Source organism: Theropithecus gelada, chromosome 1 (genome assembly GCF_003255815.1).
Source record: "Theropithecus gelada isolate Dixy chromosome 1, Tgel_1.0, whole genome shotgun sequence".
In the NCBI taxonomy this organism is placed as follows: Eukaryota; Metazoa; Chordata; class Mammalia; order Primates; family Cercopithecidae; genus Theropithecus; species Theropithecus gelada.
In genome coordinates, this window is record NC_037668.1 from 49,928,082 (window position 1) to 50,071,958 (window position 143,877).

The 143,877-nt window shown below is 44.9% G+C and overlaps 2 protein-coding genes across 4 annotated transcripts in view; both read left to right on the forward strand.

Annotated features, from left to right (window-relative positions):
• Positions 1-32,954: 32,954 nt before the first annotated feature.
• ZBTB40 (zinc finger and BTB domain containing 40) lies at positions 32,955-113,297 on the forward strand. 3 transcript variants are annotated; one of them, XM_025357658.1, is made up of 19 exons: positions 32,955-33,108; positions 33,758-34,040; positions 71,821-72,582; positions 73,338-73,471; positions 83,750-83,942; positions 84,557-84,699; positions 88,688-88,880; positions 90,631-90,767; positions 91,165-91,366; positions 91,733-91,866; positions 93,810-93,978; positions 94,278-94,736; positions 95,496-95,702; positions 99,868-100,032; positions 102,634-102,848; positions 104,048-104,210; positions 104,944-105,030; positions 106,460-106,686; positions 108,446-113,297. In XM_025357658.1, the coding sequence occupies exons 3-19, from the start codon at positions 71,886-71,888 to the stop codon at positions 108,638-108,640; spliced, it is 3,720 nt and encodes a 1,239-aa protein (XP_025213443.1). In that variant the 5' UTR covers positions 32,955-33,108; positions 33,758-34,040; positions 71,821-71,885; the 3' UTR covers positions 108,641-113,297. The 3 variants fall into 3 exon arrangements, with proteins under 3 accessions (XP_025213443.1, XP_025213436.1, XP_025213451.1); XM_025357651.1 differs by lacking the exon at positions 33,758-34,040; XM_025357666.1 differs by lacking the exons at positions 33,758-34,040; positions 83,750-83,942; positions 84,557-84,699.
• Positions 113,298-133,642: 20,345 nt separating this feature from the next.
• The window catches only part of EPHA8 (EPH receptor A8), a 49,898-nt gene continuing 39,663 nt past the window's right edge, over positions 133,643-143,877 (forward strand). The window contains exons 1-3 of the mRNA XM_025384836.1: positions 133,643-133,689; positions 133,873-134,018; positions 135,584-135,691. Of these exons, the coding sequence (XP_025240621.1) occupies positions 133,643-133,689; positions 133,873-134,018; positions 135,584-135,691 (301 nt within the window). The remainder of the gene's footprint in view (positions 133,690-133,872; positions 134,019-135,583; positions 135,692-143,877) is intronic.

Here is a 143,877-nt window from a genome sequence, read left to right on the forward strand (position 1 = left end):
ATTCCTAGAGCAAGACTCATGTCTTAATTATCTCTGCATCCCCAGCAACTAGCCCTGTGATCTGGCCCACAGTAGAAGTTTAACAGATGTTTTCACATGGATGAATGGATGGATGGATACATGGACGGATGGATGGATAAATAGATGGATGGTGTGGCTGAAAGAGGAGGAAGAAATATGTAAGAGCTGCATTCAGCTGGTAACTAGGCAGTGACAGAAACGTACACGGCACTTTACAAAGCAATGTCAGCCAAGCCCAACCACGGAGACTGATTCTATTTTTATCCCTGTTTCATGGAGGGGAGGAACTGGCTCAGGGAGGTGAAGACACCTGCCAGAGTTCCATAGTGATGACATTGGTGACAGCCGATATTCAAAGTCACTTCTGTCTGGTTACAAACCCCATGCAATTTCCATTTATCCACGCTGCTTCCTAAAAGGAAGCAGTTGGAATAGCAGCCGCATCTGAAGGAAATATGAACTAGAATTTATGTCGAGATTGCTAAAGTTCCAGCCTGGCCAACACGATGAAATCCTGTCTCTATTAGAAATACAAAAATTAGCTGGGAATGATGGCGCTGCCTGTAATCTCAGGTACTCGAGAAGCTGAGGCAGGAAAATCGCTTGCACCAGGGAAGCAGAGGTTGCAGTGAGCCGAGATCTCACTATTGCACTCCAGCCTGAGGGACAGAGCGAGACTTTGTCTCAAAAAAAAAAAAAAAAGGTTGCTAAAGTTACCAGCAGGTGCTTCACACTAAAGAGATGAGGAAACTGAGGCCCAAGGAATTTGGGGAAGGGCGGGTAGATCCAGAGCCCTTTACTGCTGCCGGAGCCATTCTGGTTCCCAAATGCTGGAAGTATCTACAGCACAGAAGGGCTGGCCTGGAGGTAGGGTTCTGGGTCTAAAAGTTAGAGGCAAACAGTGGAGGGAGGAAGGTATTGGTGTCTCTGGGTCATTGGTCAGAGCTGGGGTCTTAGGTGCCCAGGAAGTATCACTGTTATGACTGTTATGAATGATAAACTGCATTATTAGAGATGCTATGTAACCATAAAATATAACATTACTTATGTTGTTAGGGCACTTCAGGGTGTCCAGAGCACTTTTGCATGTACCACCAATTTTCCCCCACAATTCCTTCAAAACGTGCAAAAAGCGGGGGATTATCACAATCTTACAAAGCAAGTGGCTGCAGAGGAGTCACGTGGATTCCCCCAAGGGCATAAACTTGGCAAATAGTTTCCCTAGTCTCAACATAAACGTTTCTGATTCCTGGTTCGGTGCTGTTTCTCACATACCTGCAGCCTTCCCGAGCCCCTGGTGTGTTACGGTTGCTGTTTAGTAAGCCGATGTGAGCATCGATGGAAAGCAAGAGAAAACAGAGATGGGTGGGAAAGAGGAAGCTGAACAACAGCTGGGAAATGGGGAAGGAAGCTCTGGGGAGCCCAGCAAGGGGACTGGTAATCCAGGCTTCTTTGGGCCCCTCCTCAGGTCCCAGTCTTTGCTGGAGCCACACATACAGCCGGCAGCCTGATGCTGGCACGAGATGGCGCCCTTGGATGGGGAAAGGACTGGAGTGAGCCTGGACAGGCTGGTGATTAGCTGTGAGCACTGCTGACTGGGCTGTCTGCAGTTTCCACACTACCCCTGGGCAGTGGGCACATCAGCTTCTGCTTCAAAAAGGTCCTTTCAAGACTCCTCTACTGAAATCCTAGGCCTGTTCACTCAAATGCACAGTTGCAGGATGAATCAGAGGTGTTCACAGTTATCCCCAGCCAGGTGAGTCCAAACAGGTGGATACAGAATTTTTTTTTAGACGGTGTATCGTTCTGTCACCAGGCTGGAGTGCAGTGGCGAGATCTTGGCTCACTGCAACCTCCGCTTCCCAGGTTCAAGCACCTGCCTCAGCCTCCCAAGTAGCTGGGACTACAAGCGTGCGCCACCGCACCCAGCTAATTTTTGTATTTTTAGACAGAGTTTCACCATGTTGGCCAGAACGGTCTCGATCTCTTGACCTTGGGATCCACCCACCTCAGCCTCCCAAAGTACTGGGAGCCACTGCACCCGGATTGAATGCAGATTTTACCCACAGTCCAGGCCTCCCAACTGAGTCCCACGAAATCAAAGTGTTGGGTTTCAGCAGAGAACTTTCTAAAGTGTATTGATCCCTTCCAATGGGACAGGCATCACACTAAGTGCTTTCTCTGCCTGTAAGGCTGTCAGATAAAATACAGGATACCCAGTTACATTGGAACTACAGACCAACACGGAATAATTTACTAGCATGAGCGTGTCTCAAATATTGCACAGGACATACTTACACTAAAAAGTTATTCCTTGATCTGGAATTCAAGGTTAACTGAACACCCTGTATTTCTATTTGCTAAATCTGGCAACTCTATCTGTATTATTTCATCTTCACAGTCATAGAGGGAGAAGATCCCATCTCAACTTTACAGGCATTGTAATGAAGTTCCAAGAGGTAAAGGAATTGGCTTATGTTTCACATGTGGGTGAGTGGTGGGGCTGCGATGCCAATCCAGGCCTGCCCATTTCCCCAGTCTGCACCCTCACTGATTTCCTCTCTAACCAACACAAGGGGCAGAGGAAAAAAAATGCTGAATGCCTCTGGCCTTTCAGGGAGATGGTCAGCTAAAAATGGGCTCTGAGGGCATCAGATGTAAATATCTTCAATGTGAGAATAATAAAGGTTCTATTGTAAAACAGGAATGAGTCTTATACATCATCCAACCAAGAGACTTTGGGGTTAACAGGTGGGCTCTGGAAACAGGTTGTTGAGTAAAAGCCCCAACTCCATCCATTACTAGCTGTGTGACTTTGGGCAAGTTAATCGACCTTTCTGTGCCTCAGTTGCCCTATTAAGAATATGGGGATAATAACAACACCCGTGTCATAAGGTTGTTGTAAGGATTAAATGAAGTATACATGGAAAATATTTAGAACGGTGCCTGGCACTTGTAAGCATCCCAAATTATGTATTCTAGCTCATGTCTGTAGACCAACTGCTTCGCTCCAGGAAGGAGAATGCTGACGCCCAGAAGCCTCACTCAGGGCCACACAGCAATCGGGTGGCTGAGCAGAGTCTCAGTGCCAGGTCTCCAGGCTGATGTCTGTGATGCCGTCTTAAAAGAAGAGAGAGAAATCGGCATCAGATGGCAGCAGGCACCCGGTTCCTGGTGTTCCTATCCTGATTTGTCTCACGCCTTTCAGTACAAAGGAATCCTACCACTTCTAAGGTCACTAGCAGAATTTAAATCCTCCAGTTCTTTTGCATCAGTACAACATTGTACATTTATTTCACTCCCTCCACAAACCATTATGGGGGCTAGCCACATGCCAAGCACTGTGTTAGGCATACAGGATATAAAGAAGCTTGGCACACGGCCCCCTGTCTCCGCCCTGTTGAGAGAGGGAGAAAAGCAAGTAGATACCAAAAGATAGGCTGGGTGAGGTGGTCACACCTGTAATCCCAGCACTTTGGGAGGCCCAGGTAGGAGAATCACTTGAGGTCAGGAGTTCAAGACCAACCTGGCCAACATGATGAAACCCCATCTAGACTAAAAATGCAAAAAAAAAAAAAAAAAATTAACTGGGAGTGATGGCACACGCCTGTAATCCCAGCTACTTGGGAGGTTGAGGCTAGAGAACCGCTTGAACCTAGGAGGCGGAGCTTGCAGTGAACTGAGATTGCACCACTGCACTCCAGCCTGGGCGACTGAGCAAGACTCTGTCTCAAAAAAAAAAAAAAAAAAAAAGATGGCTGGGCAGAGTGACTCACACCTGTAATCCCAGCATTTTGGGAGATGGAGGCAGGTGGATCACTTGAGGTCAGGAATTCAAAACCAGCCTGACCAACATGGTGAAACCCCATCTCTACTAAACACACACACACACACACACACACACACACACACACACGCACAAAATTAGCTGGGCATAGTGGTGCACACCTGTAATCCCAGCTACTCATGAAGCTGAGACAGAAGAATTACTTGAACCTAGGAGACGGAGGTTGCAGTGAGCCGAGATTGCACCATTGCACTCCAGCCTGAGCAACAAGAGCAAAACTCCATCTCAAAAAAATTTAAAAAGATACCAAAAGATAGCATGATTAGCACCAGCAGTAGGGAGCCCAGGGCCTGTGGGAGCCAGAAGACGGAGAGCTGGCAGAAGTAGGAATGATGGAGAGACACTGCTGGGGGAAGTGATCTCATTGATCTGAGCCCATCAGGACAAAGAGGGTCGGCCAGGGAAGAAAGGAGCAGGAAAGGCCTTCCAGGCTGAAAGAACAGCATGTGCTGAAGCCTAGAGGCCAGACAAGAAAGGACAGAGCATCCTCTGCTGGGCCCATGACAAGGAGACCAGGGTTCTATCCTAGTGAACCAAATGCTCCCCAAGATGCCCTTGACCTGTGCAGGGAAGCAAGCCCCCTCCAGTGTGATGGCTGCCTCCATGGTTAAGACGCAGTTGAGAGAAAGAAGCTCTTTTGTCATAAAGAAACCACTGCTCACCAAAACTGCCAAGCAGGACTCAAATCAATGGCACACAAAGAAAGATTCTGTCTTAGAGACTGGCTTGGGTTTGGGCTCTATGCTGTTGTGGATATGAATTCATTCACCGTTGGAGAACTGAACCTGGAATGGGACTTGGAAGCATTACTCTGCACTCTGAAAGTCACTAGAATACAAGCTGGTGTGCTGGCTGAAGGTAGATCTTTGGCAAATCTCCACCTGTTTCATCTTGGTATTCTTGATGCGAAGAATTCTAATTGCTACCAGGCCAGAGAGGAAGGCAGCTTTGAAATCTGTGGGGCTATGGCTCCTGGGTTGGAGAGTTTTGTCCAAACAGCTTTGTGCTTGCTTGAATTTTCCTCTGAAGGTTATTACCACCAAGGTCACTGGCAGTACCGCATCTCTGGGAGGCCAGGGGTATTTGCTAGTTATTGGATGATATTTCTTCCAGGGTCCTAAGGGAGCCCTAATTGTGCAAATGCCAGAAACTCTGAAATGCCTGCTTGCTGAAACCATTGATATAATCTATGCCCAGTAGCCCCTCCCACCCCTGCCTCAGCAGGTGCTTCCCCCTTCTTCGATGGGGAACCATTTCCCCCACTCTTTGCTTTCTAGGAAAAGATGGAGGTGAATTGAAAGGGGGCATGGGCCCTTAGTCCATGTCTTCTGGAGTCCCCAGGTATATTAGTCTGTTCTCATGCTGCCAATAAAGACATACCCAAGACTGGGTAATTTATAAAGGAAAGAGATTTAATGCACTCACAGTTCCACATGGCTGGGGAGGCCTCACAATCATGGAGGAAGGCAAAGGAGAAGCCAAGTTACATCTTACATGGCAGCAGGCAAGAGTGCATGTGCAGGGGAACTGCCCTTTATAAAACCATCAGATCTTGTGAGACTTACTCACCATCACTAGAACAGTATGGGGGAAACTGCCCCCATGATTCAATTATCTCCACCTTGACCCACCCTTGACACGATGGGATTATCGCAATTCAGAGTGAGATTTGGGTGGGGACACAGAACCAAATCATATCACCAGGCAATCCCAACATCATTCTCATGGGCTTCAGGTTTCATCTCTGGCTACAAGCAGATCACAGCCACAGACTGTCAATGGTACCCCAAGAGCCCAGCAGTCCAAGTCAAAACTATGGAGACCATCTTGGACTCCTGCCCCACCCCCGGTCACCAAGTCCTGGATCTATTGCCCTCCCAAGCCTCTGTTAGCCACTTATTGACCATGAGTAAGTTTCTTAACCTCTCCAACCTTCCATTTCCTTGTCTCTAAAATGAGTAAAATGAGCAAAAAGTATTAAAGTGTCTCCAGAATCCTTTCTCATGAAGGAATCATTCTGACTATGTCATGGAAAAGGTAACAGTATATAAACACATTTGGTATCACACACAAATATGTTTTAAATCCCTCATGGGAGGGCACGGTGGCTCATACCTGTAATCCCAGCACTTTAGGAGGCCAAGGTGGGTGGATCACCTGAGATCAGGAGTTTGAGACCAGCCTGGCCAACATTGTGAAACCCTGTCTCTTCTAAAAATTACAAAAATTAGCCAGCCATGGCAGCAGGCACCTGTAATCCCAGCTACTCGGGAGGCTGAAGCACAAGAATCACTTGAACCCGGGAGGTGGTGGTTGCAGTGAGCCGAGATCGCAACACTACACTCCAGCTTGGGCAATGGAGTGAGACTCCGTCTCAAAAAAAAAAAAAAAGAAAAAGAAATAAAAGCCCTCATGACTGTGCACACCTGCATTTCTTCTGGATAAAAGCCTTGAGTGAGAAAATCGTCACTAAACAAATCTATGAAGTTGAAGGCAAAGGTGTGTTTGAGGTGCAGAGCATCAAATGTGCCTGGGGAGCAGGTGGAGTGGGGTGAAGGGTCTCTGCAGGGGGCCTGCACCTGTTCACATGGCAGTGCCCTATATTCCTCTCTAGAAGCCTCTATCCAGTTTTGACAAGTCACGGGCTGAATTCTAAGAGATAATCCTGTTGTTTTATTTATTGCCAATAAACTGCATGCTTATAGGAAAGCATTTTGAGACACTCTAATAGCAACTTTATAGGATTGCTGTGAGGTTTGAAAAAGATAATGAATGGAATGAGATTGCCTCTGTGCTTGTTTGGCACAGAGAAAACTTATTAATAAGTATGTGCTGATTTTAGAAACGTGAGGTCACCCTCGTTGTTGACAGCAAAAGCTAAAATTATGAAGCACGGCTTGTTTCATTTGTCCCAGAATCCCCCAGCACCTAGTACAATGTTGGCACATACCAGAAATTCAATAAATATTAGATGACTAAATATATAAACAGGGTGGGAAATTAACACTGAAAGGGGGAAATGTCTTTTGGGTTAATTCTTAGAATGATGCTAACCTGAATAGGTGTATAATAAAGAGGTTTTCACAAAACTCTTCAAACAATGCATGATTTGTGCAGTCAATAGATATTTAGTGGGCTGGGTGCAGTGGCTCTTGCCTGTAATCCCAGCACTTTGGGAGGCCAAGGTGGGAGGATCATCTGAGGTCGGGAGATCCGGACCAGCCTGGCCAATATGATGAAACCCCGTCTCTACTAAAAATACAAAAATTAGCTGGGCCTGGTGGTGCATGCCTGTAATCCCAGATACTCGGGAGGCTGAGGCAGAAGAATCACCTGACCTCAGGAGGCAGAGGTTGCAGTGAACTGAGATCGTGAGATCATGCCACTTCACTCCAGCCTGGGCAACAGAGGGGGATTTTGTTTCAAACAAACAAACAAACAAACAAAAAGATATTTAGTGAGCACGTTCTCAGTTCCACGCACTGTTCCCGACATGGGGATAGAACGGTCAACAAAGTAGACAAGGTCTGGTCTCATGCAGCTCGCCCAGCGGTGTAGGGAGACAGATAATAAACGAATAAACATATAATATCATATAAGAAGTGCCATGAAGAAAGATAAAGCAAGGTAAAGGGGCAAAGGGGGCATGGATATGCTATTATAAATAGTGAAAAGCCTCTCTAAAAGATGACATTTGAGTGGAGACATGAAGGAAGCCATGTGGATATCTGAGGGAAGAGATTTCCACACTTGGAAACAGTTGAAAAGAGAACCAATGCATTTCATCCGGTACGAGGCCTCATTTTCAATCGACTGAAACAAAATATTCTTTGTAGCATAGCACCTGAAAGTTGAACAGAAATATACTCAACATGAAAGGCAAACCTTTAGTTAATCTGTTTTCGTTGTTATTGAAATCTTAAGTACCTCCTTTATCGCAGATGGCTCAAAACCTGCAGGGAAGGAGATGCTTTAGAAACATAATTCCAAATGAAAAAAAACGACAACCACCACCACCCAGCGATGATAATGGCCTCACAAGAAATAACTTGGAAATTGTATATGCGATGCTTGATGAGATTAAGCCATTGGAGGCAAATGATGGAAGCCCCGAAGAGGAAAATATTCTTATAAATCATTACACAACTCCTGTGCTGTAGCACGTAAGACTCAGCGATACTCAGTTTGGGGAGTAGTCATTCATTCACTCTTGAAATATTATCAAGCACCCCATTATTTGTAAAGCTGGGTGCTTTGTGACTTGAATGAGATGAATTCAGTCTGAGGTGAATTAAACTCAGATCTACCCTTAAGGAGCTTCAATCTGGCCACAGGTTTATTACTTACTTTTTTCATTTCATTTCATTTCAGTTCATTTTTTGACATGGACTCTCGTTCTGTCACTCAAGCTGGAGTGCAATGGCGTGATCTTGGCTCACTGCAACCTCTGCCTCCCAGGTTCAAGCAATTCTTCTGCCTCAGCCTCCCAAGTAGCTGGGACTACAGGCGTGTGCCACCATGCCTGGCTAATTTCTGTATTTTTAGTAGAGATGGGTTTCATCATACTGGCCAGGAGGCTTTCGAACTCCTGAGCTCGTGATCGCCCAGCCTCGGCCTCCCAAAGTGCTGGGATTACAAGTGTGAGCCACTGCGCCTGGCCTATTTTATTTTTAAATTTAATCTTTTTTCTTTTTATCTTCTATATCCAGTCCCATTCTCCTTGCCTCATAGACACTGTCCCAAGGTTCTCTGTCCATTTGATTTACATTTATAAATGTATTTGCATTTTAAATGCATACATGTGCATTTATATAAACAACGTATGGCATTGTTATATGTGTATGTTTAATGTATATAGTGATACATGGCTAATGGCTCATTCTGCTTCTTTGACATCTATTGATCTTGATTAATATAGATGTAGAATTTTTTTACTGTTGTATTATATTCCATCATTTATACATATTATATTTAATAATTATTTATTGAAGAACATCTAAATTACTTCCAATTGTGTCATTATTTACCGTACCATGCTACAGTAAACATCCCTGAATATATCTCTTTGTGTACTTAAGCAAGAATTTCTCTGGGGTTTATATACAGGACAGGATTTACATTATAAAGTGATATGCACTTTGTCCGTATCACTAAATACCTCCAAGTTGCTCTCCAAAGTGGCTGCATCAATTTTTACTCCCAAGAAGGGAGGGAGGGAGGGTCACAAAGGTTGAAAAATGACCTATAGGATACTGTGTTCACAATCTGGGTGATGGGTTCACTAGAAGCCCAAACCCCAGCATTACCCAATATACCCATATAGCTAACCTGCACATGTACCCACTGAATCTATAGTTTTTAAAAAATGAAAACAATTTTTTTGCTCACCTCCGCAGTGCGTAAGGGTTGCATTTCCCCAGATCCCCACATCTGTGGCTGTTTGATATTATCTTACATTTTATCATTGGATGTAAAGTAGCATCCATTTCTCACTTTATTTTGCATTTCTCTGATTATTAATAAGATGAAACATCTCTTCTGTTTATTAGCCATTCTGGTCTCCTCGTCTATGAATTGCTTGCTCATATCCTTTCCACATTTTTACATAGAGTTATCTCCCTCGATTTTTGGTTGTTTCTGATTTGCTGTTCATTTCAGATATTACTGTCAGTCATGTATATTGAAAATACATGCTCTCAGTCGAATTGGCATGGACTCCGTCTATGGCATTTCTTTGTTGTGTAGCTACTAGCGAGTTCCAACAACTTCCCTCCCTTTATTTCCTAGTTAAAACAAATACAAACTCTGATTTGTAACTGGATGCAAGGCTTCCTGGCATAAAGACTACATTTCCCAGCACACCTTGCAGATGTTGCCATGTGACTAGGTTCTGGCCAATAGGATATAAGAGAAGATACGTGGGAAATTTGTAGGCAATATTCTTGAAAAGAAAGAGCTCCCTTCTTTCTTCTTTCCAGTTTCCTCCTTCTTGTAGGTTGGAATATTGGATTGAGAGGTCAGAGCCATGTGCTGAGGTTGGGGAAACATCCCGGATGCCAGCCCTGGACTGCTGGTAAGCCTAAATCTAACTGATACAGGCAAAAGTCTTTCATTTTGAAATAGTCGAATCCAGCTATTTTCTTCTTTAAGGAATTCTTACTGATCGTAAAGTCACAAAGGCATTTGCCTACATTTTTTTCTTCTGATAGTTTTATAACTTTGCTTTTTCACATTAGGTCCTTAATCCAGCTGGAAGTAGGTTGACTTTCTTCCCCACCTTATCATCCAATTCTCCCATCAGCATTATTCAGTAATTCATTTTTCCTCCCTGAATTGTGATGCCACTCTTTATTATATCCCGGGTTCCCAGTACCACATTAAACAGTAGTGATATTGGAAAGTATACTGGGCTGGTTTCCATATTCATGGGAAATCTATATTTTTTTCCCATTAAATATGATGTTTGCTGGCCAGACGCGGTTGCTCACGTCTATAATCCCAGCACTTTGGGAGGCCCAGGTGGGTGGATCTCCTGAGATTGGGAGTTCGAGACCAGTCTGACCAACATGGTGAAACCCCATCCCTATTAAAAATGCAAAAAATTAGCCAGGTGTGATGGTTCATGCCTGTAATCCCAGCTACTCGGAAAGCTGAGGCAGCAGAATCGCTTGAACCCTGGGAGGTGGAGGTTGCGGTGAGCTGAGATTGTGCCATTGCGCTCCAGCCTGGGCAACAAGAGTGCAACTCCGTCTCAAAAAAAAAAAGTATGATGTCTGCTGTAAGTTTTTGATAAAGTACTTTTATCTAAGTATCTTTTGTTTAAGAAAGCTACTATAATCACTAATAAGTGTTTTCTTGTATCTATTAAAATATTGTAATTTTTTTTTAACCCGAAACACCTCAATAGATTTATCTGACTCTAAATCATCTGTACATTCCTAAAATAAATGCTACTTTGGTTTTTTGAGTTGGGAATTTTGCATCTGTAATTATAAGTAAAACTGGCCTATAATAATTTTGTCTCATACTGTCCATATCTGGTTACAATGTCAAGGTTTAGGCCAGGTGTGGTAGCTCACACCTGTAATACCAGCACTTTGGGAGGCTGAGGGGGCAGGTCACTTGGGTTCAGGAGTTGGAGACCAGCTAAGGCAACATAGCAAGACCCTGTCTTTACAAAAAAATTTTAAAACTTAGCTGGGTGTGGTGGCACACACCTGTAGTTCCAGCTACACAAGAGGCTGAGGTAGGAGGATTGCTTGAGCCTGGGAGGCCAAGGCTGCAGCAATCACAGCTCATTGCAGCCTCAACCTCCCTGGCTTAGTCAATCCTCACACTTCGGCCTCCCATGTGGCTGGAGCTACAGGTGCATGCCACCACACCCGACTAATTTTTTTTGTATTTTTTGTATAAACGGTGTCTCACTATGTTACCCAGGCTGGTCTTGAACTGTTAGGCTGAAGCAATTCTCCCATCCCAGCCTCCGTGGGTGGCTCACCTGGGCTATGAGCTACCACGCCCAGCCAGTTTTTCTTATTATATATTGTCCTTACCCCATGGGTTATTTAGAGATATAGTTTTTAGTTTTCAGATATATGAGCTTTTTTGTTATTAGTTCCCACTTTTATTGCATTTGATTTAGATAACTAGCCAATATGTTGCCAATTCTTAGTAATTTATTAATAATTCTTTTGTAGCTTAGCATATAATTCATTTGTACATGTTACATATGATTTTGAGAATAATTTGTATTCCGGGTTTGTGGATGAAGTTATATAAATATTAGCTTAAGCTCATTAATTGTTCAAATGTTGGCCGGGCGCGGTGGCTCAAGCCTGTAATCCCAGCACTTTGGGAGGCCGAGGCGGGCGGATCACGAGGTCAGGAGATCGAGACCATCCTGGCGAACACGGTGAAACCCCGTCTCTACTAAAAAAAATACAAAAAACTAGCCGGGCGAGGTGGCAGACGCCTGTAGTCCCAGCTACTCCTGAGGCTGAAGCAGGAGAATGGCGTGAACCCGGGAGGCGGAGCTTGCAGGGAGCCGAGATCCTGCCACTGCACTCCAGCCCGGGCGGCAGAGCGAGACTCCGTCTCAAAAAAAAGAAAAAAAAAAATCGTTCAAATGTTCTATATCCTTGCTTTTGTTCTCTCTTCTTTATCAGTTTTTGAGAGGGTTATGTTTATATCTCCAACTGCCCTTGTAAATTCACCTGCTTTGCCTTGTAAAGACTTACAGTAAAGTCTTTCAGTAGATTGTAAAGTCTATCAGTAGATTAACATATGTATTTCTAAGTTATTAGAAGCATTTACATATAGTATACATATAGAATATATACTATATATTGACTATGTACAATATATAGTATATATTGTATATATAGTGTGTGTATATATAATAATTGTTATATGTCCTCAGTGTAAATATCTTTTACCGGGTGTGGTGGCCCATATCTGTAATCCCCGCACTTTGGGAGGCCAAGGCGGGTGGATCACCTAAGATCAGGAGTTCGAAACCAGCGTCACCAATATGGTGAAACTCTTCTACTAAAAGTACAAACACTAGCTGGGCATGGTGGCAGGCACCTGTAATCCCAGCTACTCGGGAGGCTGAGTAAGGAGAATCGCTTCAACCTGGGAGGCAGAGGTTGCAGTGAGCCGAGATCGTGCCACTACATTCCAGCCTGGGCAACAAGAGCAAAACTCCGTCTCAAAAAAAAAAACAAACAGATATTTTACTGATAAATGTGGCCCTTTTTCTTTGTATGGATGCTTTGTTGTCTTAGGTTTTTAAAAATTTATATTTGATGGTGTATATTTTTATCTTCTTATTTTTAATTTTTGGGTAAGTATTATATTTACATGATTCAAACTCAAAATAATATGAAATGGTATACAATGAAAAGTTTTGCTGCCACCTGGTTTCCATCTGCTCTGTGCCAGTTTTCAATTTCTTGCTTTTCAGCTCAAAAAAAAAAAAATATTAACAGACATTTACGATTGCATAGTTCTGGAGTAAATTCAGTCTTCTTTATGCTGCTTTGTGACTCTGGGGCTAGACTCTAAACACTTCTCCCATTTTGCAGATGGCAAAATGCTAGGCTTTATGTAGAGGGTACTGAGGGAAACTGCAAGAGGAAGGGCTTCTCTTCAAGGTTCTGGGTGCTTTTCTTCTGGCTTGTATAGTGCAGCTACCAATGGATGGCTTCTCTGCAAAACGAGTGTAGGAAATATAGTGACATACACCCTCCAGCATCCTGTGGGCTATAGCCACACACTCCCCAATGAGGTCTGCATCTCAACCTTGGGGTGGGTTGGGGAAGGGACTCTCCTAACCTTGTCCCTTCCTCGGGTACACTCAGCCTTAGAGACAGCAGCTACTCCCAACATCTGCTCTGTCTGCGTTCTTTAGAGCTGCTCTATCTAACCTGGCGACCACTTGCCAAATGTGTCACTTCTATTTAAATATAAGTTAACGTTCAGTAAAATTAAAAATTCAGTTTCTTAGTTGCACTAGCTCCATTTCAAGTGTTTCATAGCCATATAGGTACATTGGATAGTAAAGTTATAGAACATGTCCTTCATTGCAGAAAGTCCTGTTGGAAAGTGTTGCTTTCGAGGTCTCTATTCAGATTCCCTTGTTCAGATTTCCCTGGTTTCTGTCTCCTGACTGATACATACTCCATTTTTCTTATATATTGTTCCAATGTTTTTAAACAAATACAAATGTATATTCTCATATCTGCCCCCCTCCATCACCACCATTAGCACAAAAATAGCAACTGTAATTTAAGTGCAGCAGTTTGACAAACTACTTCCAGCAAGACACTCCAGAGCCATTTCTGACCACATTCATTTGTTGAATGTATTGTCTAAGTGCTTTCATGCTACGATGGAAAAGCAAGTCACATAGTTGCAACAGAGATTATATAGCAGGCAAAGTTGAAAATAGGTACTATCTAGCCCTTTACAGAAAAGGTTTGTTGATCCCTGTTCTATATCTTTGTAAAGTTAACCATGCAGTCAGCCTTCTGTATCCTTGGGTTCCACATCTATGGATTCAACCAACCTCAGATCGAAAATATTTGGGGAAAAAATACAAAAGAACAATACAATCGTAGAAAATGAGACAGCTAAAAATACAGTATAACAACCATTCACCCAGCATTTACATTGTATGAGGTAGTATAAGTAATCTAGAGATGACTTAAAATATACAGGAGGATGTGTGTAGGTTATATGCAAATATGAAGCCATTATAGATATCAGGGACTTGAGCATCCATGGATTTTGATATGCGGGGGTGAGGGGGGTAGTCCTAGAACCAACCCCCCACAGAAATGGAGTGATTCTATGTATTGAAGTTATTTCCTATAAAGATGTTTAGAGCTTCTTCACTTATTTAAAACTACATAATACAGCCTGGGTGACAGAGTGAGACTCTGTCTCAAAAAAAATAAATTAATTAATTAAACTGCGTAATATGCCATTATATGGATGCATCACAATGTATTTAAGCTAGTTTTTTTTTGTTGTTTGAATTTTACTTTTCTCCTATTTCAGGAATCATTTCAGTGAATAACTTTGTATATACATTATTTTGTACACACACAGGCATGTATAAAATCCCAGAAGTCCAATTATTGGGTCACTGGGAAAATGCATTTTAAAATGTTGGTATTATTAATCTGCATAGGGATTGTAGATTGGAGTTCCATTTCAACCAGCAATGGATGGGAATGCCTGTTTACCATCACATTGCCAAACTTCCAGAATTTTTCCCAATGCATAGATGAAGAAAAGATATTTCAGGATAGTTTTCATTTGCATTAATAATACTATGAATTAATCGAGCAACTTTTTGAGTATTTATAAGTCATTTTTGTGCCTTTCATGTGTATGAACTGCTTCTTCGTGTCTCTGCTCATTTTTCTAAGATTTTGAAGATTTTTGGTCTTGTTCTTGTGAATTTCTAGAAGCTCTTCATATATTAGGAAAATGAATCCTTTGTCTGTAAGATGAGTTTCAAATGTATTTTCCCAGGTTGTTATTTGTGTTTAGACTTTATTTATGGATTTTATAAAATGTGATTGAATTTATCAGTCTTTTCTTTTATGGTTTTGGGAATTTGAGTCAATTAGGTCTTTGCCACCTCAGGGTTATAAAGAAATTGCCCATTTTTTCGTAGTACTTTAATGTCTACACTTTTTTATCTTTAAGCCTTTGATCTTTTTATAGTTTATCCTAGCATAAGATGTGATCTATAGATAAAACTTCTTTTTCAAATTATTACCCAGTTATCCCCAACGTTTAATTATAAAGTTTATCTTTACTTCACATCTTTAGCATGAACTAAATTTCTGTATATATTTTGATGTATTTCTGGGCTTTCTTTTTGTTCTATTTGTTTGTCTGTTTATGTGCTAATTATTCACTATTCTAACTGTTGAAGCTTTAAGATATAGTTTAATATCTGGCAGAGCTGGCTCTCCATATTCTTTGTTGCTTATTTTTCCATTTGAACTTGATAATCAGCTTCTCCAGTTTCAGAAAAAAAAAAAAAAAGTGTTGGTATGTTTGCTGGGAGTTAACATTTTTATGATGTTTACCTTTCTTGCTTCAAGAAATGGTATGTGTTTCCATTTGCTCGAGTTTTTTGTTTTATCCTTCATTAATTTTTTTTTTTTTTTTAGACATTGTCTTACTCTGTCACCCAGGCTGGAGCACAGTGGTGTGATCTCTGCTCACTGCAACCTCTACCTCCCTGATCCTCCCACCTCGGCCTCCTGAATAACTGGGACTACAGGCACCCACCACCATGCTCAGCTCATTTTTGTATTTTTTATAGCGATTGGGTCTCACTATGTTGTCCAGGCTGGTTTTGAACTCCTGAGCTCAAGTGATCCTCCCGCCTTGGCCTCCCAAAGTACTGGGATTACAGGCATGAGCCACTGTGACCAACTTATCCTTCACTAATATTTTGAAGTGTATACATTGGTATTTTATCTTTCCTTGCTATTGTAAATGCAGTCTTTTATTCCATTTTTCTCTTCTAACCGGTTTCTGTATATTTGTTTAATATTCCATCTCCACCTTATCTTAGCACCTTTTACTCCTTTTTCCTTCCCCCACATCTCTCTCTCTCTCTCTCTCTCATTCTATTAGGTTCTTCAGCCGATTCTTTAGGCCTTTATAGTTATATAATCCTGTTATCTCTCATTTTTCTTGGAGTGTACAGAATAATACCTTCAATTTGATGTTAAAGAACAGTAGTGAGAGTGGGAATCCATGTGTTTCTCCTAATTTTAGGAGAAATGCACCAGGGTTTCCCAATGAAGCAGAAATACTGTGACAATAATTTTCTTCCTAAAAGAAAAAAATTGATGTTAAATTTCATCACAGTTAAAAACTTCTGCTTTTGAATGATACCTTACGAAGACGAAAATATTCATAATACAGACTGAAATATTCATAATACATACATATGACAAAGGACTTGAATCCAAAATATATTTTCGATATCACCTGAGGTCAGGAGTTAGAGATCAGCCTGGCCAGTATAGTGATACCCCATCTTTACTAAAAAAAAAAAAAAAAAAAAAATACAAAATTAGCCGGGCATGGTGGTGGGTGCCTGTAATCCCAGCTACTTGGGAGGCTGAGGCAGGAGAATCATAACTGACAACACCAACTGTTGATGAGGATGTAGAGTAACTAGAACTCTTGCATGTTGATGATGGAAGTATAAATGATACAACCACTTTGGAGAACTGTTTGGTAATTTCTTATAAAAGTGCATAAACACCTCTGCCTCCCGGGTTCATATGACCTAGGCTTCACATTCCTAAGTGTTTACACAAGAGAAATGAAAACATATGTTCACACAAAGACTTACACATAAATAAATACTCATAAACTTTATTCATAATACCTGAAGCTGGAAACACACAAATTCATACATTCACACAGGTGAATGAATACACAAATTGTGGTATATCCATATCAGTGGACCCAATAATTAAAAGAAACAAAACTGATCAATGTAACGATATGAATACATCTCAACTACATTATGCTGAGTGAAAGAAGCCAGGCACAAAACACTACATATTATATAATTTTGCTGATATGAAATTCAATAATTTTGCTGATATGAAATTCTAGGATATGTTAGAACTCCATATACATTACATATATAATATGTAGTGTTATATAACATGTAACATATGTTAACATATTCTAAAATTTCATATCTAGAAATTCTGAATATGGAAATTCTAGTAAGTCATCTCTAGGGACAGAAAGCAAATCAGTGGTTGTTGGGAGATGAGGATTGGAGAGATGGGAAGATGGGCAAGTCCAGAGCGGGAGGGAGTGTATTGAACTGGGAAAGAGTACAAGGGAACTTTTGCAGGTGATGAAAATGTTCTAGGGTGTCTAGTTTCCAAGCTGTCATGTAAGAAACTTGAAAGTTGCCACTCCATCCTAACAATAAGTAAAAGCCAAACAAACTAAATGTCAAGAACTCCTAGATTTGCAGAGAAGTGAGGTCATAGGGCAAATTACTGCCCCAGAATTGGAGAAACAGACAGGTGGATACAGAAATCATAATTTACCAGAGTGTAATAAACCTCCATGGAAACTAATGCTGGATAAGGAAGCCTGAACTGTGATTGATGAATTGCTGGAGGCTCAATGTACACAAGTTTGAGAGAGAAAAACTCCAGGGACCCAGTCATGTTGGAGGAGTGCACATACCTTTTTTTTTTTTTTTCAATTTTTTTATTGTGGCAAAATAAAATACCATAAAACTTACCATCTTTTTTTTTTTTTTTGAGATGGAGTCTCACTCTGTTGCCCAGGCTGGAGGCTGGAGTGCAGTGGCAAAATCTTAGCTCACTGCAACCTCTGCCTTCCAGGTTCAAGCAATTCTCTAGTCTCAGCCTCCCAAGTAGCTGAACTACAGGCGCGTGCCACCACACCTGGCTGATTTTTGTATTTTTAGTAGAAACGGGGTTTCACCCTATTGGTCAGGCTGGTCTCAAACGTCTGACCTCAGGTGATTTGCCCACCTTAGCCTCCCAAAGTGCTGGGATTACAGGTGTAAGCCACTGTGCGTGGCCAAAATTTACCGTCTTAACTACTTTCAAGTGCACAGTTAGTGTTATGAAATACAATCAAAATGTTGTGCAACCATCACCACCATCCATCTCCATAACTCTTTTCATCTTGTAAAACCAAAACTCTGGCTGGGTGTGGTGGCTCATGCCTGTAATCCCAGCTACTTGGGAGGCTGAGGCAGGAGAATCGCTTGAACCCAGGAGGCAGAGGTTGTGGTGAGCCGAGATCACAAAGTCTCAAAAAAAAAAAAAAAAACAAAACTCTATACCCATTAAACAATAACTCCCATATCCCTCTCCCTCCAGCCACTGGCAACCACTATTCTACCTTCTGTCTCTGTAAGTTTGACTATTCTAGGTATTTTATATTAGTAGAATCATATTTGTTTCTTTGTGATTGGCTTATTTCACTTACCTTAATGTCTTCAAAGTTCATCCCCATTGTAGCATATTGCAGAATTTATTTCCTTTTTAATATTGAATAATATAGTCCATTGTATCTATATATGACATTTTGCTATCTATTCATCAGTCAATGGACACTTAGAGTTGCTTTAATGCTTTATGTATTGTGAATAATGTTGTTATGAACATGGGTGTACAAATATCTCTTTGAGACCCTGCTTTCAATTTTGGAGTATGCACCCAGAAGTGGAATTGCTGGATTGTATGGTAATCCTATTTTTAACTTTTTGAGGAACCACCATACTGTTTTCCACAGCAAGTGTACTGTTTTACACTACCAACAACAGTGCACAAGGATTCCAGTTTCTCCACATCCTTGCCAACACTTACTAGTTTCTGGTTTTTTGTTTTATAGCAGCTGTCCTAATGAGTGTTGACAGGGTACCTCATTGAAGTTTTGATTTGCATTTTCCTAATGATTATTAATGTTGAGCATCTTTTCATGTGCTCATTGGCCATTTGTATATCTTCTTTAGAGAAATATTCAAGTCTTTTGCCCATTTTTATTTTATTTTATTTTATTTTTATTTTTTGAGATGGAGTCTTGCTCTGTCACCCAAGCTGGAGTGCAGTGGCATGATCTCAGCTCACTGCAACCTCCACTTCCCAGGTTCAAGTGCTTCACCTGTCTCAGCCTCCCTAGTAGCTGGGACCACAGGTGTTCACCACCATGTCTGGCTAATTTTTGTATTTTTAGTAGAGACAGACAGGGTTTCACCATATTGGCCAGGCTGGTCTCGAACTCCTGATCTTTTGATCCACCCACGTTGGCCTCCCAAAGTGCTGGGATTACAGGCATGAGCCACCACATCTGGCCTGCATCATTTGCCCATTTTTAAATTGGGACTTCTTTTTGTTGTTGAGTTTTAAGAGTTCTCTATATATTCTAGATATTAATCCTTTATCTGATATATGATTTATAAATGTGTTCTTTCATTCCATGGGTTTCCCTATTACTATTTTTTTCAGGCACAACATTTTTAATTTTTTGTGAAGTCCAATTTGTCTATTTTTTCTTTTATTGTCTGTGCCTTTGCCATCATATTCAAGAAACCAAATCAATGTTGCAAAGCTTTTGCTTCATGTTTTCTTCTAAGAGTTTTATAGTTTAGGTCTTACATTTATGTCTTCAATTTGTTTTGAATTAATTTTTGTATATGGTGTTAAACCAGGGTCCAACTTTATTCTTTCGTATGTAGTTTTCCCAGCACCACTTGCTGAAAAGAAACTATTATTTCCTCATTGAATGGCCTTGGTGCCTTGTCAAAAATTATTGGACCATATATGGGGAACATTTATTTCTAAGCTCTTTATTCTACTCCATTAGTCTTTGTGTCTTTCTTTATGCCAGTACCACACTGTTTTGATTACTGTAGCTCTGTAGTAAGTTTTGAAATGAGGAAGCATGAATCCTCCAGCACTGTTCTTTTTTAAGATTGTTTTGGCTATTTGGAGATCATTAATATTCCATATAAATTTTAGAATGTGTTTTTTTTTCTATTTTTGCAAAAAATGTCATTGGTATTTTGATAGGGATTGTATTGAATCCATAGATAGCTTTTGGTAACATTAACATCTTAGCAATACTGTCTTCCAATCCATGAACATGGGATGTGTTTTCATTTATTTACGTCTTCTTTAATTTCTTTCAGTAATGTTTTATAGTATCCATTGTAAAGTCTTTCATCTCCTTGGTTAATTCCAAATTATTTTATTCTTTTTGACACTATCATAAATGGAACTGTTTTTGTAATTTCCTTTTCAGATGTTCATTGTTAACATATAGAAATACAACTGATTTTTGTGTGTTGACTTTGGATCATTCCACTTTGTTAAATTCATTTATTAGCTCTAACAAGTTTTTTTGGTGGAATCTTTACAGTTTTCTACATGTAAGATCATATCACCCGCAAATAGAGATAATTTTACTTCTTCCTTTCCAATTTGAATGCCTTTTATTTTTTCTTCTTGCCTAATTGCTCTGGCTAAAACTTCTAATACTAAGCTGGATGAGGTGGCATGCCTGTAGTCCCAGCTACGTGGGAGGCTGAGGCAAGAGAATTGCTTGAGCCCAGAAGTTTGAGTCCAGCCTGGGAAAAATAGCAAGATCCCAGTCTCCAAAGCAAAAACAAAACAAGTACAACTTCTAATACTATGTTGAACAGAAGTGGTAAAAGTGGAGATCCTTGTCTTGTTCCTGATCCTAAGGAAAAGCTTTCAGTCTTTCACTGCTGAGTATGAGGTTTGCTGTGCATTTTTTATATATGACTTTTATTGTGTTGAGGTAGTTCCTTTCTATTCCTAGCTTGTTGAGTGTTTTTTTAATTCATGAAAGGGTGTTGTGTTTTGTCAAATGCTTTTTTAGATGATCAACTGAGATGATCATGTGGTTTTCTTTCCTTCATTCTGTTAATGTGGTATATTACATGGATCAAGCTTTGTATGTTGAACTATCCTTGCATTCCAGGAGTAAATCTCACTTGGTCATTGTGTATAATCCTTTTACTATGCTGCTGAATTTGGTTTGCTAGTATTTTAAGAAATATTTTTATATTAATGTTCATAATAGATATTGGTCTATAGTTTTCTTTTTCTTGTAGTGCCCTTGTCTGGCTTTGGTATCAGGGTCATGCTGGTTTCAATGAATGAGTCGGGAAGTGTTTCCTACTCCTCAATTTTCTGGAAAATTTTGAAAAGAATTGGTGTTAGTTGTTCTTTTAATGTTTGGTAAATTCACCTGTAAAACCATTTGGTCCAGGGCTTTTCTTTGTCAGGATATTTTTGATTACTGATTCAATCTCCTTACTGATTATAGGTGTGTTCAGATTTTCAATTTCTTTGTGATTTCATCTTGGTAGGCTTGGTGTTTCTGGGAGTTTACACATTTCATCTAGGTTATCCAATCTGTTGGTATACAATTGTTTGTAGTACTCTCTTATACTCCATTTTATTTCTCTAGAATTAGTAGTAATGTCCCTATCTTCATTTCTGATTTTAGTAATTTGAGTCTCCTCTTTTATTCTTAGTCTGTCTAGCTAAAGATTTGTCACTTTTGTTCTTCTCAAAGAACTAAGTTTTGGGTTTTTTTCCTATTGTTTTTCTGTTCTCTCTTGTTTATCTCGGCTTTAGTCTTTATTATTTGCTTTCTTTCTTTCTTTTTCTTTCTTTCTTTTTTTTTTTGAGACAGAGTCACACTCTTGTTACCCAGGCTGGAGTGCAGTGGTGTGATCTCAGCTCACTGCAACCTCCGCCTCCTGGATTCAAGTGATTCTCCTGCCTCAGCCTCCCAAGTTGCTAGGATTACAGGCCTAAACCACCACACCCAGCTGATTTTTGTATTTTTGGTAGAGACAGGGTTTCACCATGTTGGTCAGGCTGGTCTCAAACTCCTGACCTCAGATGATCTGCCCACCTCAGCCTCCCAGAATGCTGGGATTACAGACATGAGCCACTGTGCCTGGCCATTATTATTTGCTTTCTTTGCTAGCTTTGAGTTTAGTTTGTTCTTCTTTTTCTAGTTCCTTAAGTTGTGAAGGTAACTTGTTGATTTTAGATCTTTATTGTTTTTTAATGTAAGCATTTATACCCATAAATTACCTCTTACAACTGCTTTTGCTATATTACACAAGTTTGGGTATATTGTGTTTTCATTTTTATTCTTCTGTAAGTGTTTTCTAATTTCTCTTCTGATTTTTTCTTTGATTCATTGGTTGTTTAAGAATGTGTTGTTTAATCTCCACAAATTTGTGCATTTTCCACTTTTACTTCTGTTAGTGACTTCTGACTTCATTCCATTATGGTAGGAGAAGATACTTTGTATGATCTCTATCTTTTTAAGTCTATTGAGATTTACTTTTTGGCCTAACATATAATCTATCCTGGAAAATGTCTCATGTGCACATGAGAAGAATGTGTGTGCAGTTGTTGTGTAGACTATTCTATATATTTCTGTTAGATCTGTAAGGTTAGCCAAGAGAAAGGACGAGAGAAAGAGAGAGACCCAAAGTCAGGCAAGAAAGTTTATTAACGTGCTGGGCTGCTCCACCACAGTCAGAGGAGGCAGCCGTGAGCTTACAAAATGAGGGGTTCCTATGGGAGAGAGAGATACCCTGGGGTTGTTTGTTGGTTAACTTTACCACATATCATCTTGTGACTTGCTTACAATATAGGAATTTACAAGAGGGTGTAACTTAGGTTTATCCATGTTTCTTGTGACCTCCCCCATGCCACCTGGAGGGCTGTAAGCAAGTCTGGTGACCTTGTTGTAGCACATAGATAAAGGTCCAGGAATGCAGCTGCAGAGTATTCAGAGTATTCAGGTAAGGGTCAGCTGCATTGGATGGAGGTGGAGGGTCCTGGGGCAGCTTGTCCCTAACAAGATCTAGTTGGTTTATTGTGTTCTTATCTCCTATATGGTTGTTCTACCCATTGTTGAGAGTGGGGTAGTAAAGTCTCCAACTGTATTGAAGAACTATGTCGTTCTCCCTTCAATTCTTTCCATTTTTGCTTTATTATATATTTTGATGGTGTGTAATTGGGTGCATAAATATTTATAATTACTACATCTTCCGGTTGTATTTAATCTGGAGGTTCACACACTTTTGTGAGTTTTATCTCCTGGAGCTCTAGTCAGGTTCTCAGAGCGAATATCTGAGAAAAATCTCCTCATGCTTCCAAAAGGGGAAGGAGAAAAAAGAATCATTTCAAAATACTCCAGAACGTTATGTTCTCTTTCTAACAAAGTCTCAATGAAAATTATTTAAACGGAATCTAACCTGCTGGGGTTTGTTGATGATAAAAGCCAAGTACTATAAAATATATAAAGAGATTTATTCTGAGCCAAATATGAGTGACCATGGCCCAGGGTAGTCTCAAAAGGTCCTAAGAACATGTGCCCAAGGTGATTGGATTACAGCTTGGTTTATTCATTTTAGGGAGACAGAAGCCACAGGCAAAGACATAAATCGATATATGTAAGATATACATTCTTTCGGTCCAGAAAGGCGGAACATCTCGAAGCAGGGGCAGGGGCCTTACAGGTGATAGGTGGATTCAAAGAGTTTCTGGTTAGCAATTGGTTGAAAGAGTTAAGCTTTATCTAAAGAGTTGAAGTCAGCAGAAAGAAATGCTTGAGTTAAGATAAGGGTAGTTGTTCTTGTTATGCAGATGAACCCCCTAAGTAGCAGGCTTCAGAGAGAATAGATGGTAAATGTCTCTTTTCGGATCTTAAAAGGTGTCAGACTCTTACTTAAATCTCTCCTGGATCCGGAAAAGACCTAGAAAGAGAAGAAGATTCTCTATAGAATGCAAATTTCCCCCGCAAGAGACAGCTTTGCAAGGCCACTTCAAAATATGTCAAAGAAATATATTTTGGGGTAAAATACTTTGATTTCCTTCAGGGCCTGCTATCTGTCATGTGATGTCAGGTTGGAATTTGGTATTTTATTGCTACAGTCTGTTTTGTCAGTCTTATGATCTCTATTTTAATGTTAATGCTGATCAGTAGTGTATAAACTCCAAAGGTAGGGTGTATAACGAGGCATGTCCAACCTCCCTTCCCGTCATGACTTGAACTAGTTTTTTAGGTTTCTTTGGGATTCCCTTGACCAAGAATGGGAGTCCATTTGTTCCAGTAGGTAGTCAGACATAAGCAGGGCAGGAGAGGGACTCCTCCACCAGGAATGTTAGGTGACCATCAGGTAATGGTCAGGTTGTTGTTACACTGTCTCTCTAAAATAATAATTGGTCGCTGGATATGGTGGCTCATGCCTGTAATCCCAGCACTCTGGGAGGCCATGGCAAGTGGATCACTTGAGGTCAGGAGTTTGAGACCAGCCTGGCAAACATGCGAAAACTCATCTCTACTAAAAAAAATACAAAAAATTAGCCGGGTGTGGTGGTGGGCACCTGTAGTCCCAGCTACTTGGGAGGCTGAGCCAGGAGAATCACTTGATCCCAGGAGTCGGAGGTTACAGTGAGCTGAGATCTTGCCACTCCAGCCTGGGTGACAGAGAGAGATTCTGTCTCAAAATAAAATAAAATAATAATTGGTCAAAGTGTTACCAAGGAAAGGCAGTCTCCCTATAGAAAAAACCTGAAACTGGTGATCAGCAGCTTCCGAATAAGATCTCAGGAGTCGGGTGAGTGGGTTCAACCATGTGTACTAAGAGGCAAAATGGTGGAGTTTAACTGGTGTTAATAGACGATCTTCTAGGAACACTCGACTGGTAAGGGAAGAATACCTCAAGTGAGCATGCGTACGACTTCAGTAAACTCACTGTGCATGCTCCCCTCCCAAGTGCTGGCAGGGCCACTGCTCATGCAGACAGCCCACCCCAAAGGAAGAATTAAAGGAGAAGAAACACAACTCCCCAGGAGTATGCTGCTCTATAAAAATCCCAAGTCAAAGGTCAAACTACGTATTTGAATCTCTCAAATCACCTGCTTGGTCCACTTCCAATTATACTTTACTTCCTTTCCTTCCTGCTCTAAAACTCTTTAGTAAACTTCCACTCCTGCTCTAAAACTTGCCTTGGTCTCTCACTCTGCCTTATGCCCTTTGGTCAAATTCTTTCTTCTGAGGAGGCAAGAATTGAGGTTGCTGCAGACCCAAATGGATTCACCGCTGCTAACGTCCTTTGGTGCCATGTGATTTAGATACATTCCTTAGTGCTAACATATTTTGGTGCTGTCTGACTTGGATACATTTCCTAGGGCTAACATAGTTGCCCAACATTTCTGGTTGGGGAGACCATCGCCTGCCCTGCTCATGTCTGACTAACTACCTACTATAACACATTCAGCCAGTTTTGGGGGTTAGAATTTTATTTTTGATGTACAGGTTTTTCCAAAGACCAGCCTATCTGGGAAGAGGGACGAATCCAACTCTAACCCCCTCTGGCTTTCCATGTGGAAGCCCACTGAGGCCATCCTGCCCTACCTAAGTCGGGGTAAACACTGAGAAGCACTTGTAAAGTTCACAGTCCAGGGGCACAGGCTCACCAAAAGACTGAGCCCTAATCATAGGACTGGAGAACACTTCCCATATCCTCTCACCTTACCACCATATCATTAAAGGCCTATTTACAGAAGATCTTATTTACCCAGTACACTATGTCTGGCTGTCAAGAAAAAAATACAAGGCATACCAAAAGGCAGTATACAAAAAAACCAGCTGGATGCAATGGCTCACGCCTGTAATCCCAGCACTTTGGGAGGCCGAGGCGGGCGGATCATGAGGTCAGGAGTTCAAGACCAGCCTGGCCAACTGGTGAAACCCCATCCCTACTAAAAATACAAAATTAGCTGGGCATGGTGGTACACACCGGTCGGCCCAGCTACTCGGGAGGCTGAGGCAGGAGAATTGCTTGAACCTGGGAGGTGGAGATTGCAGTGAGCTGAGATCACACCACTGCACTCCAGCCTGGGCAACAGCGCAAGACTCCATCTCAAAAAAAGGGGGAAAAAAATGGAAAACAAAAAACCAAAACAACTACAACACAACAACATATGATTTAAAGAGACAAAGCAAGCATCAGAACCAGCCCCATTGGGTAGGGATGTTGGAATTATCAGACCAGGGATTTTAAGCAACTTTGAATTAACACGCTAAGAGATCTAATAGATAAAGGAGACAGCATGCAAGAACAGGTGGAAATGTAAATAAAGAGATGGAAACTCTAAGAAAGACTCAGTAAGAAACACTAGAGATAAAAACACTGTGACAGAAATGGAGAATGCCTTTGATACGCTTATTATAATACTCTGAACATGGCTGAGGAAAGAATCTCTGAGCTTAAGGATATGTCAGTAGAAGCCTCCAAAACTGAAAAAAAAAAAAAAAATGAGAAAAAAAGACTGAGAAAAACAAAACAGAATGTCCTGGAACTGTGAGACAACTGCAAAAGGTGTAACATATGTAATGGGAATGTCAGAAGAAGAAAGAAAGGAACAGAATAAATATTTGAAACAAGAATAACTGATAATTTCCCAAATTAATGTCAGTCATTGAACCACAGATCATTTCCCAAGTGAATTTCAGACGTCGAACCACAGATCACAGAAGCTCAGAGAACACCAGGTATGATAAATGCAAAAGAACAAAAACTCCGGCCGGGCGCGGTGGCTCATGCCTGTAATCCCAGCACTTTGGGAGGCCGAGGTGGGTGGATTACGAGGTCAGGACATCGAGACCATCCTGGCGAACAAGGTGAAATTCCGTCTCTACTAAAAATACAAAAAATTAGCTGGGCACGGTGGCAGGTGCCTGTAGTCCTAACTACTTGGGAGGCTGAGGCAGGAGAATGGCATGAACCCGGGAGGTGGAGCTTGCAGTAAGCTGAGATAGGACCACTGCACTCCAGCCTGGGTGAAAGAGCGAGACTCCGTCTCAAAAAAAAAAAAAAAAAAAAAAATCTACCTAACCATATCATTTTCAAAGTTTAGAAAAACGAAAGATGAAGAAATCTTGTAAGAAGCCACAGAAAAATAAAACCTTACCTACAGAGGAGCAAAGACAAGAATTACATCTAACTTCTCCATGAAGGTTCTCCAGAAACCATGCAAGCGAGAAGAAAACGAAGAGAAATATTGAAAGCGTTGAGGGAAAACTCCACCAAACTAGGATTGTGTACCCTGTGGAATTACTCTTCAAAAGTAAAGAAAAAATAAAGACTTTTTCAGGCGAACAAAAATTGAGGGTATTTGTTGTCAGGAGACCTGACTTGCAAGAAAGGTGAAAAGAAAATCTTTTTTTTTTTTTTTTTTTTTTTTTGAGACGGAGTCTTGCTCTGTCGCCCAGGCTGGAGTGCTGTGGCCGGATCTCAGCTCACTGCAAGCTCCGCCTCCCGGGTTCCCGCCATTCTCCTGCCTCAGCCTCCCGAGTAGCTGGGACTACAGGCGCCCGCCACCTCGCCCGGCTAGTTTTTTTTTTTGTATTTTTTAGTAGAGACGGGGTTTCACCGTGTTAGCCAGGATGGTCTCGATCTCCTGACCTCGTGATCCGACTGCCTCGGCCTCCCAAAGTGCTGGGATTACAGGCTTGAGCCACCGCGCCCGGCCTAGAAATTCTTTAGAGAGAAGGAAAATCATATAGGTTAGAGGCTGGTCACGGTGGCTCACGCCTGTAACCCCAGTACTTTGGGAGGCCGAGGCAGGCAGACCCCTTGAGTTCAGGAGTTTGAGACCAGCCTGAGCAACATGGCAAAATCCCATCTCTACTAAAAATACAAAAATTAGCTGGGCATGGTGACATGCACCTGTAGTCCCAGCTACTCAGGGGTATGAGGCAGGAGGATAACTTGTACCCAGGAGGTCAAGGCTGCAGTGAGCCATGATAGTGTCACTGCACTCCAGCCTGGGTGACAGAGCAAGACCTTAATCTCAAAAAAAAAAAAAAAAAAAGTTCTATTTCTTCATCTGGTCGGTAATGGTTACACAGGTGCATATATTTCCCAAAATTCCATTTTTAATGAGTACATTTTTATATGTAAATTATACCGTGGTAAAGTTGATTCTAAAGGAAATGAAAGATCATGTTGCCTTGCTTACACGCAGAACATTGTAAAGGATATGAAAAGTGGTTGCAGGGGGAGGGTAGTAGAGCAGTTAAGAGGTAAAGGTCATTTGGACTTTGGCTGTGGACATGGACAGAGTATATCAGAGGTGAAATCAAGACTTGGTGAGTGGTAGGCCGGGTGCCATGGCTCATGCCTGTAATCCCAACACTTTGGGAGTCCAAGGCAGGTGGATCACAAGGTCAGGAGATCGAGACCATCCTGGCTAACACGGTGAAACCCCGTCTCTACTAAAAAATACACACACAAAAAAATTAGCCTGGCGTGGTGGTGGGCGCCTGTAGTCCCAGCTACTTGGGAGCCTGAGGCAGGAGAATGGCGTAAACACGGGAGGCAGAACTTGCAGTGAGCTGAGATTGCGCCACTGCACTCCAGCCTGGGCAACAGAGCAAGACTCCATCTCAAAAAAAAAAAAAAAAAAAAAAGACTTGGTGAGTGGTTGAGGGTTAGAGAGAGAAATGTCTGTGACAGTTTCCAGGTGTCCGACCTGAGCAAGTGGGCAGAGAATGGCAGGTGGGCTATCTTCTCGGAGCTAGAAAGCCTGAGGGGAGAAACAGGCTTGGCTGGGAAATCATCACTCCAGTTTTGGATCAGGTAAATACGACGGGCCTGTGAGCCATCTCAGTGGAAATGATTCCATCCTTCTAAATGTGAGTGCCTTTTGCCTTAGGGACAACCAAGGCAAGGGATTCATAGGGTCAGGCCCGCAGAAGTGCTACTGTTGTCTGGGCAGCCCCACTGGAGCAAGGCAGTCTCCCTCCTCCTCAGCGTTTGTCATCTGGGATGGATGAGCAGGCAGGCAGTTGACCTTTCTGAGTCATTTGGCAAATTCCAACAGCAGCCTCATCTGAGACTGTCTGGTATCCACTGGGGAAGAGCTGAAGACTGAGCTTCATTTGGACTGGAGAAAAGGTAGTGAAATTCTAACACTTAGAAAGCCAGGAAAGAGAATGCCAAGGCCCAGACACCTACTCGAACAAATAAAAAGCGTATGTCGAGCCTCCAGCAAACTTCACTTCCACAAATAACACCACTGCCTTGGGGAACAGCAGAGACATTTGACCGGACAGCAGCTGTGCAGAGGGTGCTATTTAAAGACTCAGCTTTTGCAGCCCAAGGACTCTGGGCATAGGATTTGATTGGAATGTGGAGAGAAGACAGCAAAACTGAGGGAAGAACCAGCTTTGGGGAAAAACATCACCAGGTGGTTGGCTGCTGATGTGAACCCTGAATATGTCAAATGAGTTCATTTTAATAAAATTATGTCGATCTATCTCTCTTGGAATAAATTAAATGTGTTAATTCATGGAAAGCACTTAGAACAATGTCCAGCACATAGTGCTTATTGCATGAAGCTGTCATTATTATCGTGAGTATCTCCCTATCAACCCATGTAAATATGCCCAGAGTTGGGAGAAATTCTCATCTATAATGATATGTTGCTGCTCAGTGGTAGGATTTACAGCGATTCTGTTTTACTCTTTCTTTTGTGTTTTTCTGTAATCCTTGAATTCTTTATAATAAACACATTTATTTTGTAAAACCCAAAAGTTATTACCAGAGGTTGAAAAAAAGTGCAGACTCCGGAGTCAGACCTCCTAGGTTTAAACCCTAACTCTACTAGTTAGTAGCTGTGTTTCTTTGAGCAAATTATTTACCCCCTGAGTCTGTTTCCTCCTGTATAACATGGGGTAAAAATGTTACCTACTTCATTAGGTGGTTACAAGAATTAAATGAGATAATTTAATTAAAGGGCTTGGCATGGTACTTGGCAGAAAGAGTGAGATAAATGATTGCTATTATTAGCAGGAGAAGTCGTGGTGGTTGTGTTATTTCTTTTTTTCTTTAAAAAAAATTTTTTTTTTTTGAGACAGAGTCTTGCCCCGTCGTCCAGACTGAAGTGCAGTGGCGCGATTTTGGCTCACTGCAACCCCCGCCTCTTGAGTTCAAGCAATTCTCTTGCCTCAGCCTCCTGAGTAGCTGGGGTTACAAGCCCGCACCACCATGCCCAGCTAATTTTTTTTTGTATTTTTAGTAGAGATGGGGTTTCACCATGTTGGCCAGGCTGGTCTTGAACTCCTGACCTCAAGATCCACCCACCTTGGCCTCCCAAAGTGCTGGGATTACAGGTGTGAGCCACCACGCCCGGCCGGTTGTTATTTCTTACTACAGCCAGGAACATGTTTTGTTGACTTCAGTGTTCTTGGCATATAGTAGTCACTCTGGAAATAACTGGCAGTTTAGTAGAGGCACCTTGGGCATCTTACACAGGGTGGTGGCATGGGAACACTCTTTTCCAAAGTAGAAAAGAGTTGAAAAGTTCTCAACCCTCCCTGTCAAAGTCAAGGTTTGGGTCCTTCCGGTGATTGGGAAGCAGAAGTTATTTCTCCGCAGCTGTCGAAGCTCTGTGAGGAGAGGAGGCCCTTAGAAGGTCTAGAAGGTCTGGCCATTGTCTTCTTATTCTTCCGCACCATGACCAGCCAGAAGCCAGAGCCATTGCTCTCCATGACCCTATGTCATTCTTCACGAACTGTAGGCAAGTCAGCCCCATGAGAATTTCTGTTAAAGCAAAACCTTAAGTAAATGGTGATGGGGAAACTGCAGTCATTGATCCATTGACTGTGGGTATGTGTGTGGGGTGTGTTGGGGGATGTCTAAAACAATCCCCCGAGGGAAAGATTCCTTTCCATATTTTCTAAATATTTTATAATAAACATATATTCATTTTTTAAAATTAAAAAAAATTATAGAAAGCCTCTTTTTTGTCACTGCTGTCCCAATAATTAAGTACACTTGGTGACCACTTTTCCTTTGCTCTCTCTGTTTAGTCCCTATAGTATTTGAAGTCTTGTTAAGTGGAACAGGAGGGACAGATGGTGCCTGAAAACTTATTCCTATTGAGACTCCTGAGCTTCAGGGCATCTGCATTCACATACAGCACACTGGCAATGATACTGTCTTTTAAAATCCATTAATTTGATAAATACTTCTCTTTTTTTTTGAGATGAAGTCTTGCTCTTGTTGCCCAGGCTGGAGTACAGTGGCGTGATCTCAGCTCACTCCAACCTCTGCCTCCCAGGTTCAAGCGATTCTCCTGCCTCAGTATCCTGAGTAACTGGGATTACAGGCACCTGCCACCATGCCCAGGTAATTTTTCTATTTTCAGTAGAAACGGGGTTTTGCCATGTTGACCAGGCTGGTCTTGAACTCTTGACCTCAGGTGATCCGCCCAACTCGGCCTCCCAAAATGTTGGGATTACGGGCATGAGCCACTGGGCCCACGACTCACGCCTGTAATCCCATTAACTCGATAAATATTTCTGGAGTACCTACTATATGCCAAACACCCTTCTAGGTGTTTGTTTGCTAAATCTAGCAATCCTATGTTCCCACTAAAAGAGAATGTGAGGCTGGTGGAAATGAGGGCTTAGGAGACACAACAGCCATAGGCATGGTTCCAGTGACTACAAAAGTGACTGAATATCAGCTACAGTAAATCCGACCCTGAATGTAACAGTGACATGAGTATAATAGTGAAAGTGACTAATTGGGCACAAGGGTATGAGGACAACTGTGTACCCTGAAGGGGCCTGTTAAATACTGGCTTGACTGTGTGGCAGAGAAAGTGGCTGCATGACAATGACAGTGAAAACAACAGAAAGGGCAACAGCTGGGCAAACAGAGTGCTATTTTGAACAGAACCGTTTGAAGTTTATGGTCATTGACAGTAGCTGCATGTCAGACAGTGACAGTAAATATGATCGACCGGGAGACAACAACTATGCAAGTGACAGTTCTGCCCAGTAGATTGAATTTGTGATGTAAAACGGTGATGGGGTGAGTCAGTCTGCCAGAGACAGCTCTCGGAACGACTGAATATTGACATTGCGAATGGAACAGCTATAACCACAGAGGAAGCTAGACATTGCACTAAGACGGCTGGATTTGGGTGCGTAACTGGCAGGGATAGAAAAAGTGGCTGCATGTCAGTGACAGGGTGACTGTGTTCAGTGGGCCAGCGCGGAGGTGACTCAGTATGATACTGCTGGATCTGATTTAAATGTTTGTGTAAGGAAGGTGGCAAGGGGACGCTTCAACGAGGAACGCATAGTGTGTGAGAAGGAAAATGAGCAAAAGAAAAGCTAGGGCTAAATCCCCTAAGCCCCTAAATCCCAAAATTGGGAGGTGCGAGAGGCAGGATCAAGATGCCTCCAGGACACCTTCAGCCCACCGCACCCCACCGGCGCCAAGCCTCTCCCACAAAGAGTGGGACACTGGGGACGCGGCTCAGGTTGCCTCTCCATCTCGCACGTGAATGTGTTGTTTTGGAAAAACGAAGCCTTTTGTGTTCACTTCCTTGCCATCCTTTGAAACAAAATCCTAACCCTAGAGCTGCCCAAGCGAGAGACTGCGGAGCTCCATTACAACTTTCCTTAGGGCCGGGCATGGTGGCTCACGCCTGTAATCCCAGCACTTTGGGAGGCCGAGGCAGTCGGATCATCTGAGCTCAGGAGTTCGAGACCAGCCTGGCCAACATGGTGACATCCGATCTCTACTAAAATAGCAGAGAAAAAAAATTAGCCGGGCGTGGTGGCGCGCGCCTGTAATCCCAGCTACTGGGGAGGCTAAGGCAGGAGAATCGCTTGAACCTGGGAGGCGGAGGATGCAGTGAGGCGAGATCGCGCCACTACACTCGCCTGGGAAACAAGAACGAAACTCCCGTCTCAAAAAAAAGAAGAAAAAAACTTTCCTTAGGAAGTGTGGGGAGGGAAAGAGGGCGTGGCCAAGATTAGAGGTCAGAGAAGAGCCTAGCAACCGGCCGGCCCCGCGGTCCTAGCATTGGTGGAGAGCGAGCGCGTGACGCATACCCCGCCCCCAGCACGTGACCGCGGCGCGCGGGGCAGGTCGGGCTGCCCCCTCCCCTCTGATACCCATTGCGCGCCTGCCTCAAGATGGCCGCCTTCTGGCGTCTCCGGCGCTGTTGAATGGCGAAAGCTTTATTGTTCCCTTCGGGCAGGAGTGTTCGTGTCCTCTATGGCGCTGTCAATAAAGAACGGCAGTTTGAATCGGTGCTGAACAGGTAACCATAGAAACGGGGCTGGGACTCCGCGTGGAGACCCTTTTTGCAGCGGAGGTCCGGTTGCGCCCTAAGTGAGGGGTGTACACAGACCCTTCCGCGTGGCGAACCCGCGGGACTCTGCCGAGTCACAGCCGCCTCACCTACATCCCGGACGTGCCCCCGCCAGGGGCGGCCTGCATCCCTAGCGCAGGGTCTGCTGTAGAATGCAGAGGAGAGAGACCGCGAGGACCCACTCAGGGCGCCAGGCCGGGCCTGACACCGCCTGGGGCCTGTTGTCGCCCCGCACCTCCCTCTCGGCACGTCCGGAGGCCTCTTGTCGCTGTCTCACTCCCCCTCCCTTCAGGTCCCTTCGCCGGGCGTCAGCAGACTACGGCCTTGGGCCTAATCCATCCCCCTCTTCTCTCTTCCCCTCTCGGTCTTTGTTTACATTTTCAAATGGTTGGGGGGAAGAATATTTCATGTAATTTGAGAAAGTTCTATGAAATCAAGTCCATAAATGAAGTTTTATTGGAACACGGCCATGTTCATCGTTGATGTATTGTCTATGGCTGCTTTCCTGCCAAGAGGGCAGAGTTGAGTAGTTGCGCAGCCGTTGCTTGGCTTTAATCGGCTGGCTCACAAAGCCAAAACTCTTTCTGGTCCCTTACAGCAAACGTCTGCTGACGCCTGCCCTAAACACAAGTAGATTGGATCAGTGTTGTCATCCAGCTATTCCTCTCGTCCCTTCTCCTGGAGGGGGAAACGAGTTAAAACTTCGAGATGCACCCAGAGCGCTTTAGTTGACAAACACTCTGGCTTCCCTTCTGGTCTTACTATTCAGAGTTTCTCCTGCTTTGAATAGCAGTGATACCATGCAGCTAGTGCTACAATGAACCAGGTGCTTTATTTATATTCATACAAGTGTTGTTGTACTTTATGACCACGCTTTATAAGTAAGTATGGTATTTCCATTTTACAAAAGAGGAAGAAGTTGGTTCTGAGTGGTTAAGATATTTATAGGTGTACTAGGTTATAGGGCTGCGAAACTGAGCCCGTCCCTGGGAGCCCCCTGCCTGATGGCGTTGGTCAAACTGTTTGGATTTTATTATTTCATGTCTTTTCTACCTGGAATTGTTGGCTCTTCCCTGGAATTGTACCCAGATCTTTGTATGGTTAATGGAGATTTAATTACAATCTCAAAGTGCAATTTTTTTTTTTTACTTAGCTAAAGCATCAAACTTCTGCCCCTCCTTTCTAATATAAACACTTTTCTTCTATGTCAGTAGTCCCCAAACTTGGCTATTCATCAGCGATTTAACAAACAGTTTCAGAACACCGCATGCATGTACGCATGCATTCATTAATCAGTTAGTGTTTGTTGAAGACTTACTGTGTACCAGAGACGTTTCAAATTCCTGGAAATACAGTGGTGAACAAGACAAACACGATTTCTGCGCTTCCATGGAATTTAAATTCTGTATGGGGCGTGGACAAGTGGTATACAAGTAGACAAATATAATTTCGAATACAGCTGTAATAGCATCATCATAGTAAAATTAGTAGTTGCTATTTATTGAGTGATTATTTTGTGCCAGGTACTGTGCTAAGTGCTTTATTTATATGGACTATCATTTAATCCTCACACCAATACTATGACATAAGTAGTATTAGTATTACCATTTTACACATAGAGGAAACAAACTCACGGAGAAGAGATGTTCGAGGTTACATAGCTAATGCATTCAGCTGGGAGCTGAAGCTAATCTGATCACACTCGCCACCCTGTATTGTTTCATCTGTTTTTTGTCTTTCCTACTAGTTTAGGAGGTCCTTAAGGGTGGGGACCACACCTTACCTGTTGTATCCTCAGCTGCTAGCCAGTACCTATAACCTGGTGTTTGCAGGTAAATACTAAGTAAACAAATCCAAGTCATTCATTGAACAAGTTTTTCTTTTCTTTTCTTTTCTTTTATTTATTTTTTTGAGATGGAGTCTCACTCTGTTGCCCAGGCTGGAGTGCAGTGGCGCAATCTCGGCTCACTGCAACCTCTGCCTCCCAGGTTCAAGTGATTCTCCTGCCTCAACATCCTGAATAGCTGGGACTACAGGCATATGCCACCATGCCCAGCTAATTTTTTTGTATTTTTAGTAGAGATGGGGTTTCACCATGTTGGTCAGGCTGGTCTTGAACTCTTGACCTCAAATGATCTGCCCGCCTTGGCCTCCCAAAGTGCTGGAATTATAGGCATGAGCCACCGCGCCCAACCTCAAACAAATATTTTAGTGTCTCCGTGTACCAAGCACCACTGTCTAGGTCCTATGATTACCAGAGTGAGCAAGATGGACCTGGGGCTCTGTTCTGGAAGCTAAAGCCTAGTATCAAGACAGTAAAGAAATAACAAAGTTATTCCAAATTATGGCAACGCCGAGAGAGAGACACTAACCTGGGAGACTCACTTTTTATCTGGGTGGTCAGGGAAAACCTGTCTTAAGAAAGGTAGTTTAAGCTGAAACTTGTTGAGTGACAAGGAACTAGGCTAGCAATAAGGGGAAAGGGAGAGACGAAGCTGGGAGGAAGAACTTTTCAGCAGGTTAGGAGACTAAGGTGGGTAACAACTTGAGATGTTGGAGAACTCAAAGGGAGTCACCGTGCTGTGGTTCACTCCTGTGCTCAGTCCCTGGCCCTGAACCAGCTACTACTGAGAGAACTGCATGCCCAAGGGCAAGTTACAGATTAGTTATCTCATCTGGAAAATGTGAATGATGGTGCCTCCTCAAAGGGTTGTGCAGATTACATAAGAGAAACTGTATTCATAGCTATGGTATTTTCTTTTTATTGTTGTTACACATATTGCTGAATAACCAAATTTAGCTCCAAATGAAAACTTTATAAAGTGCTAACTAATAACAAAAGTCCAGAAATACATTACAGACAAAATTAAGAATGGGGGATCCAATTAAAAATAGAAGCCCACTACTTTTTATCTCCCGAAAGAGGGGAGCAGATCTTGTTTTTCTTAGTGTTTCTGCTTGGAGAAGAACTTCTCCAAATGGCATCTAATTTTTTTAAAGCCAAATTGTACAGCTGTCTATGCAGAACACTTTTCAGCATTTTAGTGTTTTAAGTTGGAAACTACTTGTGTCCCTCCATCAAAGGTGTATTTATTCTCTTAAGGCATTCTAAACAAATGTTAGACTTCTTTTAGTTGGTGGCAATTTAAAAATTTGTTTGCAAATGATTTCAAGTTTCCTCCAAAAGTTTTCAAAATAATGTCACATACCCTAAAACAGTATGGAATGCTTTGAAGCAAATGGCAGGCTTTTTGAGTAAGTAAAAAATAGGATAATGTTTGGGTTCATAAACGTAAGAAATTAGAAGCAATAATAAATCAAGGGAACTGTGTAAGAAGAACAGCATGGCAAGTGTCACTTTAAACTCTCCCCGGTAACCATATTGCACATGTCATCAGAAGACACAATCCAACCCTGCAAACGTAGCAAAGAACTGGACAGAGAGTGGCATGTTAGTGCAGTGTTAAACAACACGCCTGAATTAAATTGCTGTTTTAGGTTTGGGTGGGACCTTTGCATCTAAAGTATTACAGTTTTACTCTGATTTGCATCTGTTGGGTTCCAATAAAGAGCAGGTGCTAACACTAGCTTTGAAGGATAATATGAAACTGCAAGAAGAGCCAGGGCATACCAATTTGTTTTTCAATCTATTTTATTTCAGTTCAAAGCATCATTGCAGACAGGCAGTCTAGGAAAACGAGCCACACTTTGGCAATACTCACCTGCTTTTGGAGATTGAGGAAGACTGAGTGTAACCCAAGTGTGGCTTGTTTTCTTGGACTATCTGTCCGCAATGATGCTTTGAACTGAAATAAAATAGATTGAAAAACAAATTGGTATGCCCTGTTGCCTCATACTGAGTATTTACATTACCCTTCTCGAGTACTGGCTGAACCAGCACCCTGGGGGAAGGCAGTGACCCCTCAGCCTCTTTCAACTCTTCAGCAGAGTGAGCTCTTTGATTTTCACAAGGAAATTAAATTGGGATATGTGGTTTTCTGGATCTCCAATAGTCTGCCTTCCAAAGCCATCATCTGGATAATGTGGAGAAAACAAGCTACTAACCGCATAGAGGAAATAATTAAATACTAAGGGCGTTGAAATTCAGAGATGAGATTGTCACTTTCTGTAAGTCTTGCAGAGAGTGCAGTATTTCATTTGCAGAGAGCATACAGTTTTGAGACTCTGGCAGCCCTCAAGAGAGAGAAGGATAAGGAAAGAAAGCCAGCTTTCCTTACATTTCCCTAATGTTGTTATTTAACTCCAAATCCTCAAAATTATGATGCCACGTATTTAATTTCCTCACATAAATGTATTATACTGATCCATGTAAGTCAGAGATTGTTAATTTCAGGGTAAATGGTTGAATTTCAAGAGACCCATGAATCCTTTGAAGTTGCCTGCAAATTTGTGTGAATGTCATTTTTTTTCTGGGGAGAGAGCCAGTTACTTTAATCTGATCTCAGAAAGGCCCTTGACCCTTTGAAAGGTACAGAGCCGTTTAAATCACATGTTAACACCATCTAACTGAAGGCATGATGAGAATCTCCCCTGAAACCAGGTGCTGTTTCACTGCTCTGTAACCTCAACCTCAGAGTTTAAGTCTTATCAGTCTTTGTTTTCTGTCTAAAGTGGTCAAGCATAGTTGAATGTTTGTGTAATATAAGTGTCTACCCAATGAACTGCTTCATAAATGCCTTAGAGATGGTTGTTAATTTACATGAGACCGGTGAGATGTGGACCTATTGTCTAGGCAACCTCGTTAGCAGATATCATAACATTTCTACTGATAGAGGAAAGGAAGAGGTAGTGGAATTCCACTACTTTGTTTATAGGCATCGGCTTGTTACAGATGGAGTCAGTTCCTCAGACTCAGGAAAGTTGGGTTAAAAGGGAAAGAAGGCTGGGCACAGTGGCTCACACCTGTAATCCCAGCACTTTGGGAGGCTGAGGCAGGAGGATCACTTATGTGAGCCCAGGAGTTGAGGCTGCAGTGAGCTATGAACAGACCACTGCATTCCAGTTGAGACCTCTTTTTTTTTTTTTAAAGGAAAGAAGAAGAGAGGAGGGGATAGACTTGAAGAAGCAGAGGAGTAAAGAAAGATAGGCTGTTTCCCTGCATTTGTCCAGAAGAGTCCCCTCCCTTTATATCTGTGAAAAGAAAGAGCTTCTATATTGAGACAAAACCTATCTGAGAACTTAAATAATACTCGGACCTTTGAAAAAGTCAATTCATAAATGTAATTTCTGGTTGTATTAGTACCCAAAGGGAAACAAAAACAAGGAAATATCTTTACCTTAGGTTATTCTGTAAAACTGGTACCTCAATAGAAAACTCTTATAGGCCAGAGTTTGGCTCATATAGTGTTTAAAAAGTAGTTACTTCCATTTAAACATTAGAGATTGTCTGTCTAACTGACCCCTGGAGGCGTTTGCATGAGTGACCTATGCTGCAGGCACTAGCGTGGTTCTGGAACAGGACCAAACAGTAGAGGATGCTTTATGAAAGAAAGGGGCCAGGAAGGATGAGGAAATTAGAAACAAAGGATTATAACTGTAAATAATAGCTTTTGAGGCTCCAAATATTGATATCTGTTGGTTAATATTCGTTAGCTAGTGTTAGCTATAATGGGGTTATTTTTAGTGTTAAAACAAAGGTGAACAATAGGTGATTCTATTTCTTATTTTGAGAAAATACTGTAAGAGGTAATCTAACCTGCTAATTTCATCCTATTTCTCAGCTTTCTAGGACTGGGGCCTGACCACTGAGTCTTCCTGAGTTTTCCTTCTTGACTCCTTTTGCTCCTTGTCCCCATTAGCTCCAGAAGATGGTTTCCAGGGCATTGGCAGCAGTGAGTTTGCCATCTTTCTTCCACCTGGTACTTCTCCCTGGTTCTTAAGCTCAGTGGATGGCACCACAGAGTTGCCAAAGGCAGAAACCTGGGAATGGTGCCATGATCTTCTCTTTCAGCACATATTTAGTTAGGCTACAAGACTGTTGATTTCTTCTATCCTTTCTCTTCCTTTAGTTAAAGCTGCTGTAATCTCTTGTCCTGGATTATGAAACAGCCTTCTAGTTGGTCAGCGGCTTTCAGCTTCGCTCCTCTCCAATCTATTTGGTACGCTGTTACCAGTGGTCTTTATAAAGCACAGATCAGAATATGTGATTCCCTTGCTTTAAAACTCTTGGATGGCCTGCCTGCCCTTAGGATGGTCCAGCAAGTGCTACCCTCCAACTCTGGCTGTGCCTGTATCTCAAGCCTCATCTCTGAGCAGCCCCTCCTCCCACAACTCACCTTGTATTGAGCACAAGTTGAAATCTCTCAGCGGCCACAGGACTTTATCCTTTCTGGGGCCAGTGGGTCACATTCCAAGGCTTCAAGGCTGCTTCTTCTCCCTGGATTTCCCCGGTGGTGGCATCAACCAGGCCAGTAGCAGTGCCATTATCTACACTGACGTTTATATTACTGAATGCTGTTTGGGTTTTCTGTTACTCCTTTTGTCCTTAGAATATATGCTATTTGAGATGTGCAGTCAGATACTGTCTTAAAGTCACTTGATGTAATTATCTTCTGTGTAGTTGTATCACCAACTTCATAAACAGGCTCTTTTTCTTGAATACTTTTTAAAAAATTAATTTATTTTGAGACTGGGTTAGGAAACTGGCTAATTTTTATATTTTTTGGTAGAGATGGGGTTTCATCATGTTGCCCAGGCTGGTCTTGAACTCCTGGCCTTAAGCAATCCACCTGCCTCGGCCCCCCAAAGTGCTGGGATTACAAGTGTGAGCCACTGCGCCAGGCCGTCATTTTGTTTTAAACTTTAAGGATTGCTATTAAAAATTAAGTTCCTTTTTACCAAGAAGTTTTTATTTCATACCTAAGCCCTTCTTCTCTGTTTCTCCTGTCTTGCTAACAAAGTAGGCTGTTAAAGTTTTGGGGTTTTGCCAATCTGTCAGGTAAGAAATAATATTTCAGTGTAGCTTAAATTTGTTTTTTCTTTTTATGAGATAAAGGATATATCATGTCTGTGATACAAATTGCAAATATATTTTTCCAGTTGTTAAATGCTTGACTTTGTATATATTGTTTTATTGCTATCCAAGTTTTACATCTTTATATAGTCGTATTTATCAGTCTTACCATGTATTGCTTTGGATTTGCAGTCATAGCTAGGAAATTTGCCCCACTCTCAATTTATGGAGAATCCAGTTGTATTTTCTTCTGGTACATGTATAGCTTATGGTTTCACTTTTCGAAAAACATTTAAGACTCTATTTTCTTCTAGTACATGTATGGCTTATGGTTCCACTTTTTAAAAAACATTTAAGAGTCTGATCCATTTGAAATTTATCTTAGTATTTGGTTTGAGGAAGGATCTGATTTTATCTTTATCTCAATGGCCAGTGAGTTGTCTCAACAGTACTTATTAAAAACTTTTTTCTTCACTGATTTGAGATGCTGTCTTTATTGAGTACTAAACCTTTGTATGCATTTAGATTTCTTACTGGATTTTCTGTTTTGTTCCATTGGTTTGATTGCCAATTCATATGCTGTTACAAAATCATCTTAATGTTAAAGGCTTTGTCATTTAACATCTGGAAGGGCCAATTTTTTTCATATTGCTCTTTTTCAGGGTTTTCCTGGTTGTTTTTGCTTGTTTATTCTGGCATATGAACTTAATAATCAATTTGGTTTCAAGAGGAGATGACTTGATGGTATTTTTATTAGGATTGTGTTACATTTTATAAATTAGCTTAGGGATAACTAACATCTTTACAATATTGACTCTTCAATCCAAGATCATGGTCTGTCTTTTCATTTGCTCAAAGCTACTTTGGTGAGTTTTCAGGAGTGTTACATGTTTTTCCTTACAAAAAATCTGTATGCTTCTTTCAGTTTATTAGACCTTAACATTAAAAAATAATAATTCTGTTTAGAATCCCTCCAGAAGATCCCAGAGAAGTTTTACACACCCACATATTCTAAACATTTCGCTTGTGACTTCAGATGGTTCCTAGATACCTTCCCGCTTAAAGCTCATCCTATTATATTTTCCCTAAATCCCCTTCTTTTGTCCGCCTTCATCTCTTTCTCACTCTCACCTCTTGGCACTGTGTCCTGCCTACAGTTCAGTCAGAACATATTTGCTGAATGGACGAATAAAGTAGTGAGGGGAGAATGAAGGTGGGTGAAAGAGTGAGAGCCTGTCAGACTCTATTTGGAAAGGTCGTCCTTGTTGTATTTCTAAGTCTGCAGTCATTGATTCACTGGGTCATAGTACTTGATTCTCCTCTTTCCTCCATTCCAAAAAATTTTTAAAAGTTCTTGTGAACTTTTAAATTTTCATAATATTAAAATATAGTAACTCATATCTTAACATTATATAACATTTCACATCATGTTGATAATAGTTACCATTTATTGAACACATTCAAAATGCCTGGCAGTGTACTAGGTATTTTACAGTATTGTTTCATGTAACCCTCACAACAACTAAGCAATAGGTATTATTACTGCCTTTTCTAAAAATTATTAAGAAAATTTGCAAATATAAAAGTGAGAGTAGCATTATGAGCTCCCATATACATGTTAATTTCATTTTACACTTGAGAAAACAGGTTTTGAAAGGTTAAGTAACTCAAGTTTACAAAGCTAAAGTCAGATTCAGACCCCAACTCTTTATAGCTCCTTATTAAAAATTGTTTTTCAAATTTTAGGCTCTAACTGACCAGGGAAGAGCAGAAGCAAAGGAGAGAGTCAAGAGCCACTCTTCAAACTAGTTTAGTATTGTAGAAGACTCTAATAGTAGTCTTCCCATCTACAAATTCACACTCAGATACTTCCCTCTCTACTGACTGCAGACAGTAAGCCCTCCCATCTTTCCCCCTTTACTGCTTCTCATGTGCTCTGCTCACTCTGTCTTCTATTTCTCTAGTTGTATTACTACACTCTGATATTGGTTGGTTTTTCAAAGGCTTGCCATTGTTTTGAATACTTACCTCCTAGTATGATATCATGAACATAGTGGGAACCAATACATTTAAATTAAATAACAGTGAAACTTGCTCTTATTCATTTCGCCTATAAGTTTGGCGTGGTACTGTTACTTTTGAATGTTGCTCTGAAGGCCTGGCAGTCATTAAATTTGACCACCCTAGACACAAGCTGCTCATTCAGTTGGTACTCTGCTGTCACCTCTCCTCAGTTGTAGTCAGGTTAAAACCAGAGGGAGACTTGCTAAGGTCAAAGTCCAAGACAGCAGAATAATTGGCCCCTAGAGTTCTGGGTTTTTTTTTTTTCCCCTGGGCAGTAAAATGTTGAGGATGAAATTTTCATATATTCCTTTGAACATTTTTGAGCAAATACTATGGAATCCCATAGGCTCTTTCCCAACATTAACAGCAATAGAGAAGTTATCCTCTTTTGCATTTTTTTGTTAGCTCCGTAAGTTAACCCTCTTGTCATACTCCCTGGCGATGGAGGGAAATAGAGAGATGAAAATACTTCCCACTTCTTCAAAGACAAAAGAAAAAGCTTACAACACTAGGAGGAGACGAGAAAGGAGTTGATCTGTGAAATGTACACAGAGGGGTACTGAAGGCTGAGTGATCTGAGTAGTGGGATAGGACAGTGCTGCTGGAAGTTGGGGGTCTGTAGTCTCTTCAGTGCTCTGGTACTTAACTACAAAAGTGTGAGAAAAGAAGGATTTAAGATGAAAGTGGTCTGTTCTTCCTAGCTGTGCCATAAGCTCCTTGAGAGCAGGGATTATGCTGAATTTCTTCTCTGTGTAGTGCCAAGCCTCAGTTAAGGGCATTTGGCTGAGCTCAGTGACAATCTGCTGGATTGACAAGCACATTTTGTTCACTGATAGGGCTAGGACACAGCCCTGGGGCCACACTGGGGCCACATGGACTCCCACATCCTTCGCTGCCCTGTTACCAAGGTGCACGGCCTTGAACAGAGAAATGAGACTCTTCCTGTTACCTGTGGCTTAGATATGTATTCTAATTGGAATGCAAAGAAGACGACATTTTGGAAAAGGGAAGAAGAATGAGTTTGGGAGGTTAACAATAATAGCTAACTTGAACAAGTAGGAAGTGGCAGGGAGGGTTGAGGAATGTGTGTGCAGTGTCTCACATACACAGAATAAGTAGGCTCTACATCCCCATTATCTGTTCTTATTTAAAAACCACTACATTTACAGGGTATCCTTGTAATGCCTCTGAACAGAGAAGTTATCAAAAAAGTAGGAGAAAGAGTCTAAGGTTAAGAACTTCACCACTTTTTACATGTTAAAGTTTGGGCAATATCACTCAGTGGTCAAAGTTTCGACTCTTAGAGTCGGACAGCGTGAGTTCACTGACTGACTCTACCACTCATGGGCTTTGTGATTTGGAGCAGGTCATTTAATCTCTCTAGGCCTCCACTTCCTTAGTCGAAAGTGGGGTTAATAATAGTAACTCTCTCACTGGCTTTGCAAAAATTATTTAAGGCCGCCAATGTAAAGTGCTTGACACAATACCTGAGATATAATAAATGCTTGATAAATGTTAGCTATTATTGTTAACCTCCCAAACTCATTCTTCTTCCCTTTTCCAAAATGTCGTCTTCTTTGCGTTCCACTTAGAATATATATCTAAGCCATGGGTAACAGGAAGAGTCTCATTTCTGTCATTAATGAACTGGAGGATCTTAAAACACTTTACATTTCAAGGCTGTGGTTTCCTCATCTATGAAATGTGGGAATTGGGCCAGGTGATTTCAAAGTCCTTTGCATCTTCTAATTTTTAATGAGTTTAAGGTTTTGTTATTTTTTTTTATTTTTTTTTTGAGACGGAGTCTCGCTCTGTCGCCCAGGCTGGAGTGCAGTGGCCAGATCTCAGCTCACTGCAAGCTCCGCCTCCCGGGTTCATGCCATTCTCCTGCCTCAGCCTCCCGAGTAGCTGGGACTACAGGCGCCCACCACCTCGCCCAGCTAGCTTTTTGTATTTTTTAGTAGAGACGGGGTTTCACCCTGTTAGCCAGGATGGTCTCGATCTCCTGACCTCGTGATCCGCCCGTCTCGGCCTCCCAAAGTGCTGGGATTACAGGCTTGAGCCACCACGCCCGGCCGAGTTTAAGGTTTTGTATGAAATCTCTGATTATAGCCCAGCACTCTTGTTATGAGAAGTCAGACTCTCCCCACTTTCTGTCTTTCCTAGCTGAGTCGCATTCCAGACCAGCTGTATGAAATGAGCAATGTAGTTGTCTGTAAATTCTTTTCTTTTTAAAAAAATTATGTGACATTTGACATATATAGAAGATACATATGTAACTTGAAAGTGATGAAGCAGAATGACAAAAAGCAAATACTTGGATAGGTGTATTTTTATGCTTCCTTTTCCAAAGGTAATAACACCTAACATTTAGTAACTGTTAACAACGTTACAGGAACTGTCCTTTATGTGTATTGACTCATTTACATATAGTAGCTTATTCATACAACTACCTCGTGAAATAAGCACTAATATTATTCCCATTTTACATAAGAGAAAACTGAGGCCAAGAGAGTTAAGCAACTTGACTAAAATTCAGCTGGTAAGAGGGGCAGAGCTGGGATTCATGCCCCTGGCTGTCTCTAGAGCCTGCGCTCCAAACCTTTACTGTGGAGCACATAGCCGCTGGCATCACAGTGCCTGGTGTGTTATTCTTTAGTTGCCAGGGCCCCTTAATTTTTGCATTAGATGGGTATCTGTGAGCTCTGGAATTTGGTACTGTATTAATGTGTGGCCCAGATTTATTCCCTGATGAATAAAACTGTATTATAATCAAGTTGACGAAAACGTAGTTATCATCCATGTTTTCAGGGCAGAGCAAAATGCCTATCAGTGCCAGTGACAAAACCAAGGATCTTTTTGATACCTAAAGAGGTTGGATTTGAAAGCATTGGAGTGGTAATTGCTTGTTGAGACTCTTTACTGCAGGATGGAAAAGTTGGCCTTAAATATAATGCAGTCACAATCTCTAGTCACTCATTAGATGCATGTGTCACTCAGGAGATTTTGCAGTTTGGTCTGTAAAGAGTTATCTTGGATGAACTACTGGATCAGAGCAGCATGGCCTGGAAAGACACTTAAATCTCTCAAAGCCTCCTTCTGTTATAATAGCCTTGAAAATCGCTTGTTTCTATGAATTAGTCAGAAGATAAGAGGACATAAGCAGTTTGTTATGTTGAACATTTTGATGTTTTGCCTCATTGTGTTTTGTAGAACACCTCAAAAGAAGTTTCATTAGAAATTGAGATAATCTAGAAAAATAAATTAATTGAAAAGAATGGTTATTATAGGCACATCAGGAATCAGATGCTACCTACCGGTTTTGAGATTTGGAAAACAACCTTTCCAGTGGTCCTTAATCTTCTCCATGTCTATCGCCTTGAGAATCTGTGAGATGGTAGTGGTGGGGCAATGATCATGATCATGGCAGCTAGCAGCTAATTATTGAGTACTTACTACGTCCCTTTTCTATAGTGCCAGTGCTTTAGGTGTAACTCATTTAATCTTCCAGCAGCCCAATGAGAAAGGTACTATTACTATCCCCATTTTGTAGATGAGGAAACTGACCTCCTAATAGGTTAGGTAATTTGCCCAGGATTACACACTTTGTAATTGAACATTCAAGATTCACACCCAGGTAGTCTGGCTCCAGCTCCAGCCTTTAACCACTAAGCTACATTGCTCATGAAAGTCGGGGCCCTTACCCCCAGAAAGTGTGTAGTTGGACAACATCACATGTGCAGTAATTTGAAGAGCTTCTGGACCCTTTTTCCCCTATCCAGTCCATTGATTTGGGTTCAAACTCCACCCTAGACTTACGTAAATTCCTTTCAGGCAGAGATTATGTCTTATATCTGTGTTTGGTACATAGTAGGAGCTAAATAAATGTTTAATGAATGAATGGTATGTTGGAAATGACACTAGCTTTAAAGCCAGCCCCACCTGTCTGGGTTTTTATTCTTAAATTTCCTGTTATAAAATTTATACAGGTTTACTATAAAAAATTTTGTAACATAGACGAAGAAGAAAGTAAGTCTCCCATAATGACAGTACCTAGGATAACCACTTTTAGCATTTTTCTCTATTTTCTATATTTTCAACTGCAAATGTGTATATGCATGCACACATATTTTTAAACCAAATTAGAATTATACATGTATTCAGTTGCATGCTGGTTGTTTTCTTTTTAGTATATTGAGAGCATTTTCCTGTGTCATTAAAAACCTTCAAGTGCCTTTTTTTCTCCCCAAAAAAATATTTATATGTAATATAAATACCGTGCAATTTACCATTTTAAAGTGTACAATTCAAATGTCTGTGTAACTGTTATGGGATCTTTAGGGTGTTGATTTTCTTTCTGGAAACCTCTGTTGGCCGTTGGCACCTTTGCCCAACCTCTTGTCCTGCATCCAGGTATGCAGACAAGTGAAGGATGAAGAAAACAAAGAGGAGCTTTATTTAGTGTTAGAACAGCTCAGAGGAGACCTGCGATGGGTAGTTCCCCCTCTGTAGGCAGGCAGGCAGGTTGTCTGTTGAGTGTTCAGTTCTCAGTAGAGAGGAGGCCCTGGAGAGAGTAACTCCTCTCTGCGGGCTGGTCATTTGGTGGTCTCTCTGAAGTTCTCAGCAGAGAGGGTAGCTCCTCTCTGCAGCTAGTCATCCCATGTCTACTCAGCTCTGGCTGAGTCTGGGGCTTTTATGGGCCTCAGAGGGGAGAAAGTGTGGTATGTGCCGATTGGCCCATGGGTGGCCATGGGCAGACCTGGGAAAGGCACCAGTTCCCACTCTGGTCAGTGGGACTGGCAACCAGGTCCCCAGCCTTCGGCCCCTCCCTGGCCTGAAGAAGGGATGTTACTGGGACCTGCCCTCTTCTACCTGGGACTCTGTCTGCCTACTGTTGTTCCTGGTGCTCGAGCTCTGCCTAACTTTGCTCCCAGATTGAGATTGGAGTGGGTGCTGATAGCAGGGAGAAGCCAAACAGTGGGGAGAGGCGCTTCTGAGCCTGTGAGGGTGGGGCCTTCCCAGACCCCCAGGAATGCAGGGATGCCTGAGTCTGCAGCCATGGTTTGGGGGGTTGCAGCTGCCCCATGTAGGGCGGGGCTCCTACCTGCTCCTGGTCCCCTGAGAGCACAAGGAGGCTCAGATCTGCAGCCACAACTTGGGCGGCACTCTTGCCTGCTCTGTGGAGCATGTAGCCCTAGCCAGGCCTCCTTGCTTCAGCTGGGATGATGGCAGGCCGACTGGATCGGCTGCCACCATCATAACCATCACCACTTTCCAATTCCAGGATGTTTTTTATCATTCTGAAACCTCCCCATACCTGTTAGTCACTCCCTATTTACTCTTCCCCAAAAGGTCTGGTAACCACTAATCCTTTTTCTGTCTCTATGGATTTGCTTATTCTAGACATTTCATATGAATGGAATCATATACAGCAATATGTGGCCTTTTATGTCTGGCTAAACTGGCTTTTACTTAGCATAATGTTTTCAAGATTCATCCATGTTGTAGCATGTATCAGTACCTCCTTTTTATGGATGAATAATGTTCCATTGTTTACATATACAATATTTTGTCCATTCATAAGTTGATGGACATTTAGGCTGTTTGCATTTTTTGGCCGTTAGGCTTAATGCTCCAATGAACGTTAATGCACACGTTTTTGAGTGGATCCATGTTTTGATTTCCCCCAGATGTATACTAGGAGTGGAACTGCTGGGTCATATGGTGTTTCTGTGCTTAGCTCTTTGAGAAACTGCCAGATTGTTTTCCACAGGGTTGGTACCATCTTACGTTCCCACCAGCAATTCCGTGAGGGTTCCAGTTTCTCCACATCCTCAGCAACACTTGTATTTTCTGTTTTCTGTTTTATTTTATTATACCCATCCTAGTGTTGTTACCTGAAGTGGTATCTCACTACAGTTTTGATCTGCATTTACTAATGACGGATGATGAACATCTGTTCATGTAACTTATTGGCCATTTTGCCTGTCTTTGGAGAGATGTCTATTCAAATCCTTTGCCCATTTTAAAATTGGCTTATTTGTCCTTTTATTGTTGAGTTGTAAGAGTTCTGGATACTAGATTCTGATATGCCATATGTATTCTGAATACTAGACCTTTATCAGATATGTGATTTGAAAGTACTTGTTCCCATTCTGTGCATTGTCTCTTTACTTTCATGATCATGTCCTTTGATAAACAGACATTTAAAAATGTGATGTAATTCGATTTATTTATTTATTGGGAGGATTACATGTTCTTTTAGTGTCATATAGAGAGCCCCCTTTTATGGCTGCATACTATTCCATACTATGGCTGTATGCCATATTTACTTTAAAACCTCATATATTTAAGTTTGTCTCCAGGTTTTTTTTGTTTTTTTTTTTTTTTTTAACCATTAATACTATTGCTGTGAATATAGTGTACATAAATATTTCATTGCATCTCTAATTAATTATTTCTGATAGATTCCTAGAAGTGATTCTAAAAGGCATAAACATTAACATTTTTTTCCTGCTACTATCATAGATTTCTCATTCCTTTTTTATGTGGAATTATACAACTGGTATACCAAGTAACTCTGGTAAAACATTCAAACAGTGCAAGTAAAGTATACCTTTCCCCACCCTGCAAATTCTCGTGTCTCTAAGGACATTTTTATAGCTTTAGGTGAGCAGATTACTCCCAGATTATTTACCAGCCTTGTTTCCTAAAAAGTTCTACCAGTTTATACTTCCATCAGCATTGTGTGGGTACCTAGCTCACTGCTCCCTCTCCTGTGTTATTAGTGTAAGTAGTTTTGTTTTTGTTTTTTTGAGACTGAGTCTTGCTCTGTTACCAGGCTGGAGTGCAGTGGCGTGATCTCTGCTCACTGCAATCTCTGCCTCCCTGGTTCAAGCAATTCTCCCACCTCAGTCTTCCGAGTAGCTGGGATCACAGGTGGGCACCACTACGCCTGGCTAATTTTTGTATTTTTAGTAGAGACGGGGTTTCACCATGTTGGCCAAGCTGGTCTTGAACTCTTGACCTCAAGTGATCCTCCCACCTCATCCTCCCAAAGTGCTAGGATTACAGATGTAAGCCACTGTGTCAGGCCTGTTTTTTTCCCTCCCCAATAATAGCAGACTGGGCACAGTAGTTTATGCCTGTAATCCTAGCACCTTGGGAGGTTCAAGCACACTTGAACCCAGGAGTTCGAGAGCAGCCTAGGCAAAATAGGGAGACCCTGTCTACAAATCAAAAACTTAGTCAGGTGTAGTGGCCCATGCCTGTAGTCCTAGCTACCTGGGAGGCTGATGTGGGATGATTGCTTCAGCCCAGGTGGTCAAGGCTACAGTGAGCCAAGATCTCACCACCGTACTTCAGCCTGAGTGACAGGGCAAGACCCCACCTCAAAAAAAAAAGAAAAGAAGCTAATACTTATTGAGCATTTACTGTTGATAGTCACTTTGCTAGAGCAATTCAAGTGCATTCTCTCATTTCATCTTCACACCAAAACTATTAAAGATGTTAAGGCTCACAATGATTAAAGTGATATGCCCAAGGTCACTGATTAAGTGTTCAAGTTAGTCTGCCAAATCCGAGTCCATGGTCTAAAACGCTATTTCGCAGTTAAATACTATCACTGAAAAACTTTTCTGATTCCATGTTTTAATATGTGTTTCTTTAATTATTCACCAGGCTGAATTTTTTAATCAGTTTATTGACTTTTTAAGTCAGTTTATTGACTTTTAATTTTTTGTGAATTATCTGTATTTTTCTTTTTAAAATTTAAATGTTAAAGTTTTCTTTTCTTTTTTTTTTTTGGAGACACGGTGTCACTCTGTTGCCTATGCTGGAGTGCAGTGACACAATCATGGCTCACTGCAGCTTCGAACTCCTGGGCTCAAGTGATCCTCCTCCCTCAGCCTCCCAACTAGCCTATAGGCATGTGCCACCATGCCTGGCTATTTTTTTTTTATTTTAATTTTTTGTAGAAATGGGGTCTCGCTCTGTTGCCTAAGCTGATCTTGAACTCCGGGGCTTAAGTAATCCTCCTGCCTTGGCCTCCCAAAATGTTGGGATTGTAAGCATGGGCTGCCATGCTTGGCGTTTCCTGATTGATTTGTATAATCTTTCTTTTTTGGTTTGTGTGATAGGGACAGGGTCTTGCTCTGTCACTCAGGCTGGAATACGATGGCATGGTCATAGCTCACTATAGCCTTGACTGCCTAGGCTCACGCAATCTTCCCACCTCAGCCACCTGAATAGCAAGGACTACAGGTGTGCTCCACCACACTTGGTTAATTTTTTTTTTTTTTTTTTTTTTTAAGAGATGGAGTGTCACTGTGTTGCCCAGGCTCGTCTTGGATTCCTTGCCTCAAGGGATCCTCCTGCCTTGGCCTCCCGAAGTGCTGGGATTACAGGTGTTGGACTACTGTGCCTGGTTGTCACTTACATGCCATGAAGTGTTCACTGGTTTATCATTTATCTTTTAATTTTGTTGATGGTGTTTTGTTTTAAAGCTTACATTTTTATGTAGTCAAATCCTTTGGTCATTTGTGAATTTCTTGTTTCCTTTATGTATAGAAAAGCCTGCTCCAGTTATGTTTTCATTAATGTATTACTACTTTTTTTTTTTTTAAGAGACACAGTCTCACTGTGTTGCCCAGGCTAGGGTGTGGTGTCTGTTCGCAGGTGTGATCAAAGAGCACTACAGCCTTGGCCTCCTGGCCTCAAGCCATTCTCTTGCACCAGCCTCCTAAGGAACTGGGACTACAGGTACATGCCATTGCACCCAGCTATATTATGTTAATAGTCACCTAAATGTTTTTGAGGTCAAGTCACAAATTCACTTGATAGTTCTGTGTGTGTGTGTGTGTGTGTGTGTGTGTGTGTGTGAGAGAGAGAGAGACGGAGTCTTACTCTGTCACCCAGGCTGGAGTGCAGTGGCGCCATCTTGGGTCACTGAAACCTCTGCCTCCTGGCTTCAGGCAATTCTCCTGCTTCAGCCTCCTGAGTAGTGGGGATTACAGGCGTCTGCCACCACGCCTGGCTAATTTTTATATTTTTAGTAGAGACAAGGTTTCACCATGTTGGCCAGGCTGGCTTTGAAATCCTGACCTTAAGTGATCCGCCCACTTTGGCCTCCCAAAGTGCTGTTATTACAGGTGTGAGCCACTGAGCCTGGCCCCACCTTACAGTTCTAATGGCAGTGGATTGGGAAATTTGCAATCATATGTTTGCATATATTTTGGGCAGTTTTATGGCTTAAAGATAGTTATTTTCTTGCTGAAAGAGCTATCAGTGGTTGAATTTTAATCAACATTCAAAGAAAAAAATGATAAACAGGCTGTGTAACCAGCCTAGTGCTGGTATGTGAGATGCATGGAAGCCCTCCCCACTGAAGCCCTGTTGTGTGTACTTAGGAGTTTGGTATCTTGGTTCAAATACTGGCTTAAAAGCTCATAAAACCTAGATCCTGGTTCTGGCTCCGCTGTTGCCTATTATAGATTTATGACTTGAGCAGGTCACTTGATTTCTATCAATTCTTTCATCTGTAAAATAGTAGGGCTGAATTACATAATCTCTAAGGATAATTCTAGTTGCATAATTCTGACTGTTATCCTTCTGATAAGGAATCATTTCATGTACGTTTGGTTTTTTTTTTTTTTTTTTTGAGACGGAGTCTCGCTCTGTCGCCCAGGCTGGAGTGCAGTGGCCGGATCTCAGCTCACTGCAAGCTCCGCCTCCTGGGTTTACGCCATTCTCCTGCCTCAGCCTCCCGAGTAGGTGGGACTACAGGCGCCCGCCACCTCGCCCGGCTAGTTTTTTGTATTTTTTTAGTAGAGACGGGGTTTCACCGGGTTAGCCAGGATTGTCTCGATCTCCTGACCTCGTGATCCGCCCGTCTCGGCCTCCCAAAGTGCTGGGATTATAGGCTTGAGCCACCGCGCCCGGCCGTACGTTTGGTATTGGTAAGTTTTTTTATAAAGTTTTAAGTGGATTGAAGGAAGGCAGAGTAGTAACAAGTGAATGAAGTGTGTGGGAGAAAGGAGCGGGTGAGGGAACAGGGAAAGGGAACGAGGAATGAGTCTGCCACAGCCAGTGTATGGCAGATGGCCCAGAAGGAAGCTAGAAGGGGGGTACATCTGAAGTGAGTTGGGAGCTTCATTGGGCTTAGGTTTCTTAAAGAAAGAGTAGTTCTGATCTGGTATAGATAGATGTCCTGAGTGTCAAAAGAAAAGCCTATAGTCAGGACCAGTAGAAGGTACTCTGAGAGAAAGAGACTGAAAAATTAGCACATGGTCATCACTATTAGATACCTGCCAAATGTTATCTCAGAGACAAAGCAATGCGACTATATTAACAGAAACAGGAGCCACAGAAGAGTCTAGGAACCCCGTGATGGACGAGACATCACAGAAGGTCAGTTGGCAGTGCCCGTGCGGTGTAGCTGGCCCTCAGGCTCCACCTGCCGGGTTGTGGGGCCAGGCATTTACTTTAATGGTAAAGACAGAGGCACCAGGCTTCCACTAAATGTTGGTTGCATACAACTAACTTCCTTTGCTGTCTTCTGTGATTCTGAAGAGGCTTTCTGATGATATTTGACCTTGCCATTTGAATTTTTTCACAGATAACTGCAAAGAATAGGTATATTTCTCCTTGTGAATTAAATAATTGCCTTTCTGATTTGAGCTGCTTCTGTGTCTAGATAGTGTTATCCAACCTCCTCAAGTTCAGTTAACTTTAAGACTTTGACAGGATAAGGTTTCTGTATCGGCAAGGTTGACAACCAAACTAGACTTTTTGGTAAATTAAGTTGAAGCCACCTTGGAAAGTCTTTTGGCTGCCAGCCAGCTGGCCTATTCCAATAGCACTCTTTCCCAGATAACATATCACCATCCATCCTTTAGCAGAGACCAGCAGAAAAAAACAAGGAGCCTCAAATGCAGGCACTCCTGTCAGGCCACCCAGCAGTCCATCTCTGCCTGTGAGAGGGGATGGGGAATGATGGCAGCGAGCCCAGAAATCCTGTCAGCCAGAGAGATGAAGGTAGTAGTTAAGAACACGGAGCCAGACACATCTGCATTTGGGCTCTGCTCAAACTTATTAACTGTGTGGTCTTGTGGGTTATATAACCTTGCTGGACATTAGTTTCCTCATCTATAGAATAGGGATATAATGGTATCTGCCTCATTGGGATGTTAGGGGAATTAAATGAGAAAGTGTGTGGAAAGTGCTTAGCACAATGCCAGATATTATTACCATGATAGAGCAGTTGATGACCTTGCCAAAGGCATTCGAGAGCCTCAAGGATATGAAAAAGGACAGAGACCAGTGGATTGGGCAAAAAAGATGTTTTAATCACCTCCTATTCACCCTATCCGAAGAGAGGGGGATTCCCACCGTAGGGTTATGGGGATGCTGAACTCATGACATCTGACAGTGGACAGATGAGCTTGACAGCTGTAGTCACATATACTCGCAGCCTGGAAGCTGGGATACCACACGTCACATAGGCTCACATGGGAGTTGCACTCGGGAGCAGAGTAAGCCACCGACGAGGGGCTGTGGGAAGCAGCCTTTCTAGTGTCAAGAGCGGATGGTGCCCCCTGCTTCTGGCCAGAGGATATGATTGGCTTGTTTGAATAATTCAAGGGGCTGGCTGGGAACTGTAACCCACTCACTTCTCAAGAATAAGCAAGAGCTATACCTGGTCCCTTTAGTAAGGAGGATTGTTCAGCCAGGGGACCTTATCCATGGAGCACAGTGGGGAGGGATACTTGTGGTAGGCCATTTGAGGCCCTCGAGATTGTACTAGATGTCAAGTAAGCATGTAACTGAGCTTTTTTTTTTTTTTTTTTTTAAAGACAGGGTCTTGCTCTGTTGTTGCCGAGTCTAGAGTCTGGAGTACACGGTACAAACATGGCTCACTGAAGCCTTGACCTCCTGGGCTCAAGTGATCCTTCCACCTGAGCCTCCCAAGTAGCTGGGACTGTAGGTGCACGCCACCACACCTGGCTAATATTTTGTGTTTCTTGTAGAGACGGGGGTCTTGTCATGTTGCCCAGGCTGGTCTTGAACTCCTGGACTCAAGTGATCCTCCTGCTTCGGCCTCCTAAAGTGTTGGGATTACAGGTGTGAGCCACTGTGCCTAGCCTCATATTGAACTTTAATTTTAGACTTTACACCACAAAAGAGAATACTAGCCTTGAAATGCTGTTGAATACAGCTTTCGGGAAATCTGGGTAGGAGGCTATGGAAGAGAAGTAGAGTTGTTTGATTCTGTGGGAGACGACAGATGGCATAGTGGCTAGAAAGGAAATGTCACAGTAGGTCACATATCATGTCATGAGCCAAGATTTCTTCACTGTGTTCAGTTCAGCATATATTTATTGGCTGACTGTATCACTCTAGGTCCTTTGAGGCTTAACTAGGTCTAGTTGACCACTTCCTAGATCAGGAGCAGTGTGTCCTGGCACAGGATCTTGTAAGGTCTAGTTACTTGGGCAGCAACTGGCCAAAGCCTGGGGCCCTAGAAGATAGGCTGCTGGAATGCATTCCAAAAGAGTTCGGGTTGGTACCAGGAGGCCACAGTGCTATTTGCCTAAGGCCTGGTTGTTCGAATCCTCCATGTCGTATAGATTTATTCCCAGAGCTACTTTGGACATTGTTTTTCTGTCTGGAGCCAAGGGCAGGTGCATAAGAGGAATTTGAGTGTGACTTGTGACTTTCTAGAGGTGAAGTGTTGCTTAAAACATAGTTGATAATAATTAAATGTGATTTGAGACTAGACGTTGTTATATAGCACTTTGCTACTCAGAGATGGTTCCTTGGACCAACAACAGCTGGGTCTCCTGGAGTGTGTTAAAAACAAAGAGTCTGAGGCCCCACTCAGAACTTCTGAATCAGAATCTTTTCATTAGCAAGATCTGCAGGTGATTCTTATGCACATTAAAGTGTGAGAAACTGTTCTAGTGGATAAAGGGCATGAGCTTTCGGGTCAGTCTGACTGGATGAAAATTTCTGTTCCTCTACTGATTTGCTATATGTCCTTGGGTCTGTTACTTAACTTCACTATCAGGGGCTTATTTGTAAATTGGGTTTAACTGTCTTGCTGGCTTGTTAGTATTAAAGGAGGTGATATGGAGAAAGAGCTTAGAAACGTAGTAAGGCACTTAAATATCAGTAGCTATTAGTGGTTATTTGAGAAATAATATCCTAGTATTATTTAGTAGAATATGAAAAGAGAGTGCAGGATATCATTAGGGCTGACCCAGCCATGAGGTGTGAATTGGGGATTGAGAAAAACATGGTCTCCTGAGTGGATGGGGCAGTGGATGTGTTTGGCTCACTGACCAGTTGCCTCAGGATGAGACTGTAACTGCTCGTTTTAAGTAACCAAGTGTTGACAGCTATACTCTTAATGGCTTGTAAGCTCTTAGGAGGGAGAAATTATCTGCAAAAGTGGTAGCTAAGTCTTAGCATTCAGTGAGGCCTTTGCATTATAGAGGAAAGAACCATGTCTTAGGAATTGAAACCTGAGTTCAAGTATGGATTTTGCCATTTATTAGCTCTGTGGCCCTTAACAAGGCAGTTAACATCTCTGAGCCTTAGTCCTCATCTGTAAAATGAGGATAAGTGGGATTATGAGCTGTAAATCCCAGTATATAAGCAAGTGTTATTAGCATCATCCCTACTTGATATCTACAACAGAGCTCAGCCTCCCAAATCCACAAAGGTGAACTTTATGCCTGATTCACACCCTTTAGAATCTTCAGTGCTGGCATTCTTCAGAGCTGTTCTGGCTGCCTGGATTTCCCAATGACCAGAATAGCATGTACCTTAGGAAGGCATACAGGCCATTTGAGTATCGCTCCAAATCTTGGGGAGTGGAACCGAAGCACACTAGCATTTGGGAAGGAGTCACGATGACAGTGAAGGCATTTGAAACAATGATAATACATGTGAGAGATACTGTCATGAACCCAGGAGTGTAAAATACAGAAATCTGCATCTCTTACACCCCACATTGTTGCCTTTCAGGCCCTCAGTACAAGAGAACAGACCAAATGACAGCTGCTTTTGAACTTGAGAAATCTGGGCCTACTAAAAGCTACAGTCACCCTTTCCTAACCTTGCCAATCCTCCTTGTATTCTCAGAAATAATTGCTAGGGGTTCTCTTTTAACTTAACTGATTCCTTAGGTACCTTACATTTTAAGTCATCTTTTTGTGTGTAGCAAACCCCCCATTTCTTGTTTCTGAATGTGTGATCTTTGCTCTAATTATGTTGAGAGTGCCTGTTATTTCACCTGGCTCTGGTTGTTTGTGAGCTACTAAGTAGCCATGAGGTTAAAACAGACTAGGATCAGAGAGCATCTCAGCCTCTCAGGACCTTAGTTTCTTCCTTTAAAAAGGAAGGAGATTGGACTGAGGTCATTTGGTCATGCGACAAGAGTATGTGATAGATAAAGTAATGAACTTCTGTTCGGTGAAAGCAATGAATAGGGCTCTCCAAGGTCCCTTTCAGCTTTCTGGTTCCAGCAGAGCCCAGGCCTCAAAATAGAAGTCAAGATTTTATTCAGAAGATAGGGATTACCAGTACCAACAATAAGAAAAAAAAATACAGGTAAGCTTGCCTCAAGCTGGAACACCCAAAAAGATGTCTCAGACCATGGGGTAGGTCTGCCCATAGGAGGGTACAGAATTGTTAGGGGAGACAGAATCGAAGACCTTGATCAAGAGTTAGAATGTCTTTCCTCTCTTGGATATTGAAATACGGAAATCCAGGCAGAGATGGGTCTAGCTTTTGCTTCATGAACTTCCAATTGTTTATTGGGAGACAATATATGTAGGAAGCCTGTTACTCCTTCCTAGTGCAATGTCTTTCCCTTATTAGTCCATTCTGCCAGTCACTGGCAAAGCTCTGCTTTAATTGTGCTGTTCCTAGTTCAGTGTGCCTTTCTCAGAAAGCAGGCGTTTAAAGTTCCTCTGCCATTGTCTGGACTCATGCTCCATACTTCCTCTTACATGGGTGTTTTTGGAGACCTACTTCTGGCCAGCCCAGTGTCCATAACAGTGATAGTAGTTACTTATCAGGTGCCTTTCCAAAGCCAGGTGCAGTGCCAGTTGCCTGCAAGCATATGTTATTTCAAGCATATGTGCCAAGTATGTCTCTTTAGGTCTGGGTTCGTGTTCCTTCGTCTGCAATTCTTTTTCTTTTCACCTTGTCTGTTGAAATTGAACCTTGAAATTACCAGCCCTAGTCCTTCCCTTGCCACTCACTGGGATCAATCTGTTTTTTCTTCTCTCCTTTTCTTCCTTTCCCTCTTCTTGTCTCTTGCCGATTGAGTTAAGAGTTCTCTTTTCAGTCATTCCAGTGTTGGATTCAGTATTGGATTACCATCTCCCTGTGGACAAGGATCTTGTTTTACTTACCGTTCCTTTTGCTCCCACACAGCACCTAGCAAGGTACTGAGTAAATGGTGGGCAGTTGACCCACACAGAGTTAATTATTTATGTATGTTACCACTGACTGGTATGAGGACATGTGTGTATTGCTGGCTGAAGACTTACGGGAAAATTAGTACAATAAATTGGAGAATATCAGGTCCATTCCCTGAGGCACAGAAGAGAGCCCCTTACCCTCTACTAGTGGCAGCAAAGGCTTTTGTCTTGTTAGGAAATTTGCCAGCAATTGTGGATTACAGAACATCCACTTTATTGATTTAAGCAATGTATATTGAGACTGTAAATATTTAGTATTATTTTCCTCCCTATTCATTAAAGGGATTCCATGTTTTGTACAAACTATGACTTAGTTCTCACTTGTACTTTTTCTGTTTTTTCTCCTGTGTGTGACTGTTGTTTTCTTATAACTTAGAGGATCCTCAAACTTTCTTTTGAGACAGAGTCTTACTCTGTCAGTCTGGAGTGCAATGGCATGATCTCAGCTCACTACAACCTCTGCCTCCCAGGTTCAAGTGATCCTCCCACCTCAGCCTCCCGAGGAGCTGGGACTACAGTCACATGCCACCACACCTGGCTAGTTTTTTTGTGTTCTTTAGAGATGGGGTTTTGCTGTGTTGCCCAAGATCCTCTTAAACTCCTGGCCTCAAGTGATCTGCCCACCACAGCCTCCCAAAGTGCTGGGATTACAGGTGTGAGCCACCACGCCTAGCCCTCAAACTTTCAAATCCTTTTTGGAAGTAGACAGAATAAAAATTTAAATGAATAAATATTCTTTGTGCTCCTTTTAGAAAGCTGGCCTAATTTCTACTTTGTGTTGAATTCCCCTTTGTGTTTTGGGTCATTATGCGACACTTGGTTCAGCCAATTAAGTTTCGTCTTTCTAAGTATCTTTATTCTATATCAGTATAGTCTTTTCTTGAGGCTTTAATATTGCTCCTTTGAGGAACATTCATCTTTCTGGTACTCTTCTGTTGCTTAAACGTTCTTCCCATGGGACCTTTGACAATTTTCTCGAGCCTAGCAATTGAGTAAGTACTTAATAACATAATTTAGGCTCCCTCTATATGTGAGTCTACAGGACTTCGAGATTCCAACATGCAGTGTTCCACTACTGCTTTCTTACCTCTGGAAAGCCTCCTTTCACCACATGACATCTAGTGCTATATTCTGTCTCTTCCATTTACTTCCTTGTGAAGAAAGTTAGGCAGAAACAGTAAAATATGTATTAGAGACTTTTACATTTCAGTTGTGAGATGAGCAAAATATAGTTTAGCCTCTATAGTGTATTTCCATAGCCCCCAAATCACTAGTGTATCCCTTATAATTATATATATTTATTTAATAACAGAATTGTGTTCCTGAAAGTGGTATGTACAGATTCTATTTTAATTGTTTATTTACAGATAAATACTTAAGCTATCAAGTCAGACGGCTAGTTTCAAAACTGTTGAATGAGGGTGATTTCACAGCCTTTCTCAGTACCCAATAATAAGAGCTAACACATATAGTGCTTACTATATGCTAGGCACTGTTTTAAGTGTAAATACACCCACACACTAATAAACAACATAGAGCTGGCTTTTAAGAAATACGGTCTTGGGAGGCCAAGGTGGGCAGATCATGAGGTCAAGAGATTGAGACCACCCTGGCCAACGTGGTAAAACCCCGTCTCTACTAAAGATACAAAAAATTACCTGGACATTGTGGCACGCGCTGTAGTCTCAAATACTTGGGAGACTGAGGCAGGAGGATCGCTTGAACCTGGGAAGTGGAGGTTGCAGTTAGCCGAGATTGTGCCACTGCGCTCCAGCCTGACAACAAAGCGAGATTCTGTCTAAAAAAAAAAAAAGAAAAAGAATTATAATCAGAGGATCTCTGCCTTTTAACAAGAAACTTTAATATTTATTCATTGTAATGACTAATGTATTTGGACTTATTTATACCATCTTAATTAGCTTGCTTTCTTTTCTTTTCTTTTTTTTTTGAAATGGAGTCTTGCTCTGTTGCCCAGGCTGGAGTGCAGTGGCGTGATCTTGGCTCACTGCAACCTCCACCTCCCAGGTTCAAGCGATTCTCCTGCCTCAGCCTCCCAAGTAGCTGGGACTACAGGTGCCTGCCACCACGCCCAACTAATTTTTATATTTTTAGTAGAGATGGGGTTTCACCATGTTGGCCAGGCTAGTCTCAAACTCCTGATCTCAAGTGATCCTCCCGCCTCGGCCTCCCAAAGTGCTGGGATTACAGGCATGAGCCACCACACCCAGCCATCTTAATTTGTTTTCTGTTTACCGTACTTTTCTTGCCTTCTTTCTTCCCCTTTCCCACCTACTACTGGATTAATCACATTTTCTTTATTCTCTGTTATACCTCTTGTTTGTAAATATTCAGCTTCTATTCCCTTATATCCTTGTACATGAATGTACATAGTTTACTTAACAGAGGCTGAAGGTATTATTTTGTCGTCCTTGACTCTTAGAACACCCTAACTCTCACTTTTTGTGTTGTTGATTTTTTAATTTCAGAGAGACAGTGGATTACAGTGTTTAACAGTACAGAACTCCGTGCCAGACTGCCCAGTTTTGAACCCCACTCTGCCACATACTAGCTGTGTGGCCCTGGGTAAGTTATGTAACCTTTCTGTGCCATAATTTTCTTATCTATAAAATGGAGATGATGAGTACCCACTTCATAGGGTTTTTGAAAGGATTAAATGAGCTAATACACACAAAGCATTTAGAACAGTGCCTGGCACATAGTAAGCACTCAATATGTGGTAGCTACTATGATTGTAATTATTCTACTTTGTTTTTAATCTCCCCTTCCCATGCTCATTTTTAAACGTTGGTGCATTTTAGACATATTAACACATTAAGTAATTTTTAAATTGAGATATAATTAACGTACATTAAAATAATCTTAAGTGTTCTATTTGAAGAGTTTTGACAAATATCTACTCTTGTAACCATGACCCAAAATAAGATGTAGAATATTTCCATTCTCCCAGAAAGTTTCTTGGTGTCTCTTTACATTTAATTTTTTTCCTACTCACACCATGTCTAGAACTTACACTGTCTGATTTTTATCATGGTAGATTAGTTTTGCCTATATTTCTACTTTCTATAAATTGGACCATATAGTATGTACTCTTTTGTTTCTGGCTTCTTTGACATAACATATTTTTGAAAATTTATCCATGTTCTTGCATGTATAATAGTTCAGTCTTCATTTTAAGACATTGCCAATCAGTTCTTCAAGTAGGTATACCACTTTACACTTCCACCAACAGTGTATGACAGTTCTGGTCATTCAACATTCTCACCAACATACAGTGTTACCAGTCTTTCTGATTTTAATTATTTTAGTGGAGATGATGTTTAATAATTCTTTTGCTTGTTGCTTTCTATTTTTTTCTTAACATATTTATCCCTTCTTTCTGGTTCAGTTTCCTTCTTATAGTAATTCTTTCAGTGACAGTCTCTGAGTCTTTTATGTTTGTTTAAAAAGTTAGCCTGACTTGATAGTTTATCATATAGATACTTGGTTGATTGGCTTGATTGGCATTTTCCTTAATATTTGAAAACTGTTGCTCCATTTCCTTTTTACATCTATTATTATTAATGAGAAGTCTATCAACCTCGTTGTCATTCTTTTGTAAGTAATGTGTTTTCTCTTGGTTTGCTTAAATTTCTTTTTCTGTGTTGATATTTTGAAGGTTTTATTCTTAAAATTCATTCTTTAATTCTAGAAAATTCCTAGCCATGTCTTCAAATTGCTTCTCCCACATGTTCTCCAGTGTCTCCAGCTGGAACACCTATTAGATGCATGTTTGGCTCTCTCATTTATCTTCTATGTCCCTTAACCTCTTTTTCATATTTTCTTTTTAACTACTACCCTCTAAGCAGTTTTCTCAGACTTTTCTTCCTAATCATACATTTTTTCTTTCTTCTTCTTCTTTTTTTTCTTTTTGAGATAGAGTCTTACTCTGATGCCCAGGCTGGAGTGCAGTGGTGCGGTTTCGGCTCACTGCAAGCTCTGCCTCCCGGATTCATGTGGTTCTCCTGCCTCAGCCTCCTGAGTAGCTGGGACTACAGGCACCTGCCACCACGCCTGGCCAATTTTTTTTTTTTTTTTTTTTGAGACGTAGTCTCGCTCTGTCACCAAGGCCAGAGTACAGTGGCGCGATCTCGGCTCACTGCAAGCTCCACCTCCCAGGTTCACGCCATTCTCCTGCCTCAGCCTCCTGAGTAGCTGGGACTACAGGCGCCCATCACCACGCCCGGCTAATTTTTTGTATTTTTAGTAGAGACAGGGTTTCACCGTGTTAGCCAGTATGGTCTGGATTTCCTGACCTTGTGATCTGCCCGCCTCAGCCTCCCAAAGTGCTGGGATTACAGGCGTGAGCCACTGCTCCCGGCCCAATTTTTTGTATTTTTAGTGGAGACGGGGTTTCACTGTGTTAGCCAGGATGGTCTCGATCTCCTGACCTCGTGATCCGCCCACTGTGGCCTCCCAAAGTGCTGGAATTACAGACGTGAGCCACCGTGCCTGGCTTAATCACACATTTTTTCTTTAGCTCTGTCTAATCTATTAATCCACTCATGGATTTCAGTGACTTAATTTTGAGATCCTATAAGTTATTTTCTTTTTTTTTGAGATGGAGTCTCACTCTGTTGCTGCCAAGGCTGGAGTGCAGTAGCACCGTGTTGACTCACTGCAACCTCCATCTCCTGGGTTCAAGCCTTTAAACTTTGCAGATATCTGCCATTTCTGTCATTTGTCCATCTGTCTCTAGTATCCTTTGACAGAAACCTTTAATACCTATACAGTCAAATTTATTCTCTTTTTTAAGCTTTTGGGGAATTGTTTCAGAAGTCTTTGCCTTACCTGTTTCAAAGGTCCCCTCTGATGTTTTCTACTGTTAGCTTTTATAGATTTACTTTTCACGTCCAGGTCTTCCTCATGTAGTTTGTAATTGTGAGCTTCTTTTCTGTGTGTGTGTGTGTGTGTGTTTTGTTTTTTTGTTTTTGTTTTTATTCGAGACATAGTCTCGCTCTGTCACTCAGGCTGGAGTGCAGTGGTGCGATCTTGGCTCACTGACCTCCGCCTCCCGGGTTCACACCATTCTCCTGCCTCAGCCTCCCGAGTAGCTGGGACTATGGGCACCTGCCACTACGCTCAGCTAATTTTTTTGTTTTTTGTTTTTTTTAGTAGAGACAGGGTTTCATCGTGTTAGCCACGATGATCTCGATCTCCTGACCTCGTGATCCGCCCGCCTCGGCCTCCCAAAGTGTTGGGGTTACAGGTGTGAGCCACCGCGTCTGGCCCTTTTCTGTGTTTTTCTTTTTCTCTATGTGAGTCCGTTTGTTTTTTTCTGCTGCATGCTAGAGACCAGTTTTTATGTTAATTTCCTGACTTGAGATTCCTGTGTGATACAGAGTATAAATTTGGATGCTATACCTCTGTGTGGCATAGATGTGCATTTTACCTTTTCTCCTGCTGAAGGCCTAGATAATAAGCAACTCTTATTGTTGTTTCCCTGAGCCAGTGAGCAGATTTTTCAGACCGCATATCAAGGAAGGATCGAAGTTTGAGGCTCTGGGCTTTATTCAAGGGTCTCAGTGCTAACTCCCCACCTTCTACCTGCCTGAAGCTACATTTGCAGTCTTCATGTGAGCATTAATGCTTCCTCCTCCCAGCTTAGGGCCTGTACAGGAGTTTGAAACCCCTGTGGGCCACCATGGTCTCAATTCCCACTTACTGTTCTAGCTTTGATTTTGATATTTCTTTCATTTCAGGTACCTAGGGATTTCTTTTCTTTAATTTTTTTTTCAAGCCTATGTATTTTAAAAGCATTTTTTATGTTTTATCCAGCATTTCTGTGTGTTTGTAGTGGGAGAAAAAGATCCATTTACTTCAGCTCAGTGTGCCGTTTTGCCAAAAGTCTGTTTTTTAATTACTATTGCATTAATCTCAGTAAATTTTCAATTTTCGACATTGCCAACTTGGATTCATTATGTAGCCATTGACCACCCTTGAATGTTTTAGGCCTTAACGGTTCCCATTTTCATTTTACTGCTCAAGCTTATAACCATCTTTTTAGTATCTATATATTGGTAAGCTAGATAATTAGGTTCAGTTGGCTTTTTAACCTTGCCCAGTTGCTCATTCTGCTGAAGTTTTTCTTTTTCTCTTCTTATTAAGTCATTCACAAAAACATTAAATAGCTCTGACCACATAATGCTCGAAATATCTCCCTCTGCATCTTGGGCGAATCTTCTTCTTGTTTAATCTGACGTGAGTACCTTCCCCAGAAACTTAAAAGCAACCTTTAAGTTTGAGTCTACCGAAAATATAATCCCAGTCACTTGTTTCTTACTAATAAGAATGTTTAAAAATCTAATGTATGTCCAGGTTGGTCTTTTGGTTTACTGTAATCCATAAGACTTATGTCTTGTGTTACAAAAAAAAAAAAATCACATTACATTGGTATAATTTGTTGCTTCGAAAAACCTCATCAGTGCCTGTTTATGGTCTTTTGTTATTTGCAAATTGAGTTCTTGTTCAGATTTTTCTCAAATATTAAATTAATTTAAAATTAAAAAAAATATTTTCCTAGTTTTAAATCTTATGGAATTTCCCCCCTCTTTCTATAAAACACCAAGAGATAAAAATTCCAGTTCCCCTACTCGAGCTACTTCTTTTAGAGAAAGGCACTTACCTCCTAGGACTGTTTCTTCATTTGTTTAAAAATATATGTGCATTTTTATAATATAGATTAAAACAGACTGTATTCAAAAAGTAGGGGTAGACATTCTTAAAGATTTTCTTTGAGCAAGCTGAAAAAAATCTCATGAATTCATGAATGCCCAACAATATTAGGTACATGGTGTAGAAGGGGCTGGGGTAGTTAGAACTGAAACATTGATACTTATTTTGGCAAATCTTTATTTTAATTAATAAACTATTTTTTAGAGCAGTTTGAGGTACATGCAGAATTAAGCAGAAGTTACAGAGGGTTTGCAGATCTCTCCCCACTCCCATTCCCCACACATGCACAACCTCTCCCACTATCCACGTCTCACACCATAGTGGTACATTTCTTATAACTGATGAACCTACATTGACACATCATTCTTACCCTGAGTCCATAGTTTACATTAGGGTTCACTGTTGGTGTTATGCATTCTGTGGGTTTTGACAAATGTATAATGACCTATATTTGCCATTGTAGATTCATGAAGAATAATTTCACTGCCCTAAAAATCCTCTGTGCTTTGCTTATTCATCCCTCCCTCTCCTCTGACTCCTGGCAATCACTGGTCTTTTTTACTATCTATTTACCTTTTCTAGAACATCATATATTTAGAATTATAAAGTATGTAGCATTTTCAGATTGACTTCTTTCACTTAGAAATATGCATTTAAGTTTCCTCTCTGTCTTTTCATGAATTTATATCTCATATCTTTTTAGCACTAAATAATAGTCCATTGTCTGGATGTACCGCAGTTTATTCATTGTATCTACTTCTTGGTTGCTTCCAAATTTTGGCAATTATGAATAAAGCTGCTTTATAAGCATTGTGTGCAGGCTTTTGTGTGGCCATAAGTCTTCTACCCCTTTGGGTAATTACCAAGGAATGTGATTACTGGATCATGTGGCAAGAGTATGTTTAATTTTGTAAGAAACTGTTAATCTGTAGAATGCCTGTACTATTTTGCATTCCCACCAGCATTGAATGAAAGTTCCTGTTTCTCTACGTCCTCGTCAGCATTTGGTATTGCCAGTGTTTTGGATTTTGGTCATTCTGATAGGTATGTGATGATATCTTGTTGTTTTAATTTGCAATTCTCTAAAGACATTCCATGTACAACATCTTTTCATATGCTTATTTGTCATCTGCATATCTTCGTTGATGAGGTGTCTGTTCAGGTCTTTTGCTATTTTTTAATTGGGTGGTTTGTTTTCTTATTGTTGAGTGTTGAGAGTTCTTTATCTGATGTGTCTTTTGCCAGTATTTTCCCCCAGTCTGTGGCTTGTCTTTTCATTTTCTTGACATTGTCTTTCATGGAGCAAAATTTATTTCTGTTATGGATTGTGCCTTCGGTGTTGTATCTAAAAAGACTGCCATAACCAAAGTCAACTAAGTTTTCTCCGATGTTAACTTCTAGGAATTATAGTTTTGTATTTTACATCTAGGTCTCTGATGTATTTTAAGTTAATTTTTGTGAAGGGTGTAAGGTCTATGTCTAGATTCATTTTTTTTTTTTGTATGTGAATGTCCAATTGGTTCCAGCATCACTTGTTGAAAAGATATTCTTTGCTTCATTTTAGTGCCTTTGCTCCTTTGTCAAAGATGAATTGACTGTATTTGTGTGGGCTCTGTTTCTGGGCTTTCTGTTCTGTTTCACTGATCTACTTGTCTATTCTTTCACGAATATCACATTGTCTTGATTATTGTAGCTTTAAAATAGTGAATATTGAAGTCAGTGTCAGTCCTCCAACTTTAGTCTTCTCCTTCAATATTGAGTTAGCTATTTTGGTCATGGGGAAGATCTGAGTCTCTGAAAATATTGAATATTTCTATCTAACAACATGGGATATCTCTCCATTTTTTAAGTTCTTTGATATCTTTCATCAGAGTTTTGTTGTTTTCTTCATATAGATCTTGTATATATTTTGTTAGATTTATACCTAAGTATTTGCCTTTTTAGGGTGCTAGTGTAAATGGTAAAGTTTTTAATTTCACATTCTACCTTACTGCTGGTATATAGGAAAACAGTTAACTTTTGTATATTAACCTTATGTCTTACAACTTTGCTATAATCTCTTGTTAGTTCCAGGAAGTTTTTTGTCATTTCTCTCTAATTTTCTGTAAAGACAATCATGTAGTCTGCAAACAAAGACAGTTTTAACTTCCTTCCCAATAAAAGGTGTACCTTTTATTTCCTTTTCTTGTCTTGTTGCATTAGCTAGGACTTCCAGTACAGTGTTTAAGATCAGTGGTGAACCGGGGTATCCCAGCCTTGTTTATAATCCCAGTGGGAAGACTTTGAGTTTCTCACCATTATGAATGACGTCAACTGTAGGTTTTTTGTAGATGTTCTTTATGAAGTTGAGGAAGTTCCCCTCTATTTATGGTTTGTTAGAGTTTTTATCATGAATGGGCATTGGATTTCTGCCAGATGCTTTTTCTGCATCTTTCTGTTGACATATTCACATGATTTTTCTTCTTTAGCCTGTTGATGCGATGGATTACATTAATTGATTTTGAATGTTGAACCAGCCTTGCATACCTGTGAGAAATCCCATTTGGCCATGATGTATAATTCTCTTTAGGCATTGTTAGAGTCAAGTTGCTAATATTTTGTTGAGGATTTTTGCGTCTGTCTTCACAAGATATACTGGTCTGTGGTTTTCTTTTCTTGTAATATCTCTGTGTGGTTTTGGTAGAAGGTTAATGTTGGCCTCAAAGAATGAGTTGGGAAGTATTCCCTCTGCTTCTGTGTTCTGGAAGAGTTTGTAGAGAATTGGTATAATTTCTTTCTTAAATATTGGGTGTAACTCATTAGTGAACACATCTGGGCCTGTTGCTTCCACTTTGGGGAGGTTATTATTGATTCACCTTCTTTAATAGATACAGGCCTGTTCAGATAGTCTATTGCTGTGTGTGTGAGTTTTGACAGATTGCATCATTCAAGGAATTGAATCATTTTATTTAGTTTATATTTGTGGACATTCATAAATTACCTTATGTTTTTAATGTATATGGGGTATACAGTGATACTGATATTAATACATTGTATTTTGTTTTTCTTTGTTACCATGGCCACCTTTGATTTTCTGACATTTGAAAACTATATGCCTAGGCTTAATGTCCTCTGAGTTTCCTGGGTCTGTGATGTGGTGTCTGACATTAATTTGGGGAAATTCTCAGTCATTATTGCATCAAATATTGCTGCTTTTCTCTCTTCCCCTTCTGGTGTCCCCATTTGGCATTACTTATTTCTTTTCTAGTCTTCCCACTGTTAGATATTCTGTTCTGTTTTTTTCTTCTTTTTTTACTTTGCTTTTTAGTTTTGGATTGTTACATCTTCAAGCTAAGAGATTCTTTCCTCAGTCGTGTTCAGTCTACTAATGAGCTCATCAAAGGCAGTCTTCATTTCTGTTATGGTGTTTTTTATCTCTAGCGTTTCTTTTTGATTATTTCTTAGAATTTCCGTTTCTCTGTTACATTATCCATCTATTCTTACATGTTTTGTACTTTTTCCATTAAAGCCCCTGGATATGTAATCATAGTCTTAAAAAAAAACAAAAACAAAACAGAACAAAAAAACCTGATGTGCTAATTTGGACATTCTTGCTATATCTGAGTGGTTTTGAAGTTTGCTCTGTCTCTCCAAACTGTTTTTTGGTTTTGTTTGTTTGTTTGCCTTTTAGTATGCCTTGTAATTTTTTATTGAAAGGTGGACATGATGTACTGCATAAAAGGAACCGCTATAGCTAGGCCTTTATTGATGTGGTAGTAGGGTGTAGGGGAGGAGAAGCTTTCTCTAGTCCTGGGATTCTCACTCTTTTGGTGAGCTTGTGCCCCTGGGCTGTGAACTTCCCAAGTACTCTCAGGCTTTTTTGCTCCTTAGATGGTACAGGATGGCTGGAGGGAGCTGGAGTTCGATATCTCTTTTTCTCCAGGTAGGTTAGACTCTGAGAAAACTGTAGCCAGTTAGGCTCTTGTAAAATGCTTTTCTTGAAGGTGGGCCTTGTTAAAAACAGAGTGCTCTGGCAGATTTCAAAATGGCTCCTTTTCCCTCTCCCGCTGCTGGAAGCAAGAGGGAATTTTTCTTCAGTATTCATTGTGAGGACTTGTTAGAGCTCTAGGAGGTAAAGCTCACAGAAGTGTTGGGGGCCCCCCATGACTGAGTCCCCCCCAGAATTTTTAACTCTCAGAGTTGTGCACACTGAGCCTCCAGCGATTCATTGATTGCAGTTCAGGTTTTCTTAAACTGGCGCTTGTTCCTACAGAGGCTTTTGTTCATATGTTGTTTTTGTTTTGTTTTGTGTTTTGAGACAGAGTCTCCCTCTTTTGCCCAGGCTGGAGTGCAGTAGTGTGATCTGGGCTCACTGCAGCTTCTGCCTTCTAGGTTCAAGTGATTCTCCTGCCTCAGTCTTCTGAGTAGCTGGGATTCCAGGTGCCTGCCACCATGCCTAGCTAATTTGTATATTTTTGGTAGGGACGAGATTTTGCCATGTTGACCAGGCTGGTCTCAAACTCCTGACCTCAAGTGATCCACCCGCCACAGCCTCCCAAAGTGTTGGGATTACAAGCATGAGCCGCTGCACCTGGCTTGTGTTTTTTGTTCATTAAGTTGTGATTCTCTGTGCCTACCTGTCTCTAATTTTAGGGACAATGATTTGCCCTGTGACCTTTCTTTGATTAATTAAAGAAGGTTGTTGGTTTTTCAGTTTGTTCAGCTTTGTTTGCTTTTAGGACATGGTGACTTCTAAGCTCCTGACATGCCAGAATGGAAACTGGAACTCTGAAATATTTTTATTTATGTTTTTATCTGTCAATTTCAGTGTCAGTAAATGTAGAAATGGTGGGGTGGAAAGAGAATCATCCATAATCCTCTAACAAAAGCAATTGCTGGTTTTTTGACATATGTCTTTCTGCCCTTTTCTTAGTGTATTTGTTTCTTTATACAAGTGAGATTATATAATTTCCTCAAAGATCCACAAAGATAAGATCCTCAAACCCAAAACTGAACTAGATGTCTCTCCCCCTAAACTGTCTGTTCTTGTATTATCAGGATCATCTTATCATCCACCCACTCACCAAGCCAGGAACCTGGGAATTGTTTCTCTCCATCCTTCACATCATTCAGCCCCTAAGTCATGACAGCTATACTTTCGCAATGTGTTTTGGCTCTCTCCTATTACCAGTTCTCCTGCTTGAAGCCCTCATTGATTTTCTCCTGATCTCCTGCAATAATAGAGCCCGTCTCCAGCATTATCCCCCTCAAATTCTGTACACATGTTACTTAAGTGGTGTATTTAAAATGCATATCTGACCACATGACTTTGCTGCTTAAAGCCCTTCAAACACCTCAATGGCTGCTCATTGCTTTTAGGATGAAATCCAAGCTCGTAATCATGGCCTATATATCCCTCTGTGGCCAACACCCCTGCCTCCCTCTCCAGATTCATCTCTTAACACTCCTATTCCCTGCTTTATGTTCCAGTAATAATCTCAGCTCCTAATCCTCCTGCCTGCCACCACGGGATGTTTTCTTATCTGTGTGCCTCATGCAGGCATCCCTGCCAGGATTGCCTTTTCCTCCCATTCTTTTTACCTCATCTGTGTGTCCGTATCTTTTAAGACACAGGTCAGCTGTTATTCCCTCAAAGCTTTACTCTAACTCCTGTACTCCCCTGTCCCCCAAACTGTGTTTCTGTGTACAAATCCATCATTATGTTTCCTTTTAGTTATTTATTCATTCTACCAACTTATCAACAGTATTTGTTTAAGCAGAATTTTAAGCATTGGGATACAGCAGATGATAAAAGTAAGTTCGTACCCTAATGGAGTTTATATTCTAGTGAAGGACGATAGATAATAACAAATAAAAATATAGTATGTCAGTAGGCGATAAGTGCTATGATGAAAAACAAAGCAGACGAAGGAGCGGGATGTTCTGAGGTTGGAGGGGAGGTTGCTTGTTGAAAAAACATGGTCAGGGAAGAAGGCCTTACTGCTAACATGGCCTCTGAGCAAAGGGTTGGTAGAAATAAGCCAGCCAGCCACGCACAGATATACTAAGCATGCTCAGCCCTGAGGCAGAGACCGTAGGGCATGCTTAGTATATTCCCAGGTCAACAAGGAAGGCGGAGTTGTCAGAGCAGAACAGGTGAGGGGGAGAGTGAGTGGTAGAAGATGAGGTTAGGAGCCGATGACAGCTAGATCACAATTAAAGGCTTGCTAGGCCATTGTAAGAACTTTGACTTTTACTCCAAGACTGGAAGCCATTTAAGACTTTTTGTGCAAAGCAGCAGCAAGATCTGGCTGTGTGTTGAGTAGGTTGCTCTGCCTACTGGGTCGAAGATAGGATGATAGCAGTAGGGGAGCATGGAGGCTAATTAGGAGGTTGCTGCAGTAATCTAGGTAAGAGATGATGGCAGCTTGGACTGACTAGAGAGGAGCCAGTGAAGGAAATTAGCGGTTGGAGTTTGGATATGTTTTGAAGGTAGAGCCAACAGGATTTATAAAGGATTGGATATAGCATATGAGAAAAAGCAAAAGTCAAGGATGACTTGGTTTTAGTCTGAAGAACGAGAAGGACAGAATTGCTGTGAGGTGGGAAAGTGGCAGGAGAGTTTTGGATATGTTACATTTCAGAAACCAGGTTCCAATTGGAGATGTTGAGTAGGTAGTTGGAGGTCTACATCAGGAGTTCAGAGGAACAGTCTGAGCCAGAGACATAAATCTGAAAGCTGTCAGCATTTAGATGACATTTCAAAGCTATGGAATCAGAAGAGAGGGAAGGTAAGAGGTGGCATGACTGGGTCCTCGAGCACTCCAAGCTTTAAAGGCTGCACTGACACAGAGGACCCAACCAAGGAGTCTGGGAAGGCATGGCTAGTGAGTGAGAAGGAGAACCAAGTGAAAAATGTGTTTTCAGAGGAAGAGAATGATGACCTCTGTCCATTGTTAGGGCTAGACTGAATAAGCCAAGGACATTGTATTATAAGTCTCCATCTACATATTTATCTCCTCTAAGTGGCTGAAAGCTCTTTGGGAGCAGGAATGGTAGTGTAGTTAGAGCTTTGAAGTCAGTGAGATGGCTGTTTTTCCTTAGGGTGATTCTCTGGGACCTTCAAAGCTCCAATCTCATCTGTAAACTGGGGAGGAAATAATATCTTTTCCACTGAGTCATTGTGAGAATCAAATGAGATTGTCTATACAAAGCATTATGCGCAGTCTCTTTCATATGTTTAAACACATAATGATCATTATTGATTTAGTATACCTGGCATACCGTCCCTCCCTGTTAAGCAACATTTGTTGAATGAATGAGTGAAATGCCTTTCTGTTCATTTAGCATTTCATTCAAGGCCTTTTTTCCCCTATGGTTTTTTGAAGTTTTAACCTTGTATTTTGTGGGTATTTTCTCTAGGGCCTGTCCCCCCGAAGCCGACTCTAGGAGAGGAGAGGAAGAGTTCTTGGGGCAGAGTTGACGCAATGGAGCTCCCCAACTACAGCCGGCAGCTGCTGCAGCAGCTCTACACTCTGTGCAAGGAGCAGCAGTTCTGTGATTGCACCATCTCCATTGGTACCATTTACTTCAGGGCTCACAAGCTTGTCCTGGCTGCTGCCAGCCTCCTGTTCAAAACCCTGCTGGATAACACAGATACCATCTCCATCGATGCATCTGTGGTGAGCCCCGAGGAGTTTGCACTCTTGTTGGAAATGATGTACACGGGCAAACTACCTGTGGGCAAGCACAACTTCTCCAAAATCATCTCCTTAGCAGACAGTCTACAGATGTTTGATGTGGCTGTTAGCTGCAAAAATCTTCTGACCAGCCTTGTAAACTGCTCTGTTCAGGGTCAGGTGGTAAGGGATGTCTCTGCACCATCCTCAGAGACATCCACAAAGGAACCAGAGAAGCCTCAAGTAGAAATCCTTTCATCCGAAGGTGCTGGAGAGCCTCATTCTTCCCCAGAGCTTTCTGCCACTCCAGGGGGCCCTGTGAAAGCTGAGACTGAGGAAGCAGTCCTTGCAGTTTCACAAGAGATGAGTGTGAATTCTCCCACGGCCCAGGAGAGCCAGAGGAATGCAGAGACCCCAGTGGAGACTCCTAACACAGCTGCAGATTGTTCCCCCTCCCCTGTTGTGCAAACCTTTAGTGAGGCAAAGGAGACAAGCACAGAACCAGGTAACAGTCATTGTCTTATAATCCATCCTTCTGTTTTTAATGATCTTTATCAGTTTTAATGTTTCATTAATAAATTTATCAAAGACCACTGTTAGGTAGAAAACCAATATTCAGTGCAATACCATTCTGGGCCATTCTTCTTTTAAAAGTGTCTGTGTTTTTGAACATTGAAAGTCCAAACATGAACTACAGAGAAGAAAAGCAGTATTGGAATAATGATGTACCATTTCGATAATTATCTGTTTTTTTTATTTTATTTTGTTTTCTCTTGAGACGGAGTCTTGCTCTGTTGCCCAGGCTGAAGTGCAGTGGCGTGATCTCAGCTCACTGCAACCTCCGCCTCCCGAGTTCAAGCGATTTTCCTGCTTCATCCTCCCAAGTAGCTGGGATTACAGGCATGCACCACCATGCCTAGCTAATTTTTTGTATTTTTAGTAGAGATGGGATTTCACCATGTTGGCCAGGCTGGTCTCAAACTCCTGACCTTGTGATCCACCTGCCTCAGCCTCCCAAAGTGCTAGGATTATAGGCATGAGCCACCACGCCCTGCTGATTATCTGCTATTTTAATCAGGCTGAGGCCAGCACAAAGGAGGAAGCTGTGAGAGATACTGTTGTCTGTTATTCATAACTAATGTGCTAGATAGAGATCAGTTAGGTGCAGTATATGACCTGAAGATGCTCAGACAGCTGAAACTTGTAAAAAATTTTTCAAGTAATGAATTTCTGATTTGTTTTATTTTGTTCCACATTTAGCATGTGAAAGGAAACATTACCAGCTGAATTTTCTTCTAGAAAATGAAGGTGTCTTCTCAGATGCACTCATGGTTACCCAGGATGTTTTAAAAAAACTAGAAGTGTGTTCAGAAATTAAAGGTCCACAGAAGGAGGTAGGTACCTCTGACTTTTGTACTTGTTTGCTAGTTTAGAGTTCTCAGGATACCTTACTAACTTTCCATATGGGGCAGAAATAGCCCAGGGTTTCAATGTTTTGAAACTCTAATTTTTAAAAATTTATTCCCTAAAGGGCAGTCTCGCAAAAGTACTTAGGCAAGATACTTTCAAAATGAAGTTACATTTTGATCACCAAGAGAATCCTAGCTTCTAACCAGTTTTGATCCAGGATACTTAACTGATCATACAATTTCCTCCTGATTAATCACAGATAAATTTAAGAAGGTAGCCATGTATAACCCCAAACCTGAGACTTAAACAATTCAAATTAAAACAAAACAATAGATACTCAAAATATGAACAAAAAGGACTATATATATGAATTATTGGTAAAATACATCCAATATTTAGGAATAACAGTGGCCATTTTCAGACATAAAAACAGTAATGGTAAACATTTATTGAATGCTTCCTGTATTAAGCTTGGCATATGTGTTATCACATTTAATTTTCACAAAAATCATCAGTGTGGGTATTATTGTTAAGTCCTGTTTTATACATGAGAAAACTGTCTCAAAGAGGTGGTGTAATTTGGAGAAGGTCACAGAGCTCATATGACCCTGAGCCAGAATTGAAACCTCAGCATTCTGACTTTAGAGCTGCTCCCTTACACACTGAGTTATACTGCCTCCCAACAGGGTAAAAGTGATGCATATATGTATAAGTGTTTAGGAATCGCCTGACAGAAAACTGCCAAATGGCTATCATGCTTTCTTAGCTGACCTCTTTTTTAAGTAACTCAGTTGAGACGCTTTCCTACCTGTGTGATCTCTCAATACTTGATTCTTCACACCTGACCCTGCAGGATTCGACTCCACAACCAATTTAGAATTCCATTTATTTCCCTTTTCTCCCAGCCCTGCTTCCCCATTCTGAGAGGCCACTGGCAGAGCAAGAGGCCACTGTCCCAGCAGGCTTGCTCCTCTGATTGGTAGGGGGTAGTGTGGGTCGATCCTCCCATGTTGCTGTAGGCAATTTTGTATTAATCCAAGTAATACATGCCTTCTAATAATTAAATGTTTTCCTGATTCATAGCAAGTTACTTTTTTAAAAAACAAATTCAAGGTCTAGTATTTATTTTAGCTGTGTTAATTGACAGTTGGCTATACATTGTTTTCTTGGGAGACAAGCTAGTTACAAGGCTGGGCTAACCCTGATGACTCTCTTTGGGAGGTTTCAAGTCATAAATCCTTGGTACTCTTTGTACTGATTATGCTGAAGGACATTATGGTTTTATATTTTTGCACTTGCATGTTCTCTTAACTGTTCAATCCATCATTTTTTGTCATTAGTTTGTTACCTTGATAACTTCTAGACACACCTCTTCATTTTCTCTTAAGGCTTCCTCTCCACTTTGGCTACAGAGGAGTAACGTTATTCCTTAGATCAGCAATACTCAAGTTATTAGTGTCACCTTTATACTTAGGTGAACTGTGTCTTATGCATTTTTTTTAACATTGGTACCTAAAAGTATGTGGCATATAACAGGTGGTCAAGAAATGTCTGTTATACATGCATTCGTTCAACATTTCTTTCTTTTTTTCCATTTCTTGTTCTAATTTTTTGATGGCAATATCATTAATGGTCCTTTAAATGAACACTGATTTGCTATTCGTGATCATTATAGGCTTATATTATTTCTTCCTCAGTTTTAGAGATCAGAGTAGGAGCTCTGCAAATCACTTGGTGGCTGTTTTTAAAGCCTATTCTGTTACAGTCCGTAATAAATATTTGAACTTCAGAAAGAAAAAGGGAACAGATACTTTAAGAACATAAGATTAAACAGAGTTAGGGAGATGCTGCTTTGTACTTGGGCCTCTACTTCTGTCTCTCTGTCTCATAGTTTGTTTCAGACAGCCTTATTGAGCTATGACTGACATGCGGTAACCTGTACATAGGTGTACTGTACAGTGTGATTAGTTTTGGTATATGCCCTGAAACCATCACCACAGTCAAGATGGTAAACATCTCCATCACCCCCAAAAGTTTCTTCGTGTCCGTGTGTACTCCCTCTCTCCTGCCCCTTCCAGTTACCCACGTCCCAGGTAACTGCTGGTCTGCTTTCAGTCACTGTACATAAGTTTGTATTTTCTAGAGTATTGTATAAATGGAATCATATGGTATGTATTTTTTGTCTGGCGTTCATTCAGCGTAAGTATCTTGAGATTCATCCATGGTTTTTTTTTTTTTTTCCCCCTTTTTTCTTTTTCTGTGAACTCTACAGAGATACGCCCCTACTGTTGTGTGTTCATTCCTTCTTATTGCTGAGTCATGTGCATTGTGTGGATATACAATTCATTTATCCAGCTCTACTATTTACTAGCATTGTGACTTTAGGCAGCTTCATCTTTATAAGCCTCAGTGTCCTTGTTTGTAAAATGGGGATACTATCACCTGCATCATGGGGTCATTGTGAATTATGATTATTTAAATAAAATTCATAGTAAAATGCCAGACACTCGGTAGGAGATCAGTAGGGAACAACTGCTATTGTTTGTTTATACATTAACTCAGTATTTTAGACCTAATAGACCTTGAAACCGCCTTTTCACTGAATGCCTTATAATATCCTGGTGCCATGGCCATTTACTCTGACACATGAGATGGTTTGCTGTTACTTTTTTTTTTTTTGAGACGGAGTCTCGCTCTGTCACCCAGGCTGGAGTGCAGTGGCGCGATCTCAGCTCACTGCAAGCTCCACCTCCCAGGTTTCCGCCATTCTCCTGCCTCAGCCTCCCAAGTAGCTGGGACTACAGGCGCCGCCACCTCGCCCGGCTAGTTTTTTGTATTTTTGTAGAGACGGGGTTTCACCGTGTTAGCCAGGATGGTCTCGATCTCCTGACCTCGTGATCTGCCCGTCTCGGCCTCCCAAAGTGCTGGGATTACAGGCTTGAGCCACCACGCCCGGCCGGTTTGCTGTTACTTTAAGCTTAATTTGTAAGGCATGCTTTCAGATAGGTACCACCATCCACTTGGAAGTAGCTTCTTAAACTTCAAGGGCAGTGTCTGGTCTGAAGCAATCACTTTCTAGAACAGTCTCCAGAGGAAGTAGCTTCCTGTACTGCAGGGGTAGTATCTAGAATGAAGCAATCAGTCTCTAGCAATGTATAGAAAAATCATCTGAGATGCTTGTTACAAAGCACCTCTAGAACTCATTTCCATAGTGTCTGATTCTTAGGTTGTGGTAGAACTTGGGAATCTACATCTTTAACAGGCTCCCCATGGGTTGCTGTTTTGGAACCTGTAGACTACATTTTGAGAAGCATAGCTGGAGAAGTGAATGGCTTGCAAAACTCTTAGTGTGTGATGGCAGATGTCATAATGTCTGTGCTGGCACCTTTCAGTGGCATGAGAGGCCACCGAATACCCATTTTTCTCATTTGCTTACCCTTTGATTTAGCGGATGTTTACTGAGCAACTGATATGTGCCAGACTGAGCCGCTTGCTAGGCAGAGAAACTTCAGTAAGACTTGATCCCTGTCCTTAAAGAGTATCTTGACAGCAGAGAAATCCTGCCACATGTGTGGTTATTTTGGGGGAAGTATGCACAAGAGTCGCCAAATTACAGATTTCACCATAAGGCTTCAGCAATGAGCGCATTTAAGAGCTGTTCACTTAGAACAACATTGTTTCACATTTCCGTACAATTTTACAGTTTGGGGTATTTTGTTTTTCTGTTTGTACATTTTTAGCTCCCCAAGAGCTTTGAGTGGTGTCCTGTGATTGGTCGTTGTTTGGTTAATCATAACTTGAGAACAGCTTAACATTAAAAATAGTCTACTCCTGGATGTGTCATTCCATTTCTGAAACACAGCTGTGAGGTGTGCACCTGGGCAGGATTGAGTTTAGGGAGGACACCATGAACTAGTGTCCCGATTGTTTTATTTCCTGAGATCAATGATGAAAGGTGGCAAAGCCATTCCCTGAGCGGTGATTGCAGCAACATGAGAAGAAGCTGGGCTACTTGAATTGTGAGAAACCAAAGCCAAAACTTATTAAAGAGAAATCTCTTGGGTGCTGGAGTGGGAACATGTCTTCTGCATGTCTTTGTATCAGTGTAATATCCCTTACCCATGAGAAAAGCAGATAGTGACCTAAGAGGTCACTTCTGACCTTTGGCCAAGCTGAGTAAAACTTTTATTTAGAGCCAGACTCATACTGTTTTTCAGTTTTTATGCTAGGTTTTTGTTTTTTGTTTTTTGTTTGTTTGTTTTTGAGACTGAATCTTGCTCTGTTGCCCAGGCTGGAGTGTAGTGGTGCAATCTCAGCTCACTGCAGCCTCGCCCTCCCGGGTTCAAGTGATTCTCCTGCCTCAGCCTCCTGAGTAGCTGGGACTGCAGGCACGCGCCACCATGCCTGGCTAATTTTTGTATTTTTGGTAGAGACAGGGTTTCACCATGTTGTTCAGGCTGGTCACGAACTCCTGACCTCAGGTGATCCGCCTTAGCCTCCCAAAGTGCTGGGATTACGGGCGTGAGCCACCGTGCCCAGCCTTTTTTTTTTTTTTTTTTTTTTTAATGTTTTAGAAATCATTTATTTAACTCTTCTGGACATTAGCATTAACAAGTTTTGACACTGCCACTTATTTGCTCTGTGGCTTTAGGCAAGTTGTTTTGCCTCTCTGTGCCAGTTTTCATGTGGGTAAAAACAAAGGCACGGTAGGGGTTGGACAGGGCGCTGGCACTGGCATTTTCCAGTTCTCTCATCTGTATTTTCTGACATGTGTCTGCCTCCCGACATGCAGGCAGCAGAGATGCTACAGATTGAGAACAGCGTGGAGCTAACAAGACTTGCATACAGTGAGACACAGTGGATGATTTTATGAGTGGCTGGGATACTTTCTGGAGGTTGAAAATTGTTTTTATTTAGCTGGCATCACGTGTCCATTAATGGCACTCAGCATCCCCAGGGATTGAGCGTGGCTTGCACTTCAGTGACAGACAAGCCCCACTGGGACTGTGAGGCTCAGGGAATTTCACTGGGGATTCAGACACCACCCATGGTCCCTGCAGACCAGGCGGTGCTCAGAAGCATGGAGGCATCAGAGATCCCGTTCTCATCCAGGACACCACGTAGCCTGGGAGGCACCACGTTGTTACTAAAACAACTAAATTAGGGTAGACATAGGAATATCAGAGAGAGTTGTAGGGAGATGCTGTAAACACATTCACGTACCGCAGGGAGCACCAGACCAGCTGAACTGGGGACCCTTTCCAGCTCCGGGCTTCTAGGATTCCTTTGAGCGCCTTCTGTGTGCAATCTACTGGTCCAAACTGGCTTATGCAAAGTTAACTTGTTGGCTTCTGTGACTTCATAGTGTGAAAGGAGAGATAGCTCTGGCCATGGCTGGGTACAGGTATGGCAACACCATTATCAGGACCTGGGTTCTTTCTCCCCATCTCAGCAATGCTTCCTCTCTGTGGCCTCCACTTTCGGAAAGGCTTGCCCTCATGGTGACAGAAATGGCAGCAGCTGCTCTAACTTCAGGTGCAATCCAACAGAAAGTGGCCAAAGCCGTGGTAGGTGGCACACAGTCACAAGGTAAAGTCCCACGATAGGCCGTCTGCGCCTTGGGGAGCAAGGAAGCCAGTGGTGGATCAGTCCAAGTCCCAAAACCTTAAAAGTAGGGAAACCGGCAGTGCAGCCTTCAGTCTTTTGCCAGAGGCCGGAGAGCCCTTGGCAAACCACCGGTGTGAGTCCAAGAATCCAAATGCTGAAGAACTTGGAGCCTGATGGTCGAGGGCAGGAAGCATCCAGCATGGGAGAAAGATGAAGGCTGGAATTGTCTTCCTTCTTTATTCCTAGCCATGTCTCTGCTTTTAATTAATTGTGTATACAGTAAAGTGGGTCTTCAACTAGAATAAGGAGATAACTTTTTCTACTATTGATTTCTGTGCTTTTTGATCGACTCTTCACCTAGAAATCTAGAAGACTCCCAAAGCTGAAGACCTAGTAGCATTTTTTTCTCCTTCAACTTTATTTCAAAGGCAAACACGTCTCTTCTCCTATGTGAATCTGGTGTTTTCAGCCGTGTCGCTGCTGTGGAGGTTTGTCAAGTGCAGATCTGTGTTTGGAGGGCTCTGTTCACTGAAGGGTTGGGTAGCCCTCTTGAGAGTGAGTTAATGAGATTCATTTTACAGGTCTATGAAAGGTGAAAATAAGTTGTTGTTTTTCCAAATTTCCTTTCTGTTAATGATTAAGCCTAAGATGTGCAGCCATGGATAGAAGGGCTAATGGTTTTATGGCAAGGGAATTTTATTTAATTAAACATTTATTGAGCACCTACTATATACCAGTCTATTCATTGAGACCAAGAAAAGTGATACAAATTGTCTACATACTACCCAGTGTTCAAAGCGGTATTGATTCTGGTAAGTCTAATAGAACCCAGTGTAAATAGATTCGATTATGCTTAAATCCGGGAGGTAGAACTAGATGAAAGGGGTGCCAGCTACTCTCCTTACTAGACCTGTGACCTTAGGCAAGTTACTTAACCTCCTTGAAGTTCATCTAAAATAGTAGTAGTAACGTCTCCCAGGCCTGGTGTGAGGAGGAGGAAGGTAGATGGCACGGTGTCCGGGATGATGTGGAGCGATTATAGTCTCTATCATTATTGCCATCACCCAGCCCTCAGCAGTCAACAGAGGCCTGAGTGAACAAGAATATAGTATAACTCAAACAGATCTGAAGGCAGTAGGCAAACAATTGGGGTAAATAAGTCAACTCAGTTAAAAGGCTTGAGTTAAGGGAAAGATTAAATGGTTTTTCACTTATAGAGGAAAAGAAATGGTCTCATCTTGAAATATATTTACCTACATTTCACTCATAGGCAAAGTACTTAGATTACTTCTGTGACCGTGCATTAACATGAATTTATTGAAGTACCTTTACCCCTGAGAATTAAGAGTTAGTTCCAAATGTATGGTTAAAGAACTTAGCCCTTTCAACAGAACTCTGTTTTGGTCAGCTTTTGGAGTTCTGTTACATGATAGTAATTGACGAACCCCTGCCTATCCTAATATCCTAATACCCTTCTGTTTAGGCAGAAAAACTGTTGCAGAAAAGGGCTTGCTTGCTTATTCCACTGTGGAGCCCTAGGCAGCTTTAGGGGGCTGATGGAGTAACTGCTGTAGTGCTGGCATGGGTGTAGGTCCCCAGTAGGTTCTGAAAGAAAGAGCAGAGAGAGCAGGGCTGTCCATGCAGCTAACTGCCCTCTCCTGGCCCTTTCATCAGCCCACCCCTGCTTCTCTTCCCAGATGGCCGCCCTAGCATCACTGTTGAGCAATGAAGTGAACAAATGTTTTAATTTCACTGCTGAGTAGTTCTGCAAAGAGGGAGACAGCAGAGAGGATAATGAGAAGCGTATCAGATGCCACCATTGATGAAAGCTTCTCTTCCCCACTGGCTCAAATGATAATGCCAGACAAATTGGATACTGAGAGATGTGGATTTGGGATATTCGGAGAGTTTCAGGTGGAAAAAAAAAAGCCTGGCCTAGGCTAGAATGAGATAGCTGTATGCTGTATTAATTGAGATGCACAAAAGGCAGGCAGGAAGGAAAGGGAAAATAAAAAGAAAGAAACATGTTTACTGAGGGTATTAGCAGCAAGTGGCTCTGTATTAGTTATCCAGTGCTGTATCACAAATTGTTCTAAAATCTAGCAGCTTCAAACAACAAACATTTATTACCACAGTTCCCGTGGGTGAGGAATCCAGGTACAGCTCATCTGAATCCTCTGGCTCAGCCACTCGCAGGCTGCAGTCAAGGTGTCAGCCAGGGCTGCATCTCAAGGCTCAGCCCAGGGAGTATCTTTTTCTAGGCCCACTCTCATGGCTGTTGGCAGGCTTCAGAAGATCCACTTCCAAGCTTACTCCCTGACTGTTGGCTGGAGACATCAGTTCTTTGCCACCTGGGTGTCTCCATAGGGCAGCTCACAACATGGCAGCTTGCATCTCACAGAGCAAGGGCAGAGAGAGAAAGCACAGGCAAGATGGAAGTCAAACTAGCCTGATCTCAAAAGTAGCATCCTGTAACTTTTACCATATTCTCCTTCTTAGAAGCAAGTCATGAGGTTCAATCCAACAGCATGAATATCCAGAGTCAGGTATCATTAGGATCCATTTTAGATGCTGCCTGCCTTGGGGTCCCTACTGCTGTCGGTGAGAAGGCGTTTTAAAGAGATTTCAAGCCAACTAACAAAAGCATGAAAAGTTGATTTAATTTAGCCAAAGGGGATTAAGCATTCAACTGACATCTTCATTTCTTGTTTATTATTTTTTAAATACAAGATGAGTTACCTTAGGTTCTCAGAAGTTTCTTACGCTAATGATATGTTGATGTGGATTATTAAACTGTGTTTTCTCTCTGTGTACTTTTGGAGATGACTGAAAAACACAGGAAACTTTTAAAGTTTAATGTAGCTTTTTTATACAGACATCCTGTGATTAGGAAGCAAGCTAAAGCAAAGCCAAGAAACACAAGGTGTAACTCGTTTATAATTTCTACTTGGGAGGAGAGGAGAAAGATAAAATCTCTCTAAATAAAAATCTTAAACATATACTTACTACCAGAATTGGTAATAACAGCTGTCTAGCTAAATTTTGCTGTGTTGGTACAGTATTCGTGAGCTCCTTTAGTGTAGTGGGGAGACTGTGTGTATGTAGAAAACTAACCTTTTGCTCTCTAAAGACTCTGGTGAGAAAATTTTTCTGTTTTATAATCTTGACACTAAAAAAAATCAAAGGTAGATGGTAGCTTTGTCAAGTAGAAATATAAAGACTCTACATATGACTGTACACACGAAATTCAGTTTTGGTTATCAGATTTTTTCAAGTAAATTAATTATTGCTAGAATAGAAATATGAATCCTACCTTCCAATTGACCTTCCTCGTATTTGCATGAGAGATGTTCTGTCAGACCAAAGAAAGGAATACTAATTTTGTTTATTTTGCCACTGGGGTTGTTGATGTCTTAGAAGGGTCTAGAAGAGTCAAGATGATGACTTTGGTTTTATATGCGCCCCTGAGACCTCTGGAGGGAGGATAAGGTGTGTCCAGCAGAAACCATGTGGCAGCTCTGGATTGAAACAGTGCAGGGTTAGAGCTGCTTTTCAGAGTGGTTTGCATAAAGGTGATAGTTAAAGCGATACATGTGAGAGCTTTTCAAAAGGGAGCATATAAAAGGAGAAAAAAAATAAAAGATTGAGACCAGTCTTAGGTGCTGTTAATGGTTACGGATTTGGAAGAAGAACCAGTGTGAAAGGCTGAAAAGGAGTGGTCAGGAAGGCAAGTTCTTATCCCACATACTTCAGTGCTGCTGAAATCAGAAGAGAATTGTGATACAGAGGCACTGCCAAATGCCACCGAAAGGTCAAGTGGCACAAAGCCAGAGGCAAGGCCCGTTATATAAACGTTGGTTAGGGGAAGAAGCTGTGAAGCCCCTTCAGGCTGAAAGCAGTCATTCACACGGCGTAATTAACATGTGAGTCATATGTTCTTACAGCTGGCAACTACAAGCCAACACATTGTTAGCCTTAATTGTTACCGACTATATCTAAAATTAATAAGCCCCATGTCTTTTTAAATAGTCTGTCATTTATAATGTAAATGATTTAAGGTATTCTTTTTTCCTAAATTGTGAGATTTTAATTGCATTCTCAAATAATAAAATGACAGTTCATTAGATTTAAATTCAGACATCCTTGCCCATGAAATACTTAAAATGCCAGATTCAGAAAGGTATAATTAGGTAAGAAGTGCAGTAAGTTTATTAAAAATTCACTGAGCCCCTACTGTGTGCCAGGCTGTGCTATTTGCTGAAGATACAAGGATACAGAACAGCATAATTCGTGTCTTCAAGAAGTCTAGTAGGAGAAAAAATGTAATAATTATAATATAGTATGACAAATGTCAAATTAAAAAGCAGTGAAGAGGAGGTAGGGCCTGTGGCCAGGAAAGGCCTCCCAGCAGAGGTAACCCCTGAGCAAGGTTCGAGCATGGAGTCGTGGAATTGGAGTCCTCCAGAAGACAGGGGTAGGAGCATGGGATCGCGGGTCTTGTTGGAACTGCCACTGGGGAAGAAAGTGCAGTGGATGAGGAGCTACAGGAGAAGCTGGCAGGAATCAAACTGTTGAGGGCCTTGTTTGCCAGATGCAGGGAGTGGATGGTTCTTGTGGTTCACTAATCTATCTTTCTGGGTACTTTTGTTCCATAGACTGTAGTGAAGTGTCTCGAGGGTGAAGGAGGACATTCAGCATTCCAGAGAATCCTGGGTAAAGTAAGAGAGGGGAGCCTGGATGTTCAGACTGTTGTGTCCCTGTTGAGGCTGTACCAAGATTCTAATCCTGCAGTAAAAACAGCACTGTTAGACAGGAAGCCAGAAGATGTAGACACAGTGCAGCCAAAAGGTAGGAGAAGATCCTATGGATTGGAATGGCAGGGTTTTATTTTGGGATGATGCTATAAAGTTTGTTCCAGTGATGCGTTTCTTTGGTGGCTTAGTTATTAAGTGGTTTTCACATAAGTTTCACATGTAAATTCCAGAAGCTGCATGTTAAATATACACCAACTAAATTTGAGTCTCCATTTCTATCCCACAGTTAACTAGTCTGACACCTTGAAGTTGGAGAATATCATCAATGTTCTCCTGCCCTTCAAAAAGCCACACATTCAAATCAATGACTTGAGTACCCAGGGTGGACTGGTTCGCTGACAGCACTTTAAGGCTGAAGCTTCTCTCATTTGGGTTAGGTACAAAGCAGTGGCCTTGCCAACCAGAAGTTAACCTCTGGCTGGCTCTGCAGCTTTGTGTTTCGACAGATAAATGAAACATTTTTCCTTTCATAGAGTTTAAACAGAATAATAAAGTATTTTCCTCTGTAAAAGAGAATCTGCATTCAGGTGCTCAGAATAAGCTGAAAATCACTTTACTATTCTGTTAGATCTCTCTTGACAAACCATGCTGTCATTTTCTTCAAATTGACTAGCTTCTCTTGTGTGTTTCTAACTCTTTCTCCCCCAGGGAGCACAGAGGAGGGAAAGACCTTGTCTGTTCTGTTACTAGAACACAAAGAGGACCTGATACAGTGTGTAACACAGCTGAGACCTATTATGGAGTTCCTGGAAACAGCCAAGGAGGAATTCCTGACTGGCACTGAAAAAAGGGTAACTGTGTCAAGTGTCTCCTCCCTCCTCCTGAATTCATATAGCACTTAAAAAAATTCTTTTGTGGCACATAGCATTTTATACTTGCAGTATTTTAATACATACTGCATAGTAAGCACCTTGAAGTTGAGGTGCTTGTTTCGTATCCTGTCGCTTTCCTCACAGTAGCTTGCTGAAGGCCTTGCACATGGAGCCATAAGGAAAATGGATAGGTGGGTGGGTGGGTGGGTGGGTGGATGGATGGATGGATGGATGGGTGGGTGGATGGATGGACAGGTGGACAGGTGGACAGATGGACGGATGGATGGTTGGACGGACAGATGGACAGATGGATATATGCTATTCTTGCTCTGACTCTATCAATTTTTACTGTAAACTGTATCGAGTTAAAATGTTAAGGAAATTTTGTAATTATTATGACACCTTTCCTCTTTATAGAAATGTACTGTACATTTGGAATATGTAGAAAATGGGGAAAGCAATCAAAAAGAAAAAATTCACATTTCACCACTCAGCGATGACACTGCTAACTCCTGAAGCATGTGTTCCCCTCTTTTTTTTTTTTTTCTGAGGCGGAGTCTTGCTCTGTCTCCCAGGCTGGAGTGCGGTGGCACGATCTTGGCTCACTGCAAGCTCTGCCTCCCGGGTTCACGCCATTCTCCTGCCTCAGCCTCCCAAGTAACTGGGACTACAGGCTGCCCACCACAACGCCCAGCTATTTTTTTGTATTTTTAGTAGAGACGGGGTTTCACCGTGTTAGCTAGGATGGTCTCGATCTCTTGACCTCGTGATCCGCCCGCCTCGGCCTCCCAAAGTGCTGGGATTATAGCCGTGAGCCACCGCATCCGGCCGTGTTCCCCTCTTTCTTATTTGAGTCATCCCAGGATGGCGTTATACAGAACATATGGTTTTCTAACTTGACTTTTTACTTAATATCTTAATACATGTCTATGCCTATAATATGGATTTTGTAGCCTATCTAATGGACATTCCATAATTCATTAATTCTTTATCATTGGGCATTAGTGTCCTTTTTTTTTTTTTTTTTGTTTTTGCTATTATAAGTGATGTTGTGAAAAACATTCTTGCACATAAATCTTTCCATACCTCTGAAATTATTCCCTTACTATACTCTCTAAGAAGTGGAATTTTGGAATCGAGAGTATAAAAATTTTCAAGTGTTTGATACATATTGCCAAATTGCCCTTCAGGAAGGTTGTACCAATTTACTCTCCCACCAGCTAGCTACTAAAATCCTCATAAAACTGCTGGCATGACTTCTCAAGGCAACTAGATAACTATGTTTGTTGGTGTTATTGATTTCAACTTTGTGCTAAAAATACTTTTATATCTGGGAAGAAGGAATAGGGATAGAGTACTTTTGTGGCATCAGTTCCTAAAACTGTGGGAAGTGACTTAAGTGTTCAGGAGAGAAAACGTTTAGAAGCCACTGGTATAATGGCTAAGCCCTGAATTTACAGTGACGACTAGATCCTCAATTTTATTTTTCTCAGTGATCTTATGTTGCACATGTGTGCATGCACACACACACACACACACACAAAGGGAACAACCTTTAATCTCAGAATTACATTTTGTGATTTGTTTTTAAAATTTTAAGTCCTTTGAACTTCTTAGAGAAATAAAATATACAAAGATTAAACTTCTATCTTTTCTCCTTAGTCTTTCAATTAAGTGTGATTTCAGACACTCAATTTAAGTAAGTTGCTTATAGCTCTAGAAGTTCCTGATTCCCTCTTTAGCGATTTCATTGGATTACTCATTCAAACCTTTTTCTTATTAGCTAGATTGAATGTGTCCTTTGAACTGTTTCATTATCTTGGTAAAACAGCATTTATAGATAGAGTCCAAACTCAGCCTCATTCTCTGCAGCAAGATAGACCACACTGTCATTTTCTTCTGTCACTTTCAGTTTACTTGAAAGAGAAAGCTGAAGCAGAAGTGCTTAAATTAGTTATAAATCACAAAAACACTTCTTAAGATTGGGGTTCCACCAGACCTTCGTTAAGTGATTCCTTCTCATGAAAGCTGAAGCATACTATAAAGTGGGAGTGGAGAGGTGAATGTTGATTGAATAGCCACAGTATTTTGACATCGTGTGGAATGTGTACCCAGGCCTTTTCCAACTTTTTTTCTGGTTAGAAACCATGCTAATAATGGATGCCATGGCCTTTATAAATATGTTGGGTTTTCTAAGAAGCAGTAACCAGGAACATATTTACATAAGGACTGGAAACAGAAAAAAAAAGGTAATTACTATAGCTGTCATTTATTTATTGCTTATTGTGTGCCAGGCAATGTGCTGAGGACTTTTTAAACATTACTGAGTTTTGCCTTCATAGCAACTTTATGACATCATGGATATTACCCTTATTTTAAAGATGAAGAAACAGAACACAGGAGGTGAAGCAGCTCACCCAAAGACACAGCTGTTTGGGGCTGGTAATAAGAACTAGACTTCTAATCAAAACATACTCTCTTAACCCCTATGAGTACTTCTCCCTAATCGTATCAATAACATAGTCATTTCTTAAAGATCACATATGTCCTAGGAGTTAGGCAAAGCCATACAAACAGCACCTTCATTTTACAGTAACAACTGTGCAAGAGTTGGTATTATCTTCTTTTTCAAGTGAGGAAAATAAGGCTTGAAGAATTAAATAACTTGCCCAAGGTCACACAGGCAATAAATACTAGAACTGCAATTTGAACTAGGTCTGTCTGGATTTAAAGCCTGTGCTTACTCTTACCGGTGTCTGGCTGCCTCTTTATGTATCAGATTATTGCTTAGGAACCAAGATTTAGCTCTGAAATCAGTATGATGTTTAGATACAAGCTCTTATTTTTAAATTATGATTTATTTAGTAGAAATCTATATATTAGACCTGAAAGAGGATGACTATATTCTGCACTGACAAAGAATATGACAGCTTGATTTATTATGTATATATTCCTTTCATATATATAAAACCAATTTGGTTTTAAAGCTAAATTCATTATTTTAAAATGGAAGTTAATTTGATAATGGCAGCCTCTGGCATACTACCATGACTAGGAGCTGACATTTTCCCAAAGGAAAGCTCAAAATTCAGTCCCTGTGAATCTGTAGATTACATGTATTGAAATAATCCCCTGCTTTATCAGTTCCATAAGAGCTAAGCTATGCATATTATGCCGTAGTCCATTAAGAAATAGTTCTATTGTAATATAAAAATATCTGTAAAATATCTGTCACGTGTTTTATTTTCATCCTTTTGCTAGAGTTCTGTGCCCTTTTGACTCAAAATCCTCTAGCACACCAAGGAAGGACAAAGGAGTGGAATTGCTGAATTATGACTGGAGCTGATGTATGTGGCTCTTGAGAATGAGAGGAATGGATAATGAGGAATCCACAAGAAAAATAATCCAGAAAGGCACTTTAAATCTAATATTTTGGAGTCCACAGACTAATGTACAGATTATCTGAGTATTCAGATTACTATGCAAGTAAAGTAAAACAATGGAATTACAACCTATGAAATTATAACCTATGCTAATATTATGAACTTTACTGAAAAAATACCAAAAAACATTAAACCATGTTAATTGTCAATCTGTGTTTCTCAATCTTAGTGTCCAAACAAGCCACATCTAAAGAACCAGGTTAGAGGCAGGTTACTTGCTGTGTCATGTAGACCTAGTTTAGGAATGTTTCCACAAAATGCAAGCTGTTGGAGGCAGAGCATATACACAGACCTGCAATTGAGAAAGGAAGATTTTCACAGTTATTTGTTTGGAAAATATTTTAGATTTTTATTGAAACAAAATAAGGAAGAAACTATGGAAAAAAAATAATGCTGGAGACCAACAGAGGAGGACTTGGAGATCGGGCATCTTGTGATGCTGTCTTGCTAGGTTTTCCAGTGGTGTGTCAGATAAATGTTGAATTGCCAGTAACCGGTGTCTGGTTGATTGCTTGGCACTGCAGGTGATTCTGAATTGCTGTGAGGGCAGAACACCCAAGGAGACAATAGAAAATTTGTTGCACAGAATGACTGAAGAGAAGACCCTGACTGCTGAGAGTTTGGTAAAACTCCTCCAGGCTGTGAAGATGACTTTCCCAAACCTGGGCCTTCTGCTAGAGAAGTTGCAGAAATTAGCCACTTTGCCAGGCGCCACAGGTATTAGTTAATTGTTGACTCTCTGGACTGGAACAACTCTTCCAGAAAATTATAGCTTGAAACACCCTTTTGGCTCCATGCTGGGGAGATAAGATAATGTTAAGAAATGTCATTGCAGTATAGAAACTAGCTGTCATACATCAGTAATTCTCGATCTCTCTGGAGTTAAGATCTGAAATCTGAGAGTGACTCTTCTCGGTTAAGCTCCCTCATGGTGTTCCTGTGGCTCAGGACTTATTAACATGTGGCTTTCCCAGGGCTGTCCAGGATCACCTGTGAGAGCCACAGGAGCAAATGTGCTCATAAGGCTCAGCACGCTGTCAACCATATTCACAAATAGGAGCAGCAAAGCCTCGAATCTCGATCGCCCCTTTTCTGCTCGAGTGCTCTCTGCTTCCAGCAGTCCCCAGAACTCACTACTCTGGTGTCTGTTCAGCTTGGGGAAATGAGTCCATATCTTATGCCTTAGAAAGACAATCCAATTTAAGCCAACTCTTCCCTGTCCCAGAGCATTTAGGACTCAGATGGTTTTCAGAAAAAGGATATTTGTCCCTAGCCTATAAAAGTAGTATGTATTTATACAAACTTGGACAATTCCAAATATAAGGTAGAAAACCATTTAAAATTCTACCACTCAAGCATGCCTATATTAACACCTTGACATATTTTATCTATCATTTTTATAATATTAAGATACTATCATATTGTATAATTTTATGGTTCCCCCAAGTAACATTACAGCAGTATTCTTTTCCACAGTTCAGAAAAACTCCCCACAATCCTAGCTGTTGAAGGCTGTGTAGTTTTCCATCATAAGGACGTGTATGGTGTATTATTCATGCCCTTATTTCAGAGCACATGTAGCGTAATGGTTAGGACTGTAGGCGTTAGTGTCAGGACTACCTGGGACTGCAGCCTCACCTCACCATTCTGTGGCTGTAATACCCTGAGCAAGTGACTTAACCTTTCTGAATCTCATTTGCTGTGTAAAATGGGGTAAGAGTGGTACCTATCACATTCGTTTTTGTGTGACTAGTATAATACATGTTAAACATTTAGCACAGTGCCTGGCACATGGGCACTCAGTAAATATTAGTTGTTATGTTCACTGTCATCATCAGCACAGATTATGCTTTGACAGTTGCCTTTGTACATAGACAAAGACCTTCAGATAATTTCTTAAGGTTGGATTTCCAGAAGTGGAGTTACTGAGCTAAAGAAGAGAGTACATTTTTAAATATCTGCAAAGCTAAGAGAAATGCCTGATCGTTTCAATGTTTCTTAACTTTCAAGTAAATATGACCTCTTAGAGAACCTAACAAATTGGCCCAAAGGGCACCTAAGTAGAAAAACCATGGGTCAGCTTCACACACACAGCCTTGATTCGTGCTTATCTTTAGGATCGCCACACGGATCCTCTACCTCAGGCTTGACAAGCACCCCCGTTGAATCTGCGCATCTGAGTCTCTTACAAGTACAGCCTTCTAATTACCCCCCTGGTGAGCAATTGCTAGCTCCTACCACCAGGCACTGACTTTCAAAGTGTTAATGGCTTTATGACCCTGAAGCACCAAGCGATTAAGGGTAGGCAGAGGAGCTCTGAACATATGAGGCCCCAAGCCAGGGCTCTGTAGAGGACACTGAGCTGTTGTGCTGATTGCTGTCTTCCTCTCTCATTGGTAGTATCCTGGAGTCTTCTGTAGAAGGTTTTGTTGCATCAAACATTATTGTTTTGCTAATATCCTTACAGTCCAACCAAGCCCTGATGATTATGGGACTGAGCTATTGAGACGCTATCACGAAAACCTCTCTGAGATTTTCACAGACAACCAGATTTTATTAAAGATGATCTCACACATGACAAGTTTAGCCCCTGGAGAAAGAGAGGTAAGAGAGGGAGAGAAACAGAGGGAGGGGAGGGTAAAATGAGAAAGAAGGAAAAAATATGAACACCCACACATACATTTATATTTTCTGTAAATATTACATATGTAGCCATGTTGAGAATTGCTAAGTGGAGGAGAAATAGAAGGTAACTCAGTTTCTAAGGTGGAGTAACAAATAGAATAGTTCTAATTTCTGTGGTAATAAGGAAAGGCATTCAAAAGGACAAATGAAGAACCTTGACATGTATAAGAAATCTCTCAGATTGAGAGAGGTGAGGATGTTGAAAAACTCCTTCCCCAAACATGTTCACTGTAACCCAATACCTAGACTTGCAGCTCTGCAGCTTGGCCAGTGGCTGGAGAGTCTCTTACGTGAGCATTTGTGTTACATCTTGAAGGTCATGGAGAAGCTTGTGAAACGTGACTCTGGTTCAGGTGGTTTCAATTCCCTGATATCAGCAGTTCTAGAAAAGCAGACTCTCTCTGCCACAGCCGTTTGGCAACTGCTGCTGGTGGTTCGGGAGACAAAGACCTGCCCATTGGACCTGCTCATGGAGGAAATACAAAGGGAGCCTGGTGCCGACGCTTTCTTCCGGGCAGGTAAGTTACCTGACCTCTGGAGGGGTTTTGCCCCCACTAGAGATGGCTGTCAGGCTTCCTAGAAAATAGGAAGAGCTCTCTTAGAGTAGTCACCCACATCCCTACTATTAGAAGTAAGGACTGGCATTTTCGTTCAAGGACACAAGAGTTTGTAAACCTTTTAAAAAATAGATGCAGTAATTATCTTAAACTTACATTCGTTATTATACTCTGATTACAGTGCGTTTGCCATTTTCCCCGCTGCCAGCCTCAGACAGGAGATAGGGGAAATGTGTTTTCATTATGAAGAATTGAGTGGAGGAAGGGTGAAGGAAAAAACGGTGCTCACTGTTTGACTAATGAGTTTTTGATCCCCCTTTTTTTCAGTGACCACCCCAGAACGTGCCACTTTAGAAACAATCCTGAAGCATAACCACTTGATCTTGGAGGCCATCCAACAGAAGACTGAGTGCAAGCTCTTTACCTCGGAGGAGGAGCACCTGGCAGAGACTGTGAAAGAGGTGTGGTGGGAATAAAAAGCAAAATGCTGGAGAGTTTTACAGTTGTTGCCTGGGACTGTCTTCATTCCTCAGGGAGGAACCAATATCTGGTTGGGTTGTTTTCCTTCTTTTTTTTTTCTTTTTCGCTTTTGAGACAGAGTCTCGCTCTGTCACCCAGGCTGCAGTGCAGTGGCACGATCTTGGCTCATGGCAACCTCTGCCTTCCGGGTTCAAGCAATTCTCCTGCCTCAGCCTCCCAAGTAGCTGAGATTACAGGTGTGCACCACCATGTCCTGCTAATTTTTTGTATTTTTAGTGGAGACAAGGTTTCGCCATGTTGGCCAGGCTGGTCTGGAACTCCTGGCCTCAAGTAATTCATCCACTTCAGCTTCCCCAAAGTGCTAGGATTACAGGCGTGAGCCACCATGCCTGGCTGGAACCAATATCTGTACCCCGTGCTAGGCTAATGCTTCCTAACACGTTTGCTCTTTTAATCCTTCCAGCTCTACATGGCAGGTGATGTTACCACATTTTATAGACAAGGGTTCTCAGGCCCCAAGGGGTTAAGCTACCTGTCTAAAATGCTCCAGCAGGGAGGAGATGATGTCAGGATTTGAACCCGGGTTCCTATGACTCAAACCAATTTATTCCATTTGTCTAAACCTGGTATCCCCTGGAGCCATGATACTATTCTCTTACCTGTTCTAAGAAGCAGCTTCTCTCAGATGAAGGAAAGTAAAACTGGTCTTATTACATGTTTTATTCTGGCTTCTATAAAGAGCCAAGATAAACATAGATAGAACAAAGCTTTTGCCCATATGGGGTAGCAAAAAATGCCAGCTCATTTTCTGTAAGGCCTCACACAATGTGGCCAGCATCCCAGGAATACCAGGTGGGGACTGGGGGAACTCATGGGTGTCCAGCCCAGGATCATGTGCATCTTGAATGGGGAAGAACAAGAAAGGAACATGACGTTAAACTACAGATTCAAATGTAGTGCCCTGTTGATTCCGTAGGTGTGGACGGTGTGCAGAAGGGCAGGTTTCTGACTCTCTCCGTGCAGGTGACAGCCACATGTTGGTCTGACTCAGCTGGGAAGAAAATGGCACACATTTCTGTGGGGCTTCAGAGGAAAGATTCATCTGTTAGACTCTCTCCAGCATGCCACAACTTCAGAAATGGGGTTTCTGTAGTTGATCAGTTTTAGCCTCACTAATTAGTCTCATGCCTGCCTCCAGGGACATCAGGTTTATTTAGATAGACTTGAAAAGAGCAGAAATAAAATATCTTCCAAAATGAAAATTCCATTTGGCCATCTGTGGATGGTTTAGCTTTATTTTCTCAGTGTACCGACTCTTTCTGCTGATAGCTCTAACATTCTGAAAGAGGACGACGGCTTTGAAATAATATTCTTGGCCTCTTTAAAGCTTCCATTTGAACCTCCTTTAAAACGCTGAGTTTCTTTGTGAAAGAAAATGACGTTTAAATGGGTATATCTAAGTATCTAAAAATATGAAGCCACTGATCATGCAGAATTACTTCCAGACATTGAGACAATTATATATGATGAAAACTTACTCTGATTTTCAAGACAGACACACCGATGACCAAATCCTATAGCTTTTCAAGCTTTTAGTATTAAAATCCAGAAAAGGTCTTTGGGAGACTCCTAGTTGCTGATAAGCTATTTCTTATAGAAAATGCTTTATGCTTCCCTGCATATATCTTCTTTGTATTTGCACATTTATCTGGATACATGCTTCTTTTTCTGTTTTGTTTTGTTAGTTTTCCTGTTCTTTGGCAAACAGAGCTGTCCACTACATTTATCACAAGGCGATGTATAAACTGCTTATAAATAGAGCAGTGCCTTCCTGGGATTAGCTTTTTTTTTTTTTTAAGTTGAAAACCATGGAGAAAATCTGCTGAGATTAACCCCACACCTTTGTCTCCTGGTATTCATTTAGATTCTGAGCATTTCCTCTGAGACAGCCAGCCCTGAAGCTTCCCTGAGAGCAGTGCTGAGTAGAGCCGTGGAAAAATCAGTCTCGGCCATTGAAATATGCCACCTCCTGTGCAGTGTCCACAAATCTTTTCCAGGCCTGCAGCCTGTCATGCAGGAGTTAGCGTACCTTGGTAAGGAACGGGCCGGGTGGGAAGGGGGTTCCTGTCAGCACCCCTGGTTGTTTCCTGAAGAAAGAGGCAGCAGTTCATATCAGAGTTTATCACAACCTTAAGTTACGTATTCATTTTATACGCTCTCAATACCTAAAAAAGTCATGAGACATAGAGGGAAAATGTTCTTTGTGTTTATTGGAAAGTAAAGAGGACAATGATATTACTTCAGAGTGTTTTGAGGATCTCAAGTAGTCTTTAGTCTCCTTTGCAAAATAGAAACAGAGTTTGCAGAGCCACGAGCTGTCTGTCTGATGCAGGTGTCCTTACTAAGAAAGATGGAGAGAAGGAAACGTGGAGGGTGAGTAATAAATTTCACCTTGAAGCCAACAACAAAGAAGATGAACAGGCAGCCAAAGAAGACAGCCAGCCTGGGGAACAGAACGATCAAGGAGAGACTGGTTCCTTGCCAGGACGGCAAGAGAAAGAGGCTTCTGCCTCCCCAGACCCTGCCAAGAAGAGCTTCGTCTGTAAGGCCTGCGACAAAAGCTTCCATTTCTACTGCCGCCTGAAGGTGCACATGAAGCGCTGCCGGGTGGCGAAGAGCAAACAGGTGCAGTGTAAGGAGTGCAGGGAGACCAAGGATTCCAAGAAAGAGCTGGACAAACATCAGCTGGAGGCCCATGGTGCAGGTGGAGAGCCCGACGCACCCAAGAAGAAGAAGAAGAGGCTTCCAGTGACATGTGACCTCTGTGGGAGAGAATTTGCCCATGCCTCAGGTACGTTCAAGAAGGCAAAGGAACAGAGGATGATAACTGTGGGTTTTATAGTTTGGATTTCAGGCCTTGCCCTTTGTTGTGTGCAGTGAGGGCTGTGGGTGGGCTTAGAAAGGAGAGCAGGTTCCTACAGATGCAGGGTAATATTTTGAGAAGAGCATGGGCTTTGGAATCAGCCCCCTTAGCTTTGATTTCCCCAAATCTATTAAAGCAGCACCCTGATGCCGCTTACTTTGTTGGATTGTTATGAAGGCTTAAGGTAACAGAGCTAAACACCAGTGCACTGCCTGTAATAGAGTGAGCACACAATAACTTGGAGCTCTTACTGTTTACAGTGATAACCAGCTGCTTAATACCTGGCTCATGTTTCCATGTGCCACTTGTTTCTTGGTAACAAACAAGAGTCATGGAAATCATGGGATGTATAGTCAGAATGGTTTTCCCTTGTCCTAGAATTTGTATAAACCTAGTGAAATATAAAAGCAAGTTGAGTTTCCCTAGTTCTGGGTGTCAGGGTCCTATTTAAGAGAGAGAAGGGATTCCATCCAGGAATGAGGCCAGGTGACTTTGGGGATGCCAGTTGGTGGGCAGAGAGCAGCGTGGCTGTGTGCAGGGGGCACAAGCGTGGCCTGGCGCCCTGGACTTCATGCTGTGCTTCCTCCGGAGGCCTGGCCTGAGACAGTGCTCTTGGCATCCTGTGCGAGATTCCTAACACTGATTAGTAGCATCTCTTCTGGTCTCTGGTATGCGTGGCTTCCCTAGGCATGCAGTACCACAAGCTGACAGAGCACTTCGATGAGAAGCCTTTCTCCTGTGAAGAGTGTGGGGCGAAGTTTGCAGCCAATTCCACCCTGAAGAACCACCTTCGCCTTCACACCGGGGACCGCCCATTCATGTGCAAGCACTGCCTCATGACCTTCACCCAGGCCTCCGCCCTGGCCTATCACACCAAGAAGAAGCACTCGGAAGGTAAGGCGGGGCGCAGTTCATTTCTCCTGCAGACTTCACTATAAAGTGCCTAAACCCCATTTGGATTAGGTGTGATATAGATCTCAAAAACAAAACAATTTGATAGCACAACAGGGTGACTATAGTCAATAATAGCTTAATTGTACATTTTAAGTAAAGAATGTGATTTGGATTATGTATTACACAGAGGGTAAATGCTGGAGGGGATGGATCTCGCATTCTCCATGATGCAGTTATTTCATATTGCTTGCCTGTATCACAACATCGCATGTACCTCATGAATATATACACCTACTGTGTACCCACGAAAGTTAAGTATCAAAAAAAATAAGGCCAAGGCGGGCAGATCACGAGGTCAGAAGATCGAGACCATCCTAGCTAACACAGTGAAACCCCATTTCTACTAAAAAATACAAAAAATTAGCCAGGCATGGTGGTGGGCACCTGTAGTCCCAGCTACTCGGGAGGCTGAGGCAGGAGAATGGCGTGAACCTGGGAGGCGGAGCTTGCAGTGAGCCAAGATTGCACTGCTGCACTCCAGCCTGGTGACAGAGCGAGACTCCATCTCAAAAAATAAATAAATAAATAAAATAAAATAAAATAACAATGCACAACCTCTAGGCAAACAGACGACTGGGAATAGCTCTGTGCATAGACATGTAAACTGCTTACTGGGAGAGCTTCTGAAAGAGGCTGGCTAACCTCCTATGACTTTGTATTAGATTTGTGGAAAAGTCATTGCGGTTTTTGCCATTAAAAGTTAGAGAGAATTTACATAAAATTCTTTTAGCTTTGAGGTCGAATTCAAGCATGAGAAGGACCCTGACTGAGCACCTACTGTGGATCAGGCAGTGGCAGATGCCGAGTAGCTGAGCTGGGGTTCCTGTGTGCCCGTAGCTTGTGGCCTGAAGGGGGCAGGGGGAGGGGAGTGTGGTGCCCGTTACAATGCAGATTCTCAGCTGTATGATGCGGAATAACACCAGCATGATGAGGAAGGATGGAGAAGGGGTCACTAGTCCAGTTGGAGGGGAGGAGGAGGTGCATTGTCAGGGAAGGCTTCTTGGAGGAGTCTACGTATTGTTTAGAGCATTTACGTGTAAATTATAATGCAACCATTGTTTGACCTGGACTGTCACAGTAGCCTCAAAGCTGGTCTTGCTCTCACCATTTCTCTTGATACTTAAAAAATAAATAAACTCTATCAGGTCCCTTCTCTGCTCCAAACTCTTCAATGGCTTTTTGTCCCAGTCAGTTGTGAAATGCAGAGTCCTTGAGATAGCCTCTCAGGCCCTCTGTGATTAAGGTTCCTGATTCCTCTCTGACTTCATCTCTTAGGCCTGTACATTTTAGCTTTCTGGCCAGCCTTCAGGCCTGCAGGCACCTGCTCCAGGACCTTTATTCTTACCCTTCCTTTTGCTGGGAACACTTCCCGTCAGACACCTCATGCTTTTCTTCATCACCTCCTTTGAGACCTTACTCACACTTAGCTTCTCGGTGAGTCCCTTCCTGGCCACCCTCTGTAAGGTCTCAGCAGCCCACCCCTGGTTTCCATGCAGTATTTTTCTCCCATAGTGCTTCTCATATGATATAGTATCTACTTTAGTAATTTACTTTATTTCTGCTTTGTCTTCCCTGTTAGAATGCAAGAGTCATGAGGGGCAAGCTGTTAGTTTTTCTTTTCCCACTGCTGCATCCATGGGACTTAGACTAGTACTTGGCAAAAGTAGGCCCTCAACCGGTATTTGCTGAGTGAATGAATTTCGTAAGTACTCTTTCAGGCATTGGGTATTGTAAATATACGCACCCCTGTCATGGGACTTACATCCCACTCGGTAAAACTGACAATAAACAAGTAAATATATAGTATAAATTTAGATAGCAGCTATTGCTATGAAGAAGCATAAAGCAGGGTACACAGTGAGGGGACAGGGCTTGGGGAACACTATTTGTATCATCAGAGAAGGCCTCTGCGAGATGGCATTTGTGGAGAAACCTAAACAAAGTGAGAAATGGAGCCAGTGGAAGACCTAGAAGGAGAGCATCCCAAGTGCAGAGCACCTCCCCAGTGGAAATGAGCTTTACCCGCACGACAGACCAGAGAGAGCTAGAAGGGTCTAAAGCAGAGTCAACGAGGAAGAGCATTAAGCAATAAGGCCAGAGATGCTAGCAAAGGCTGGACCTTGGAGGGTCTTACAAGCCAGGGTGAGGACTTTCGGTTTTTATGTGAAGTGTGTGTTTATCCTGCTGTTGTAACAAATTACCACAAATACTGGCCTAAAACAACCCAAATATGTTCTTTTACCATTCTGGAAGATAGCAATCCAGGATGGATCTCGTGAGGCTAAATTCAAGCTTTCAGCAGAGTTCCTCCTGGAGGCTCTAGGGGAGATCTCATTCCTTGCCTTTCCAGCCCCTAGAGGTTGCCCGCATTCCTTGGCTCTTGGCCACATCACCCCAACCTCTGCCTCCATCGCCATGCCTCCTTTTCTGCTCCTCTTCCTCCCTCTTATGAGGACCCCTGCGATTACATTGGGCCCACCTGGATAATCCAAGACAACCCCCCATCACAAGATCCTTAATCCAGTCACATTCACAAAGTCCTTTTGCCATGTATGGTAACATACACACAGGTTTCAGGAATTAGGACATGGACATCTTCGGGGCCCATTATCCCACTTACCACATGAAGCCATAGAAGGATTGTGAGCAGAGAATGAGTGGTAGGATCTAATTTACATTTTCAGAAGTTAATCCTGGCCACTCCAGACAATAAGCTATAGTAGGGCAAGAGGGAAACAGAAAGCTATTAGAGCCGTCCAGTGTAGAGATGATATAGTTTTCAACTAGAGTTGTGTTAGTGGGGGTTGTAAAGAACGTTCAAGTTTTAGGATATATTTTTGAAAATGGAGGTAACAAGACTCATGGTGGATTGAATGTGGGATGTGAAGGAAAGAAAGGAAGTAAAGGAACTGAAGGCTTTGGGGCTTTGCCATGAGCAACTGAGTGATGCTGCCATTGACTGAGATGGGGGAGTATGTGGGTGGTGGCTGTGGGGAGGGTGGGGATAGAGCATTGGGAGCTCTGTTTTAGGTTCCCAAAACAGATGAGGACTTTTGGTTTTTCTGTGAAGTGTGTTAGTTTATCCTGCTGCTGTAACAAATTACCACAAATAGTGGCCTATCTGATGCATTGGAGATACCTACTAGACATCCAGGTGGAGAGCAGAGCAGTGGGGAGTTGGACATACGGATCTGGAGTTCTGGGGAAAGATGCAAGCTAGAGCTATACTACAGGAGGCATCCATTACAGATGGTGTATGAGGCACTGAGAGATCATCTAGAAACTGAGGATTGAGAACGTCAAGGACTATGCCCCAGGCTCCTCAATAATTTCACCTCTCCATTCAAGGAACCCTTTTTTCCCTAACAAAATCTTATTTTGCAACCCAATACATAAACACTGAAAATGAGGCTGCTTGCCCTAGTTGTGGTAGACCTGGGATCCGGGGTTCTGGAGCCTTGCCTCACCGATTGCCCTGTTTGCTCTCTTGGCCCATAAGGGAGCTTGGAGGTTCAATTGGTCTAGCATTTCTCACAAATGCCAGTTCTCCAGATTTGTTCCTTACCCACATTTTCTAACAATCTTTGGCAGTCTGGTCATTATTTCCTCATTATGTGCATGTGAAAATAGAGAAACTGAGGGATACATAATAACTTTATAGCAAGCGACTGAAAGAACGCTTTCATTCTTCTCTGTATCCACGTCTCTCACCTTTGTGTGCAGTTGCAAATCCACACGGTATATGTTGCAAGGGGATCCAAACCCACTAATTTCTGGGCACAGGGATGTATCTGGTTGCGGGAATAGAGTACGCTCTTTCATACTTGCGGTGACTGATGAACAGATGGCTTGTCTTGTGCAGCAAGAACTCCGTCCTTATTCCTTTGTCCAACCACACTCGCACCTTCTGTGTGATCGGCTGTGTTTGTGAGGTGCCATGTGACGAGACAGCTCAGATCTCACCCAGCGTATTGCAAACTGCCTGATGTTTTAATGTCATCCACCAGATGATATTTCCCTGATACGTGCTGTAGAATTAGATTTTGTTTGTAGCCATGCCATAAATGTTTAGTGCTGACTCTAATAAGCTCCTGTGTATTTGCAGGGAAAATGTATGCGTGCCAGTACTGTGATGCTGTGTTTGCCCAGTCCATTGAGCTGTCCCGCCACGTGAGGACCCACACCGGGGACAAGCCCTATGTCTGCAGGGACTGTGGCAAGGGCTTCCGGCAAGCCAATGGCCTCTCCATCCATCTGCATACCTTTCACAGTATGTACTGAGGCTGTGGATCTCAAGCCCTCGATGCCAGCCTGGCACTGGGAAAGCATGTCACAATTGCAGCAGAGGTGTCAATCCATCAGACCCGAGCTCCATTCAGTGTCTTCCCCTTACCTGTTCCCCTGCAAAACCCAGAGTCCCTCATTCCTAGTTCAGGAAGAATCTCATTTTAAGGTTTCTCATATGACACTTATTTCTCTCTGGCCAGGCTGCTTCCCTGTCTTCCTTTTTAGCCTACCCCGCACCATTTGTCCAACAGAGGCAAATTCTGTTTGAAGGGAAAAGCCTCTATAACTGATTGGCTCACAGAGCACTGGAATATTTCCATGAGTCCATCTTCCATCTGCCTTTTCCCATAGGGGCAGTCCAGACACTTTCTGAGTTAATGTCTACCATCGTGAGTGGGCCTTGGTTATGTTCCCTTCAAAACCTCCTGCCCAGCATTCTCTTCCGAGTGCCGTTGTATTTCACACAGTTGGTGGGGTCTGCCCCTGTCTTTCTCCCCTTCTGTGAGAACTGACACAGACAAAAACACACTTGTATTCGGCGTGCATGTGTGCATGGGCACACACACACACATATACACACACACAGAGGAAGGAAGGACAAAGAAATTCTGTGATTCCTCATTACACCATCGGGAAATCGCCAGCATGGCATTTGGCTGGCCACATCACATTTTCTTCAGCCTCTCTTGTTGCAGCAGGAGTGTAATCAGCACAGCACAGCAGGGGAGTTAAGAGCTTGGAGTCTGGAATCACACAGGCTCGGACTTGAATCTTGACCCTGACGCTTACTTTCCTTGAGGCCTTAAACAAATTTATTCACCATTCTAAGCCTCTTATGCCCCTTCTGTAAACTAGAGCAAATAATAATGCCACCACCTTGGATTGTAATTAGAATTGAATGAGATCACATGTAAAGCATGACACTCCACGCCTGACACATAGAAAATGCTCAGTAATGCCAGATATTATTATTATTGGTGACAGGGGCAACCCTCTCAGATGCCATTTGTCACCATCAAAGCTTGTCTTTTTTGCATGCCATGCATCTCACATACTCTTCTTCCCTCCCCACCCCTCTTCCTACACACCAGTTTCTAGCTGTTGGCAGATACAGTGTCTCACAAGTGCGCTTTATGTAAACACATCCAAGTCTGTCGTCAGCCAGCCAGCAAGGACTTTGCCAAAGCTCCTATGTGCCCAGCATGTGGCTAGACCCTGGGTGATGCAGGGAAAATAAAGTGTGGCTCTTTCCCTGCAAGGAGTTTACAAGGCTGTCCAGAAAAATCCAGTTACAGTAGGCTTCCAGATGAGAGATTTGGCTTGGATCCAGCGCCACAATTTTGATGTCCTCTTGACCTCTTTAATGACATTCTGCTTTAGTCTTCCTTTCCCAGTAGCAATACATGGGCATCAGGAAAGGGGAAGATATTATTAACTTTCAGAAGGGAGAAGACCAAGAATACTTTGCCATACCCTAAACTATATCATCCGTGGCAGGCCTAGCATCCAGGCCCCACTTTCCCATTTCTTGCCTGTTTCATAGAATCACATTGTTGCTTATAGAAAGCTGCATCAAAGTGTCTTAGAAGATGGTGTAAAACTGAGATTTCAAGAGCTCATGTCCACAGGGAAACTAGTTAGTGATGCTGCTGCATGTCAGAATTCCTGAATTAATCTGAATCAATGCACATAAAAGATTGGCTTGTGAGCAAAGGATTTTATTAAAACATTTTGATTTCTGTTGCTTTAAGAAAAATACCAAAGTTTCCTGCCATAGGATGGCAAATGTATTCTTCATCACTACTAGTTTTTATTTTGGGGGTCTCACTGAAGAGTTGGCATATCCAATTAAGCATGTAGCTCTCAGATAGAGCATGGATTTGGGAGTGAGAGATGGGATTGTCACTCAGTTCAGCCATTTCTTAATAGTGCCCATGGGCAAGATACTGCCTTACTACTCTAAACCTTGATTTTCCTAATCTGTAAAATAGGGATGATAATAGAACCTACTCATAGAGTTATTGGAAGGATTAAGTGAATTAATTTACGTAAAGTGATTAGAATATGCCTGTCATAGAGCACTCATTATGCTAATGTTTTTATTGTTGAATCTAAAGTGGGGAGAAAGGAAGCATCCCTCCACTTGTGCTGTTGATGACAAAGGAATTAGTGATGCTCTGGGGAATGTGCTGGAAATCCTCTACAGAGAATTAGAAAACTCCAGAATGCCCACTGCAAACAGGATGAGCCAGGGTGAAACTCCCTGGAAAGTGGTAAAGTGTAATTTAACTTGTAAGATGTAAAAAAAAGATGTAAAATGAGGAATGGAGATGAACTACATGATGCTGCAGAGATAGTTAATCTCAAAACCCTGGAGGAAGCCCACCTCCTGGGATGAAGGTAGGGATAGTCAGGTGACTCCTACACTGATTTCTGATCCTTGGAGTCTGTGACCCTGCCTGTTGTCTAAGCAGAGTCTTCACATTTGTTGCTGTACACAACAACCAGTGTTTCACTGATGGCTGCCTGTGGTGTTTTCATTTCCCCTCCACCTCTTCCTCTCGTGGATGTCCCATGAAACCAGACATAGAAGATCCTTATGACTGCAAGAAGTGCAGGATGAGTTTCCCCACTCTTCAGGATCACCGGAAGCACATCCATGAGGTGCACTCCAAAGAGTACCACCCCTGCCCCACGTGTGGGAAGATCTTCAGTGCCCCGTCCATGCTGGAGCGGCACATGGTCACCCACGTTGGAGGGAAGCCCTTCAGCTGCGGGATCTGCAACAAGGCCTACCAGGTGACCTCAGGTGCCACTGGGAGCTCTTCCCCTAACCCCTGACCTACTCTCCATTTGATCTGCCCTGATGCCTGGGTTGCTGGCTTGCAGATCATATCTTGTATCCAGGATGTGACAATTGGCTGATTCTCATGAAGGATGCAGCTTGTGATCCAGATTCTCTAAGGAGATCTGGTCAGGGTGCTGCAGTTGGGGAGCTCATTATTGGAGCGAGAGTTCACACACTTCTTCTCTTAGACAGCAGACTTGTGGTGAACTGAATGCTGCTTTTCCCCTTGGATGCTCACCTTCCATAGAACCCATCACTCCCATGTGTCAATGGGCATGAGAGCGGCAATGGGGAGTGGAACACTACCTGGAATTACCTTGTTTGGCACAATTAGTGTGTGTTTGTTTAACTTCCAGGGAAGGGCCCAGCCTTTTTACCTTAGGATTTGATATGTAATTGAAGTGAAGCCCCGTATAGAACTAAAAAGAAACTACATCTATCAGAAGCTTTAAAACTACAGAGAAAAGAATGGTCCTTGTGGCATCTATAAGATTTGGGTATAGACAAAGAAGCATAACTGCTAATTTTAGCTCAGCGAAAATTGAGAGCTAACTTTGTGCCAAGGCTCATGTTGTGACATTAGCGTTCCGGAACAGAGACCTGGGCTTGAGCCCTGGGATGGCGTGGAATTGTAGGGAAAGTATTCCCAGTGCTGCTCTGGAACCCGGGAAGGAGAGGGACAAGGGCAGTGTGCACTCCTCCAGCAGCTTGCTCTGCTGCGCCCCAGCTTCCTGGGAAGCTGTGAGATGCAGCTCAGTGGTAAAGCACACAGGTGTTTCAGTTGGAAGGCCGGGGCCTGAATCCTGGTCCTGCTATCTCCTGATGTTATGATTAGTCATTTAGCCCCTCGGTGCCTCCGCTTCCAGCTCACTAGGAAGACTCTTAACACCTCCCTCATAGCCTTGTTGTAAGGAATGAGCCTGTGAAGGACTCCCGGGAGCCCTGCCCTGTAGTGGCTTCCCAATGAATATGTAGTTGCCTTATTCTCACAAACACCAGCCTCTCCTCACATCAGCACCCAGTGTGATAGGTAAGAGTGTGCGATACTAGAAACATCAGCTTACCCAAAAGTGTGTTTGTTTTCGAGCCTCGTGAACTCTCCAGCTTGCTGGAACTTTCTAAGACCTAACACTTGCCAAATTCCTTGCAGCAATTATCTGGTTTGTGGTACCACAATCGGACCCACCACCCTGATGTATTTGCTGCTCAGAACCACCGATCTTCCAAGTTCTCATCACTCCAGTGCAGCTCCTGTGACAAAACCTTCCCCAACACCATTGAGCACAAGAAGCACATCAAAGCAGAGCATGCAGGTGAAGTTTGGGTACTGCCGGCAGAGAGTGAGAGGGGCTTGATGGTGTAGCCTCCTGGGCGCCACCAGAAATCCTCACTTCTGATAGTCTAGTGTGGTGTGCGGTGGTCATTGCCTTTTTCTGCGCCAGCGCACATGAAGGCTGCCACACCAGTCCATAGCAGCAGCAGTCAGTAGCAGCAGCTTGAGTGGCAGTGGTTCTCAAACCTGGAAGCGTAGAGCAGTGTAAGCTCCCACCACTCGTGAGTGAGAACTTGTCGCAGCACCTAGGAAGGGTGTCAGCCTCGGTGGTAGGCAGGCCTGAGTGGAAATCCTGATTCCAGCACTTATCAGCTGCATGACCTTGGCAAGTGACTTCTCTTTTCTGAGCCTGTTTTCTTCTCTCCAGAATGGCAGTTATTAAAACCTACTTTGCAGGTAAATTTGGTGATAATCACAGCAGCTGTCAGTTACAGAGTGTTTCCTAGGTGCAAGACACCATGCTAAGCACCTCGTGTATATTTTCTCATTTCATTCTCACAACATCCCTCTGAGCATCCAGGCAGTCTGGATCCAGATCTCGTGCTCTTTGCCACTAGATTGTGCAAATATACCATAGGTTATAAGATTCCTGGCACTTGGTAGATGCTTGCTAAGTATTGGCCATCGCCCCAACCCCAGCCCTGTTACTCTTTAGCCTTGGAAAGCCAACCATTTGTTCTTCCCCAGCACGTCTTTCCTTATGCACTTCACAGATATGAAGTTCCATGAATGTGACCAGTGTAAGGAGCTCTTCCCCACGCCAGCCTTGCTGCAGGTTCACGTCAAGTGCCAGCATTCAGGTCAGTACCCCATCAGCATGCTTCTAGGCTAGACTGCCGGGGCCTGAGTCTCCTCCCCACCACTTGCAGCTTTGTAACCCAGGCTAAATTGCTTAACAAACTGTGCCTCAGTTTCTTCATCTATAAAATGGGAACAGTTGTAGCACCTGCCTCATAGAGTAGTGTGAAAAACTGAAGGCCTTGGCATCAATAAGCATCGCTTAAGCGGTAACTGTGATTGTCATTGTTATTGCTATATTTCATCAAATCTAAAGTGCCAGTTAAAAATAAATAAATACAATTCCAGTTATAAGATATACCATTTTTATTTATTTATTTTTTTGAGACAGAGTCTCATTCTGTCACCCAGCCTGGAGTGCAGTGGTGCAATCTCGGCTCACTCCTTCCATCTCCTGGGTTCAAGCAATTCTCCCTGCCTCAGCCTCCCAAGTAGCTGGGATTACAGGTGCCTGCCACCATGTTCGACTAAATAAGATGTACCATTTTTAATGAACTATTAAGAAAGAAAAACTACTGTCAGTTAAACTGTGCTTTCTTATCACTTAGAATATCTACGTTATTCTAAGTGCTGTTTTGGACTTAAGTTGACATAGATTTTTATCATGTCACTCACTGTAGTGTGCATACATAAAAAGGAAAACATAAAAAATAAACTGATTAAGGGAAGAATCCAGCTTCTCAGAGTAACATTCAATTCAGATTGTCAACAAGCATGTTTTTCCACACAGTGTTTACTCTGCCATCAAGAACATTGATGATGGAATACGTAATATAAGATTCCATCAGAGAATTGAAGGCCATTGGTTTTGGTCTCTTGAGCATTATGTAAAACTAGTCTACTTTTGATTCCTGCTTTGGGAATATAGCTAACCTTTCATCACTTACCTCCTTCCTTCTAAACCATTTGGTTTCCATGAGTTAAAAACATGCACCATTCCTGTCTTAGGGAGTTTCTTCCAAGCCGTGGACGCCCATTCTGCAAGTCTTGATGCTTCCACTTTTGATGTTCGTGTGCACATTGACAATCGCACCTGACTGCCTTAGCCCACAGAAGTCGTAAGGTGCCATCGATCCTATTTCAGAGATGTTAAAATGTATTTCTTAGAATTGATGAAATATAGTATGGTCAGCATGATTATCTGCAGTTGAATGAATAATGGGCTTCTACAGAGACAGATTTAGCCTGAATCTAATACTAATGAAACTGTCGTCTCAGGGCCCCTCACTTGCATGGGACCTTCCAAGGCTCTGTCTTTGTCATTTTGTATTATTTTTCTTAAGGCTCCCCAGATTGAACAACCTTCAGGTCCCACAAAATCTGGATCTGCCTCCAAGCCTCGATCCCCATTGCTCCTTCCTCTCATGTCTTCCTGCCCTCGTTTCTCTCATTTTTCCCACAGCCCTCCTCTTCTGTCTCCCTCTCCTCCAGGGTCCCAGCCATTCCGGTGCTTGTACTGTGCTGCTACTTTCCGTTTTCCTGGAGCATTGCAGCACCATGTCACCACAGAGCACTTCAAGCAGTCAGAGACCACCTTCCCATGTGAGCTCTGTGGGGAACTCTTCACCTCCCAGGCCCAGCTTGACAGTCACCTGGAATCTGAGCACCCGAAGGTGATGAGCACGGAAACCCAGGCAGCAGCCTCACAGATGGTACAGGTGATTCTGGGGCCATCAGCTACACAGAATGCTAACACAGGGTTCCTAAGGCTTCTCTAGAGGTGGCTCTGTCATAGTACCAAGCGATACTCTTTGGGGATCTTGTAGAGAGTCTCTCTGGACTTCTTACAAAGCAGGACAGAAAATTCTAGTCTCCTGGTGGCCACATGGGAAGTGGCCCTTAGGTAGAGCGAGCCTGGAGCAAGAATTTCCAAAAGAGGAACAGCTTGGTTCCTCCCCCCAGTGCATACGTCCCTGCCTCCTGAGAAACACCGTGGGGTGTGGTGAGAACTGCAGGAAACCTCAGAGACAGAGGAGCTCTTTGTTGGGCAGGGACCAGCCTGCAGTTGAAGCGCTTGGAGAGCGCCTCTGGGCTGGACACAGTACACACTTGCACACACCTGGGCCTCTCCTCTTTACCTGGGTGAAAAAAACGCCTCTTCTTGATATTTCAGGACTAGGCTTGATCCAGCTTCTCTTTGCTTCCCTGATCCTCATTTACTCTTCTTCCCGTCTTCTCCAGAGAGGGTGGGCAGAAAAGGAAGATAAACTCAGGTCCATCCATCACCAGTAATTTGTGGGTGGGTTGGAGAGGAACCATAAACTGGTTGAGGTTTTGGTCTGTTAGACTGTCGCGCTGTCCAGTTCCATAGATCGGTCATTTATAAACCAGGTTCTTGCAGGCCTCTGGGGAACAGAGGGGAAGATGGGTAGGCAGGACTCCCGTCAACACTCTGCTGTCATATCAACCAAAGGTGCTCTGCTTTTATCTTTTTTGTATATTATGGTTCTTGATAATATGCCCTTTGGGGAAAAGGTGGGGCTGGGGGGTCCATTTCTAAAAGAAAAAGAAAGCAAAGCAGTTTGAAAACTACTTTCCTAGATCATTGTTGATTGAACATCACAGTAGATCTCTTCTCTCCTGTAGCACAGAGAAGTAGCTGGGCTTGGCTTCCTCACTCATTCCTGCTTTCTGCTCTTCGCTGATTCTCAAGAGCAAGGTGGCTGTGGCCTCTGCTTTAAAAATATCAAGGGCATCTAGCTCTTCTGGCGTCTATGGTTCAGAAACACCAACTTGGAGGCTTAGGCAGGAATTGGAAATGCCTAACCACAGACTCATTCTCTCTGAGTTGGAAAGGTTGTCTCTAACAGATTATGCAGATTTGGAAGGGACATAGGTGGGCTGTGGAGAAGAGAAGGGGGCACTGGCCCTGCCAGGTTGGTGAGCTGAATGAATGCATGGCGTCACAGTTCATCCAGTCTTCCTCCTAAGCTCAATCACTGTGTGGCCTCCTGGGAAGGCTGTGGGCCTGTGAGAGGTCCAGAGACGCTGCCCCAGGCCCGCCTGGGCCTGTGGTGGATCAATCCCGTTCCCGTGTTCCAGGCATGAGACCAGCTGGCTTCAGTGGCATTCCTCTCACATGGCACTCACCTCTGCACTGTCATCCCAAGACAGGAAAACCCAGTGTGAAAAATGGAGCCCGTGTTCGCTGGTGTGTAATCATAGAGTCCGGGCACCCCGAGATGGCGTACTGAGCGAAATTATAGCAATTTAGTGCACAGTTATTTAAATGGTTTGCTGGCCTTCTCTTTTGCGTCGCTGGTGGGTTAGACTTGCCTCTTCCCATTAGGCACAGATAATTGCTCTCCTCAGGTGAAAACATAAATATCATCATTACAGCATGAGAGGAAAACCATGTAAATCAGGGAGCCAACTGCGAACACTGCCCAGAGCAGCCTCACGGTCTTTCTCTTTCAGGTGATCCAAACCCCAGAGCCGGTGGCCCCGACAGAGCAGGTGATCACTTTGGAGGAGACCCAGCTTGCCGGGTCACAGGTGTTTGTGACGTTGCCAGATTCTCAGGCATCTCAGGCCAGCTCTGAGCTCGTGGCAGTGACTGTGGAAGATTTGCTGGATGGCACAGTGACGCTGATCTGTGGTGAGGCCAAATGAGCAGCCGTTCATCCGGCAGAGCCTTCCTGTGTTTGCAGCTGAGAGGAGGCCCCACAGCTTACCCTTCGCCCTCCATCCCTGGCTGTCCTGAGTGGTGAGCATCTTAGCTTAGCACCAGCCAACACAGTCTCACCTAGAAAACAGACGAAAGCTTCATTGTTCTCATAGAACCAACAGCATCCGAGCCCTCAACACCAACTGCACCATCCTCTGTAGCAGACAGGCCTCCTTCCCCACAGGGCTGCTGCTGCGGCCTCTGTGACACTGTCCATCCCCAAGTGACATGTAGCTTCAGAAGTAGAGTCTGAAGGAGCAGTGGGATGGGAGCTGGTGACCAGGGCACCCCAGGAGGCGCGATGTGCCGACACCCTTCAGTGGGCAGAATGGCAGTTAGATATGGGGCTTGGCCCACAGTGGGGCTGCAAATGCTGCCAGTGCCTCTGGCCATTTAAAGTGAGAGGGGCACCAACAGACAATTCAGGGACCTCAGGTGTGAGCACACTTGGCCCCTTCTTCAGTCCTATCATCCTGCCCTCCGCTGGGGTTCCCCCTGCACCCAGTGGCCATGCCCAGCACCCTGCTGATGGCTATAGGACAAGTAGCCCTCAGTTCCATGCCTGGTAACGCCTTGTCAGTTGTCAGCCCTTCCCAAAACAAAGCTTTGGAGTTTCTGCTGGAAGTGTTGAATGTGAGGCATCAGCTGCTAGCCAGTCTCTGCCTTTCCAGGACATTCTTCTTGGTATTCCTTACCTGAAGGCTGGTTCCCACAGCTCTTCCGTGTCATCTTCATCCCCTTCCTTTAATCAAAGGCTGAAATCTGCCTGACCTGGCAGCCTCGCTCCCTCTGGGTCACGTGGTGCAGACCGTGACCAGCACCAGGCAGGCAGTCCTGTCTGCGTGTGGAGGAGCAGCCGTGACTGCCCGTGGCTCTGCTGCCATGCACTCCCTGCCTTGGGAGTGGCCTGCTGCCTCACCTCCCCAAGGCCGCCCCACTTATTGCAGGTCAGCGATCCTTTGGAGTCCGAATTTCACAAAGCTTTTTTATCTTCAGTTCCGAAAATATAATCTGATAATTAATGGTTTGTGGAATCCATTATGAAGTGCAATTAGATAGATGTAGGTTCCTGCCGTTGGAGAGAATGACTAGCATTTATCTTCTTTTCCTTCCACGCCAAAGGTTGGAGTCTGCTGGTGTGGTGCTTACACACCAGGCAGGGCTCTCTGCCACCGTGTGTGGCTTGACCCCCTGTGGAGGGGAGTGCCTGGTTGGATCCCACATTGGCAGAGATGGGGCCACCTCTTCCTTCCAGGCACATCTCACATTGCCATGTACAGAGGCAGGGGTCACTTTTGGTCACCATGGAAGCTTTTATTGCTCCCATATGGTCAGGTCTTACCCTGCTTGAAGCACAGAAGGCACAGCCTTACTGACCAGCACACCCACTGACTGGCATCTGCTGGCTTTGTGCAGCCAGCCCCGACAGTTTCCACAGCGAGCGCCAGCTCCGGCCAGCCTGGGACAGCTCATCCCAGCCAACTACACCTGCCTCTGGTCCTGTCTACATTCTGATATGTAGGTCACTTGAGCTTGTCAATTAGGGTTCTGCCATTCTGAAATAAATGAAGTTTCTAAAGGAGAGTCGGCCTCAGAAGCCAAAAACTGACCAGAAGATGGTGCTCAAACCTTTAAGACTTCATCTCCATGTGAAGGGCTCACTGTTTCTACCAAGGCTGTCCCTGTGTTAAGGCTTTTCCGTCCTGGGAACTGTCAGACTGGGAGAGCTCTTGATCTGCAGGTGGCAAAATGGCACTGAATATCCCCTTGGCACCAGAGAAAACCCACTGAAAGATGGTAGAGTGGCACATGCTTACAGGGCATTGGTGCCAAGCCCAGTGGATGAGAATACAGCCCCTCACAAGCTGTGGGATGGGGCTTGGGAGCCACAGTGAATGTCACTAAAATTTCTTCCAAAACAAAACAAGAAATAATTGCTGAGAGCTTATAGGGAAGTGATTTAAAAAAAAAAAAAAAAAAAACTCTTCAGAATCAAGAGGGCTGTAAGTTTTGAATTCAAGTGTCAGATCCTTTCAAGCACTGAGAAATTCTTTCTCAGGTTTCTGTTTTTGGGGGAGACAGGGTCTGGAATACAGTGACACGATCTTGGCTCACGGCAACCTCTACGGGCTCAAGCGATCCTCCTGCCACAGCTTCCCAAGTAGCTGGGACCACAGACATGAGCCACCACTGCTGGCCAGTTTGTTTTGTTTTGTTTTTTGTAGAGATGGGGTTTGGCCATGTTGCCCAGGCTGGTTTCAAACTCCTGAGCTCAAGCCGTTATCCCACCTGGGCCTCCCAAAGCACTGGGATTACAGACATGAGCCTCGACGCCTGGCCAGGTTTCTGCTGGAGACCCAGATTGTGACAAGACATTTGTTTTCTTTGGAATCACCAGATTTGCAGCTTACTGTGCTGAGAGTGGACTGGCTACTGGGGCCCATTGGATGCCCTCTGGCCCGTGCCACACTCAGCAGAAGGCACAAACCCAGTGCTGGTTCTCATCAAGAAAGAGGGGAAGGCCCCTCCTGAGTTCACGGTCTGCTCTGAGTGGGCTCCACACTGGCTGGCTGATTTTATGGTCTTGCTCTCTAGAGAAGCCCAGATGGATCTTATTATAGGAAAACTTTCTGACTCTGCTTGGCCATTTTATCCTTTTCTCCTACTTCTACCCAAGAGACCTGAATTGCCGCCACAGAGGACAGTGTTCGTGTGGTCTCCTGAGTCCACATCCCCCGCTTCTGTGGGGTCCCGGTGCTGTATTTGCCTCATGCCCCATAGGGTGCTGCCCTTATGAACTCTGGGGCCTTTGGGGTGGTGTGAAGGAGTCCGTGGGCTTCTTAGAACACATGGATCTGTTCGGTGGGTCCCCAGACCTCTGCTCCCAGAGCTCATGTCCCAGCTGGTGAGGAGGGAAAGGCAGTCAGATTCCAGGCCGGAGTGTGATTCTGTGGGAATACTGGGGTCAGTTAGGGAACAGGACTTGCCCATTGTAGGTAAGTGAGACAGCAAATAGATGATTCAAGAGCAAGGATTACTGCAAGAAGGTGAGACTCCTGTCGACGCACATTAGCAGAACCTGGAACCAGAGGGCAGGGACCAGGGGTCTTTACTCATTTCTTTTATGGGTAAAGAGACATGAAGAGACAGCCTGTCTCTGAAGCTCTGTGTTTGGGAAGCTTTGAGCCCAGTGAGTAGCAGGGTCTGCAGTATGAATACCTTTCCCTGGCGATCCGGGTCTCCTCTAAGGAAGTCTTCTGACTTCCCACTGACCACAGGAGGCACGCCAGCTTCATCCCTCAGGCTAGAGTTCTGATAATCGGGGCTGAGGGGTAAAATAAAATCCAGTCAGACAGACAGTGGGGAGACAGGTCCCTACTCTTTATTTGCAGGATCAATCAGGGACTCCCAGAAAGGAAGGAGAATGGTGAGGGGGCCCTAAGCTGGTGACGTGATCACCACAAGCTGAAGACAGGCTGATGGGGTGGCGGATGTGCCTTTAAACCTCACGTGCCTGGAAGCTGCGCATTGACCAAAGGAGGGAGGGAATTGCCAACCATGCACAGAGTGGGCAGGCGGTTCCAGGAGACAAGCAGCATGTTATTAAATTGGGCCTAGGCAGTTGGACGATAATGGAGAAAATGCAGGGATGCTATAATGAGTCCTCCCCAAGGGCGAGTTCAGCACCTGAGCCCTGTTCTGCTTGTATCCCAGTGACACTTGGGAGGTAGAAGAAACTGGGAGTAAGAGGACAATCTGGGGCTGAAGGGAGTGTCAGAGGCAAGTCGATCCTTGTTTTGTTGTCACGGAAACTTTGAGGCTGGTGGGACTTAGGCCAAAAGCTCAGAAGCACAGCCAAAATGTAGAAGCTTGCTACTCCTACGACTCGGCCTATAAAGAAGAGAGAAGCTGTCTGTACTTTGGGAACTACATTGTTGAAGGAAAAAAATCACTCCCTGCCTAATTAAGTTGCTTCCAAATTGGGGGAATGTGTGTCATTTCCTTTACCAAGGCCAATCAGCCCTGCTTCCACCATGGTCAGGACAGCCAGCCCCTACGTGATGCCATATAAATTGGATTACAAACTATATTCATGTTCAACTTGCACTAATCTATATAAATAAAATATGTACTTTGAAAAAAATTAGGCTACGTGAGTTTCAAATGGACTGTGATGTTATAGACTGCTTTCTCTTTGGTTCTGGGCCAGTGTCAGACGGGGACCGGCGTGATGGGCCTGGTGTCCTAGGGGCCATTTGTGTACCTTGTGGCCGTGTTAACATGGCCTGGGGGAAAGAAAGCTCTCCCATCATGTGGAGTCTCATTCCTAAACCGTCCTTCCCAGGGAGCGAGTGTAGGGCAGGGTTTCAGAGCACAGGCTTTGGTGTCCAGCCTGGGTACATCCAGCTGTCCTGCTGTCTAACTGTGACATTGTGTGAGATGCTTACCCTCTCTGAGCTCCCTCCTCCTGGCCCCCAACTTTATTATAAAATGGAGAAATGATTGTGCTTACTCTACAGAATTGTAGTATGATTTAAAAGTCTGGAATTAATGTATTTAATGTAGAAAATTTTAACTTTTATTAATAAAAATTTTTTGCATGCAAGTCAACTATTCCCTGCATTCTCTGGCACTAAAGAGAATGTTCATTCCTGTATCTTTATGTAGTCTCTCTTTTTCCTCTGAATCCTTAGGGGATCCTTATAACACCCACTTTTCATTTATCTCTTGAATCTCAACTGCTCCCAAAGTACAAAGTGCTGAGCAGATAGCTGTAAAATAAACTAAACCTTTCTCGGTGAACAGCTGGAAATGTCACATTGCTGGCAGCCAACAAGGAAACAAGAACAGGAGACCCGGATGGGATGTACATGTTTTCTGCAGGAAGCACCCAGTGTTTAAGACGAGGGGAGGTGCATTAGATCCCGCAGCCCTGCTGCTGCAGAGAGCAGGGGAGTTGGGGAGGTTCTGTGCTCACGCCTCCTGGGACAGTTCTGGAGGAGCACAGATGGACCCTTGTTCAGAGCTCGCAAGTGAGTTGAGGAAGGAATGCTCCCCTGCCTAAATGCTGTCTTTGGAGAGCAGGGCTGGAGCTACCCGTGTCATATTTTGGGCAGTAGTCCCAAGAGTGTCCCAGCCAGCTGCAGTGGGTAATTGTAACATACAGTTGGACCCCAGCCACAAAGTTGAAGGTATGCAGAGGTGAAGTGCTGCTGCAGGTTGGGTGGGATGGAGCAGAGGTAGGAAGTGGGCTGAGGGGTTCCCTCGGTGATCTTCCGGGCCAGGGTGGCTGACTGGAAGGACTCAGCAGCACAGTGGAAAAGACACGGGCTTGGGAGCTTCCCAGCTCCACGTCTTACTAGACAGATGACCTTGGGCGAGTTTTTCCTGACAGTGACTGTGAGAAGAAAGTTAACATTTGTAAAATATCTGACAGAATATAGACGCTTCGTAGATGATGGCTGTTCGTGTTTATAATATTTTAGAAGGGCCTGGAGGAAGAGCCAGGGCAGAGGAGAGCTGGAAAGGAGGTGCCTAATGTATCCTAGATACAGGGTCTGGAACCCAGTGTGGGGGTCTCCAAAACCAGGATAAGAGGAAGCATAAATCCAGAGACCTCAGCCCAGACCAGAGTGAACAGTGATCTGAGGGGAACAGGATCTCCCCAGGTTGGTACAGGGACTCTCAGCTGTTGGGCACTACAGCAAAGGGGTCACATCTGAGTAAAGGCAGAAACCTGGGCATGTTGGGTGGGGACACATCCAGTGAGAGCAAAGGAAATGGAAAACCTAAGTCTGCAGTGATTTTTGGCCTCTCTGCCTCTTTAGTGTTTACTGTCTGTCCTTTTCTCCATAGGCTTATGCTCAGGATATGTTTGGAATGAAAGGGAAAAGGGGCTTGTGGTGCCATGCAGACGTGCCCTAGACCAGGACCTTTACTCTTCATTAAGAGATGAAGAGGTTATAAGGACGTGGACATAGAAACCAAGTTCATGTTCTCGAGAATGTTCTGCAGGCTTTTCTTCATGCATCTGTCCTGCCTTTTGGCCTTTCACCCAGGGCAGGTGTAGGTCCCATGCCCACCAAGACCTCTGTATCTCCTCCACGTACTCAGACTGGACAGTACTCAGTGGACGCTTAGCAGATGCTGCCGACTGCTGGAGACGGGGACTCTGACCTTGGACTCGCTCTTCTGAGGGTAGAGGAGCTGCTTCCTATTCTGCAGCTCTGCACCACATGTTCAGTGTGAGCTGTTTCTAGCCAGTCGTGGAATACGCTATTATTCCATCTACTCTCCATCCACCTCATGTCTGCAACCTTGTGAGGCAGAGAGAGCCAGCACTTGGCAGGGTTGCGTGTGCTGCTAGAATCCTGAGCTCCATCGTGGAGAAAGAACTTCCCCAGCTTTCCCTGTCGCTCCCTAAATCTGTATTCCGCAATGTCCCAAATTCATCTACTACACAATGGAAACCCTAGGTATGCAGTTGTGTATTTTTGCCTTAATCCTCACACAGCTTCATCTCATTTGAGATTCTAACCAGTATGAGGACAGGGACCACATCCTATTTACTGCCTCGGTTTCTCTGAGAGTTAGGGGTGCTGGGTTGGGCACACAGAGGCTCTGCCAGAACCAAGCGGTACCCCTCTTGCTTACTTTCATTTCTCAGCTCTGGGAGAACCCAACTTCCATATTTTATTCTGGTCAGTGAGGCTATACCTCAAGTTACCCGTGGGCTGGTCTGTCAGAACATCCTCCTCTCTTTGTCCTCTGAGAAGAGAGTAGTAGAAGGCCAAGAGCAGCCAGCCGGGCCCCACCACTCCAGCTGCTCTGATCAAACACCATTCCTGCCGCTTCTAGCTCTGGCTCCCCCAGCGCAGGCCAGAAACAGCTGATCAAACACATCAGGACAAGGTCAGTCCAGGGACCCACGGTCCCCTCCAGGGGAGATTTCACAGCCCTGCCATCAGGAGGGTCTGATAAAAATGGGCAGGGGGTGGGGACGGGGGCCTATGGGGCTGGCACAGGAGCAAACAGCTTTTCATGTTGTTTAAGGTTGAAACACCTGTGCTTCACGCAGGGTCCACACCAAGCCAGCATTTCCAGAAAGGCAGGGCTGGAGCTGAGGAGACGGGAGCTGTGTGTGCACGTATGAGTATGTGGGGGTGACAGAGATGTCAAGTAAGAGCGCATGTGGGTTTGGGAGCATGGGATTATTAGATTGTCACAGGATGACTTAAGATCCTCCCTCACTAAACTGTGACCCCTTCAAGGGCACGGACTGTGCATTATCCTCGTTCTCTCTCTTACATGCACACGTGTGTACCCAGCAGTTAGCCTGGCACATCAGGTGCCTGAGTGCACAGGTGTGTTAGACCTGAAGTTCTGGGACTCGGTAAGGTCCTGTTACCAGGCTAAAATGGTGCCTGGCTCCTGCTCCTACAGGACTCATCAGCCAGGTAAGGATTATATATGAGAAACAGGTACCAAAAACACCCATGCCCGTCCAGACTCAAGACCCAAAGATCCCAGCACCTGCAAATTCTGTGGGGGTTTTGGTTGGTTGGTTGATTTGTTGGTCTTTTTCATGGGTATGGGAAGGAAGAAGAAGATTAATATGTTTTAGAAATAGGCCAGGCGCGGTGGCTCACGCCTGTAATCCCAGCACTTTGGGAAGCCGAGGCGGGTGGATCATCTGAGGTCAGGAGTTCGAGACCATCCTGGGCAACATGGTGAAACCCCATCTCTACTAAAAATACAAAAATAGCCAGGCATGGTGGCGCATACCTGTAGTCCTAGCTACTTGGGAGGCTGAGTCAGGAGAATCACTTGAACCCAGGAGGTGGAGGCTGCAGTGAGCTGAGATTGTACCACTGCACTCCAGCCTGGAGAAGACAGAGCAAGACTCCATCTCAAAAAAAAAAAAAATTATCCTAATTAATGATTGGTGTTATTACGTGCTTACATTAGACACTGAATGAAGAACTTTTTGTAATTTGTTTTTTTTTTTGAGACAAAATCTCGCTCTGTTGCCCAAGCTGGAGTGTGGTGGTGCAATCTCGGCTCACTGCAACCTCCACCTCCCAGATTCAAGCCATTCTCCTGCCTAAGCTTCCCAAGTAGCTGGGATTACAGGCATGCACCACCACAGCTGGCTAATGTTTGTATTTTTAGTAGAAACGGTGTTTCACCATGGTGGCCAGGCTGGTCTTGAACTCCTGACTTCAGGCGATCCACTCACTTCGGACTTGTGAAGTGTTGGGATTACAGGCATGAGCCACCATGCCTGGCTCAGTAATTCTTATTTCTCAGAATTCTAGCACCAGCTCCATAACGTAGGTGCTGTTATCATCCCTGTATTACAGATGAGGAAACCAACACCAGAGAGGTGAAGTCGCTTTGCAGCAAGAGAGCAGCAGCATAGCTGGGATCCGAACCCAGCTGTCTGACTCCAGAGTCTGCTCTTAAATCCCTTGCTCTTTTTAAGCATTTCTTGTTTAATACCTAATCAGCCAGAAAATGTGGCTTATCCCCACTTCCCATGCCTTCAGCAGCCTTGCTGTCATACCTGGACTGTCGTCATAGAGCCGAGGACTCTCCACCTGCTCTCTCTCCTTTCCCGTCCCCCCGTCCATCCTGCCTGAGACAGCCAGGCAGGCCTAAAACTCTGCTTTTATCAGCCAGAAATGTGTCCAGGAGCAAAGGGTCATGTCCTTTGCCTTGTGTGGGATCAGTGGCCTGGGTCCTGTCACTTTTTTTAACCATTATGTTCTTCAGTTTCACCAGTCCTCAGTTGACACTTCACAGCTCACTTGGGGCTCTTCCTTGAGATGCAGGACAGCCAGAGATCCTGGCGCTCAGGAGACGCGTCTTGTATAAGCAGGTAAGCAGCAGAATCGGGAGCAGGGCCGGGCTCTGCGGAGGCCTGAGACCTGCGCTTCTCCCACTGCTGTAGTGGCACTGTGGAGCCTGCCTGGAACGAGCCCCTCCAGCCCAGGGGGCGCCTCATCAATGCAGGGGGCTTCCTGGACCTCACGCCCCCCCAGCGGCTTGGGCCATGTGGCCCCAGTGGAGTTCGTGTCTTGTTCTGGCATCAGCAGAACGGGTTGTCTTTTTTGTTTTTTAACTTTTAAGTTCAGGGATACAAGTGTAGGTTTGTTATACAGTTAAACTCATGTCACAGGAGTTGGTTGTACAGATTATTTCATCACCCAGGCATTAAGCCTAGTACCTACGAGTTATTTTTCCTGATCCTCTCCCTCCTCCCGCCCTACCCTCCAAAAGGCCTCAGTGTGTGTTGTACCCCCTGTGTGTCCACATGCCCTCATCATTTAGCTCCCACTAACAAGTGAGAACATGTGGTATTTATTTGGTTTTCTGTTCCTGTGTTAGTTTGCTAAGGATAATGGTCTCCAGCTCCATCCATGTCCCTGCAAACGACATGATATCGTTCTTTTTTATGGCTGAAGAGGGGTCGTCTTACCCATATGGTGTCCCCATTTCTGTCCCAAGCAGTGGTCAGTTAACTTGGAGCAACGGAGGCCTCACCTGGTAGGAGCAGGGCTGTGGGGCAGGTGGAGCACAGAAAGAGAGGAGGTGGCTAATGCGTGACCCCCCGGCCTGCCCTCCCTTTTGCATGGATAATGGTAGTCCCATAATGCCTTATTCTGGAATCACTCTCTGCTATTTTTAGATACTTTCATATACATTATTTCTTTTGATCCTTACAGTCACATGAAAGTTTAGAGTAGGTATCTTTATTGTTACCTCTTTTTACAGGAAAGGGATTCAGACAGTACAAGACCTCAGCCTGAGACGCAAGGCTTCTCCGCTAGTGAGAGGTGGAATTGGAGTCCAGGTTTTTGACACCAAACGCAGGCTTTTCTCCACCTCGCTGTGCTGCCTGTTACACTTCCCTGCATTTCACAGCACTTTCAGTCATTTACACGCTTGGTTCTGGCAGCAGTGCTTTGAGGCTGGAGGGGCGTGGATGATTATTTTGCAGATGAAGAAATCGAGGTTTCAGGACAGTTGGTTGTTCCGTCACATGGCGAGTCAGTAGCAGAACTGCAGTGAGAACAGCTGGACCCAGCATTACATCCACTTGGCAAGGAGAAGTGCCTCTTAGGCCATGCAAGTGAGGAGACTCCGGCACAGCCCAAGTCCTAGCAGCAAGGGTGGGTGAGAGCTGCCATTTGTTGACCTCTGCCCTGGGCCAGAGCGCGTGTATACCTCATCCCCAACACAGGTGCCACACCCACAGTCACTGGCTGGTAGGACTCTGTGATGGCGACAGTGGTCCATTCTACACTGTCCACTGTGGGAGCCACTAGTCGTGTGTGACTGTTGGGCACTTCAGATGTGGCTAGTGCACCTGAGGAACCATAGTTTTAATTTAAATAGTCCCATGTAGCTTCGTAGCTGCTGTTACTGGACAGCGTAGAACTAGATGAAGGCTCAGAGGGTTGAGGGTCACACAGGAAGTAGCTGAGTCCAGATTCAAGTCTGGGTCTGTGAGATTGCAAAGCCTGTGGCATTTCCACTGGTGCCCTGTGTTGGGAGGGCGATGTGCGCGAGTGGCGGACATTGGCTGCAAGGTTCAGAAGGCTTCATTTCATTTCGTGAAGGCTGCCCCTCGCTCCCTGGCTATGCGCTCGGACAGCCACGTCACCGCTGTACCCTCCTGCGTCTTCATCCTCATCGGTGCTGATGCTGTTGTATTGACCACCTGTAACCCCATTTCACGGAGTCAACAGAGGCTCAAAAAGATTGAGAAACTTGCCCAAGGTCACCAGCTTTTACTGGAAGGGTCACATTGGCATAAATACAAAATACCCTATTTTTGCTCCTGTTTCTCACCAGCTCCAGACCAGAGCTAAAGCAAAATGAGAAAGCGCCACAGAGGTAGCCAGGAAGCCCTCCCACTCCCCAACACACACCTCGCTGGCCCCTATCTTTGAGAAGACAGCATTGTACTGAGCATGCTGTCTGAGCACAGCCACTACTCCCAGAGAGTGGACAGAGGGCCAGGCACGCCACTCCTGGGGGGCAGCCTCGCCTGTGTATTTGCAGCTTTCTCACAACTATTCTAGAAAGCACTTGCTTCAAGCAAACATTTTTTTAAAAAGCATACATAATCTTAACTACGATTTTTGTTTCATCATGGAACAAGATGTGTTAGTTCCAGCACACTTACTATGCAAGTCATGAGAAGACGCAACTCATTGTCACTCGTGAGCTGTGTGACCTTGGTCGAGTCTCTTCAGCCCCACCCCCGCAGGTGGATTAGATAACCTCCACGAGCCCTCCTCCAACGTTTCTGATTCCTTGGGTAGCATGGGAAGTAGAGAAACCAGGGTTCTGGCTCGGACTGCCACTTTCACGGTGTGCGACTTACCTCTGAGCCTTGGGCTCCTCATCTGTAAGGATGCCATTCCCGTGGAGTGGGAGCACCGAGCAAAATCTGGCACAAGAAGAGCCTGGCGTGGGGCCGCCATGGGGCACATGCTCAGTGAAGGTCCTGATAACACTTTTGTGCTGCATGCACAAGACCCAGCAATACCCCATAGCCGCATCTCAAGGAGTAAGGAAAAGATGTTGGAAGAAGTCTCTGTCCTCAACTGGGAGGAGAAACATGTCCTCTTTGGGCCAAGATGGTGGCACCAGTGCTGAGAACGGCACCAAAGAGCCTCCTGTGGCAGCTTTCACTGCAGGGCAGCCTTGCCCCCTCACCTTAGTGGGTGTGGGCTTTGGGGGCTGTACCCACCACTGGCACAGCTGGGAGGATCTGGTAGGGACACGTAACAAAAGCATTCAGTCCTGGAAGAGGGAGATTTCCCTGAGCTGAGGGGAGGGCATGGCTCAAGAGAGGCGCAGGGCACGAGGATAGTGGCTCAGCCATCCCTGCCAGCCCTGGTCTGAAGCAAGCCTAGAGTCCAGGATAGCCCCCAGGCTGACAGTCGGGGATATGGAGTCAGATGGTCAAATGTCAACACTGTTGCTGCCGGGCGCTGTGATTCTGAGCACGCTCTTGATGCTCTGTGAGCCTTATTTTTCTCATCTGTGAAATGGGGAGGGTAGGGCGTAGAATGTAATACCCATGAAGGCCCTTGTGTGATGCCAGGCCAGGGCAGGCTCAGTGGTGGTTATTCGCTTCCTGGGGCCTGACCCAGCTGTTAAGAGGAGAAGGCTGTGCTTGATGCTCTGGCCTCTGGTGTCCATGAGGCAGCAGAGAGGAGTGAGTCTGCTAGGAGCCCCACTGCTGATCTCGGGAAGGCTGTGACCTTGGCGCCAACTGGGAGAGCCAGGGCCTGAGATCTGGGGCTGCTGGCGTCCAAGTCTCTTGGGTTAGGCCTGGCTGGCTGGGTGATCAAGACCAGAACCCCAGGTTTGGGGAGGGCTTCCTTATCTGACCACTCAGGAGCCCTGAGGATAGGATCTCCTGGACACCGTGGGTCACCCCCATCTTCTGGTCAGAACCTTTCTCACAGGCCTTCCTGGGGGCTCGGACCTAGACTGCCAAGGGGACAGGGGTCACAGAGCTTCAAGATTCCCAACCTGGAACTGTGAGTACCCTCAGCCAAGCACACACACTCAGGGCCATCCTTCTCCCCATCCACCAACCCACACCCTCTGCCAGCCTGTCCCACCCAGCTTCCCCTCTTCCTGCAAGCCCAGCCCAAATGTCTCCCACTGCAGAAAGTGACCTCTATGACCTCAGCCAGGGACGCCTTCCCTGGGCTCCTCCATACTTTGTACAACCCATAGTATTGAGCATGTGGTCACGTGTGTTCATGTCTTTTTATTACTTTTTTTTTGATAAAATAACGTAACATAAAATCTACCTTTTTAACCATTTTTAAGTGTCATGTTTAGTAGCATTACGTACATTCTCGCTGGTGCAACCACCATTACTACCTGTCTCCAGAACTTTTTCATCATTTCATACTGAAGCTCTGTATCCATCAAACATTCTCATTGCCCCAGAAAGAAGCTTCGTATCTGTTATCAGTCACTTCCTGTTCTCTCCCCAAACCACCCCGACCCCGACCCCACCGTGGCAACCAACATTCTACCTCCTGTCTCTAGGAAATTGAGTGGTCTAGGTGTATCATAGAAGTAGAATCATACAGTATTTGTCTGTGTTCGTGTCTTTTTTCCTTTTTTATTTTTTGAGACAAGGTCTCTGTCGCCCACGCTGGAGTGCAGTGGTGCCATCGCGGCTCACTGCAGCCCCAGGCGCCCAGGCTCAAGTGATCCTCATGCCTCAGCTTCCTATGTAGCTGGGACCACAGGTGGAGCCACCACTCTCAGCTAATTTTTTTAAATTATTATTTTTAGTAGAGACGCGGTCATACTATGTTGCCCAGGCTGGTCTCGAACTGAGCTCAAGTGATCCGCCTGCCTTGGTCTCCCAAAATGCTGGGATTACAGATGTGAGCCACTGCACCCAGCCTGTGTTCACGTCTTAATCCTCCACAGGGCCTTGTGACTAGTGACTGAGCAAAAAGAGCAAATGAAGAGGCAAAGAATGCTACCGCCATGCCTGAGACTTCCTGAGACAGGCACAGTCCCCTGCCTCACCCAGCTCCTAAACTCCTAGAATTCATTCATTCCCTTGTGATGACCAGACAGCATTGTAGATGTGGAGACCCCACAGTGAACAGAACAGACTGCAGTCCCTGCCTTTATGGAGCTCACAGTTGAGTCGAGACAGTAAAAACATATATAGTCTGCTAGATAATGGTGAGCCCAGGGAGAAAAATTAAATTGGGGGGGCAGGGGGCAGACAGGAAGTACCAGGCAATGTTGCAATTCTGGGGTGGCCAGGAAAGGCCTCACTGATTCAATGACTTGAGCAAAGACCTGCTGGCTTTGAGGGAGTGGCCGTGTGAATGTCTAGGGGAGGATGTTCCTGGCAGAGGGACAGCCAGTGCAAAGGCCTGGAGGCAGGAACATGCACAGCCTGCTTAAGGATGCCTGGGAGGCCAGGGGGGCTGGAGCACAGTGCGCATAGGGGAGGGTAGTAAGAGATAAAGTGAGAAAGTGGTCAGGCCCCAGAGTATGCAGGGCCTTCTAGGTTGTTTTAAGGCTGTGGCCAGTGAAGGGTTTTGAGCAGAGGTGCTGCAGCTGCTGTGCAGAGAATGAAGATAAGGTAGGGAGCGGGGGGTGGTGCTGGGAGGTTACTTATGGGGCCATTGCAATATCTCATCGCAGCAGAATTTCATAAAAATGAAAATGAAGCCACAGCCAGAAAATATTTCTGAGTGGCTCGTTTGTTAACCAAGCAAGGAAAATGATGGCGTGGACACGGATGACAGTGAGGAGTGATCAAGTGATGCCCACCGGGTCCGCAGATGGACTAGATGTGGGATTTAAGAAAAAAGAGGTTCAAGGATAATTCCCAATATTTTTGGTCTGAAAGTGGAAGCATGAAGTTGCCAGGTGCTTTGCTTAGGACAACCTCAAGAAGGCAGGGAAGACAGAGCACACGGGGCATGTGGGCTGAACTCGAGAGCCTACTGCATGTCCAGGTAGAGAGGTGCGAGTCTGGACTCAGGTGGTAAGGTCACCCTGTCCACTGTTCCTTCATTTTCTGGGATCTGGGCTAGCACCTGGCATCACCAGAGCTGCAGCTCAGACTCTCTCCCTCCTCGACGAGGGGCAGAGACCAGGTGTCACGATGTGCCCCTTCTTCATCCATCCATCCATCCATCCATCCATCCATCCATCCATCCATCCATCCATCCATCCATCCAATGCGCCCTGCTCATCTCACCTATGTCGGGCACAGTACCAAATACAGGAATGAGTATGACGTGGCCTCTCCCCTCCACAGGCCCACAGTCTGGTTACAAATTCTCTACCCTCCTCCTCTGGCTTCTGCCCCTCATTCCTCCCTTGGCCATCAGTAAAGCGTCTTTGGATCAGGCAGTCTTTAAGTGCCCCACCAACTTGGCCCTCCCATAACCTCAACTTGCCCATCCCTGCCCTCCTCTGGGCCAGGCCCCCACAGCCTGGGCAGAGCTGGGGGATGGATCTGTGTTGGCTTCCTGCTCCCAGAACAACCATCTGACCAACAAATGTGCCCTGACAACAGTTTTGCTGTCTTCATCTTCCACCGAGAGGTGGTGAACTGTGGTGAAGCAATTAAGTCAACCTAGCAAATGAGGTTTGCAGTGCGCAGGACTCACCAGTAAGTGACTGGGGTCAAGGCATGCACTCCCAAGGGGGCTGGCTATTGGGGGAAGAAAAATCTTGCTGTTTTTATTTACAAAGTAGACACATAGTACATACACAGATACATCGTATGTCTGTAGTATTAAAATGTTTAGGGAAGGCCGGGCATGGTGGCTCACTCCTGTAATCCCAGCACTTTGGGAGGCCGAGGCAGGTGGATCACTTGAGGTCAGGAGTTTGAGACCAGCCTGGGCAACATGGTGAAACCCCATCTCTACTAAAAATACAAAAATTAGCCAGGCATGGTGGTGCCTGCCTGTAATCCTAGCTGCTTGGGAGGCTGAGGCAGGAGAATCACTTGAACCTGGGAGGTGGAGACTGCAGTGAGCCGAGATTGCACCACTGCACTCCAGCCTGGGCAACAGAGTGAGACTCTGTCTCAAAAAATAATAATAATAAAATTAAAAATAAAAATGTTTAGGGGAGAAAATGTCCTAAAAGGATCCCTGGGAAATAATACTGGGAAAAAATGGTGAGTAACACCACGTTAAGGGAAGGAGGGGAGGGTCAGGGCTGAGAGCCACACTCATTTGGCCACAGTCCTGGTACTAGGGAGAGAGGGGTGATCAAACTCAGAGACACTGCCCTTAAGAAGCTCACAATCTAGTGAGTGAGAGGCAATAAAGCAGGCAATCATTATACCCAATGACGAGAGCCATGCCAGAGCCGGGGCAGGGAGGGAAGTGGAGTAGGGGAGGGGCTTCACATCAGGGAGGCTCCTGAGACTGGGCCAGGCAAGGTTGCAGCAGGTGAATTTAGATAGCTCGGGGAATGCCAGCCCATTGACCCCAGCTCCTTGTCTAGAAGCAGTCCACAGATGTCTCCATAGACTAATCCCCCCATAGACTGATCCCCTTGGGCAGGGTGGGGCACAGACAGGGTTGAAGGGAAGCCTTCAAGTTCAGCTCAGTATACCTTCTTGCCAGTGCCTGGAAGATGCTGGAATCCCCCTGTTAGAGCCTTGTCCCTCAACCTGAGAGATGTATCTTAATGGCAACCTGATAGAATGGAAAGAATTCTAGACCAGGTGCCAAAATAACAGAGTCTTGGTCCCAGCTATGCCCCTGGTGTCTAGAGTATCCTGGGAGAGGCCAGCTCTCTCTCAGTCTCGACTCCCTACCTCTAAAATCCCTTCCCCCACCCACTTCACATGGGGGTCGGGCAGGAGAGGCCCACAGACACCATCAGCCACAGCCTGTAGATCTGTGAGCTCACTCACTCACGCCTGCGATGAGCAGGCGAGGAGACTGAGGCATGGAGAAGTGAGTCACTTGCCCAAGGTCACACCTGTTTTAAGAGGGAGCCAGGATCGTATCCCAGTGGCACTGATGGGGTGAGCGGGGAGAGGCGGGGGTGGTTCAGGGGAGGCGGATGCGCTGGCCCTACAGGCCCTCTGCTCAGCTCTCCCATGGGTGGCCCTGGGCTGTCCGTCCGAGAGCCACGATCCCTCACTCTTCCAGAGGCTGTTTATAAGCAGAGCACGTGCTGAGGAGATGGGCTCAGTGGCAGCTGGGGGCCCTGGAGACCCTGAGCTGGGAAAGGGAAGGCCCACGGGGCCCTGGAGCTGTCTTCACAGGCCTTCAACTGTCAGAGGGATCTATTTAGGACACAGATCTGACCACACCGTGGCCCATCCTCACCCCCCACAGTTCCTGAGATGAAACCCTGGCAGCTTAGCCAGACAGTGCCCTCCGAGACCCGACCTCTTCAGCCTCGTCACTCATTCTCCCCTGCCTCGGACTTCACTCTCAGGTCGGCAGACTACCAGCAGCCTCCATCTTCCCACCAGCTCTGCCCAGCCCCATTTCTGGGGCAAGAAGGAAGTGCGGCCGTTCCTTCACTGAGCCTCTGCATGTGCTGTCCCCGTGCCAGAGGGCCCTTCCTTGGCCTTTTCCTGACCAACACCTGCTGACACTTTGAGCCGTGACTCAGATGTCACCTCCTCCAGGAAGTCCTCCTGTGTGCTGCTTCTGCACCCCATCCTTCTCCTGATCCTTGAACTTAGGCTCTACTGCAGTCATCTGTGTCTGTCTCAGCAACACAGGCCGGGTCAGAGTCGGCATCTGGGTGTGGACTGCTCACATGGCTGCCCTCACAGGAAGGCCAGAGCAGCCAAGGCAAGTGCTGTTTTCCCCATTCAACAAGTGAAGAGATGGAGTCTTGGGAGAGTAACTGGCCCAAGGTCATACAGGTATTAGGAGGTGGAGCAGGGGTTGAAGCCCTGAGTCTGGCATCAGAGCACTCATGGGGCAAGGTGAGTCTGAGGTCTGCAGTCTTTAGAGACCTTCAGTGACACTGGGGTTCTCAGACATCACCTTCTCCAACAGTGTGGACAGAGCCCTCACTGTCCACACTCCCCACAACAGTCCTATGCCACTCTCCATCCTCCCACCGTCTTAGTCTTTTACAGAGCACTTAGCAGGATCGAAAGTTTTATAGGCCGAGTACGGCAGCTCACACCTGTAATCCCAGCACTTTGGGAGGCTGAGGCAGGTGGATCACTTGAAGTCAGGAGTTCGAGACCAGCATGGCCAACATGGCAAGACCGCATCTCTCCTAAAAATGCAAAAATTAGCCAGATATGATGGCATGTGTCTGTAATCCCAGCAACTTGGGAGGCTGAGGCACGAGAATCACTTGAACCCGACAGGCGGAAGTTGCAGTGAGCCGAGATTGAGCCGGGCAACAGGGACAGACTCTGTCTCAGAAAAAATAAAGTTTTATAAATGTCTTTACTCGTTGGCCTGTCTCTGAGAGCCACACAGGGGCAGGGACCCAGCCCGCCTTGTTCCCTGTTCACTGTTGGGTTCCCAGTGCCTAGGCCAGTGCAGTGCTCAATACGTTTGCTGCACGAACGAGCATTGAGCATGTGCCTGGCGATGGCGAAGCACGGTCTGTCATCCTCTTGGTCGCCCCAGCCACTCGTGAGCCAGGCGTTCTGCACATTTTTCGGATGAGGAAGTGGAGCTCCAGAGAAGTTAAGGGCCTGGCTCAGGGTCACTGAGAAGTGGCTTGGTGGTCAGGTTTGTCTGATTCCAAAGCTCGCACCCTTAGACTCTGGGCCACTAATAAGGGTGCTACACCCGGCAAGGCTCACAGACTGGCCCAAAGTCACCCAGCCAGCTTCTGCTCATTCTTCACACAGCTTTCCGCTGGGTCCCCCGAGGGCTTAGGCGTGGAGCAGGTCATATTTTCAGTACTTTCATTCTGCCTTTTATTAAGCCATGTAAGGGCTCTGCAGACTTCATAATTGTCCACAGTTCAGCTTCGCCTTTTTTTCCCCTTTGCAGTTTTTAAAATGAACACACTCCTTCAGCAGCTGCAGCGTCATTAATTCTCTGGCCCCATCCTTGATGAGGCCTCAGGCCCGGGGTCGGGCTCCTCTGATGGCCCTGGCAGGAGCCTTTTCAAGCTCCTAATCCACTTGGCAGTTGTTTGAACTCTCAGAAATTATGCCTTCTCATCTCGTCCTAATGAACTCGTAAGCCCGGTGAACGCCTTGGGAGATAGTGCTTGTTCTTCCCGGCTCTGTCCCTGAAAGAGAAACTCAAGCCTTCCAAACACTCCTTTTGCTTTCCCTTCCGGGCCTCAGTCTCCCCGCCTGTGCAGTGGAGGCTCGGAGTCTCTGGCATGGAAGCGCTCTTCCAGCTTAGACATTCCAGAGCAGGGACAGTGCCATTCCCTAGAAATAGAAGGTGAGCCACACGTGTCATTTTAAATTGCCTAATAGTCATATTAAAAGGGTAAAAGGAAGCAAGAGAAATTAATTTCAATAATGTGTTTTATCTAGACTACCTATATTTCAAGCGCTCAGTGGCCACATGTGGCTGGTGGCTACCGTACTGGAGAATGCCGTTCTAGAATTCTTGTCTTGTTCTGCCCCCAGCCTTTCCTCTCACCCTTCCTGGGGCTGTGGGCTGCCCTCGTTCTCCCAGTCCCTACCCACCTGACTGAGTGCCAGCCTGGATGGCAGTTACAAAGCCGTGACACCAAGAGTTGGGCTCTGCGGGTGAGGGGTCCTGCTTGGCCGTGAAGGTACACGCAGCCTCCAGAAGGCTTCTCACCCTGCCCCGCGTGGGAGGAGGAGATGGAAGGGGAGAAGGGCACTGCCTCCCTATTCGAAACCCCAGGAAAGGCAACATCATGGGGAAAATAGATCTCAGAACGTGAGTTCCATTTTGGGGGAGGAGGTGTCCCTTCAGCTCAGAATCCATCAAACCAGGTGCTGGGCTAAGCCCCTGGCACGAATCATCTCATTTTATGCTCCCAAGGGTCCTGTGAAATGGGTCATATTCGAGGCTGAGCACAGTGGTTCACACTTGTAGTCCCAGCTACTCAGGAGGCTGAGTCGGGAGGATCACTTGGGCCCAAGAGTTCGAGGCTGCAGTGAGCTGTGACTTTGCTGCTGCACTCCAGCCTGGGCAACAGAGCAAGACCCTGTCTCAAAAAAAAAAAAAAAAAAAATTCCAATTTGGGAGGCGGGGGGGAGAGAAAATAATAAATAAATAAATATGTACACTATTCAGATCCTGATTTTTACAGAGGAGGAAACTGAGGCTCAGAAAAAGGAGTGGCTCTTTTCCTTGTTCCTAGATCCCTCTTTCATTCAGTCGCTCCCTTTCCTTCCTTCTTCCCAGCTGTGTGTGTGTGTGTGTGTGTGTGTGTGTGTGTGTGTGTGTAGGGCATAGCGCGAGGGCTTCGTGGGAAATAAACTCCCTTCCCACATGCAGCCTTGGTTGCGGGCATTAGAGCTCCTGCCTGCAAACTGCCTGATGCTGGGGGGTCAGGGTGGCGGGGAGACCCATGCTGAGCAGGACTCTGCAACAGCTGAAGTGGGAGTGGGGCTGTGGGAGGGAACGGGGGCTGGAAGGTGGAACTTTCTTCTCCCACTGGATGCCCGGAGCCCAGGCCCCCTCACAGCCCTCTGGATCTTGCCGGTCTGGTTCCTGCTGGGATCCCAGGCCCCGTGCCCAAGGGACTGGCACTGAGCAGGTGCTCCTGCTGTCCTCATCCTGCCTCTCTGCCTCCCTCCCCTCCTGGCTCTTCTCCTGCTCCCCACGGACTTCCTCAAATCCCAGTCTCCACCTCTGCCCTCCAGCTCCTTGCGGGTCCCTCTATCTGTCTGGGCCTCTCTTGCCCTCTCCCTCAGTCTAGCTTGACTGGTCACTGTCTTCTGGCCTCTCTCTGGCTGCCTGTCTCTCTCTTTCTCTCTCTCTCCACACTTCTCTTGCCTTTTCTCCTCTGGCTCTTCTCTTCCCATCTCCTTTCTCTGTTGCTGTGTCTCCCCAAGGCCCCAACCTCACCCTCATCCTCTGACTCTCTCCTGGCCTTCTCCTCTCTCTTCATCTCTCTCTCTTGCTCTCTCTCCCTCTCTCTCCATCTCTTTCTCTCTTTCCATCTCTCCATCTCTCTCTCTCCCCATCTCTCCCTCTTTCCTCCTCTCTCTCCATCTCTCTCTCCCCCCTCTCTCCATCTCTCTCCATCTCCATCTCTTTCTTCCCTGTCCCTCTCCATCTCTCTCCCCCACCTCCATCTATCTCTCCCCCTCTCCATCTCTCTCCTTCTGTCTCCCTCTATCTCCATCTCTGTCTCCCCCTCTTCCTCTCCATCTCTCTCCCCTGCCTCCATCTCTCTGTCCCCCTCGTCTCTCTCTCTCCATCTCTCTCTTTCTGTCCCTCTGCATCTTCTCCCATGTCCCTCTCTTTCTCCATCTCTCTCCATCTCTCTGTCCCTCCCTCTCTCCCTCCCTTTCTCTCCTCTCTCACTCCATCTCTCTCTTTCTCCCCTCTCTCCCTGTCTCTCCCCCCTCCCTCTCTCTCCCTGTCTCTTTCCCCCCTCTCTCCATCCCTCTCTCTCTGTCCCTCTCTCGCCACTCCATCTCTTCTCTCTCCCCCATCTCTCCCTCTCTCCCTCTGTCTCTCTCCCTCTCTCTCTCTGTCTTTCTCTCTCCCTCTCTCTCTCTCCCCCCTTCTCTCTCCTCTCTCCATCTCTTTCTCATCTCTCTCTTTTTCTGTCTCCCCTGCTCTCTCTCCATTTCTCTCTCTCCATCCCTCTTTCTCTCTCCCTCTCTTCCCCTGCCCTCTCTCCCTCTCTCTCCATCTCTCTCTCCATCCCTCTCTCCATCCCTCTTTCTCTCTCCCCCTCTCTCCCTCTCTTCCCCTGCTCTGTCTCCCTCTCTCTCCATCTCTCTCTCTCCCTCTTTCTTGTCCCTCTGCATCTGTTCCCATGTCCCTCTCCCTTCCACACCCCTCTCTCCCTGTCACTTGTTTGTGCCTCTCCTCCCCAGCTTCAGTGGCGCCCCGCTCCTTGCTCCTCTCGGCCTCCAGCCTTTCCTCCTTGGGAAGGCAGGCGCCGCGGCAGCCAGCAAGAAGCCCCACTGGATGACAGCCGAGCCCAAGCGTCCCTCGGAGCTGTCACCGAGGAAATCACACACCAGCTCCTGAAATTCAAATTAGAGTTTTGCTGAAGCTGCTAAAACTCATCAAATACTATCTTTGAAGTCCGCTAGCAAGCTGGTCATTGCTCTTAAAAGAGTCCCTGTTGGAAATGAGATGGTAGAAGGAGGGTTCAGGCAGGGCCTCTATCCCGGGGCCTGGGAGTGGGGGCCCCTCCTCCCAACCACCCTCCCAGACATGCCCAGCACTGATGGCTACTGTCTGGGGGCTCCCTCAATGCAGGCTCTCTGGGTCGGCTCCCAGCCTCGCCAGGCCAAGATCCCACTGCCGCACAGAGAAAGGAGCTCTGGGGTAGCGGTCTGACTGTGAGCTCTGGGGTCAGACACCAGCGTCCAGGTCCCCATCTCTCTGCTGCTGCCTAGCCTTGTGACCCAGGGCAACTGACCTCATCTTTCTAGGCCACTTCTGCAAACTGGGATATGAGTATTTAGCCCTAGGGTGTAGTAAGGTGTTGCATGAAAAGCACCCAGCACATCCTTGCTGCTCAATAAATGACCATTGTTTGTATCAAAGTTAACAGTTTCAACAACACATGCAGTCATTAATAATAACAGGCACAGCAAATACATGTCAGGCATTGTTTTAGTTTGTTGTTTGTTTGTTTTGTGACAGAGTTTGGTCTGTCGCCCAGGCTGGAGTGCAGTGGTATGATCTTGACTGACTGCAAACTCCGCCTCCCAGATTCAAGTGATTCTCCACCTCAGCCTCCCAAGTAGCTGGGATTACAGGAGCACATCACCATGCCTGGCTAATTGTTGTATTTTTTGGTAGAAACAGGGTTTCACCATGTTGGCCAGGCTGGTCTTGAACTCCTGACCTCAAGTGATCTGCCTGCCTCAGCCTCCCAAACTGCTGGGATTACAGGTGTGAGCCACCATGCCTGGCCAGGCATTGTTTTAAGAGCTGTATTTATATTAACTCATTCAATTCTCAGAACAACCCTATGAGGAAGCTACTCTTTAATTTTTGTAGAGATGAGGTTTTGCTGTGTTGGCCAGGCTGGTCTTGAACTCCTGGCCTCAAGTGATCCACCTCCCTCAGCCTCCCAAAGTGCTAGGATTGCAGGCATGAGCCACCGTGCCCAGCTGGAAGTGACTCTTATTATTCCCATTTTATAGATGAGAAAAATGGAGCCCAAGAAGGTAAGTAACTGGCTCGTGGTTCCTCCCCCACCTACCATCTCCCCAGCCTCTTTTCCAGTCTCTCCTCTCTGGTTCCCAACCCCAGGCCTGGAGGTCTGTCCTGAGCCTGCCCTTTGCCAATTGCCTGCACTTAAATATTTTCTGGTCACCTCTGCCTGCCCCTTCCAGGACCCCTAACCCTATAGTTAGTCCCTTCCAAGGGGGCGGCCTGCCAGATGAGGCTGTCACCACATGGCCAGCCTGCCTGGAGTCTCCGTCCCTTCCAGCCAGGCCTGCCTGCTTTTCCCCCATCACCGTCGCCCACCCTAGTCTGACCTTTTCCATCACAGATCATCCACTGGGGTTTGGTGTTATTACAGGCTACCACCGGGCAGGGACAGGCAGCTTTCTACTCAGTAACTTAAACATAAAAGTCCTCGACACCCTGCCTCCTGTTCTCTATGACTGATGACTCCTGGAAAGGGCAAAGTGAACCCACACTGAGATGGAAGGATTGAGCCCTGCGGCCCTCGGGGACATGAGGGGAAGGCCCGCTGTGTGTGGAAAAGGCACCCAGGAGGGATTGTCCGGCATGGGTCCCGCCCGACCCTGTACCTGGCATCTTAGAAGGATGGTCCCGGAGCAAGCACGCCTGTGGCACAGTCGGTGGAGCACACCGTGAGAGCAGCTGCCCCACAGAGCGGCCCCAGCCCTAGAAATGACCACATGTGTCAGGCCTCAGGTGGCTGCAGAGCCAGCGGGAAACCCCCCAACCACCACTCAGTTTCAGCCAGCCGTCTGCAGGACGCTGCTATGGCCAAGGCCTGTGCCAGAGCCTGCCAACTTCGAGCTGCCCTGTCGTCTTTCATTCACTCAGCAAGCCTGTGTGGATCCCCACCATGTGCCAGGCCAAGCCTTGGAGAAGTCACCACCCAGCCCCCTTCACGTCCCCAGGGCCTGGAGAAGAGACACCACCCAGCATGACTGTGCCACTGTGACGAGTTCTGTGATGTGGACATTCAGGAGGCTGAGGCAGCTCTAAGGACACCTGACCCAGATGGGGGAATCAGGGAAGGCTGTGAAGACCTGAAGTTGGGGTCATTTGAAGTGGAGTTCACAGGCAGAGGGCCAGGGTGAGCAGGAGTGGAGTGCGCCAGCTGGGGCAGCAGCTGAGGGGAGCAGAGAGGCCTTGGTGGACAGGAGTGGGAAGTTCAGAGTGGTTCCTCCCTGGAGCTGGGGAGGCAGGAGTGGTGAGACCCTCAGCTGGAGAGAGTAGCAAGAACCGGGCCACGGGACTCTCTTGGCGGGGAATGGCCCAGAAGGGATTCCGGAACGTTTCCTGAAGATTTACTCTAAAAGGATTTGGTGGCTAAGTTCAGGCCTAAGAAACTTTCCCTGAGTCTCTACCACGTGCCTCGAACCTAGCGCTGTCTGAGCAAAAACGACTGCCCACAGAGGCAGCACCCCGCCCCCACAGGGCCTCCTCAGCCCCGAGTGCACCGCAGGCTCTGGGGTGCCACAGCTGCCAGGCCACCATCTCTGCCCAAGCTGTAGGGACCACAGGCAGCCCACACCCACCCACCACTCGGTTCCAGCCGGCCCTCCGCAGGATGTTTCTATGACCAGGGCAGGACAGGAAACTTTTCAGATAAGGAAACCGAGGCCCAAAGATAGGGAGGCCTTGGTCACACAGCAGTTAGCAGCAAGGCCAGGACCTGGAGCCTGGGCTTCCCATCTAGGGCTTTCTTTTTTTTTTTTTTTTTTTTTTGAGACAGAGTTTTGCTCTTGTTGCCCAGGCTACAGTGCAATGGCACCATCTCGGCTCACTGCAACTCCGCCTCGTGGGTTCAAGCAATTCTCCTGCCTCAGCCTCCTGAGCAGCTGGGCTTACAGGCCACCATACCCAGCTAATTTTGTATTTTTAGTAGAGACAGGGTTTCTCCATGTTGGTCAGGGTGATCTCAAACTCCCAACCTCAGGTTGAGACCCGCCCGCCTCGGGCTCCCAAAGTGCTGGGATTACAGGCGTGAGCCACCGCGCCCAGCCATCCAGGGCTTTCAACACAACCTTGTGGAACTCAAATGAAGCCTGAGGGTCTTGTTTAGGGAATTTCACTGATGGCCAAGGCAACAGGATGTACCATGGCAGCAAGCCCATGGCCCCTTGCCTGCTGTGCGCCAGGTGCGTGCTGTGTCCTCGGGGGCTATGCCAAGGAACAAGAGGAGAGCGGATATTAAATAGCATCCGACCAACATCAAAACCTTTTTGTAAGGATGCAGGGAATGAGCGAGTGCTATGCAAATATAAAGTGTAACGTGGAAGCGGGGAGGCCACGAGGGAAGGAGGTCTGCTGTCCGCCCCCAGTATCCCGTCCCTAAGCCAAGGGGGCTACGGCACCACTTCCCAGGCTTTCCCATCCTACCCTCTGTGCCGCTCACTGAGCCTGTGTAGGCACGCGCGCGTGTGCACGGCCTGCATGTGCACGTGTGATGAGCAGGAGCCGCTGACAAGTGCCCCAGGTGTATTTTGGGGGCCATTAAAGCTCCGTGTTTAATGGCTGGAGCCACAGTGGTCACGGCTGTCACCAAGGATTTCACGGGCTCCTTTACATCTTTAGCTTCCTTCTTCCTAGACGACTTTATCATCCCCAGCGCCCCCAGCCCCTAGGCAGTGATGGGGAGAGGAGGTGGGGCCAGAGCGCTGAGCTCCCGCACGTTTGGGTTCACAAGCTCTGGTAGAGGGTCAGGCGCGCAGAATAAGCCCAGGTGCAGACTGAGGGCAGGGTGGGGCCTCGGGCAGGGTCCAAGGTCAGAAACCCTTCTCTGAAACCACTCCACAGAGCCAACGAGCTGGAGGCCGGTGGGCCAAGAGGCTGGTTCCAAAGTGTGGATGGCAATCCAGGACCAGCAGGAGGTGGCATCTGAAAGCCAGGAGGTCATGAGTGGGGAAGGCCAGGAACTTTAGGGGCCAGCAGAGGGACTTGGAAGTGGAGTGGGGAGAACCAGAGAGGAGAGGGCTGTGAATCCTGGCTGCATTCCCTAGGAAGCCGCTCAAATCTGGGGCCTGGAGGAGTTGCTGGTGAGGGCTGGTCTCAGGCTAAAATCTGAACAGAGCTGGCATCCCCAGAACCTGCGAACAGTCCCCAGGAAGCCAAGATATCCAGGGTGGGATGTGGGGGTTGGGTGCTGGCTAAGTCGGGATCCTTGAACTCAGCCACAGCAGCCACTTGCCTGCCTTTGAGCGCATCCCTCACCCACTCACTCCTTCATTAAGGGGTGATCATGAGGCACTCCCACTTCGGTGGGTGAGATGAACAATCACATTTTCCACACTGAGGTCAGTGCCAGGATGGAATTAGGCAGTGTGGGCAAAACGCCTGGCACAGCCCACTCCCCCTGAGAGTCTTATTGCAGTGAGCCGTTATGATGATGGGATGACCAAGGGGTGAGGGCCAGGGGGTCTGGGGGGGCACCCATCCAGACTTCAGGGGTTCAGTTCAGGGAAGGCTTCAAGGAGGAGGTGATGTCCAAGCTGAGATCTGCAAAAGACGTAGAAATTAGGCCCTGTGGGAAGTGGTGGGGTGAGGGGAGGGTGCCAGGCAGAAGGAGTAGCCCACGCCAAGCCCAGAGCAGAGAAGAGAGGACAGGAGTCCAAGATGCTGCGAGGAGTGAAGCAGAGGCCAGACCACCCAGGGCTTCGTTTCTCAGACCACAGAGCCAGGGCTTCCTCCTAAGGCAGTGGGATCGCTGCAGGTGATGCCAAGGGAAATGTCTTGCTTTGGGAAGATGGCCCTGGCTGTGGTTGGAGGCAAAGTTGGAGGTGGGGCACCTGGAGGCAGGAAGACCCCCCGTACAGAGGCAGTGACCAGGAGAGAGGGAAGTGATGGAGTTAACGAGGGGACAGATTCAACAGATGGGCTCAAGCTAGAACAAGGTTGGTCCCTGGGCAATTTCTGGGGTTTATTGGGAGGAGGCATCAGAGAGGCTGGGCCCCTGCCCGTGAGGCCACAGGGGTGGCAGGCTGATCCTAGGTGTGGGGCCAGACTGTCTCCACCTCAGCAGCAGTCCCTCCACAGCCCGAGGCGGGGGCCTGTCACCAGCAGCCCCAGGAAACATCCCCATGGAGATATGTCTGATGGACCTGCCACCACAGTGCCATCCCACCCGGCTGGCCGCCTTACCAGGTAATCTGTTTTCACCAGAAACGTCCTTCAGCCTCGCCCCAACTCCCAGCTCAGAGCCAGGGAGGGTGGGACGTGCTGGACTGAGAAGCTGCCTTTCTTCCCAGAACAAATGACCTTGGGCTAGGGCCGGCAACAGCTAGGCTGGGATCCAGACAGCCTGGGTCCCCAGAGCAGCCCTGGGTGCTGCAGTGGGGACGGAAATGGGCTCTCACTCCCTCTTGCACTCACATCCGAGGGAGTAACCCTGCATTTAGGACAAATCCAAATGAAACTAGACTCCCAAGAACTGCTCCTAGGTGGCCCCTGAATCACATGGGTCTCCAGTGTCCAAGCGACCCTCTGTCTCCCTCCCAACAAACCTGCCCCAGGGAGTTCTCTGGCCAACGGGACATATGTGGGCTGGAGAGTTCACATCTTAGTTCGGCTGCTTCCTGGCTGGGTGACCTTGGACAGGTTGCTCCCCTGCTCTGAGACTCTGGGGAGCCTAATGATGTGATGGCCCAGCAGCCTTGGTGAGAGGTGAGTCGGGGAGGGGAATTGCAAAGCACCCAGCTCATGTTGGGTACTGCATAGATCACAGCCCCTTCCGGCTGCTGCTTTCCACCCGCCCTGCTGGGGATCAGCACACAGACTCCCCTTCCCTCCTCCCCACAAGGCTGACAGGTGAACAAACCCACAGCCTAGCTCCTTCTCCATGGTCTGCTTGCTCCATGGTGAGATGGCACAGAGCGCCGGATAAGGAGCCAGGAGATTGGGTTCTGGTCCCAGATTTGCTGTTGGCTGTGCAACCTGGGAGACATCACCGTCCCTCTCTGGACCTGGCAATCACTCCCTTTGTCCTTCCATACACACCACGCCCACACCACTGTTCAGCTCTCCCTCCTTTGGAGCCTACAGTAGCTTGTTCATTGCCAGGAAATGGTCTACATTAGTCTGTCTGAACCATCAGACTAGGAGTGTCCGCAGGGCAGGTGATGTGTCACCAGTACCTAGCACCCAGCACAGGTCCCCCACGCTGTCAGGCCTCAGAAAATGTGGGTGGATGGAATGGGATGGAGGTGGGACAAGGGTCTTCTTTGCCCATGTGACAGATGAGCACATGGGCCCAGGAGGCAGAGGAGGGGGACTTCCGAACGCAGAGCACTGGCAGTGGGCTGGCGTTCCCTCCGTTCATTTGCAGCACTGGGGACTGAGGCCCAGATGTCCAGCAACCGAGATGGCCTAACACAGGGGCCAGAGCATCCCTTGTGTGGTACTGGCTGTGGTGACGACAATGGTGGCAGTGGCTGGGAAGGCGGCCGCCGTGGTGTGGGTGACTCTGGTGCTGGCCATGACCCTGGCTCTGGCTCCTGAAATCAGACCTTCGCTGCAGTGATGGAGGCATTGCCCCTCCCATCACGCCCTCTGCCTCAGCAGCTTGAATGAAAATCAGACACAGATCTTTAGAGCTGCTCAGCATCTCAATACATTCGGTATTGGATATTACCAAGTCACTCTCCTTAAACCATTCCCCTGCTCGAGAGAGGTGCCCTCACCACCACCCACCCACTCACACCCACGCAACTGCCGCCCCCACACACAAGTCACTGTCACCCAGGCACTGGCTTGCTCTGTTTCTCTCGCTCATCTCTCTCATACACACACACACACACACACACACACACACACACACACGCTGTCTACCCCTCCTTGTTCTGTCTGTCTCTCTAGAAAACGGTGGCATGCACGGAGTTCCTCCCATATGTGAGAATGCCAATGCACTGTCCCCCCAACAAGGCAGAGTGGTGATACGGTTGTGTTTGAATATCAGGCACATTTAAGCTCTTCTCTCTGATACTGAGCTGAGGCTTTCTCCCTCCTGCTCCCTGGGGACGGCCTTGGGGCTGGGCAGGGAGAGGCGGGCAAAGGGCCTGTGAAGCCCGAGGACCTACTCTGTGCCAGGCATCCTTTTAATCTTCACAACCCTGAAGGACAGGGGGTGGTGGCCCCATTTTACAGATCCGGACTGAGGCTCAGAGAGGTAGAGTGAGCTCCCAAAGCCACACAGCACACAGGCAGGATCAGGCCTGGGGTTTTTATTAAACCATGTCTACTCCAGAGCTCTTTGCTGCCTCCCAACAGTCTAGAGACTTTCCTCAGCCGCTTCCTGGGAGCCCTGTCACCCTGGCTGTCCCCAGGGAGGGCCTCTGCACCGCCCTGTGCTCATGCTTAGAAGTCAAGCCCAGCTTTGACCCGTGGACTTGGCAGAACCTCCCTGCTCCACTGAGATTTTGGCCTCTCCTCGGGGCCGTGAGCTCCTTGACCTTCCCCGTAGAAGTCTGAGGGGCCAGGGAAGGGTCAACCAACCCACCTGGTAACCCCCAAATCAATAACCCAGCACCCACGTGGCGCCAGCTCCATTCTCACTGCCCACCTGGCCCCTTGCCCGGGACTTCTCCAAGTTCGGAGTCCTCACCCTGCTGCCTGGCCCCAGCTGTCTCATGACTATGTGCTTGGGCTTCGGGACCAAACAGATCTGAGTGTGAATCCTGACTCTGCCACTTAATAGCTGTGGCATCTTGGACACATCACATTCCCCCCTTCCGCCTGATCCCCATTTACATAGAGACAATGTCGATAATAATAGAACTCGCTTCAAATGATTGTTATTAAGATTAATAAGAATAGTGACTCTTCTGTCAGATTATCCTAGATGCAGAGAGCCCTAGGAGGCCCTGCCCCACGCTGAGCAGCACCCCAGAGGGGTAACGTGATTTGCCTAAAGTCACACAGGCAGGCAGTGGCAAAGACCATCCAGCCTCAGTTCCAGGACTGGGCCAGGCCTCAAGGAGGAGCCAGGGCCTCCCTTGTGGAGGGCAACCTGCCGGCCGGGCACTGACATGCTGGTGTCCAGTGAGAGCAGAAGGGGCCCCTGCTCCCCAGGAGGGTGGTGAGAATCAAGGAACCACCGAGGAATCCAGGTAGGATTCCAGCCCCAGACAAGAGTGCCGCTGAGACGGAAAAGGCTCTGGGACAGAGCTGACTTGGGCCGGGGGGTGGAGGGGGGGCAGGGGCGGGTGGATAGGTGGTTTTCCTGAGGACCGGCGGCCTGAGCCAAGCTGAAGGAGGAGCGAGGGGTGGTGGGGAGGAGAGGCTGAAGGAGGGAGCAGCAGAGACAAAGGCCGTGTGTGAGGAGGGGCACAGTGCCTTCCAGAAAGCTTGGGGAGGGGGAGGCAGGGACTGGAGAGGTGGTAGGGGCCAGACCCCAGACCCCGCCCCTCCCTCCCTGCACGTGCAGGTGTGATGAAGATTTGGGTCTTTATCCAGAGAGAAGGATGGAAAGCTCTGGAAAAGCTCTAATCAGGTCAGAGGAGGGGAGGGCAGGGGCAGGGCTGACCATGACCTTGTGGACTGAATGGCTTCCTGGCTGCAGTGTGGCGAGCAGCTGGAAGGGGCCAGAGGGTGTGCACAGAGGCCAGGGATGCGGCCACCAGGGATTTGGCCACTGTAGCTGTCCCCGTGAGAGGTGAGGGGGCTCAGAGCAGGCTGATGGCAGTGGAGATGGAGATCAGGCTGGAAGCATGGACACACTCCAGACATGTCCAGGTGATATCAGCAACAGGACTTGGGCTATCCTGGCCACGTGGCTGGTGGAGAAGGAGGCACAGGGACAAAGCGCAGTTTCCTGACTTGTACAACTGGGCAGCCCGTGGAGCTGGGAGAAGCCCAGGGCGTCATCTAGGGTAGGGGCAGGTGGTGTTTGAAGGGCTGTGGAGGTGACAATGGGCTGAGCAGGGACAGTGACAGAGGTGATCTTGGGCTATGCAGGGACTGGGAGATGAGCAGAGTGGAGGGAAGACTGGAAGAGAAGGAAATGGGGAGGCCGTGAGAACAGCAGTTTGCTGGAAGAGGAGGAGAGAGGGAGAAGCAGGGGAGCGAGGGAGGCTTTCGTTCTGGTTTGTTAGGACAGGACAGACTTGAACGTGAAGGATGGAGCAGCCCAGGCCTCTGAGGCCCCTCCCCATCCAGTCATCTTTCCACTCCACTCTGCCGCTTGCTTAGTGGTTCCAAACTGTGGACGTGATTGATTATGTGTAAACAGCAGGAAGCAATTAGTCTGTGCATGCCTGGCCATTAATAAGCCTCTTATGTATTTAGAACAACACCTCCCTTACCCTTCAACCCGAGAACAAATGTCTGGAGAACCACCAGGAATAAGCAGACGAGACCTCTGGGCAGCCACACTATCGGCCCTAAACTCACACTCTACCCATAAGGCAGTCGCTCACTTACAGCCCGTTGACTCTTACTCTACAAACAATTTTAACAAGCATTCCTTTTTATTTTCAAAGTCCACAAGAGATTAGAAACCACAATTCAGGAGGCAGTTAGAAACTGTCAGAGGCAGGAGACTTGCAGCAGACAGAAGAGGCAGCTGACAGCCTGAGGGAGAAGGAAGAGATAGAAACGCATTCAAGCCTGGGCGTTTCATGGCAGGACGAATAAGTCTACCCAGCCCCTTGGCCCCGAAGACACCTCTGTCTCATACTCCACAAGCAGGGGCTTGGACGAACTCATCTCTAGGTCTTTTTCCACATCAAGATTCAGTGATTCTTGGTTCATAGTGATGACTCTCAACTACTAAGAATAGGCTAAATTACATTCAGTACTTGACGCTTAAAAAGGACACTTTTGGGCCAGGCGCGGTGGCTCACGCCTGTAATCCCAGCACTTTGGAAAGCCAAGGCAGGCGGATCACTTGAAGTCAGGAGTTCGAGACCAGCCTGGCCAACATGGTGAAGCCCCATCTCTACCAAAAATATAAAAAAATTAGCCGGGTATGGTGGCACGCACCTATAATCCCAACTACTTGGGAGGCTGAGGCAGGATAATTGTTTAAACCCGGGAGGTAGAGGTTGCAGTGAGCCCAGATTGTGCCACTGCACTTCAGCATGGGCGACAAGAGCAAAACTCTGTCTCCAAAAAAAAAAAAAAAAAAAAAAAAAGGACTTTTTTTGAGATAATATTTTAAATTGTACATTTTAAGTTTTGGTGCCTTACAGTTTCTGAAGCATTCCCTTATGTGGAAGAGGGTTTTGTGATTGCCTGTTTAATTATCCTGTTAGACAGAAATGCTGTGAGAACAAGGCCTGTGTCTGTGTGGCTCGCTGTCCTCTTCTAGCACCTGGCACGGTGCCACACGGGGTTCCCAGTGCACATTTGTTGAATGAGTGAATTCAGTAATAAATTAATATTACATACCAGGCACCATTCAATCAACAAATGTATTCTTACATCTAATTTCACCCATTTCTTTTTACTTTTTTTTTTTTCTTTTTGAGATGGAGTCTCACTCTTATCACCTAGGCTGGAGTGCAGTGGCATGATTTCGGCTCACTGCAACCTCCGCCTCTTGGGTTCAAGTGATTCTCCTGTCTCAGTCTCCAGAGTAGCTGGGATTACAGATGCCCATTACCATGCCAAGCTAATTTTTTTTTAGTAGAGATAGGGGTTTCACCATGTTGGCCAGGCTGGTCTTGAACTCTGGACCCCAGGTGATCTGCCTGCTTCGGCCTCCCAAAGTGCTGGGATTACAGGTGTGAACCACCGTGCCCGGCCTTCTTTTTACTTTTTAATGTGATGCTAAACACATTTTAAATTACATATGTGGCACACTACTGTCTTTCTATCAGACGGGGCAGTCTTAGACCCTTCTGCTGTGACTCTAGAGGCAAAGTACAAAGTTTAAACACATTCCCCATGGTCTGCGTGAAACTCTCCCACGCAACATAAGCTACTTCCTCACTTGTTTCTGGCTGGGAACACTTCAAGGGCAAGGTCAGATCTTAATTCCAGGGAACCGCAGCAGCAGCCCGGTGGAGTGCCAGCACCAAGCTCCATTCCCCTTGCAACTCCGGAAAACACCTGGAGAAGGCACCTTACAGGTGGAAAAACAGAGGCCTTAAGCAGGAAAGCAACATGAGCCTCGTGTTAGGAATAGGGCTCTTCCAAGATCTCCAGTGACTCCACCTTCCAGCCAGAGGAAAGGAAGAGATTTAGACGCAAGTGTCCGGAATGCCCTGTCCCCTTTGACACCCCTCACAGAGTGAACCAAGCCTGCTCTGGGGTGTGGGGTGGGGGTTCTGAGACAGCTTGGGTGGGCAACAAGAGATCCAGGCCGGGGACAGGGTGGCTCAAGGATGGGCGAAGATTTAACCACTCACCCCTGCCCCGTCCTGACCCCTCCCACTCCTACACATCTGTCTTCTGCCAGAACATCTTTTCTATCTGGGCCTAAAATGGTACCCGGCCTAGTTGGACCGCAGAGCGCAGAGCCGCTGGGCTTCAGTCTCCTCCTCTAGCACATAACGGTGCCTTCCAATCTTAGATCTCGTTATAGGTTTCCAAGCACGTTTGCATCTGTGAACTCACTTACGCTTCACAGCAACCCTGTGAGTTGTTGGCATTATCCTCATTTTGTAACTGGAGAAACTGAGGCTCAGAAAGGTGAAGCGAGGAGAGATACATCTGGGAGGGTCCGCACATAGGCGATGTCTTGTCTGATGTTCCTTGATTACTCTTCCCCCTCCCAGGAGAAGACATGGGTCAGGGAGGAGTCTGAAAGTGGGGAAGGACTGACTCAGAGGCCGCCCTGCTCTGCCAAGCCCAGCTCTGCCTGCCGCTGCCCCTAGCTTACCTGTTTTGTAGAACAAGGTCCCGATGCGCTGATGGGAGAGGGAGAGCACTGTTCAGATTCACCTGTAGGGTTCAGGCCAAGCCCACTTGGCAGGTACAGCTAGCACACCTGACCAGCTATCCACCTGTCCTGTAACTCTAGCCATGCTCACCTGGCATACTTGGCCTGCGGAATGTGGCCCTCTTGGATGGCTGCTCATTCAGTCATTCGGCAAACGTTCCTGGAGCATCTACAGTGCACCAGGAGGACCCAGCGGGACCCAGCCAGGACCCTGCCATGGACTCTGCCCTCAAGCAGTTCAGAATCCAGTTGGCGAGAAGAGATAAAAGAAGCCACAAGCATCAGGGATTCTGCCCACGCACCTCACAGGGCTCCCTGTCCGTCAGTCCTCTCAAATCTCATTGCGCTTCTCTTTAAAATGGGTGAAATCTCTGCATTGCGGGGATTCAATGAGAAAAGACGTGCCAAGTCCAGCCTGGATGGTGTTCGCAGTGCTGTGGTGGAGCTGGGGAAGATTTGCCCCAGCAGGGAACCTGTCCCAGTCCCCCTCTGAGGCTTTCCTCACAGCCCTGTACTGCTTGACCCTTCAGGGAGGATGGAAGGTTAAGTCAACAGATGCAAGGTCAACTGTCTTCCTATGGAACTGTGTTCCTATGGAACTGTCATGTCCCCAAGAGCCCGGTGAGACCACCTGCCCCTCTAGGAGTTTCTTCCTTCCCATTGGCAGATGGGCAAGTTGCCCCTTTGAAACCCAGAACAGCAAAGGGGAGGGGTGGGAGGGAGAGACCCGGGGGAAAGGGCACACCTGGGCTGGGGCATCCTGGGAGTTTCACAGGGGGCAGGGAGACAGCTGAAAGCATGTTGCTCTTAGCATTCCACGGAACATTGGCAAAATGAATTCCTTATTTTGCTAAAGAGCTCTGGAATGTAGAGCAGACTCCTGACTCAGAACCATCCCTCATGCCCACCAAGTCCGTCAAGGACTCTCCAGGTCCAGAAAACCTGGCTCTCTTCAGTTTCCTCACCTACAAAATGGGCAAAACCCAGATTTGGTTGGCTCCACATACACTTGGGGATGCAGAACCCCAACCCCCAGCAAAGCCTGTCTCCACCAACAGATCTTTCTGCGAGCCTGGGATGGAGTAGGGAATGCCCAGGACTGCTTGTGACTGTGTTCTGCATACTGTCTGCATTTCTTTTTTCTTTTTCTTTTCTTTTTCAAGATGGGGTCTTGCTGTGTCTTCCCGGCGGGAATACAATGGCACAATCACAGCTCACTAATGGCTCGCTGCAGCCTCAGCCTCCCAAGCAATCCTCCTGCTTCAGCCTCCTGAGTAGCTGGGGCCACAGGTGTGCACCACCACACCCAGCTAATTTTTAAAACTTTTTTGTTGAGATGAGGTCTTGCCATGTTGCTCAGATTGGTCTCAAATTCCTAGGCTCAAGTGATCCTCCTGCCTCTGCCTCCCAAAGTGCTGGGATTACAGGCGTGAGCCACCACGCCTTGCCT

Coding starts and splice junctions, on each gene's coding strand:
- ZBTB40 (XM_025357658.1), top strand. CDS start 71,886: ATGGAGCTCCCCAACTACAGCCGGCAGCTGCTGCAGCAGCTCTACACT. Junction 83,943..84,556: donor AGACACAGTGCAGCCAAAAG/GTAGGAGAAGAT, acceptor TTTCTCCCCCAG/GGAGCACAGAGGAGGGAAAG. Junction 102,849..104,047: donor TCTGCAACAAGGCCTACCAG/GTGACCTCAGGT, acceptor AATTCCTTGCAG/CAATTATCTGGTTTGTGGTA.